Source organism: Mesoplodon bidens, assembly GCF_964165515.1.
Source record: "Mesoplodon bidens genome assembly, chromosome: 6".
Taxonomy (NCBI): domain Eukaryota; kingdom Metazoa; phylum Chordata; class Mammalia; order Artiodactyla; family Ziphiidae; genus Mesoplodon; species Mesoplodon bidens.
In genome coordinates, this window is record NC_138162.1 from 44328728 (window position 1) to 44442719 (window position 113992).

At 36.5% G+C, this 113992-nt stretch overlaps 1 protein-coding gene across 3 annotated transcripts; it reads left to right on the forward strand.

The window, feature by feature from the left end:
• The first annotated feature begins 633 nt into the window (after window positions 1-633).
• Window positions 634-84626, forward strand: GKAP1 (G kinase anchoring protein 1). Of its 3 annotated transcripts, XM_081236180.1 has the most exons (14): window positions 637-960; window positions 1407-1540; window positions 2669-2800; window positions 9591-9843; window positions 12144-12287; window positions 21569-21646; window positions 25136-25259; window positions 27661-27683; window positions 65789-65945; window positions 73517-73614; window positions 77120-77183; window positions 80889-80959; window positions 81467-81544; window positions 84291-84624. In XM_081236180.1, exons 4-14 carry the CDS (start codon window positions 9634-9636, stop codon window positions 84336-84338), a joined length of 1095 nt encoding a protein of 364 aa, XP_081092306.1. In that variant the 5' UTR covers window positions 637-960; window positions 1407-1540; window positions 2669-2800; window positions 9591-9633; the 3' UTR covers window positions 84339-84624. The 3 variants fall into 3 exon arrangements, with proteins under 3 accessions (XP_081092307.1, XP_081092306.1, XP_081092305.1); XM_081236179.1 differs by lacking the exon at window positions 2669-2800 and having other exon boundaries at window positions 638-960; XM_081236181.1 differs by lacking the exons at window positions 2669-2800; window positions 65789-65945 and having other exon boundaries at window positions 634-960; window positions 73513-73614; window positions 84291-84626.
• The last annotated feature ends 29366 nt before the right edge of the window (window positions 84627-113992 follow it).

The following is a 113992-nucleotide window of genomic DNA, read 5'->3' on the forward strand; positions in this document are numbered from 1 at the left end:
AATTTGAAGTCAGGACAGCTGTGTTCCGGCTGTGCCGTTTATGAGATGTGAGGCTTTGGGTAAGTCACTTAACTTGGCTTGTAAAATAAGACTCCTACTACCTGGTGGAGCACCAAGGGAGGTAAAGTAAAAGTGCTGTAACTCTACAGATAACTGAGCAATGTTCATTATTTTCCTTACAGAGAACTGATGCAGTCTTTCTATTCATATCTTGTTTGCAGGACCAACCCTACTTCACTAACTGGAGGTCGAGCCCGGAGGGGCTGGGAATTCGGGCCCCCACGTTCCACTGGCCCTTTTCCACTGCAGGGCTCTCTAACTGCTCTCCGCGATGCAGGTGAAGCCGCCGAACTGCGGGGGAATAGCCTGGAGTCCTATTCCCTCGGGAGGCCTCCGTCCTTCCACCTACTCCGGGTAAGTCCTTCTCTTCCCGGTAACCCCGAAGACCGCGGCGCCGCCGCCTACGTGAGACGTTTGGACCCTGCCCGGCCCCCGTAGCTCCCCTTCTCCAGCAGGTGGGTCTGGTCCTTTCCCCCAACTCCGGGCGCTCAAGTCACCCGCGAACCCCTACCCACGCGACAGCGCCGCAACCAACCTAGAAAATAAACAAACCCCCGCGCGCGGCGGCTGGCGCTCCAGGCCCCTCCCCCGCTCCGCCCCGCGGCTCTCACGCCGCCCCCTCCGCCGGGACTTCCCTCCCGCCCTCAGCTCGCGGCCGCGTTTTCCCCGCCCCTCACCGCAGCCCGCAGCCGCGCTCCCCGCCGCGGTCCGCCCGGCCCGGCGCCCCGGGGCCCGTTAGTGCTCCGCTCCCGCTCGCGGGGCCGCCTGCGACCCTCACCCGGCGCTAGCCCGCCCCTGCCCCCCGACACTTGACCCAGTGCGGCCGCCCCAGGAGCCGCGGAGCGGCGGCGGCGGGGGGAGGAGGGAGAGGAGGGCCGTGCCGGCGGCCGGGGAGGCCCGGTGAGTACACGGAGGGCGGGCCGCCTCGCGGGGGACCGCTCCGGGGCCCCTGAGGCGGTCGTGGAGGCTCGGCCGCGCCGCTCCGTGCGCCCCGGTCTCGGCAGTTGGGGACTCGGCCTGAGGCGATGGGCCCCGCTGTCCGGAGCCGCTGGGCAGAGTGCGCGGGAGGGCCGCTCCTTGGGAAGGGCCGCGGCCCCGACGCTCGGCGCTGGTCTCGGGGGCGGCGGAGAGAGACCCGCGCCGACCTCAGGCCCAGGCGCCCGGGCGGTGCCTGCGGCTCCCGAGACCCCGCGGGGGCCGGGGCCGGGGTCGACCGCGGTCGCTGGGCCGTCGAGTGACAGGTGCCGCCGCCCCCTCCCCGCCGCGGGCATCGCGCTCCCGCCCGGGGAGCCAGGCGCTCGGAAATTTCTGGAGCTTCGACCTGACTCGCTGTCTTCTCCCTTCAGGTTTTGAAGCCGCTTCTCTGCCCGAGTTAGGTCTCGCCCAGCTCTGTTTCCTTCTCTATGTACTTTGCGCGAATAAGTTTTGGAGCATCGGTTAACAGCCTGTGGGTGAAATTTGGCTTTCATTCGTGAATGAGGTATAGTGAATTACTTTTTGAGTAACGTGCTCCTCCTCTTCTCCACTAACTATTGAAGAGTAAAAGGGAGAAGGATTTTTAATTTTGTTTGTTTTTTGTAGTTATTGTTTGGAACAAGAAGTCTTCCAGAATTTTTGTCATCTCTAGCACTTTGGGTGCTTGGTAGATATTGAACAATGATAAAAAATGACTTATTAAATTGTTTTTTCTCTCCGCCTTGTTTTAGATTTTTCATTCTTACCTTAGCTAGATTCTACAATTGAGTAGGTGCTATGGCTTTCATTAGAAGCACTAATGAAAGATCGTCTTTCCTCTACTGAAAAGCCAGTGAAATTTTCTCTGCACTGTTCAGTACTATTTCTTTACATAGTAAACGTGCTTGTGATTGTAACCTGAATCATCAGTTTAATAAATTTGACTTGCAGCCATAAGAATATTGAACTTTGTGGCAATTAAAAAGTTTTTAAATCTTTAATCTGTGGAAACGTAGATTTTTTTTCTCAACAGGTTCATAACACTTAAGTTCTCATCAGTCAAATCCTAATTAATGGAAGGTATTGTCATAAATGGTTACAACAAACTTATCTATAAGATAATCAGTCAGGTGGCTTCACTCTTTAAGAGTGAAGAACTCAGAAGTTGACCAAGAGATCACTGGGGCAAATGAAAATACATGTGCTTTATTCATGGGCGAATCCCTTAGGTCCTCAACCGGTACCTGCTTGTACTTTTTGCCTAGGTTTTTCAACCCACAGAAATTAGGTGATGCAGATTGGAGAGGGGAGGCAGTATTTAACTATGAAGAAAAAAAATGGAATTTAGGGCATACCCATTAAGTTTATATGGTTTGTTTGCATTGTTTGTTGCGAGCAAAGTTTTGGTAGGCTCTTGGCACTTACTGGTTGTGAACCTTACTTTATAAGAAGCCAAATTGAAAGATATTGTGTAGTTGTGTTATTTGAGGAACAGAACGTGAAATAATATGATAAAAAATTTCACCAGGTATTGAGTCACTCATACTCAATGCCATTTCATTTTATGGTTTTTTGTTTTTTTTTAATCTAAGCTACATTTCAGTGAGACCACACTAGTTGGTATCTACATGGTATTCACTTCTTTTTTCATCAGGCTTACTGGTCGATAGTGTTAATGGAAGACGACTATCATTCCATTTTATAAAAGGGATATATTTGGTCTTGATTGAGGAACTTATACATATACCATTTTTGAAGTGCCCTAATTGAGGTTCCCTGGACTGAGGTATGGCTACTCCTACCATCTTTCTTGACCTTAGAGAGATCATAGTCTAAAGGGATTACATCATAGTGGCACTGGTCCTCAGAACCTTAGTAGAGGAGCCCAAGAGGATCAGCTGTTTATAAATCCTTCTGCTTGCAGTTTAGGCTATTCATTTTAAAAAGTAGTTTACTTAAGCTCCTCATGTATCCTAGTTCTTTTTAATCAATACTTTGAAACCAGTTGTGTTTCCTAAACGAATATGTTTCCTAAACAAAATTAGTTGTGTTGATAATCAGTTAGTAGAATGGCCCTTACAATGAAGCAACTTTGAACTGCTAATAATCACTGTTAACTCACATTTGCATTCTGGGAATTGGGGATTATCTCTAGCGCAATTTGCATTTTCTTTTGCTCCATTCTGTTTTAGAGCATGTCTTTGAATGCATAGATAGCTGTGTACTTGGGGAATGTAAATATTTTTAAAAAAACCAAATTCAGTAAATGTATCTTCTGTGTGCCAGGTCCTGTGGTTTTGTTAGGGGTGGAAAGAAGAAGCTCTTGCCTTTCGGGATGTTGAAATCAGGATTATAAGGGGCTAGGCACAACAGAAAACAGATAATTTTAATTAAATCTATTCAGTAATAAAAGTAAGTATAAACTACAGAAATATTACAAAGGAGGGAATGATTAAACAGGCAGGTCAGAGAAAGCGTTATAGAGATCCTAGCATTTGAGCAGGATTTTAAGGAACAAATACAAGTTGTAAGTGGAAGAGATGGAGGGCATTTTAGGCAAAAGGCACAGCAAAAAGATTTGAACAAGTAAAACTAAATGTGTGGTCAGGAGATTTTAAGTAGTTTGTTTTGCTGGAGTACAAAATCTGAGGAAGGACAGTTGCTATAGAAAGCCCTAACATATGCTCTAATATTTAATAAGTAATTGGCTTTTCTAGTATTGAGTTTATATAAAGTGGAGACTTCACTATAATTTGATTTTGCTGCGATTTTAAGTATAGAGGAATTAATAGTTTTTACTGATGGATTCATTAAGAAATTATAGAATGTTGCACTTATATGCGATGAGCTGCCTGCATATTTATACTTGTAAACTTGTTTCTTGTGCATTTGACCTGAAACATTTGTTTTCAAATTATCTTTCAAATTTTCTTTTGTCTTCCTTCAACTACTTAAATTAGCCTTTAAATTATTTTTTAAAAGGAGACTCAGGATTTCCCTGGTGGTCCAGTGGTTAAGACTCTGCAGGTTTGATCCCTGGTCGGGGAACTAAGATCCCATATGCTGCGGGGCGTGGCCAAAAAATAAATAAATAAATAAATAAAATAAAAGGAGACTCAAAGGGAAGAGGGAGAAACATAGGAAATAATCATTAAATTTCTGGACTAAAAACCTAATTTGTGTAGTATTTTAGTAATTTGTAACTATTTAACATAGAGCACTAGCCACTGCATTCATAGACTGACCAATGTAGGTAGCTTGGATGTCCACTGTATTTTTGTTTTGTGTACCTTAATTATGTCCTTGTTATTTAAGTGTATGTTTATAAATGAGCATTTATATATACTCAAGTATCTGGATTTTAAAGACCATGTGATGGAGAAAGAAAGGGAAAATAACAGGGGGAGGGAGAAGAACTCTGAATCTATTTATCCAAGTATCTCTTAGATATGACCATAGGTGGAGATGCAGAAGTTTAGGACACAGGACCTCTAACCCTAGCCTCACAAGAATACTAACCCTAGCCTTTCCCTGAAATAGCATCTTTACAAGTTTAATGTTTTTGTGGTCTGCTTATTTATCTCTTTTTCTCTTCAAGATTTTAAAGCAGTTTCAAATGAATTCCTGGATTGTATAACATGATTATCTTTTTGCAAATTCTGAAAAATTTGTTAATGAAGGCAACGTTCTCTTAAAAACATGCACCATAATCAGTCTTTGACAATTGCTTTGTGTCATTTATCTTCTCAATCACTAACATAAAAGGACCTGAGGCATGTCATTGTTACTTCTGACCTGTAGTTGCCCTTTTTAAGTTTTAACACAGGGCAGAAAAATCAATATTGCATTGATTACATTATGTTTTTCTTTTTTGAATTTGGGTATAGATGACCATTTTTCCTTTTCACGATGAGAGTTTTTTCTTATAGAAGGAATATGGTCGTTACAGAATATTTGGGGAAATAGTGAAAACTATAGAAAGGAAAAGGAGTAGTCCCATGCATTTCCTTCTTTTGGTATGTAAATAAATAATACACATATTTACAAATTGGGGATTATTTTTATATTTTTATTCCCTTCTTTCATTTAAAATTTACATTTCCCCCCTCTTCCACCTCTGAAATACTGGTTAGTGTATGGTATATAGATTTTTGACATAGTATACAGGTTTCTCTCATGGCTAATGAGGTAGTTGTGTTGGCTGTTTATCACTTTTTTTTTTTTTTAAGTACAGCATGAGTACAGATGATGAGCCCTTCCAGTTGTCCCATCTCCTTACTCCCTCAGCTGCTGAGTAGAGCTATTTTGGGCCTTTAATATTTACTATTATGTAGAGTATAGTGCAGGTGGCTACCAGTCTCCTATCCTCCTACCTGTACCCCCTACAGAACAAGGGATCATTGCAGGTGAGCATTTCCCCTTTCCATTTACCCTTTCATTAGTTAGAGAAAGTATTTTAACACATGGGTTGCTAAGATGTAACATAGGTAGCTGCCTCAGAAAAATAATTATTTTGAGTGTTTATCACTGATTCTTTTCTCAGTTAACAGTATTTGTTCTAATGCTTTCTTTTCACTTTGTCATTCTTTTATTCTTTTCATTCATTCAGGAAACATTTATTACTTGTTGTGTGTGTCCACTGTATAAGACATAGTCTCTACTATGATTCTTGGGTTTCAGGTAGATTGGTGTTTTCCTTATGCATTATGTTAGGTATAATCTTTAGGTCTCTGACTCTTCAGTGGCCGTCTGCTCAACCACAAATTCTCAATGCCTAAAAACTTTTTTCTTTTCATTTCAAAGAAAAAAAAATTCTGTGAGCTTTGGAGACATATTTAGAACACCTGTGAACATTTCACTCATGCAGAACAATCCAAATATGAAATTCACAGTTTTGTTATCAGTCCTGAAATGGAGAGGAAATGTATTTGTGTAAGCTATGGGTGATGATAAGGTTAGATTATATTGCAATAACAACCTGAAAACCTCAGCAGCTTAAAGCAGCAAAGTTGCTTTCTTGCTCAAGCTACATGTCCATTACAGGTTAGTAAGGAGATTTTGTTCATTGTAGTTTTAGACTCCATCAGACTTGACTGTAGGAGGCTTCATCTCAGCATACACTTCCACAATAACAGAAGCAGAGAAAAGAGAACACGGTGAACCATGTTCTGGCTTTTAAAGCTTTTTAAAGCTTATATTTCACTGGTAGTCACATGGCCAGCCTGCATTCAACATGAGAGTGATACGCAATTCTCTTTCAGGGAGGGGCAGTGAATATTTGTGAACAGCTATCATATGCAATTTATAGTTGCGACAGTTAAAATTAAATACAGTAGTTGTAGAACAACTGTGTAGGATTAGTGTACCGAAAGTGGTCAAAGCTACTAAAACTTACAGGATTTTAACATGGCATGTTAAAGTTGAAGCAGAATTAATGTTTTCCATAATATTTTTGAGTCTGGAATTTCCTTTTCATTTTGTAATATTTTCTTCCTTATAGTAACTTACAAAGCCTTAATTCTCATGTCTGTGGGAAAGATTTAAGCCTAAAAATATGTCATAATTTTAATGGTGTGATGTCATCTCTGTATGTTGTGGTATTTTATCTTAATCCATATGCTTCTGAACATAGGAGCAATAGGTATTAACGTGGTATTGTAATAAAAATACTTTTATTTCATAACTGTTAGATGACATCTTCAAATCTCAGTTCTTCTTTTGATTTTTTTTCATTGTTTAACAAAAAATTGAAAGATTTCCAAATAACTTTCTAGATTCTTAGGTTAAGATGGAAGATTGAACGTATGCTTCTCATTTTTGTTCCCTCCTGAAAACATGCAAACTGTAGTGTATGGTTAGCTTTCAAAATGGACCTCAGTGATCCTCACCTCTTAGTATTCGCACTTTTACACAGTCCCTTCCCACAATGAATAGGGTGAACCTGTGTAAACAGTAGGATATTGTGGAAATAACAGTAGCTAGTTCAGATATGAGCACTGTGACTCGAGACAGACATGATAAAACTATAAAGAAAAACAAAGGAATAAGTAACAAATCAGGATAATAATTATCTCTGGACAGAGTGGGAGTTGGGGGGTTGCTACTGGGGAGAGGCATTGGGTGGGTTAACATTTTGTTAATCTTAATGCTAGGTACTTGGAGTGTTCCTTTTTTTAAAAATACTTAATAGTTTGTTCAGTTATGTACTCAATACATTTCAAAATAAAAATAAACAAGTTTCTCAGTTTCACAATTTATTAAGAGAATCTGTTTCTTTTGAATTGAGAGAGTACTTAGTCTTCTAGTAGTTACAAGGCTTCTTACTTAGAAATTGCAGAGTAAGGTTCAGCAAATCTAGTTTCAGATCCTGACTTTGCCAGTAACTTGCAGAATGACCTAACCAGTCTAAGTACCAGTTGCCTCATCTGTAAAAAAGGATTTGGGTTAGATATTACTAGAGTACCTTTTTTGTAAAAAAAGTTTTTAATTGGTGTATAGTTGATGTACAATGTTGTGTTAGTTTCTGGTGTACAGCGAAGTGATTCAGTTTTATATATATATATATATATATATATATATATATATATATTTTACTAGAGGACCTTTGCTATCCTGTCTTAAGTTTAAAAGGCTCTTAAAAAGCTGAAAGGTACCAACAAGGGATTAATTTCCAAAATATACAAACAGCTCATATAGCTTAACATAAAAAAAAACCAATCAAAAAATAAGCAGAAGACCTCGGGCTTCCCTGGTGGCGCAGTGGTTGAGAGTCTGCCTGCTGATGCAGGGGACACGGGTTCGTGCCCCGGTCCGGGAAGATCCCACATGCCACGGAGTGGCTGGGCCCGTGAGCCATGGCCGCTGAGCCTGCGCATGCCACAACAGTGAGAGGCCCGCGTACCGCAAAAAAAAAAAAAAAAAAAAAATAGGCAGAAGACCTAAATAGACATTTCTTCAAAGAAGACATACAGATGGCCAACAGGCGCATGAAAGATGCTCAGTATTGCTAACTATTAGTGAAATGCAAATCTAAACTACAGTGAGGTATCACCTCACACCAGTCAGAATGGCCATCATTAAAAAGTACAAATGATAAATGCTGGGGAGGCTGTGGAGAAAAGGGAACCCTCCTGCACTGTTGGTGGGAATGTAAATTGGGGTAGCCGCTATGGAGAACAGTATGGAGGCTCCTGAAAAAACTAAAAATAGAGTTGCCATATGATTTAGCAATCCCACTCCTAGGCATATATCCGGAGAAAACTCTAATTCAAAAAGATACGTGCAACCCAATGTTCATATCAGCACTATTTACAATAGCCAAAACATGGAAGCAACCTAAATGTCTATCGACAGATGAATGGTTAAAGAAGATGTATATACATACAATGGAATATTACTCAGCCATAAAAAGAATGAAATAATGCCATTTGCAACAACACGGATGGACCTACATATGATCATATTAAGTGAAGTAAATCAGAGAAACTCAAATATCATATGATATCACTTACATGTGGAATCTAAAATAATGATACAAATAAACATTTACAAAACAGAAATAGATTCACAGACATAGAAAACAAAGTCACACTTACCAAGGGGGGATAGTAGGGGGAGATAAATTAGGAGTTTGGGATTAACATATACACACTACTATATATAAAATAGGTAAACAACAAGCACCTGCTGTATAGCAGAGGGAACTATAATCACTGTCTTGTAATAACCTATGATGGAAAAGAATCTGAAAAAGAATATATATGTATATATGTGTATATAAATAACTGAATCACTTTGCTGTACACTTGAAACTAACACAACATTGTAAATTAACTATACTTCAATAAAAGAAAAAAAGCTAAGAGAGGTAGGGGACACTGAGACTAGTGAACTAAGATAATTGTGGAAGGTGATTTTGAAAAGTTTCCTTTGGTTGAGAGAATTTAAGTTCTCTATTTTGCTGTCACTTCTCTAGAATCAAACTTAAGGCAGAATTTGTACACGGTAAGAATGTTCTTTGTTTCCTACTCCTTTTCTCCTGTCTTGGAAGTTGGGGATAAGCATGTAGTTGGACCAGTGGTCTCTGTGTGCGGTGAAAAATGTTATTCTTACTCTTCCATTGTAAACCATATTGATTTAGGATGTTCTCCATAAATACGTATATATTAATCAGATTGAGGATGTTCTTCATAAATATGTATATATTAGGATATTCTCCATAAATATATAAATATACAGCAGTGTATTTAAAAGAAAGAGGAAAATCATTAATTTTTGGAAACTGTATATGGAAAATCAATACATTGTATTGGTGGTATTCTTGTAATAATTGTGAAATCTCAGTATATCATTTTTCTTTTTTATATTATACAATCTTATGTTGTTTACTTAAGTTTAAAAAGTATGTTACTGCCAGTAGAACTGTGTGTATGAATCCAACTGTTACTAAATTCAGTGTCAGGAGAAGTGTATGCATGTGTGTGTGTGTATATATATATATATATATATATTTGTTCTAAAATCTGAAGCAAATTTTACTGTGTTTATTCATCTTCCTCCTTTCTCCCTTCCCACAGGAATTATTCTTGACAGAAGTATTTTAAAAGAAAAATCCTTACAATGGCCTCAGCGGTACTTAGTTCTGTTCCCACTACTGCTTCTCGTTTTGCCTTGTTGCAAGTGGATAGTGGCAGTGGCTCTGATTCTGAGCCTGGAAAAGGCAAAGGTCGGAATACTGGAAAGTCTCAAACAAATAAATCAACTACAAATGAGAAAAAAAGAGAGAAAAGAAGAAAAAAGAAGGAACAGCAACAGAGTGAAGCAAATGAGGTAGCAATTATAATTATTCATGTCTGCTTTCCCAGTAGGTTGTATGCGTCATGAGGGCAGATACTATCTTGTTGACCTATGTATCCACAGTTCCTGGTCCATAGGTACTTGGTAAATACAGCTTGAATGAATGGATATAAATTTGTGTGTATTTGAAGTCAGATGTAATGAACATATTTTAAATTGCCTTTTTTTTTTTTTTTGTCTATGGAAGCTTATGTGCTCATTCCAAAAAGTTTCTGAAAAACAAGAAAGTCTGAAAAGGAAACAAAGGTCATTTGTAAATATAACTAGAGATATAAATTAATATTTTTGTATGTGTTTTCTGTATACATATATGTTTACTTGAATATTTAGATACATTCATATATACATTCATATTTTACTTAAATGAAAATGAGACTATATAATAGACTTTCATAATTGGCTTTTTTAAAATTAGCATGAGCAGTTTTCCATATGAGTAAATAAAGATCTACATTATTTTATCCACATTATTTAAATTATGTGGCTTTGTCATAGTTTACTTAATCAGAGTGTTGTGATAAACATTTAGGTTGTTTCCCCTTTTCTTCTTCTTCTTTTTTTTTTTTTTTTTTACTGTTACAGGCAATAATCCTATGACTACACAATAAGCCTATGACTAGCCTTGAACATACATTTTTATGCATTTGATGGTCATCTGTTTCTTAAGGGTAGTAAACAGGCCCTTCTCCCCTAGACATGCCTAGCCTGAGTTACATGACCAACATTTAATGCGCCCATTTATTTTTAAAAGAAACGTTGAAAAACACCTCTAGCCTGTGTCTGTTTGTCTTTTAACAGAAGAAGCAGTCAGGTATTAAGGACTTTTCTCAATATCACTTAATGAGAGAAGTAGTAAAAGTGTTTTTTCCCCCCTATATTCATTTTGTAATATCCCAAGACTTAGAAAAAGCCTTTTCAATTTGTTTATTTCCATCACCATTGCTTTCTAAGTATCTCTTTAAAATGCTGCCCCACAGAGTCACTTTAAAAGACATTTTTCTCACCATACAACCTTTCAGAAGTCCAGTCTTACAGAAGTTTTGATTGCCCACCATTTTCTTTTTGGTAATAGATGTGGGGAACAGAAAATAAGGTAATAGTGGGGTTTACATTACATTACTGAGAATGAGCCTGAGGATCCTCCCTTCCCACTTCCACAGCTATAGTTCTGTCAGTCTACTTTCTGTAATAAATCAGTAGTGTACCTGCCATGGCTTTGTCTCTAGCAGCATCCCCTCTACTCTGTCTTTTCCACAGCAGAAAACAGCTGCTTAAAGCGATGTTTGTATCTCATCACTCTTGCAGAACAGTCTATTGATTATCAGTTAAATTGTTGATCCTTGATATAAAGCCTCTTCATTGGTTTCCTAGGGCTGCTGTAACAAAGTACCACAAACCAGGTGGCTTAAAACAACAGAAATTTATTCTCTTAACAGTTTTAGAGGCTGGAAGTTCTACCCATGGTGTCAGCAGAGCCAGGCGCTCTCTGAGCCTGAGTAGACTCCCTCCTTGCCTCATCCTAGTTTCTTATGGTAGCTGTCAGTCCTTGACATTCCTTGGCTAGTGGCTGCATCTTCCCAGTCTGCCTCTTCTGTTACATGGTGTTCTCTTTGTCTATACCCTTCATTGGATTAGGGGCCACCCTAATTCAATATAACCTTAATCTTAACTTGATTATATTTGCAAAGATCCTATTTCCAAATAAGGTCACATTCACAGACAGCAAGGGTTAGGCCTACAACATATTTTTTGAGAATACAGTTTAATCCATAGTAGCCTCTCAGTATTTTTCTCCCTGTTTCAACCTCTGTGACTAAGATTTTTCTTATTGTTGGAAGTGGCTTGGCCAGTACAGTTTTAGTTCATTATGTTACTTTGTGGACTAGGCTTTAATCTTTAATCTTAATCTTTAATCTTTAAACTTTAATCTTATTGAACCCTGTTGTTTTGCATTTTAAAAGCATACTTGTTATCCTGTTCTCTACTCCTATAAACTTCCCTTTAGTAAAGCAGACTCATTAAAATGGTGGTATAGTAGAGTATAATCCATTCTCACTTATTAATCTTTTCATCTGGAAATCCACCAAAATTATCTCAAATGCTGGTGAAATTAGCATTCTACAAAGACTACAAAAAATTCAAATAGTGACTTTGTGAGTTAGCATAATGAGTATTTAGAAGTATAAAAATATTGATTTCTTAACTTTCAGAAAAATCATTTGTATCCCAGGATTGGTAAACTGAATTTAATTTTTTGTTTGTTTGTTTCATAGCTCAGGAATCTTGCTTTTAAGAAAATTCCCCAGAAATCCTCCCATGCCATTTGTAATGCTCAGCATGAGCTATCATTACCAAACCCGGTACAGAAGGATTCACGGGAAGAAAATTGGCAAGAGTGGAGACAAAGAGATGAGCAGGTACGGCTAAGTAAATCGGATTGTTTTGCTTTGGTTTTCAGTGAATTTTTGCATTTTTAAGATAGCAGTGCATCTGACCATGACACCACTGTTCTGAGGAGCATTTTATATTGGATTAACTCACATGTGTTGGCTACTTTTTATAAGAGGTTCTGTTTTTATCTACTAGGAAAGCAGATTGACACATTTATTATATTTGTTAGTTTTGGCAATTTCAAGCAGTTATTTTCTGAGTTTTAAATTCATCTGCCCTAGGGAGGGAGGGTGGAAAAAAAATTCATCTGCCTTTTTACAAATGAGGGAGAGATAGGGAAGGGAGAAAAACAGGATTAAATTATTTCAAGTAAAAAAATCACATTTGTAAGACCAGAGGTCTCATTAAAAATAAGAGAAATCATTAGAGAAGTGCAAATCAAAACTACAATGAGGTATCACCTCACACCAGCCAGAATGATCATCATCAAAAAATCTACAAACAACAAATGCTGGAGAGGGTGTGGAGAAAAGGGAACCCTCTTGCACTGTTGGTGGGAATGTAAATTGATACAGCCACTATGGAGGACAGTATGGAGGTTCCTTAAAAACTAAAAATAGAACTACCATACGACCCAGCAATCCCACTACTGGGCATATACCCTGAGAAAACCATAATTCAAAAGGAGTCATGTACCACAATGTTCATTGCAGCTCTATTTACAATAGCCAGGACATGGAAGCAACCTAAGTGTCCATCAACCGATAAATGGACAAAGAAGATGTGGCACATATATACAATGGAATATTACTCAGCCATAAAAAACAAGTTATTTGTAGTGAGGTGAATGAACCTAGAGACTCACACAGAGTGAAGTAAGTCAGAAAGAGAAAAACAAATACCGTATGCTCACACATATATATGGAATCTAAAAAAAAAAAAAAAAGGGTTCTGAAGAACCTAGGGGCAGGACAGGAATAAAGACACAGATGTAGAGAATGGACTTGAGGACATGGGGAGGGAGAAGGGTAAGCTGGGATGAAGTGAGAGAGTGGCATGGACATATATACACTACCAAATGTAAAATAGATAGCTAGTGGGAAGCAGTGCATAGCACAGAGAGATCAGCTTGGTGCTTTGTGACGACCTAGAGGTGTGGGATAGGAAGGATGGGAGGGAGACGCAAGAGGGAGGAGATATGGGGATATATGTATATGTATAGCTGATTCACTTTGTTATAAAGCAGAAACTAACACACCATTGTAAAGCAATTATACTCCAATAAAAATGTTAAAAAAATACTCAGTGACAGTTTTACTTAAAGAAAGAAAGACTTTGAGGGGAAACTTTTCCTTTTCAACCTTGTTGTAAAATAGTTTATGACATTTGTTTGTTTTTTTTAACCTATTTATACAATGTTTTGTTCTTTTATGCCTCTATTAAATAAATGTCAATAATAACCAAATCAAAGAGATAATTTAATAAAACCAATTTCTTTTTGTGTGTTTGGTATCCAGGAAAATAACACACTAAGCCTGGAGTGTACTCTAGGAGGTGCTGTATGTATGGGAAATGAATAGTTATTTTCTTATCTGTTAAACTGCCATTTGATCTATTGGGAATAGGTATTGTCTTAGCAGATGTTTGGCTTAATGGAGTGGCTATACCTATCATACTTGGGTTACCAGTTTTAAAAGAATTAGACTAGGGACTTCCCTGGTGGTGCAGTGGTTAAGACTGCCTGCCAATGCAGGGGACACGGGTTCGATCCCTGGTCCAGGAAGATCCCACATGCCGTGGAGCAACTAAGCCCGTGTGCCACAACTACTGAGCCTGTGCTCTAGAGCCCACGAGCCACAACTACTGAGGCTGCGTGCCACAACTACTGAAGCCCACACACCTAGAGCCTGTGCTCCACAAGAGGAGCCACCGCAATGAGAAGCCTGCTCACTGCAATGAAGAGTAGCCCCTGCTCGCCACAACTAGAGAAAGTCTGTGTGCAGCAACAGAGACCCAACGCAGCCAATAAATAAATAAGTAAATAAATGTTCCTGTAAAAAAAACAATAAAAAAAGAATTAGACTATACTAAACTATGCTCTTAACATAAGCTATGTTAATTATAACATTTTCTATAGAATTTTGTAGTGCCTCAGGCTCATCTTTACGAGCATCAGTTATTACACTAGGGCTGTGCAAAAATGATATTTCTGAACATTGGTGAACTGGATAAATCATCTTGTATTATTCTAGAGGGGTTATTTGATTCTTTTTTCCTTCTACAGCATTCATTATGACAAATTTTTTCTGGTTTACAAGTATTATTAACATAATGATCTACTTGTTTAGACAGTAATAGAATTTGCTAGTGACCTCACCAGAGAATTTCTCCCAGTGGCCCAAGAGGCACTGGAAAATTAATAAAGGAAAACTACTCAGTTTTGCACCAAAGTAAATGCCACGTAATAGGGGAACTGAAGCACAGATATTTGATTGCCCTTCTTCCTGCTGCCATTGATTGCTGACAAAATGACCAGGTAATTATGAGAAGGAAATAGTCAACTTGGCCCCAACCCTATATAAAAATATCATCCAAGGCTGAGGAACTTTGAGGAATTTCTGCTGGATATACTATTGATGGGTCACTTAGGAAAACCTGGTACCTTATTTGGAAGTCTCACTTGTAGGAAAATAATCAAGGTCATGAGAAGTAAAGTAGTTCTTGGGGTAATTACAGTGACAAGTGAAGAAGAGATAAGGGCAAGCTTTGGGACTGATGGACAGTATACCACCTGGAATCTATTTTACTGTGTGGAATAATAGATTTTAAAAGTAGGGACCAGACAGTGACTGTACTAGGCAGAAGGTATACAGTTGTGGTGGGTGTTCTCCCTCACACAGGGAAACAGCACTATGAGAAACTCCACATGTTGAGGGCTGAGCCAGTCAAAAAGCTGGATATAGAAATCCTGTGTGTTATGTGGCTGCTTATTTTAAACACAAAAGAGAAATGCTAAGACAAAGTTTACTACTCCTAAATTATCAAAGAGATAATATAAATTTACATTGGCTAAGCCTCAGCATAAAATCTGAGAGCTGGCGTTAAACAGCAACAAGATAGACAGTAAAGAAACATCCACTCCACTTACTTAGAAGCAAACACTGGATCTTAGTTGATCTCATGTCAGCTGAAGAAAAGTTTCTGACACATAAAAGGAGAAGAACATTGTACTTAATGTCCAAAGTGAAAGTGTACTTTGAAAAAGGTTTGCTACAGTGAACAGAGAAATTGATTTTAGACAGCACCTATTTTTTGCTTTAATAAAAACCAAGGAGCTAGAACATTTTGTAAAAGTCAAGGTGACAGTAATGTTATATAAAAGGGTGAAATAATAGACTGAGATGAAAAATCGGGTAAGAGAGATTGAAGATGAGCAGAATACAAAATTTCTTTGCACAGTTGTATACATCAAAGGAGGTATATTTTTCACACTTGAAGTGGGTAGATTTTATGTGATATGTGATACATAAAATATGTGAATTATATCTCAGTAAAGCTGTTCATAAAAAAGTAGAATAGGCCATGACTTTGATTTGATTGTATTCAGAATTTTTACCATTTCTTTTTAATATTGAATCAAGATCAAGAGACATATTGTTCACCATCACTTGTTGCCTGGGAATAAATCTCATTGTAGATGTTGTTCAGGTATAACCTCTTATATTTGTGGTGGTGCATTGATAATACTGATTCCAGTATTACCTTTTTAAAATTTTACATCATGGCTCAAAGATAATGAATGAATAGAAAAATCTCTTCTCGTGGATATTCAGTGATAAATAGATCAAATTTTATTGTGTATTTCTTACTCCTGTTGTATTGATTCAGACTCCACATATCACTGGTTTTGTCCAACTCTGAAGTTGAATACCTACTAGCATGTGCATAGTTAATTGTTTTTTCACATTGTAGCCTCTAATACATCTATCTGATAAAGGCATTTTGCCAATAGTTCTGTTTTTTGTTTGTTTGAGAGTGTGATATTTCTCATTAACCTTGTGGCTGGTATAATAAGTCTATTGTTTATAGTTTGACTTGCACCTGGTTTTACTATAAGCAGTACTCTTTGTTTTTTTGGCTTTTTCTTTAGCAACAAAATTCATCACTTTTGTTCTGGAAAGCATTACTTGGTACTTGTTCTGTTCTGGAAAGACTCATACAGGTCATTGTGCTTTGGAAGTGAAACAAAAACTATCATGTCTTTAGGCCACTGGTCTGACCATGTTTCATAGCAGGAAGCCAGGAACAAATAGATTGATGACTCAATAAATTGAAATTTCAAATATTCACTATGTTAATTTTCTATTTATAATTTTCCTTTTCATTTGCTTATGTGACAGTCACTCTTGTGCTGACACAGATTTATATTCTGTATTCACTGTATTAGAGTCCTCTTCATTTTAAAATTTATGTGTTTTTTTAAGTTGCATTATTTACTATTTTCATTACTACTTTTAATCCTTCAGTGAATCATTGAACCATTTTTATTACTTTGAGATATAATTAAAGCATACAACTTAGTAAATGTAAACAGCACTCAAGAGATATGAAGATGCATTAATTGAGATGAACCGAACCTGATCATTAATATGAACACGTAGATACAGTTTTTGTAGAATATTTACAACCTTTATAATCATAATGTTCAATAAGACTACTGGAAGATTTCTGGGAAATGATTCTGCTTTCCAAATTAGTGAAGGTATATGTTCCACACTTTGAAAGTCACTGAGTTAGAGGACCAGAAGGTGCTACTGCTACTGTGGCTAAACACTTGACTGCAAGTATTAGATGTCCTCAGAATGTTGTTGTGTGTTGTTTTACAATAACCCTGTTCCCCTGAGAAATGAAGATTAATTCTTCATTTGGGATTTGTTTTACTTGGATTTAAAGTGGGTAAGATTTTTATGGTACTTCAATTTACAAATTTTTAAAAATCTAGTTACAAAATATTTACTGTCCTTCTCATTTTTCATTGGTTCTTCATACTCTTTAACTGATCATAAACCCTTGAGCTATAGGTTTAATTATTTAAATAGAAAAAAATGTTTTACTACTAGATGGGGATAGGAGGCAATGAAGGAAGCCAGGAGGAAGGGGATCTGAAGTACTCCATCTTGGGCACATGTAAGTATCTTCTCCAATCCTGTAGGCATTTTAGTGCCTACTATTTCCTCTTTTTCTTCCTTTCCTCCTCCTCCCATAAGTACAAAGAAAATGATGAGGAATTCTCAATTTGCAAACTTAACATATAAGATACTTTTTAAAAATCATGGTTCTATTTGCATTTTCATGTCCAGTGCCTGTCTTTCAGGCCCAGACTCTTTTTTTCCCTCCCAGTTCTACCTCTACATGTACTGATTAATTACATTGACAGCAGTCTTATGATTAACTAATTCTCTAATGAAGGCATGTTTAGGGAATTTGGAATCATGTTTTCTTTCTCTTTCCTGGTATTGTAGTCTTGTGTTACCTTTCTCCCTGTTATCTGGAGTAAAAAATCTTATCTTTGATTCATTCCTCTTTCATTCTTCATATTTAATCAGTGTTCTGAAACTTGGTTATTCTTTGCTGAGAAAGAGCCTTCTTTGTTTCCTGCATTGCTATGTTCAGGTCCAGGTTCCTGTATGCTGAGACTACAGTGGTTTAGCCAGACCCATTGATTCTAAGTTCTCATTCTTCTAATATGACAGTTTATTTCTTTAAACTTACTCTTATCAGTGTTCCTCTTTCATCTATCCTGAATCTGTAATTTTTAGGGAGTGTCTGGAACCTAATTTTACCCTACCTAAGCAATCTTATTTTCTACTATTCTCCAGCATAGAGAAGGGGAATTCTAATTTATTGTGTGTAACTCTTGGGCCAGGTAGGCACTGTGCTAGGTACTTTACATATATTATAGCTTTAAAATTTCAAAACTACACTGCAAGGTTGATATTTCTATTTCCTTTTTATTATGAAGAAACTGAGATTCACAGAAGTTACATAACTTGCCCCAGATCACAGCTAGAATGGGTGGAATAGAAATTTAAATTATCCACCTGTGTGATCTCCCAAAGCCTGGGTTTTTTCCACATCTCTCTTGTATTGCATAGAATTTATCTTTTATCATTTATATTTATCATAATATATATATTCTTAATATCATACTTTTTGTTCACGTGACTCTCCTCCTAAAATTCTTCCATTCATTTTGCTACCTATCCAAATTATATCTCTCCTTTAAGGACCAACTTAGTTTCTTTTCCGTATGCTTTTTTGAATTCTATTTCTTGTTTACCTTTTTTCTGTCAACTTTTGTAGCACTTTTAATATCTTATTCTATTTTCTGTATGTCATGTGTGTTAGTTTTTTATTCCCAACTGGAATAGAAATTCTTTGAGGGCAAAAGCCAAATTTTTGCTGCTATTTTAAAGGACTAGAGGCAAAGCACATAGAGGATTCTCTGTGAATCCTTATAGGCTGAAAGATCATACAGTGACATTTGGGAAGTTTTTCCTAGTTTTCAAAGAGTTAAATTGAAATTTAAATCATTTTTGCCTAATTGTATTTCCTTGTATGCTAGTTTTTGTTAATAATTAAAAGGTAAATGTAAGCTGTAAACTACTATATTTAGAATCAAATGCTGGGGAGAGCTGTATTTTTCACTTTTAAAAGTTCCATTTCATTCAGTTTTTATCATTTTCTTAGAATCAGCTGTCCTAATATCTAAGTTACTTGAGATAATTTGAAAAAAAAATACTGGCATCTTGCAAGACTCCCAACTTCGTCTCCTGCCCACTAATTTATTTTTGGAATATCAGTCAGAATATGTGACATATTGGAAATAATCTTAAATGTGTTTTCTGTAAATGTTAAATGTCATTAATATGGATTAAAAGCTTAGTGGTAAATTTAACCAACTTTTCAGAATAAACTTAAGTAGTTTTGTTACTTTTTCTATGTTGGGATGACTGCTATGCTCTAATTATATTGAAGTATTTTGTACTCAGTTTGCTTTGAGTTTAGGTGGAGAAATTGATGTAAACTTCCTTTTTTGTGTAACACTAACATGAATCCACTTCCTTTTTACCTTTTAACTGTATATTGTTTTTTAATATACATTTATATAATAAAGTATTTAAAAGGTTAACCTTTTAAAAAAGGTTACTTTTTCCTGATTGTTACTAATTTGGATTGAATTAATTCTTCAGTTCTTTTCAGTTACTCCATAGAAAAAGTATGTACAGTTTACTTGGGGCTTAACTAGAATTTCTAGTGCTATATGCCCTTATTTACCATTTTAATTCTAACTATTTTTCTCTGAGTTAGATTAATTTTTTTCTGTGATATACCTATTTTTCCCCCTCTTTTTGTTGTCTTAGTATAGAATTGGATGAAATGCTTTGATTAGAAGTAAAAGATTTATTAGTTCATGGTGTCCAGTGTTAACATTTTTCTTTTTTTTTTTTTTTTTTTTTGCGGTACGCGGGCCTCTCACTGTTGTGGCCTCTCCCGTTGCGGAGCACAAGCTCCGGACATGCAGGCTCAGTGGCCATGGCTCACAGGCCTAGCCACTCCGTGGTATGTGGGATCTTCCCGGACCGGGGCATGAACCCGTGTCCCCTGCATCGGCAGGCGGACTCTCAACCACTGCGCCACCAGGGAAGCCCCAGTGTTAACATTTTTCTACTTTTTAAGGTGTCCCTTTGAAACAGATGACTTCTTTTTGGAATTGGTTTCTGTTTTCGTTTAGTTTTTTTTTTTAATCGTTAAACAACAGAAACAATTCTGAATAACTTTGGCAAAAAATAATTTGACAAAAGGATACTGAGTGATTCACAGATTTGAATTAAAAACTAAACAATGAGACCTTGGGAAAGATGGAAATAAAGGAATTCTGGGGTGCTCAGAGGCATGAACTAGTACACTCACTTTTAGAGGCTATCATCAGCTGATTGAACCCCACTTACTTTGTGTTTGTTCTCAAATTTTATTTCCTAGGAGAACAAAAAAGAGATAGGTCCTTTGCTCCCATCCTGTTGTTGGTGATACCATACACATATTTGTGTGGGTGTGGTAGTGGGTGGTATATAGAATTAGGTGATTGGCTGTCTTGCTAGAATCCTGGGACACTGGATTGAATTGTAGTTATTCAAAGGAATAAAGGAAGGGATTATGGACAGACAAAAACAAGCGATGCCTACTAAATTTATGCTTTTCTTACACAGTATGCATAGGTCGACACATACATGTAAACAAATCCAGGATGTTTGCATGTGGCAGCTATCCTATTCAGCTGCAGATACACCTTATCCCCAAAGGTAGACAACCCAAAGTCCCATCCAGCCACTGTACCAATTCTGTTTGGCAATTAGGAAAAGTAATTCTTAGAGAGTAATTTGATAGGAGGGTGGCAGAAGCTAGATTATAAGAAGTTAAGGTGAGATTGAGTGGTGAGAAAGAGGAACCAAAAATACAGATCACAAAGAATCATTTTATTATAGTGTTAGAGGAGTTTAAAGGTAGGGAAGTCATACAAAAGGAATAAAAAGATAGCAGTAAAAAGATGCACTACAATTTTTCTGTAACATCAGGCATATACCAGGACAATTGGTCCCTTATTTATTTATTTATTTTTTTGTGGTATGTGGGCCTCTCTCTGTTGTGGCCTCTCCTGTTGCTGAGCACAGGCTCCGGATGCGCAGGCTCAGTGGCCATGGCTCACAGGCCCAGCCGCTCTGCGGCATGTGGGATCTTCCCAGACCGGGGCACGAACCCATGTCCCCTGCATTGGCAGGCGGACTCTCAACCACTGCGCCACCAGGGAATCCCGGTCCCTTATTTAAAGGTTCTATACCTGTGAATTAGTCTGTATTAAGTAAATGGTATGTTTTATAATGCTTATTGAGTTTTCAGTATTCTTATATTTTTGAGTAATAATCTGTTATATTTTCTGTGTCCAAAACTAGATACCATCTTTAATATCTATTACGGTGTCAATTCCTTTGTGAGATTTTGTTTATTACAGTAAAAAGATTATGTATTATACAACAGATAATTGACAATGAGGAAATAAAAATATCAAAATAGTAAGTTTTTGCTTTGGTATCTTCTATAAAACACAGAGTTCTCTACGTTGGCATGGATAGATAACTTTGGAGGACCCAGACTGTTTATTAAAGTATTTGTTTTCTTATCCTGTATGTATTGTCGTGTTGTATAATGCTATTATCTGTTTATCGTTAAACTTTCTTTTTATTTTTAGCTGACATCTGAAATGTTTGAAGCAGATCTTGAGAAGGCATTGTTGCTAAGTAAATTAGAATATGAAGAACACAAAAAGGTATTTACACATTTATGGATTTAGATGTTTTAGGTTTAAGTGGTCAAAAGTTAGAACCACCCTTCCTGAATTTTGTATAAAAGTTCTTTAAAGTTTGTCCTAAAAATTTATCCTTGTAACAAAATAATTAACATAAAGTTTTCATGAGATTTCTCCTCAAGTTCTTAGAGATAACAGAAACACAAGCACTAAGCTTTGTCTGGTGATTTGGAATGTTCAATTAAGAAATTTCTCCAACCAAGATGAAGGGGAGAGAGGAAATGAGGCTAATAGCAGATGATTTATTTTAACTTATTTTAAATGAACATAGAAAATAGTTAAATTTTAAAAATTTAAGTAACTGTGAGTACAGGGGCATTAAGAGACCATCTGCTAGAGATACACTGCTAATTAACTGAAGTAAATAGAAGGACATTTCTGATAATTTGGTGTTGTGAATTCAGCATTTATCACTTTGATATTGGGCTGTATGTTGAAATGCATTCTACAGCTTGTAACTGTAGGGACATTTATGCAAAAAGTGTTTGTTTCCATTTTCTGTGTTTAAATTGAGCATTTATATCATCTCCATATTATTTAACATTTTAGTCCTTTACATATATTGGGAATTTTTTTTGGTCTGTAAAGTTTATTCAACTTGTGATTACTCAGTGGTTGATCATAAATGGCCTTTGGTCATGCTTAAGGGCCTTTATACTATGTCATTGTACACTAGCTTTTTCACTCAAGAGGAAGGGAGGAGAGGAATTAACATTTACAGTAGATGATTTTGCTATTTATTTATAGCTCAAGGGAAGAGGATGAAGGTTGCCGTTAGACTGGACTTGGTCCACTATGTGTGTTAGTTTCATTTTCCATGTCCGTATTCCTTTTATCCAGAATTATCAAGAATAACTGTAATCCTTGTTGTTACTTGTCCGTTTAGACACAAAGCTGGCAATTACAAAAGTGGATACAGCTAGCTTTATTATGATTTAGTCATTTAAGTGGACTTTCACATTACACTGGAAAAATCCTTCTGACTTGCCCAGTTTGAAGATAAAATTTATGAAAAAGAATATTATACAATGATGATTTGTTGTTGTTAGATATATGTCTACATTCTAAAGTTAAAAGGATTAGCTGTACCTATAGAGAAGGAGTAGAGTAGATGGTGTTGGTAAAATATGCTCGCAGCCAGTTTTCTTGGCGCATAGGCCTGGTACCTAAAAGCACAGGTTTTATCAGGCTATGATGACTCTCAGAGAATGGAGAAACTCCTTTTGTATGTGATGGCTAGTTTTGATGTGATTACATTCATGTAGTCATTGAGTTTTAAGTCAATATTCCAATAAAATAACTATAATTATTTTGGCCTAAGGATTTTTATTATAGCTAAGGTGTGGGATGGCATTTTCTATCCTGTCACTCATTCACCAATTATTTTTTTGACTAGCTAAAATTTGCTAGGCATACAGTACAAAGATAAAGACATTGTCCAAGCTATTGAGTTCAGTGGAGGGAGACACACCCATAATTGTAGTGTATAGTATTGAGAGATTTTATGTTTTCAGTGCAGTGGGAATTCAGGAAGATAGAATAATTTTCTGTGCTTTTGATGGCGGTGGCTTTTAGGAAAGGATTCTTTTTTTTTTATTTGATGAATTTGAATGTTACAATTTGTAAATTTAAGGTGTGTTACTTTGATACATTTATATATTGTAATACGATTGCCAGTGAAGCAATATTTATCATATTACAGCATTGTAGTATAGTATTATTGACTATATTCATTATATTGTGTATTGGATCTCTGTGGTTTATTTATTACTCATTATAAGTTTGCATACTTAAAACACCATACCCCCATCCCCATCCCCGTCCCCATCCCCTGGTAACACCATTTTACTCATTTTATTTTAACAAGTTTGACTTTTTTTTTTTTTAAGATTCCACATATAAGTGATATCATACAGTACTTGTCTTCCTCTGTCTAACTTATCTCGCTTAGCATAATGTGCTCAAGGTCTATCCATGTTGTCACAAATGGCAGGATATCTTAGGAAAGCATTCTTAAAGAGGAGTCTTACTCAATATATTAGAAGTTCAGCAGTAAGCAAGAGAAAGTAGGCATTCTCAGGGAAGGAGAGACAAGTATATAAGACACGTACACATGAAAGAGTAGCATTTTGAAAAACTATAATTTACGGACCTAGAGTTGCTGGAGATACTGCTACCAGAATAGAATATAAAGAACCTCGTGTACAGGCTAAGGAGATTGAGTTTTATACATTTGTTGGCAGAGAGCTATTGAATATTTTTAACTTTCAGATTGATTTCAGGTTTTCATTTTAGAAACTTATGCCGTAACAGTGTAGAAGATGAATGGAGGGGCTAAAATTAGAGAGTGTTACAGTGTCAAGCTAGAGAAGACAGGGGAAGTGACAGAAGGTATGAATAAATGAGAATAGATATAAGAGATCTTTAGGAGATAAACTCAACAAGACCTAGGGACTTATTTGCATATGAAGTGTATAGGAAGAATAAGCAAGGATGACTGAGGTTTCTAGCCTAGACAATTGTGTAGATGATGGTGGCATTAAGCAAGGTACTTACTAGAAGATCAAGCAGGGAAGGCAGGGTGAACGTATTTAGTTTGCAGATGTTTATTGAACATTCTGTTTGAGTTGTCTGTACATACACAAATCATCAGGTAGAACTTTAAATTTTGAGTTTGAGGAACAACAGGTATAAAGCATAAGAAGAATGGGTTAAGAATGGAATAATGGTAAACAGCGGCTGCATTTTTAAGAATATAGTTGGGGAAAGAGAAACCAGTGAAGGAGACTTAAGAATAGAAGTGTATTGGGAAAACCAAGAGATGCTTGAAAAAATAATGTCTTTGGGTTTGGCATTGAAGAGGAGGTTGACTTTAATTTTAGTGTCAGAGACTAGCAGAATCCAGATTTCAGTGTGGTTAAGAAAGGAAATTGACTGTAGATTACTGTGTTAAGTTTGGTCCTGAAATGAAGAAGAGGGTGGCAACTGGGAGTTACAGACCAAGGAATAGCTTTTTATTTTTATTTTAGTGTTTAAGAGGGAAGAGATTGAGTGTATAAATAAACAGGTGTCTTTTTATACGGTTTGGCTAGCCTATGTTTTGATTTTCTTATTTGCCTCTTATCTTTAAAAAATAAAACTTTGGGCTTCCCTGGTGGCGCAGTGGTTGAGAGTCCGCCTGCCATTGCAGGGGACGCGGGTTCGTGCCCCGGTCCGGGAAGATCCCACATGCCGCGGAGCAGCTGGGCCCGTGAGCCATGGCCGCTGAGCTTGCGCGTCCGGAGCCTGTGCTCCGCAACGGGAGAGGCACAGCAGTGAGAGGCCCGCGTACCGCAAAAAAATAAAAAATAAAAAAAAATAAAATAAAACTTTAAGAAACATATTGCCCATTGGTTAGTTGATTTTACTAGTGTTAAACCAAGCTTAATTATTGTTGGTGATTTTTTTTAGGAATATGAAAATGCTGAAAATGCATCAACTCAGTCAAGGGTTATGAATAAAAAAGACAAAAGAAAGACTCATCAGGGAAAAGACAAACCTCTCACAATATCACTAAAAGAGTTTCAATCTGAAGGTAATATACGTATGAAATCTACTATACTAGAGAAGCTATTCTTAGTCCTTGTATAATTTCATTTTAAGTACCTCTCTAATTTTTAAAATAAGTAAAGATTGTTTTATTAATATGTTACTTAGAATGTAAAAAATGTAAACCTGCTTGAAAATAAACTATTTGGGGGTTAAAGTAATCTAAAATCAGTCATTAAAACCTCATAAAATTTCAATAAGAATTTATCTTTATGTATTTCTGAATTTGTTCCTTTTCTAAAACTCACTGAAAATAAAAATTGATATTTGTAGTTTTTGAGTCATCTTGAAACATATTGTCCTTATACATAAATTGATTTGGCTTACACTAGACCAGGAATAGTATTTTCAGATTTCATCCATTATTGGTCAACCTCTTCAAGTTATCTGGAACTATATCTTAGAAAATTAAAATGTAAATTTTTAGAATGAGACTTATTACCAGAAATCTCTTTATAATGTCATTTGTATTGGTTTTGTTGAACAAAGAAGACAGAAGGAAATTATACCATCCACTGAACTTTTGAAGACAGAGCACAAAGCACATTATTTTTGAATTGGGAAATGGTGAAAACTCTAAGGCTTTGCTGTATAATATGGTAACTACTATTCATGTGTGGCAGTTTAAAGATAAGTTAATTAAAATGAAGTAAAATTTAAAATTCCTTAGTTGCATTAGCCACATTTGGTGCTCAGTAGCCACATGTAACTAGTAGCTTCAATGTTAGACAGCACAGGTATAGAACATTACTGTCATCACAGAAAATTTTAATGAAGAGTGCTGTGCTTATACCAATCAGAATAGTTGCTAACCGGATAAACAACAAGGTCCTACTGTATAGCGCAAGGAACTGTATTCAAAAAGAAAAAAGAATAGTTGCTGACCAAATGAACAGCTGTTTCTTCATTGACCAAGAAGTCAGTTTGACTCATGAATTTAAGCTTAATACATGGGGCACCTGTTCCATGAGGATTAATAAGACCATAGCAATAATCTAAAAAAAACCAAAACCCCAAAATACTTTGTTTTCAGAAACAAGCCTACCTGTGAAGTTAGGAATAAATTTAGAGGATCGTGTTATTTTCATTTAAGGATGAGGAAACTTTTCCCTATAGTCTGCTTCTCTAAGTTGCTTTGTTTCGGGGTTAAAAAGAACAGATGTATGCTAAATTTCCAACTTTAGTAAGAAAGATTTTAATATAAGAATTATGTCATTAAAAACTAGGCAGAGACATAAAAAGAATGCTTTTTAAAACTTCTTTATTTTTCATATGTTTAAGTACTATGTACATTTATTAGATGCATTGAGAAAGACATTAGTATGATACTGTTAAAGGGAAGCTGTACAACTATTTCAAAACATGATTAACACAGTCATAGTTCTTCCTTGGGTTTCTGGCATCACATTGTATACTAAGTAGAACGTGCTAGAAGAATGACTGGATAACCCACCAGGATTTGGTAGTTTGACCTGAAACATGTGATTTTGACATTTACTGGGTTTAAAGATTCTATTCTGATCAACAGATGCTTTAGAGAACTGGACCAGCTTTTAGATTCTCAAATAGATTTCTCCTAAGAAGCTATGCTATTAAATTATTTTTAGTCCTTGAGAATGGAAAATTTCTGCTGTGCATGAGAAGCATTGTTAAATATTAGATATCCTGATCATCTCCAATTTAAGAACACTTGCTACCTATTTGTACTTTAGTTCAACCTTATATTTATGTGGATTCCCTATATCTTACTTGTAATCACTTCCCAGAAATACTGTTGTTACTAAGTCAATGATTTGTTTAATTTGGATACAGTTATGCCATCTTTTTTGTATTCATTTATAAACATACATTAATTTTTAGGATTTTTTTCACAGTATTATCAAATCACTGATATGATATGTATTTTTAAAATTAAAAAAACTAGGTAATAGTTTTGAAGGACACAAATTACTGTTCTACCTTTTATTTTATTCCACAAAGGCAGTGATCTGTACAATTTTTACAGTAACAGTATCCTGTGATTGATTTTAGACATACTTACCCACCTGCAAGTTCTGCCCCCCCAAAATTATGTGAAACCACAAATCTAAATATGGGATTCAAATGTTTAAAATTTAATAATACCCCTTAGTATGGGTGGCATTTACTGGGATATAAGTCTTTTAAGCTGAGCAAATTAGTAATTATATGGTAAATTTTAACATCATATCCCTAGAAAAGTAAATTCTGATGTGAGTCCCAGACAACCCCCAAATGTCTTCTGTAACTCTTATTATAATTTTGAAATTCTTTTCAATAACTTTGTTTAAATATTTTTTACATACTGAAATATTTTATATGTTTATGTCATTCAGTGAAGTCTCACCATTTTTTTTTTCCATTTACAGATCACATTAGTAAAAAGACTGAGGTAAGTAGTAGTATAACCATCTTTATTCTAGAAAACACTTGATGGTTTTTTTTCTTAATTAACTAATTTATTTATTTTTGGCTGCGTTGGGTCTTCGCTGCTGCGCGGGGGCTTTCTCTAGTTGCAATGAGTGGAGGCTACTCTTCATTGCAGTGTGCGGGCTTCTCATTGTGGTGGCTTATCTTGTTGCAGAGCACGGGCTGTAGGCACACGGGCTTCAGTAGTTGTGGCTCGCAGGCTCTAGAGTGCAGGCTCAGTAGTTGTGGTGCACGGCCTTAGTTGCTACGCGGCATGTGGGATCTTCCCAGACCAGGGCTCGAACCCGTGTTCCCTGCGTTGGCAGGCAGATTCTTAACCACTGTGCCACCAGGGAAGCCCACTTGATGGTTTTAAGAATGATACTTTAGTGTTTAGCAGTAAGTCTGTTTTGAGACATAGCTATTTAACCCATTAGCTTGTCATGAATGAACTCAGTCCTGTCTCTGGCAATTAAAAGGATATAAAGTACATTACAGTAGAATAAAAATACTATTTGCATGCAGTATAATATCGTTTGACTTTAGCATCCTAATTGTTGTGTGTCCGAAGGTTACCACATGTAAGCTTAAAATTTTAGGGAAAAGTGGTGTAACACTTCAATCTTTACTAAAAAACATCCTGAAACCATGATTCAAGATATTTTGGAATTATGGAAATTGTGAGGTAAGCTGTGATTTTATAGTTTATATCTGTGGATAAGATAACCTGATCATATACTTCTCTTACCATTCACCATTAGAGGGTAGTGCAGCCTACACATAATTTCCTAGTGTTATTGGTTACTTTTTTTCTTTTAAGACTCTAATACAGCCTCTATAAACCTTTTAGAATTGGAAGATACTACTATAAAATCTCTTCTAATATTGAGGAAGGTACTAATAAAATGTTAGAGTTCTTTTGACTTCTTTAGGTAATAATTGAAAGTTTCATTATTCTTCTGTTACGTATTATTCTTGTTAGTAATTCCATTAATTGATTTTTTTTAATGGTCAGATGTTCCTTGATTTCATTTTAGAATGCATACATGGTTTTGAGCATTTTTTGTTGTTTTAGGTGTTTTCTTGACAGGTCAGGGAAATGAAATCCATCTCTAAGAAAACCACATCTAAATAACTCTTTGACTGTATTAATGATATAGTCCTCAACTGTGCACACAAGCACAAAATTGATTTGCTGTTAGACAGATGATAGAAATTTTTAAAGTTATTTAGAAACCACTGTCACTGTGTTTATTTTTATTTTTATTTTTTTTATTTTTATTTATTTATTTTTTTTGTGGTATGAAGGCCTCTCACTGTTGTGGCCTCTCCCATTGGGGAGCACAGGCTCCGGATGTGCAGGCTCAGCGGCCATGGCTCACGGGCCCAGCCGCTCTGTGGCATGTGGGATCTTCCCGGACCGGGGCACAAACCCGTGTCCCCTGCATCGGCAGGCGGACTCTCAACCGCTGCGCCACCAGGGAAGCCCTGTCACTGTTTTTAGATTAAAATTTAAATGACTGCAAATATAGGCTGAGTATTAATTATATGTTTGAAAGTGGAAAACATGTACTTTTGGACTGATTTCAATTTTTTTTTACCCATTGATTTATTTGGAGGATAGTTTTATGCAAATGAGAAAGCAGATACAAATGGTACACCCTGTTCTTAAGATACTACCAGCGACTGGTAGTGGAGGGAAAAATAATTTTTATAAACTATTCATGCTTGCTTTTTCTTCTTCACTGATTTGAAAGAAAAAAATGCAGACTGACGGATCTCATCTATTTAGTATATTTAACCCAAGTTGTATTTAAACAAGCATAGGTTTGTGACATAGCATATGTTTTGTCTCTCATTATAGTTTTAGAGCTGTTTTCTATTATTAAATAATTTGATGTAATAAAATTCACTTTGAGTAATCCTGATGATTAAGACATTTTAAACATTTGTAAATGCATTCTAATTATAATTTATTTCCTACATAACTATTTTAATTAATTGGTCAAAAGAATATGTAATTCACATTATCCTATGACACTTGTTAAAGATATACCAAAGTTATGTTGTATTTCTGTTAGAATTATTACTCATTTTCTTGAGACTTGGATATTTAGACATGCAATGGTTATGCCATTGTTCTAGGAATTTAGAAAAACTTTTTTCTGGAGAGTTAAAATAAGTCTGAAAAAAATTCTCATTTCAACTCTAAAATGAGATATGTTTTCTACTCCTAAAAATGTACCAATTTTTGTTACCTTGTATGCTCAATAATTGACTTAGTTCTTTCCATATTTAATATGTCACTTATGCCAAGAGATTTTTTCCCATGGGTATTCTAAAATTCCTAACCTCTGTCGAGAGCAATATGCATGGTATCTTAGCCATCCCCTTTTAAGTCAGGAGTTTACTGTGTAAAATTCAAAAAAGAAGAGATATTTATTTTATTGCTTGGTGAGGATGAGTACTTGAACTGCCTGTATATTTCTGTAGCTGCTAGCTAAATGTGTTCTCAGGTTAATTTCATCATTCCCCCTTTTCTTTCTCCATCCATCTTGGTTATGTGTTATTAATCTCACTGTTTTCTTTTCAGTCCCAGTTCTTTTTAATCTCTCTCACCCTAAAACAATTGGAATAAAAATGACACTTGTAGGAGTAGAAGGTGTGAACAATTAAATTTTCTTTGTTAGATGTCCAGGAGATGTTACACTGTTAAATCAGTACCCTCCCCATTATTTGCTGCAATAGTCAAGAAGATCCCAAGAGAATTCTAGACAAGCAGAGTGAATAATAGAACAGGTGCTCTTAAAAACCTCAACTAATCATGCCTTTAAGGAATATTGCTTGATCCTTAAAATTTTTTGTTTTTAATTTTAACTTGTTGCCTTTTTAAATGTCAGTGCTTCTGGATAGAGTATCACATAGCTACTCCTTTCTCTTTAGCCCCACTTTTATCAGGCCTTCCCAACTCCAGTCCTTCTAATGCCACTGAATAACTTTAAAAACTTTAGTGATCATCATATGTCTTGCAGTCTAAAAGGTCAAGTCTTCAATAAGCCTAAATAGACTACTTCTAGAAGAGAATGTAAGAAGTTGTAACAGTGGTTGCCAAAGGGTGGGGAAGAAGGGGTTCCTGGGACAGGGATAGGAGAAAGGCTTACTTTTCACAATATAAGCTGTTGAATTTTCTATCTAGTCTATGTATTACCTATTAAAATTTTATATTAAAAAGAAAAAGCACTGGGTGAGAGAAAGAACTGGGGAAAAAACCCAGTCCTATGTGGCTCCACAGTCTATTTCTTTTTTATTGCACTGTGCTTTCAGCATGTCTGCCTTGGATATATGAGCTTGTATAAATAATTTATTCATTTTAGATCCTAATTATATTAGCTAAAAAGTAAGATGTGGGATCTGTTGATTTCTAAAATTATGATAAATGGTCAGTGTGTGATTGAAATTATTATATGCTAAAAAATGAACCCTGTAGTTAATACTACCAAAACACAGAATAGTAATAATAGATCATTAAATTCTAAAAACAAATAAATTCTCCCTAGCTTTAAAAATTCTCACCTAAAATCTGACTTTACCTAAGGAATTCAGCCTATATCCTACCCCTCTCAGTGTCCTGAATCCATTTTTCTTCCCATGCCTTTTGTTATTCATGTTTATTATATTTGTTAGCTCTCTTGGTTATAAGTAACAGAAGCTGAACTCAGCTGAGCATAAGCAAGAAAGGAGACACTTATTTGGTTCATATAGCCAAACCATGGAAGAATAGGGAAAGAACTGGCCTCATAGTTAATGGAGCCATGGATTTTATATAGCCTTAGGATAGTTCATTTTTCTCCCAAGTCTCAGTTGCCATTTATGGCCTCACCTCATGGCAGTTCACATGGTTACTGGGGGACCTCAGGGTTACATCTTTATAGGATTTCCTGTAAACTATTAATTAGCTCTTGAGGCTCGATAGAGTGAAGTTCAGGTGTTTTTTGTTGTTGATGGTTTGTTTTTTGGAAAAGAAGGGAGCAAAAGTATTTCCTGGGTGGTGCGTCACACTTCCTGTCATCTCAGCATCAGGGGGCATAGAATGTCTGGTTATTGTTATGTTAAAATTGATCAGTGGTTCTATTATTCTCCAATATAAGGAACCACAATTTCTTGGAGAAATGGCTCTGCTTCTAGGGCTGCAACAGGGTATATATAAGATGAGCCCGGAGCATCTTGTAGTGCCAGAAAATAAGGAAGTGCTCAAAAAACAAAAGAATAAAGAATAGGCTTGGGGCATATTAGAGAGACATAGGAACCAACCTGAAATACTTTGCAATGGCCAGAGCTGGGACAATATGAGAAACAAAATAAAATCCCTGAGTTGATACTAATATAAAGAAGTTATTTGAATAAATGAGAGACAAGAGACAAATCTCCCATACAGAAAATTTGCAGTAACTTATATGATTTATTCCCCCTCCAGGAGAGGGAGCTTAACTCCCTCCACTCCCCTTGAGTGTGGCCTGTATCTAGTAACTTGCTTCCAAAGATAGAGTACAGAAAGGGAGGGAAAATAACTACACTGGAGAAACCTGGCAAACACAGCCTTGACCAGGTGATCAATGTTATATCATTAGTGATAAATCATGTTGATAGCATCTACCCTTGATACGATGTGAAGAGAATGGCCTATTCCTCTGTGGGTTTCCCCCTGAAAACACATGTCTAATCATGAGAAAAACATCAAACAAACCCGTATCAAGGGATGTTCTACAAAATACCTGACCAGTATACCAGTATGACTTGAAAGTATCAAGGTCATCTAAAACAGAGTCCGAGAAAATGTCATGGATCAGAGAAGGCTAAGGAGACAGGGTAACTAAATGTAACATCCTGGATGGGATCTTGGAACAGAAAAAAGACATTAGGGAAGAACTGTTTCTAGGGAAGTCCAGATAAAGTGTGGAGTCTAATTATAGTAATATACCAATGTTGGTTCCTTAGTTGTAACAAATGTACCATAATAATATAAGAAGTTATCAACAGGGGAAACTGGGTGAGAGAGATATATGGGAACTTTGTACTATGTGAAACTTATCTGTAAATCTAAGACTATTCTGCAATTAAAAGTTTATTTTAAAAATTAATTAGTGGGTTCAGGTTTGTGAGCCAATAAAAAGTTTCCCATCAGACTTTCACGTGATGCTTTTAGTGGCTATTAATGATTATTTGCTTGATCCGTTATTTCTTTAGAGCTTGTTCTTCATTAAATTTAAATTTATTACTTCAGGAATACATGCATACAGTAATAATTGAATGGTAGAGTTTATGAAACCAGTAGTATCCCAGCTATTGTCATTCCCTTACTACATTTTAAAGTCCTTCTCATATTTCAAGATTGACTCTGTGTCAAGCCATTCAAGAGTATTTAGAGTTATGAACGTGCTGTATTTTTTCATACTACCTTGCCTCCCATGCATTCTTCCCTTCCATCTTTCTCAGTGGTGTCTTGTCCGTGGATAGTTGTTAGTTCTTGTGAGGGGGAGTGAAATCAGGAACAACCTATGTCACCATCTTGGTGATGTCACACCCTTTGCATCTTTTTTTATTTGGCTAACTATGCATCAGAACTTGGCCAAAGAGTCACTTTTTCCTGGAAGGGTTGGTTCACTTATCATGGTCTTATTTAGATGCCCAGACATCCTGTGTATTCTTTTTTTTTTTTGCGGTACGCGGGCCTCTCACTGTTGTGGCCTCTCCCGTTGCGGAGCACAGGCTCCGGACGCGCAGGCTCAGCGGCCATGGCTCACGGGCCCAGCCGCTCCGCGGCATGTGGGATCCTCCCGGACCGGGGCACGAACCCGCGTCCCCTGCATCGGCAGGCGGACTCTCAACCACTGCGCCACCAGGGAAGCCCCATCCTGTGTATTCTTAATATCACTCAACACCCTGTTTTATCATTGTTTTGTTTCTTCACTAGAATTTGAGTTCTTGGAAGTCTGCGACCGTATCTTACTGCTTTAATTTCTTTCGTAGTCCTAACTCCTTTCACATAATAGGTAATGTAAATGAATGTTGGTTGATGAGTGAATGTTCTGCTTTCTTTCTAAAACTTTCTCTAGCCTCTTTTGGTCTGCTGCTTCTGTGTATTTTTATCACACTATAACAGAAGCATATAGGTTTTAATTCCTCTGCCAGTTCAACTACATTGTTAGGGCCTTCATGGAGTTCTGCATTAAGAAGAATTTTAAGACTGCATCCTTGCTCAGCAAGAAAAAGTGCCACACTATCAGTTAATTATGTTTGCCATTTATAAAAGAGGAAGAAGTGGCTTCATGCTTTACAGGTATTTGCCATCCCTGATGTGTATAGAAGAGTGCTTAATTATTGTGTTTATTATATCATGTGTTGGTTTTTGTCTTTCGCAGTAAATTGTGAGTTCCGTGAGAGTAGCTGATACATAGCATAGTACTAATTGCATAGTAAGGGTTTAACAAATAATTATTTCAAGTCAAATTCAAGACTTGAGTTCTTCAGGGTCTGTTCTAGGGGAGAGAAGAAAGTAGACTTATCCTATATATACTGTCATCTTTAATACTATGCTTATATAAAGAACACCATTATTTTGATTTCCTCTTGGAATAAAGTCAAAGCACCTGGGATAAATTCAAAGTGTGGCAAAAGAGGAATAACATACAGATGGAACATTCTGAGGTTTACATGTTACTGTATATTAAGGTATCTTAAAACTATTTTGGGGGGTTTTTTCTTTGTTTTTTTTAACTATAAAGCTGGGAGGCTATTCTTCTAAGAGTTGGCTTGGAGCCCTTAGAAATATGAAAAGAATTGTTAATCAGTGCATTTATACTTGTCAGTTTACTCTATAAATGATGTGTTCTTCAGATAGGAAAACAGGTACTCAGTGGGAAGCTAGGTTTGTTTATTAATTGAAGTATAATTTGCACACAATAGAATGTACTAGTCTTAAGTGTGCAGTTTGATGAGGTTTGACACATACATAAAGTTATATGACCTACATTTCTATCAAGATAAAGAACATTTTCATTACATTACAAAAAATTCCCTTCTGGCCCATCACAGTCATTGTCTCATGCCCTCCCCTGCCCCCCACATGCAACCACTTTTGTGATTTCTACCATCATAGATTAGTCTTGCCTCTTTATTTAAAATAAAGCATACAGTATGTTATTCTTTGGTCTGGCTCTTACCCTCAGCAAAATGTTTGAAGATTCATCCTTGTTGTTGTGTAGGAGTAGCTTTTTCCTTTTCATTGTTAAATTATATTCTGTGGTGTAAATGTATCACAATGTGTTTGTTTATTCATCCTGTTGATGAACATTTGGTTTGTTTCCATTTTTTGACAGTTATGAATAAGGCTGCTATGACATTTTAAAAAACAGCTTTATCAAGGTATAATTTATGGATACTATAAAAGCTATCCATTTTAAGTGTACTATTCAGTGGATTTTCGTATATTTACAGAGTTGTGCAGCCATTTCCATAATCTAATTTTGGATTATTTCCATCATCCCCAAAAGAAACCTCGTGCCCGTTACCTATACCCCTTTTGCCCTATCCTCCCCTCTCCCCTGGCCTAGGCAACCACTAATCTATGTTCTGTTTCTATATATTTGCCTATTCTGGACATTTTGTATGAATGGAATCATAAAATATGTAGTCTTTTGTGACTTCTTACACTTAGCATAATGGTTTTTAAGTTCATCCATGTTGTAGCATGTATCAGGACATGCTACAGTTCCTTTTTATTGTTAATAGCATTCCATTGTATTTAATTTTATTTCTGTATTCATCAGTTGGACATTTGGGTTGTTTCCACTTTTTGGTTATTGTGAATAATGCTGCTATGAACATCTGTGTACAAGTTCTTTAGTGAACATGTGTTCAATTTCTCTTAGGTAAAAACCTAAGAATGCAATTGTTGTGTCATGGGGTAGGTGTAACTGTAAGAAACTACTAAAGAGCTTTCCAAAATGGCTCTGCCATTTTACACTTGTGGAAGTATAGGTGGGAGTTTGTGAAATAAAGAAAGTTATTTTCGCATTCCTTGCAGGGAGGCTGACAAAAGGTTTTTTATGATGCTAGTCTTAGTTCCTTGCACTAACTTTAAATGAAAAAACATTTTCAATAATTATTTGTATTTCTCTGTGCCAGTAACAGCAGAAAGTGTAATTTAAAAGCAAAATGCGGGACTTCCCTGGTGGTCCAGTGGTTAAGACTCTGCGCTCCCACTGCAGGGGGCCCAGGGTGAATCCCTGGTCAGGGAACTAGATCCTGCGTGCTGCAACAAAGATCCTGCATGGGGCAACGAAGATCCCATGTGCCGCAACTAAGACCCAGTGCAGCAAAATAAATAAATAAGTAAATAAATACTTTTTTAAAAAGCAAAATGCTTTTTACAATAATAGATTATAATAATACTTAGAAATAAATCTAATAAATGATCTGTGAGACGTATATTGGGAAAATTATAAAACTTAATTGAAAGATAGTAAAGACTTAAATGGAGAAACATACCATATTCATGGATTGGCAGACTTATTATAAAGGGGTCACTTTTCCTCAAGTTAATCTATAAAATCAGTGTAATCCCAATCAAAATCACAATTTAGTTTTTGAAATAAAAATGAAATCACTTCTAAAAATTAATGTGAAAGTGCAAAGGACCAAAAATAGCCAAAATGCTCTTGAGGAAGAAAAAGATAGGAGGACTTGAGCAATCACATATCCAAGATTTTTCTTTATAAAACTAATAATTAATACTGTAAGGATTTGGCACAGTGATAGACAAATAGACCATTAGAACAAAATGGCCCATAAACAGACCAACCATGTATGTACCCTTGATTTATAACAGAATCATGTGGAGTATTACTGGGAAAAGGATGTACTTTTTAGAATAAGTGGGTTTTGGGGACCAGGTGAATATATATATGGAAAAAAGGGATTGGATTATTACTTCACATGATACACAAAAATTCATCCACAGTGGATCAAAGACCTAAAAGTCAAAGGCAGTGTTCCAACTCTTTTAGGTGCAAATTTAAGAAGAATATGTTTATGATTTTAGGGTAAGGAAGACACAAAACCCACTAGATTTAAATTTATACATTGAATCAAGGACTTCTTTTCATCAAAGTATATTCGAAAAGTGAAAGGATGATCTCCAGAGTAGGAAAAGATTTTTTTCCAAAGAAGAATTCAATTGAAGAATGGGTGGAAAAACAAGTACTCACAAAAGAGGATATTTACATGTCCTTAAAAACAGACAAAAAGATGTTCACACTCTTTTGTGATCAGGGAAATGCAAATTAAAACCACAGTGAGAATATTATTCTCCATGTTGGCAAAAATCAGAGTCTGATGATTTGAAGTGTTGCTGAGGATACAGCATAATGAATAGTACACTGCTTATGAAGAGGTAACCTGTTATAAACAGTTTGGTCCAACATAGTATTGGATGTCCTAGTCAGGGCAGTTAGTATGAAGAGGTAACCTGTTTATGGTTATGAAGAGGTAACCTGTTATAAACAGTTTGGTCCAACATAGTATTGGATGTCCTAGTCAGGGCAGTTAGTCAAGAAGAAGAAATAAAAGGCATCCAAATTGGAAAGGAATTCATAAAACTGTCATTGTTTGCAGATGACATGATATTACAGTTGACCCTTGACCAATGCAGGGGTCAGGGGTGACGATCCTCCACTTAGTCAAAAATCCATGTATAATTTATAGTTGGCCCTGTATACACAGTTCCTCCATATTAGAGGTTCCTCTGTGTTCGGAGTTCCACATTCACAGATTCAGCCAACAGTAAATCATGTAGTACTATAGTATCTACTATTGAAAAAAAAATTCACATATAAGTGGACCCATGTGATTCAAACTCGGATTGTTCAAGGGTCAACTGTAATATAGAAAACCATAAAGACTTCACCAAAAAACTGTTAGAACTAATAAATGAACTTTGCAGGGTACAAAACCAAGATACAGAAATGTCTTTCATTTCTATGCGCTAATAACGAGCTATCAGAAAAATTAAGAAAACAATCCCATTTGTATCAGAAAAATAAAAATAAAATACCTAGGAATAAATTTAACCAAGGAGGTGAAAGACCTGTACACTGAAAACTACAGGAGTACCCCAGGAGCTACTGCTGGTTCGGTTCCAGACCACCACAATAAAGCAAATGCTGCAGTAAAATGAGTCACAAGAATTTTTGGTTTCCCAGTGCATATAAATTATGTTTACACTATACTGTAGTCTGTTAAGTGTGCAATAGCATTATGTCTTTTAAAATGTTCATACATTAATTAAAAATATTTTACTGATAGAAAATGCTAAACATCATCTGACAATACAGGATTGCTATTAACTTTCAGTTTGTCAAAAACGCAGTATCTGTGAAGTGCAATAAAGCAAAGCACAATAAAACGAGGTATACCTGTATGCTATTACACGGGTCCATTTATTCCTGTGCTAATATTGCAATGTGCTCATCACATCATAATGTCTTATATATGAAAGAGCAAGGAACAGTTGCTAGTCATTAGAAAAATCAAATTGGATTTCTACCTTCCATCATACATTAAAATCTGCTCCACACAGATTAAATACTTGTATATGAAATCCAAATTATACCACCCTTAGAACTATAAAATATAGGGGAATATGTTTCTGACCTGGGGGTAGGGGAAAACAACAAAAACACTATAAAATGAAAGATTGTTAAATTGGATGCTGTTCAAAATAAGTAACTTACTTTCCACAAAAATACTAAAAAGAATTTAAAAGACAAGGCACGAATTGAGAGAAGCTATTTTCAAAACACGGAACTGATCTCTCTCTATTAGTGTCCAGATACATAGCAACTGTCACATGGTTAAAAAAGAGATTGTTGTCTTGTTTTCTTACTGTCTCATAGGATAAAAATTTTTTTAAATAGGTAAGAGACATCAGGCACTTTACAGAACAGGGAAAAATTAATAGCAAAAAACATGAAAAAAATGTCCAACTTTGCTACTCTTGGAGAAATGCACATAAAGACCACACTGAGATACCATTTTTTTCCCCACTCAACAGGTAGGCAAAAATTATGAAGTTTGGAAATAGATTCAGAGGTTATAAATCAAGGGAGTTATGGATCAGTTTACATTGGTAGAAGTGTAAATTAGTACAAATATTTTGTATAAGTTTGGTGTTCTTGGAAATTTGGATATACATTATAACCCCAGAGTCAATAAACTTCTGTAAAGGGACAGGTAGCAAATATTTTAGGCTTTGGGGCATATCAAATCTTTTTCACAACTACTGAACTCTGCTACTGTAGTATAAAAGCAGCCATAGGCAATACATAAATGAGCATGGATGTGTTCCAATAAAATTTTATTTACAGAAAACTGCAACAGGCCCCTTTTGGGCCATAGTTTGCTGACCACTGATAAGACTTACCAGTTCTCATATAGGTATACATGCCCTAGAGAAACTTTCCCATGTGTCCTGGGAACTGTACTTGAATGTTTATGAATGTGTAATAACCCAGCAAAAAAAAAAAAAAAAAAAAAAAAAAAGGAAAGATCCAAATGTTAATCTTCAGTAGAATGAATAAATTTTAAATATAATCACACAATGGTTTATGCAGTAGTGAAAATTAATGTATAGCTCTAGGCAACAAAATGGATGAATCCAAAAGAGAATGTTAAGTGAAAATGTCTTAGAACTATGTCAAAGTGATACCAATTTTATAAAATGTAAAATAAGCAAAACTAAACACTCCTGCCAAAAATGTTTAAGCTATATATAAATCAAGCCTGAAGATCTGACTTCCATTTTACAGGAAATATAGGGATTAGACGTACAAGTTAACTGATACCTAATGGAAGCAATTAGGCAAATCTAGAAGATGGACATTTTGTAGGACAACTGGCCTGGTCTCTTCAGCAAGAAAGTATTATGGAGAAGAAAAGGTGGACTGTGCAGAGGAGAGGTTCTGGATTAAAGGAGATTTAAGAATGACCAATGTAATGTTTAGACCCAAATTAGATTAGTGATAGAAGACATTTTTATACAATTGAATAAATTTAAATATGAAGTAGGTATTAAGGAGTATTTTTGTTAGGTGTGATGACATTATGGTTTAATTAGAAAATTTATTTTTTGTAGCCAGCTGCATGTGAATTTTAAGATGAAATGTCGTGATGTCAATACTTTAAAATACCTAAGCAAAAAAGGGGGTGGGATAAATTGTTAAGGAAGATCTTAACAATTGTTAAAACTAGGTGTAGAGTATTGGGTGAAAAATTTCATAATAAAAAGTAAAACAAGCAAAATGAAAATATATTCTTTCCTGTTACATCTATAAGACAACAATAAAAGATGGAAATGATAAACACTAAATTTGTTACTCTTTTGGAGGGCACATGGTATGGGTAATAGTCTAGTTTTTAAGTAAAATAGTGGAATCATGGGTGTCCTTTTTAAAAAAAAAAGCTCTACTGAGTTATAATTTACATACTATAAGATTCACCCATCGTTAAGTATATAATTCAATAATTTATAATAAATTTAAAGAACTGTGCAACCATAATAATAGTCTAAATTTAGAACATTTCTATCATCCCTCAAAATTCCCTTATATCGATTTGTAGTCAATTTCTACTCCACCTTCAGCCCCTGGCAACTGCTGATCTACTTTGTGTCCCTATAGATTTGCCTATTCTGGTATCTAATGTGAATGGACTCATACAACATGTATTCTTTCATAGCTGGCTTTCACTTAGCATAATGTTTTTGAGGTTTGTCTATGTTATAGGATGTGTCAATAATTCATCTCACTTTATTGTTGAATAGCATTCCATTGTACACATGTTATTTATTCCCCAGTTGATGGACATTTGCTATCAACATTTGATACATGTCTTTTTGTGGAGGTGTTTTCATTTCTCCTAGGTGGATACTTAGGAGTGAAGTTGCTGGGTTGTATGGTAATTTATGTTTAACTTTTATTTAAGTGTCTTTTCAAGCTGTTTTCCAAAGTGGCTGTACTATTTATCATTCCCAACAATATATATGAGGGTTCTTCCAGTTTCTCCACATCCCTGTCAACACTTGATACTGTCTCTTGTTTTGATTATAGCCACACTAGTGGCTATGTGAGTGGCTGTCTCATTTTAACTTGCAATTCCGTAATGACTAGAGATTTTGAACATCTTTTTATTTTTTTTTTTGCGGTACGCGGGCCTCTCCTGTTGCGGAGCACAGGCTCCAGATGTGCAGGCTCAGCGGCCATGGCTCACGGACCCAGCCACTCCGCGGCATGTGGGATCCTCCCGGACTGGGACATGAACCCGTGTCCCCTGCATCGGCAGGCAGACTCAACCACTGTGCCACCAGGGAAGCCCCTGAACATCTTTTTATTTACTCATCAGCTATTCTTACATCTTATTTGGGGAAATGTCTGTTCATACCTTCTGCCTATTTTTATATGTGTTGTCTTATTATTTAGTAAAATTCTGGATACAGGACCTCTATCAAATATATGACTTGCAAATATTCTCTTCCGACTGTGACTTGCCTTCTTTTTTTTTTTAATTAGTTTCTGCTTTATAACAAAGTGAATCAGTCATACATATACATCTGTTCCCCCATCCCTTCCCTCTTGCATCACCCTCCCTCCGACCCTCCCTATCCCACCCCTCCAGGCGGTCACAAAGCACCGAGCTGATCTCCCTGTGCTATGCGGCTGCTTCCCACTATCTATCTACCTTACGTTTGGTACTGTATATATGTCCATGCCTCTCTTTCGCTTTGTCACAACTTACCCTTCCCCCTCCCCATATCCTCAAGTCCATTCTCAAGTAGGTCTGTGTCTTTATTCCCGTTTTACCCCTAGGTTCTTCATGACATTTTTTTCCCTTAAATTCCGTATGTATGTGTTAGCATACAGTATTTGTCTTTCTCTTTCTGACTTATTTCACTCTGTATGACAAACTCTAGGTCTATCCACCTCATTACAAATAGCTCAGTTTCGTTTCTTTTTATGGCTGAGTAATATTCCATTGTATATATGTGCCACATCTTCTTTATCCATTCATCCGATGATGGACACTTAGGTTGTTTCCATCTCCGGGCTATTGTGAATAGAGCTGCAATGAACATTTTGGTACATGTCTCTTTTTGAATTATAGTTTTCTCAGGGTATATGCCTAGCAGTGGGATTGCTGGGTCATATGGTAGTTCTATTTGTAGTTTTTTAAGGAACCTCCATACTGTTCTCCATAGTGGCTGTACCAATTCACATTCCCACCAGCAGTGCAAGAGTGTTCCCTTTTCTCCACACCCTCTCCAGCATTTATTGTTTCTAGATTTCTTGATGATGGCCATTCTGACTGGTGTGAGATGATATCTCATTGTAGCTTTGATTTGCATTTCTCTAATGATTAATGATGTTGAGCATTCTTTCATGTGTTTGTTGGCAGTCTGTATATCTTCTTTGGAGAAATGCCTATTTAAGTCTTCTGCCCATTTTTGGATTGGGTTGTTTGTTTTTTTGTTATTGAGCTGCATGAGCTGCTTATAAATTTTGGAGATTAATCCTTTGTCAGTTGCTTCATTTGCAAATATTTTCTCCCATTCTGAGGGTTGTCTTTTGGTCTCATTTATGGTTTCCTTTGCTGTGCAAATGCTTTGAAGTTTCATTAGGTCCCATTTGTTTATCTTTGTTTTTATTTCCATTTCTCTAGGAGGTGGATCCAAAAGGATCTTGCTGTGATTTATGTCATAGAGTGTTCTGCCTATGTTTTCCTCTAAGAGTTTGATAGTTTCTGGCCTTACATTTAGGTCTTTAATCCATTTTGAGCTTAGTTTTGTGTATAGTGTTAGGGAATGCTCTAATCTCATCCTTTTACATGTCCCTGTCCAGTTTTCCCAGCACCACTTATTGAAGAGGCTGTCCTTTCTCCACTGTACATTCCTGCCTCCTTTATCAAAGATAAGTTGACCATATGTGCGTGGGTTTATCTCTGGGCTTTCTATCCTGTTCTATTGATCTATCTATCTATTGATCTATCTTTCTGTTTTTGTGCCAGTACCACACTGTCTTGATTACTGTAGCTTTGTAGTATAGTCTGAAGTCAGGGAGCCTGATTCCTCCAGCTCCGTTTTTCATTCTCAAGATTGCTTTGGCTATTTGGGGTCTTTTGTTCTTCCAAACAAATGTTGAAATTTTTTGTTCTAGTTCTGTGAAAAATGCCAGTGGTAGTTTGATAGGGATTGCATTGAATCTGTAGATTGCTTTGGGTAGTAGAGTCATTTTCACAATATTGATTCTTCCAATCCAGGAGCATGGTATATCTCTCCATCTATTTGTATCATCTTTAATTTCTTTCATCAGTGTCTTATAATTTTCTGCATACGGGTCTTTTGTCTCCTTAGGTAGGTTTATTCCTAGATATTTTATTGTTTTTGTTGCAATGGTAAATGGGAGCGTTTTCTTGATTTCACTTTCAGATTTTTCATCATTAGTATACAGGAATGGCAGAGATTTCTGTACATTAATTTTGTATCCTGCTACTTTACCAAATTCATTGATTAGCTCTAGTAGTTTGTCGGTAGCATCTTTAGGATTCTCTATGTATAGTATCATGTCATGTGCAAACAGTGACAGCTTTACTTCATCTTTTCCAATTTGGATTCCTTTTATTTCCTTTTCTTCTCTGATTGCTGTGGCTAAAACTTCCAAAACGAAGTTGAATAGGAGTGGTGAGAGTGGGCAACCTTGTCTTGTTCTTGACCTTAGTGGAAATGGTTTCAGTTTTTCACCATTGAGGACGATATTGGCTGTGGGTTTGTCATATATGGCCTTTATTATGTTGAGGAAAGTTCCCTCTATGCCTACTTTCTGCAGGGTTTTTATCATAAATGGGTGTTGAATTTTGTCAAAAGCTTTCTCTGCATCTATTGAGATGATCATATGGTTTTTCTTCTTCAATTTTTTAATATGGTGTATCACATTGATTGATTTGCGTATATTGAAGAATCCTTGCATTCCTGGAATAAACCCCACTTGATCATGGTGTATGATCCTTTTAATGTGCTGTTGGATTCTGTTTGCTAGTATTTTGTTGAGGATTTTTGCATCTATGTTCATCAGTGATATTGGCCTGTAGTTTTCTTTCTTTGTGACATCCTTGCCTGGTTTTGGTATCAAGGTGATGGTGGCCTCGTAGAATGAGTTTGGGAGTGCTCCTCCCTCTGTTATATTTTGGAAGAGTTTGAGAAGGATAGGTGTTAGCTCTTCTCTAAATGTTTGATAGAATTTGCCTGTGAAGCCATCTGGTCCTGGGCTTTTGTTTGTTGGAAGATTTTTAATCACAGTTTCAATTTCAGTGCTTGTGATTGGTCTATTCATATTTTCTATTTCTTCCTGATTCAGTCTTGGCAGGTTGTGCATTTCTAAGAATTTGTCCATTTCTTCCAGGTTGTCCATTTTATTGGCATAGAGTTGCTTGTAGTAATCTCTCATGATCTTTTGTATTTCTGCAGTGTCAGTTGTTACTTCTTGTTTTTCATTTCTAATTCTATTGATTTGAGTCTTCTCCCTTTTTTTCTTGATGAGTCTGGCTAATGGTTTATCAATTTTGTTTATCTTCTCAAAGAACCAGCTTTTAGTTTTACTGATCTTTGCTATCATTTCTTTCATTTCTTTTTCATTTATTTCTGATCTGATCTTTATGATTTCTTTCCTTCTGCTAACTTAGGGGGATTTTTGTTCTTATTTCTCTAATTGCTTTAGGTGCAGGGTCAGGTTGTTTACTCGAGATGTTTCCTGTTTCTTTTTTTTTTTTTTTTTTTTTTTTGCGGTATGCGGGCCTCTCACTGCTGCGGCCTCTCCCGTTGCGGAGCACAGGCTCCGGATGCGCAGGCCCAGCGGCCATGGCTCACGGGGCCAGCCGCTCCGCGGCATATGGGATCCTCCCAGACCGGGGCACGAACCCGTATCCCCTGCATCGGCAGGCGGACTCTCAACCACTGCGCCACCAGGGAGGCCCGAGATGTTTCCTGTTTCTTAAGGTGGGATTGTATTGCTATAAACTTCCCCCTTAGAACTGCTTTTGCTGCGTCCGATAGGTTTTGGGTCGTCGTGTCTCCATTGTCATTTGTTTGTAGGTATTTTTTTATTTCCTCTTTGATTTCTTCAGTGATCACTTCGTTATTGAGTAGTGTATTGTTTAGCCTCCATGTGTCTGTATTTTTTACAGATCTTTTCCTGTAATTGATGTCTAGTCTCATAGCATTGTGGTCGGAAAAGATACTTGATACAATTTCAATTTTCTTAAATTTACCAAGGCTTGATTTGTGACCCAAGATATGATCTATCCTGCAGAATGTTCCATGAGCACTTAGAAAAATGTGTATTCTGTTGTTTTTGGATGGAATGTCCTATAAATATCAATTAAGTCCATCTTGTTTAATGTATCATTTAAAGCTTGTGTGTCCTTATTTATTTTCATTTTGGATGATCTGTCCATTGGTGAAAGTGGGGTGTTAAAGTCCCCTACTATGAGTGTGTTACTGTCGATTTCCCCTTTTATGGCTGTTAGTATTTGCCTTATGTATTGAGGTGCTCCTATGGTGGGTGCATAAATACTTACAATTGTTATATCTTCTTCTTGGATCGATCCCTTGATCATTATGTAGTGTCCTTTTTGTCTCTTCTAATAGTCTTTATTTTAAAGTCTATTTTATCTGATGTAAGAATTGCTACTCCAGCTTTCTTTTGATTTCCATTTGCATGGAATATCTTTTTCCATCCCCTTACTTTCAGTCTGTATGTGTCTCTAGGTCTGAAGTGGGTCTCTTGTAGAGAGCATATATATGGGTCTTGTTTTTGTATCCATTCAGCCAATCTGTGTCTTTTGGTGGGAGCATTTAGTCCATTTACATTTAAGGTAATTATTGATATGTATGTTCCTATTCCCATTTCTTTAATTGTTTTGGGTTTGTTTTTGTGGGTATTTTCCTTCTGTTGTGTTTCTTGCCTAGGGAAGTTCCTTTAGCATTTGTTGTAAAGCTGGTTTGGTGGTGCTGAACCCCTTCAGCTTTTGCTTGTCTGTAAAGGTTTTAATTTCTCCATCAAATCTGAATGAGATCCTTGCTGGGTAGAGTAGTCTTGGTTGCAGGTTTTTCTCCTTCATCACTTTAATTATGTCCTGCCACTCCCTTCTGGCTTGTAGAGTTTCTGCTGAGAAATCAGCTGTTAACCTGATGGGGATTCCCTTGTGTGTTATTTGTTGTTTTTGCCTTGCTGCTTGTAATATGATTTCTTTGTGTTTAATTTTTGACAGTTTGATTAATATGTGTCTTGGCGTATTTCTCCTTGGATTTATTCTGTATGGGACTCTCTGTGCCTCCTGGACTTGATTAAGTATTTCCTTTCCTATATTAGGGAAGTTTTCAACTATAATCTCTTCAAATATTTTCTCAGTCCCTTTCTTTTTCTCTTCTTCTTCTGGAACCCCTATAATTCGAATGTTGGTGCGTTTAATGTTGTCCCAGAGGTCTCTGAGACTGTCCTCTGTTCTTTTCATTCTTGTTTCTTTATTTTGCTCTGCAGCAGTTATTTCCACTATTTTATCTTCCACCTCACTTATCCGTTCTTCTGCCTCAGTTATTCTGCTATTGATCCCATCTAGAGTATTTTTCGTTTCATTTATTGTGTTTTTAATCGATGCTTGATTCACCTTTAGTTCTTCTAGGTCCTTGTTAACTGTTTCTTGCATTTTGTCTATTCTATTTCCAAGATTTTGGATCTTGGAAATAGAATCTTGGATCATCTTTACTATCATTATTCTGAATTCTTTTTCAGATAGACTGCCTATTTCCTCTTCATTTGTTAGGTCTGGTGGGTTTTTATCTTGCTCCTTCTGCTGTGTGTTTTTCTGTCTTCTCATTTTGCTTATGTTATTGTGTTTGGGGTCTCCTTTTTGCAGGCTGCAGGTTCGTAGTTCCCGTTGTTTTTGGTGTCTGTCCCCAGTGGCTAAGGTTGGTTCAGTGGGTTGTGTAGGCTTCCTGGTGGAAGGGACTAGTGCCTGTGTTCTGATGGATGAGGCTGGATCTTGTCTTTCTGATGGACAGGTCCACGTCTGGTGGTGTATTTTGGGGTGTCTGTGGACTTTTTATGATTTTAGGCAGCCTCTCTGCTAATGGGTGGCGTTGTGTTCCTGTCTTGCTAGTTGTTTGGCATAGGGTGTCCAGCACTGTAGCTTGCTGGTCGTTGAGTGAAGCTGGGTGCTGGTGTTGGGATGGAGATCTCTGGAAGATTTTCGCCGTTTGATATTATGTGGAGCTGGGAGGTCTCTTGTGGACCAGTGTCCCGTAGTTGGCTCTCCCACCTCAGAGGCACAGCACTGACTCCTGGCTCCTCAATTTGGGATGATTCGTTGTCTATTCATGTATTCCACAGATGCAGGGTACATCAAGTTGATTGCGGAGCTTTAATCTGCTGCTTCTGAGGCTGCTGGGAGAGATTACCCTTTCTCTTCTTTGTTCTCACAGCTCCCGGGTCTCAGCTTTGGATTTGGCCCCACCTCTCCGTGTACGTCGCCGGAGGGTGTCTGTTCTTCGCTCAGACAGGACAGGGTTAAAGGAGCAGCCGCTTCGGGGACTCTGGCTCACTCAGGCCGGGGGGCAGGGAGCGGCACGGAGTGCGGGTGGAGCCTGCACCGGCAGAGGCTGGCGTGACCTTGCACCAGCCCGAGGCGCGCCGTGCGTTCTCCCAGGGAAGCCGTCCCTGGATCCCAGGACCCCGGCAGTGACGGGCTGCACAGGCTCCCCGTAAGGGTGGCGTAGACAGTGACCTGTGCTCGCACACAGGCCTCGCGGCGTCGGCAGCAGCCCCAGCGCCCCACGCCCGTCTCTGGGGTCCGCGCTTTCAGCCGCGGCTCGCGCCCGTCTCTGGAGCTCCTTCAAGCAGCGCTCTTAATCCCCTCTCCTTGCGCACCAGGAAACAGAGGGAAGAAAAAGTCTCTTGCCTCTTCGGCAGGTCCAAACTTTTTTCCCGGACTCCCTCCCGGCTAGCTGTGGCGCATTAGCCCCTTCAGGCTGTGTTCATGCCGCTAACGCCAGTCCTCTCCCTGCGCTCCGACTGAAGCCCGAGCCTCAGCTCCCAGCGCCGCCCGCCCCAGCGGGCAAGCAGAGAAGCCTCTCAGGCTGGTGAGTGCCGGTTGCTACCGATCCTTTGTGCGGGAATCTCTCCGCTTTGCCCTACCCAGGTAACGTGGGGAGTTTCTTGCCTTTTGGGAGGTCTGAGATCTTCTGCCAGCGTACAGTAGGTGTTCTGTAGGAGTTGTTCTACGTGTAACTGTATTTCTGGTGTATCTGTGGGGAGGAAGGTGATCTCCGCATCTCACTCTTCCGCCATCTTCCCCGGAAGTCTCGTGACTTGCCTTCTTACTTTCTTAATGGTGTCTTTTGAAACAGAAAAATTTTTAATGTTGATGAAGTCTAGTTTGTCAGTTTTTTCTTTTATGGGTCATGATTTTGGTTAATAACTCTTTGCCTAACCCAAGGCCACAACAATTTATTCCAGAAGTTTTATGGTTTTAATTCTTCCTTTAAAGTCTATGATCCATTTTTTCTTTTTTTCATTGTGGTAAAATGCACATAAAATTTACCATTTTAACCATTTTTAAGTGTACAGTTCAGCGGTATTAAGTACATTCACATTGTGCTGCCATCACCACCATTCATCCCAATAACTCTTCTTGTAAAAGTGAAAATCTGTACCTATTAAGCAATACCTCATTCTCCCCTCCCCCACAACCCCTGAAAACCACCATTGTCCTTTCTATGCCTTTGAGGACTTTTAAGTACCTAATATAAGTGGAATCATACATAAATATTTGTCTTATTGTGACTGACTTATTTCACTTACCATAATGTCCTTAAGTTTCATCTGTGTTACAGCATATTGCAGAATTTCCTTTGTTTTTAAGGCTAATAGTCCATTTTTTGTATATACCACATTTTGCTTATTCATTCATCTGTTGTTGGTCACTTGGGTTGCTTCCATGTTTTAGCTGTTGGGAATAATGCTGTGAACATGGGTGTACAAATACCTCTTTGATACCCTGCTTTCAGTTCCTTTGGGAATATACCCAGAAGTAGAATTGCTGGATCATATGGTAATTCTATTTAAAAATTTTGAGGTACCCCATACTATTTTATACAGCAACTATACCATTTTACATTCCCACCAACAGTGTGCAAGGGTTCCAGTTTTTCCACATCCTTGCAAACACTTGTTTTATTTATTTATTTATTTTTACAGTACCCATCCTAAAGGGTCTGAGGTAGCATCTCATTGTAATTTGATTTGCATTTCCCTAATGATTAGTGATGTTGATCATCTTTTCATGTGCTTATTGGCCATTCGTATATCTTCTTTGGATAACTGTCTTTTCAAGTCCTTTGTTCATTTTTTAATTTGGTTGTTTGGTTGTTGTTGTTACTGAGTTTTAGAAGTCTCTATATATTCTGGATATTAATCCCTTATCAGATATATGATTCAAAGATATTTTTTTCCCATTCTGTGGGTTGACTTGGTCACAGTGTGTAATTTTTTCAGTATGCTGCTGAATCCTGTTTCCTAGTATTTTGTTGAGGATTTTTGCATTGATGTTCATAAGGGATATTAGTCCGTAGTTTTCTTGTAGTGTCTTTGTCTAGCTTGGATATCAGGGTTATGCTGGCCTCATAAAGTGAGTTAGGAAGTGTTTCTCCTCTCCAGTTTTTTAGAAGAGTTTGAGAAGGATTGATTTTAGTTCTTTAAATGTTTGGTAGGATTCACCAGTGACACCATCAGGTCCAGGGCTTTTCTTTGCTGTGAGATTTTTCATTACTGATTCAATCTCCGTACTAGTTTTAGGTCTATTTAGCTTTTCCGTTATTTGTGATTTAGTCTTGGTAGGTTTTGTGTTTCTAGGAACTTGTCTATTTCATCTAGGTTATCCAATTTATTTGGTGTATACCTGTTTATAATGCTCTCTTATAATGTTCACTTCTATAGAATCAGTAGTAATGTCCCCATTTTCATTTCTGATTTTAGTAATTCGAGTCTTCTTTCTTTTTTTCATAGCTCATCTGGATGAAGATTTGTCAATTTTTAAAAATCTTTTTGAAGAACCAAGTTTTGGTTTCATTGATTTTTCTCTTATTTTTCTGTTCTCTGCTTTATATCTATCATTTCCTTCCTTCTGCTAGCTTTGAATTTAGTTTGTTCTTTTTCTAGTTCCTTAAGTTGTAAAGTTAAGTTCTTGATTTGAGATCTTTCTTGTTTTTTAAGGTAAGCATTTATAGCTATAAATTTCTCTAGCACCATTTTCACTGTATCCCGTAAGTTTTGGTATGTTGTGTTTTGGTTTTCACTTGTCTCTACATGATTGTCCCTGTGATTTCTTCTTTGATCCTTTGGTTGGATAAAATTGTGTTGTTTAATTTCCACATTTTGTGAACTTTCCACTTTTCTTTATGTTGTTGATTTCTAACTTCATCCGACTGTAGTCAGAGAAAATACTTTGTATGATATCTGTCTTTTAAAATCTATGGAGACTTAATTTGTGGCCTAATGTGGGCTATCCTGGAAAATCTGTGTGCACTTAGAATGTGTATACTGTTGTTGGTTAGAGTGTTCTGCATGTATCTGTCAGAATTGGTTTATTGTGTTAAGTACTCTATTTCCTTACCCATGTCTGGTTGTTCTGTTCATTATTGTGAGTGGTGTATTGAAATCCCAAACTGTTATTGGAGAACTGTCTATTTCTCCCTTCAAACCTGTCAGTTTTTGCTTAATATATTTTTATGGTCTGTAGTTAGGTGTGTAAATGTTTATAATTATATTTTCTTGCTGTATTAAACCTTTTATTAATATATCCTGTCCTTCTTTATCTCTTGAAACTTTTTTTTGATGTAAAGTCTGTTTTGTCTGATACTAGTATAGCCACTCTTGCTCTCTTTTGGTTATTATTTTCACATAAAGTATTTTTTCATCCCTCACTTTCAACCTGTTTGTGTCTTTGGATCTCAAGTGAGTCTCTTGGAGAGAGCATATACTTGGATCATGTATCTTTGTACATTCTACCAATCTCTGTCTTTTGATTGGAGAGCTTAATCATTTTCATTTGATGTAATTACTGATAAGGAGGTACTTCTTTTTTTAGTTATAATTAACATAAAATATTATGTTAGTTTCTCAGATTTAACATAGTGATTTGATATTTTTATGCATTGTGAAATGATCGCTGCAATAAAACCAGTTACATCCATTATCACACAAAGTTGTTTTTACAGTATTTTTTTAAAATTTATTTATTTATTTATTTTTGGCTGCATTGGGTCTTTGTTTCTGTGCACAGGCTTTCTCTAGTTGCAGTGAGTGGGGGCTACTCTTTGTTGCGGTGTGTGGGCTTCTTGTTGCAGTGGCTTCTCGTTGTGGAGCACAGGCTCTAGGCATGTGGGCTTCAGTAGTTGTGGCATGTGGGCTCAGTAGTTGTGGCTCACGGGCTCTAGAATGCAGGCTCAGAAATTGTGGGGCATGGGCTTAGTTGCTCTGTGGCATGTGGGATCTTCCTGGACCAGGGCTCAAACCCATGTCCCCTGCCTTAGGAGGCGGATTCTTAACCGCTGTGCCACCAGGGAAGTCCCCTGTTTTTACAGCATTATTGACTACATTCCCCATGTGTACATTACATCCCTGTGACTTATTTATCTTACCGTTAGAAGTTTGTACATCTTAATTCATTTAGCCTATTTCATCCATCCCCCTCCCCTAATCTGGCAACTGCCACTTTGTTCCCTGTATCTGTAAGTATGTTTGTTTTGTTTTTTAGATTCCACTTATAAGTGAAATCATATGGTACTTGTTTTTCTCTGTAGGACTCATTTCACTTAGCATGATACAAGGAGGGACTTCTGTCATTGTGCTATTTATTTTTTATATGCCTTATAGATTTTTTGTCTCTCATTTCCTGCATTACTGTTTTCTTTTGTGTTAAGTTGATTTTTTATAGTGAAATATTTTAAATTCCTTTCCTGTTTCCTTTTGTGTATATTCTCTAGCTATGTTCTTTGTGATTACCTTGGGGGTTACATTTAACATTCTAAAGTTATAACACTAATTTGAATTTATAGCAGCTTAACTTCAGTAACATACAAAAATTATTCCTTTACACTGCTGTCCCCACCCCTTTCGGTTTCTTTTAATTGAAGTATAGTTGATTTACAATGTTTCAGGTGTATAGCAAACTGATTCAGTTATATGTGTATATACATACACACACATATATTTCAGATTCTTTTCCATTATAAGTTATTACAAGATACTGAATATAGTTTCCTGTGCTATACAGTAGGTCCTTACTGTTTTTTCTGTTTTATGTATAGTAGTGTGTATCTGTTAATCCCAAATCCCTAATTTATCCCTTTCTCCCTTTCCCCTTTGGTAGCCTTACGTTTGTTTTCTATGTGAGTCTATGTCTGTTCTGTAACTTCCTTTATATCATTTTTTTAAGATTCCACATATAAGTGATATCATTTGTCTTTCTCTGTCTGACTTCACTTAGTATGATAATCTCTGGGTCCATCCATGTTGCTGCAAATGGCATTATCTTATTGTTCTTTTATGGCTGAGTAATTTTCCTGTGTATATGTGTATGTGTGTATCTTCTTTATCCATTCATCCGAAGATGGACATTTAGGTTGCATCCATGTCTTGGCTATTGTAAATAGTACTGCTCTGCACGTTGGGGTGCATGTATGTATTCAAACTAGAGTTTTCATCTTTTCTGGATATATGCCTAGGGATGGGCTTGCTGGATCATATGATAATTCTATTTTTAGTTTTTTAAGGAACCTCCATACTGTTCTCCATAGTGGCTGCACCAGTTTGCACTCCCACCATCAGTGTAGGAGGATTCCCTTTTCTTCATACCCTCTCCAGCATTTATTTGTAGACTTTTTGATGATGGCCATTCTGAACAGCATGAGGTGATAACTTATTGTAGTTTTGACATGCATTTCTCTAATAATTAGTGGTGTTCAGCATCTTTTCATGTGCCTGTTGGCCATCTCTGTGTCTTGTTTGGAGAAATGTTTATTTAGGTCTTCTGCCCATTTTTTGATTTTTTTTTTAAAATTGAGCTGTTTGTATATTTTGGAAATTAATACCTTTGTTGGTTACATCATTTGCAAATATTTTTACCCAGTCCACAGCTTGTCTTTTTGTTCTGTTTATGGTTTCCTTTGCTGTGCAAAGCTTATAAGTTTAATTAGGTCCCATTTGTTTATTTTTGTTTTTATTTCCATTACTGTAAGAGACGGATCCAAAAAGCTTTTGCTGTGATTTATGTCAGAGTGTTCTGCCTATGTTTTCCTCTAGGAGTTTTATAGCATCTGGTCTCACATTTAGGTCTTTAATCATTTTGAGTTTATTTTTGTGTATTGTGTTAGAGAATGTTCTAATTTCATTCTTTTATATGTAGATGTCCAGCTTTTCCAGCATGACTTATTGAAGAGACTGTCTTTTCTCCATTGTATATTCTTGCCTTCTTTGTCATAGATTAATTGACCATAGCTGTGTGGGTTTATTTCTGGGCTTTCTATCCTGTTCCATTGATCTATATTTCTGTTTCTGTGCTAGTACTATACTGTTTTGATTACAGTAGCTTTGTAATATAGTTTGAAGTCAGGGAGACTGATTCCTCCCCATCTCCATTTTTCTTTCTCAAGATTGCTTTAATTATCCTGGGTCTTTTGTGTTTCCATAAAAAGTAAAAAAAATTTTGTTCCAGTTCTGTGAAAAATGCCATTGGTAACTTGATAGGAATTGAGTTGAATCTGTAGGTTGCCTTGGGTAGTATAGTCATTTTGACAATATTGATTCTCCCAATCCAAAAACACAGTATATCTTTCCATTTGTTTGTGTCATCTTTGATTTCTTTCATCAGCGTCTTATAGTTTCTGGAGTACAGGTCTTTTGCCTCCATAAGTAGGTTTATTTCTAGGTATTTTATTCTTTTTGATAGTGGTAAATGAGATTGTTTCCTTAATTTCTGTTTCTCACCTCTTGTTGTTAGTGTATAGAAATACAACAGATTTCTGTGTATTAATTTTGCATCCTGAAACTTTACTGAATTCATTGATAAGTTCTGGTAATATTTTGGTGGTATCTTTTTTTGTTTGTTTGTTTTTGTTTTTGTTTTTGTTTTTGCGGTACGCGGGCCTCTCACTGTTGTGGCCTCTCCCGTTGCGGAGCGCAGGCTCAGCAGCCACGGCTCACGGACCCAGCCGCTCTGCAGCATGTGGGATCTTCCCAGACCGGGGCACGAACCCGTGTCCCCTGCATCGGCAGGCGGACTCTCAACCACTGCGCCACCAGGGAAGCCCTGGTGGTATCTTTAGGATTTTCTATGTATAGTATCATATCATCTGCAAACAATGACAGTTTGACTTCTTCTTTTCCCATTTGGATACTTTTTATTTATGTTTTTCCTCTGATTGTTGTGGCTAGCACTTCCAAAACTATGTTGAATAGAAGCGGCGAGAGTGGACATCTTTGTCTTGTTTCTGATCTTAGAGGAAAAGCTTTCAGCTTTTCACTGTTGAGTATGATGTTAGCTGTGTGTTCGTCATATATGATCTTTATTATGTTGAAGTGTGTTCCCATTGTGCCTACTTTCTGGAGAGTTTTTAATCATAAATGGATGTTGAATTTTATCAGAAGCTTTTTCTGCATCTGTTGAGATGATCGTATGGTTTTTATTCTTCAAGTTGTTAATGTGGCTCATCAAACTGATTGATCTGTGGATATTGAAAAATCATTGCATCCCTGTGATAAATCCCACTTGATCATGGTGTACAACCCTTTAATGTGTTGTTGGATTCAGTTTAGTAGTATTTTGTTGAGGATTTTTGTGTCTACGTTCATCAGTGATATTGGTCTGTAATTTTTTTTGTGATATCTTTGTCTGATTTTGGTATCAGGGTGATGGTGGCCTCATAGAATGAGTTTGAAAGTGTCCCTTCCTCTGCAGTTTTTTGCAATAGTTTCAGAAGGGTAGGTTTTAACTCTTCTCTAAATGTTTGGTAGAATTCGTCTGTGAAGCCATCTGGTCCTGAACTCTTTTTGTTGAGGGTTTTAAAATCTGTTTCCATTTCAGTACTTGTGATTGGTCTGTTCATATTTTCTATTTCTTCCTGTTTCAGTCTTGAAGATTGTATAACACCTTTCTAAGAATTTGTCCATTTCTTCTAAGGTGTCCATTTTTATTGGCATATAGTTGCTCATAGTAGTCTGTCATGGTCCTTTCTATTTCTGTGGTGTCAGTTGTAACTTCTTTTTCATTTCTGGTTTTATTGATTTGAGCTCTCTCTCTTTTTTGATCAATGAGTCTAGCTAAAGGTTTATCAATTTCATTTTTCTTTTCAAAGAACCAGTTTTAGTTTTGTTGATCTTTTCTACTGTGTTTTCAGTCTCTGTTTCATTTATTTCTGCTCTGATATTTATGATTTCTTCACTTACTTTGGGCTTTGTTTGTTCTTCTTTCTGTAGTTGCTTTAGATGTAATGTTAGGTTGTTTATTTGAGATTTTTCTTGTTTCCTGAGATAAGCTTGTATAGCTATAAATTTCCCTCTTAGAACTGCTTTTGCTGCATCCCATAGGTTTTGGATCATGTGTGTGTGTGTGTGTGTGTGTGTGTGTTTAATTTAATTAATTAATTTATTTATTTAGACTGTGTTAGGTATTTGTTGCTGTGCTCAGGCTTTCTCTAGTTGTGGAGAGCAGGGGCTGCTCTTTGTTGTGGTGCGTGGGCTTCTCATTGTGGTGGCTTCTCTTGTTGCGGAGCATGGGATCTAGGCATGTGGGCTTCAGTAGTTATGGCTCGTGGGCTCTAGAGCACAGGGTCAGTAGTTCTGGTGCACAGACTTAGTTGCTCCTCAGAATGTAGGATCTTCTCGAACCAGGGCTCGAACCCGTGTCCCCTGCATTGGCAGGCGGATTCTTAACCACTGCATCACCAGGGAAGTCCCTGGATCATTGTGTTTGCATTGTCATTTGTCTCTAGGTATTTTTTGATTTCCTCTGTGACTTCCTCTGTGACTTCTTCTGTGACCCATTGGTTGTTTAGTATCATATTGTTTAGCCTCCAAGTATTTGTGTTTTTTGCAGTTTTTTCTTATACTTGATTTCTAATCTCATAGCGTCGTGGTCAGAAAACACACTTGATGCTATTTCAATTTTCTTAAAGGCTTGTTTTGTGACCCAGCATATGATCTATCCTGGTGAATGTTCCATGTGCACTTGAAAAGAATGTGTTTTCTGCTGCCTTTGGTTGGAATGCTCTATAAATAAAGTCCATTTGGTCTAAGGTATCATTTAAGGCCTATGTATCGTCATTAATTTTCTCTCTGGATGATCTGTCTATTGATGTAAGTGGGGTGTTAAAGTCCCCCACTATTATTGTGTTACTGTTAATTTCTTATTTTATTCCTGTTAACATTTGCCTTGTATATTGAGGTGCTCCTATGTTGGATGCATATATTTACAATTGTTATATCTTCTTCTTGGATTGATTCCTTGATCATTATGTAGTATCCTTCTTTGTCTCTTGTAACAGTCTTTATTTTATTTATTTTTTAACATGTTGATTGGAGTATAATTGCTTTACAACGGTGTGTTAGTTTCTGCTTTATAACAAAGTGAATCAGTTATACATATACATATGTCCCCATATCTCTTACCTCTTGCATCTCTCTCCCCCCTACCCTCCCTATCCCACCCCTCTAGGTGGTCACAAAGCACCAAGCTGATCTCCCTGTGCTATTATGCAGCTGCTTCCCACTAGCTATCTGTTTTACATTTGGTAGTGTATATATGTCAGTGCTACTCTCTCACTTCATCCCAGCTTACCCTTCCCCATTCCTGTGTCCTCAAGTCCATTCTCTACATCTGCATCTTTATTCCTGTCATGCCACTAGGTTCATTAGAACCATTTTTCTTTTTAGATTCCATATATGTGTGTTAGCTTATGGTATTCGTTTTTCTCTTTCTGACTTACTTCAGTCTGTATGACAGACTCTAGGTCCATCCACCTCAGCACAAATACCTCAATTTCATTTCTTTTTATGGCTGAGTAATATTCCACTATATATATGCCACATCTTCTTTATCCATTCTTCCATCGATGGACACTTAGGTTGCTTCCATGTCTTGGCTATTGTAAATAGTGCTGCAGTGAACATTGTGGTACATGACTCTTTTTGAACTATGGTTTTCTCAGGGTGTATGCCCAGTAGTGGGATTGTTGGGTCATATGGTAGTTCTATTTGTAGTTTTTTAAGGCACCTCCATACTGTTCTCCATAGTGGCTGTATTAATTTACATTCCCACCAACAGTGCAAGAGGGTTCCCTTTTCTCCACACCCTCTCCAGCATTTATTGTTTGTAGATATTTTGATGATGGCCATTTTGACTGGTGTGAGGTGATACCACATTGTAGTTTTCATTTGCATTTCTCTAATGATTAGTGATGTTGAGCATCCTTTCGTATGTTTGTTGGAAATCTGTATATCTTCTTTGGAGAAATATCTATTTAAATCTTCCACCCATTTTTGGATTGGGTTGTTTGTTTTTTTGATGTTGAACTGCATGAGCTGGAGTTGTATATTTTGGATATATAGAAGCAACTTCGTCAGTTGCTTTGTTTGCAAATATTTTCTGCCATCCTGAGGGTTGTCTTTTCGTCTGTTTATGGTTTCCTTTACTGTGCAAAAGCTTTTAAGTTTCATTAGGTCCCATTTGTTTATTTATTTATTTTTATTTTTTATTATTATTTTTTACATCTTTATTGGAGTATAATTGCTTTACAATGGTGTGTTAGTTTCTGCTTTATAACAAAGTGAATCAGTTATACATATACATATGTCCCCATATCTCTTCCCTCTTGCATCTCCCTCCCTCCCACCCTCCCTATTGCACCCCTCTAGGTGGTCACAAAGCACCGAGCTGATCTCCCTGTGCTATGCGGCTGCTTCCCACTAGCTATCTATTTTACGTTTGGTAGTGTATATATGTCCATGCCTCTCTCTCGCTTAGTCACAGCTTACCCTTACCCCTCCCCATATCCTCAAGTCCATTCTCTAGTAAGCCTGTGTCTTTATTCCTGTCTTACCCCTAGGTTCTTTATGACATTTTTTTTCTTAAATTCCATATATATGTGTCAGCATATGGTATTTGTCTTTCTCTTTCTGACTTACTTCACTCTGTATGACAGACTCTAGGTCTATCCACCTCATTACAAATAGCTCAATTTCGTTTCTTTTTATGGCTGAGTAATATTCCATTGTATATATGTGCCACATCTTCTTTATCCATTCATCCAGTGATGGACATTTAGGTTGTTTCCATCTCCGAGCTATTGTAAATAGAGCTGCAATGAACATTTTGGTACATGGCTCTTTTTGAATTATGGTGTTCTCAGGGTATATGCCCAGTAGTGGGATTGCTGGGTCATATGGTAGTTCTATTTGTAGTTTTTTAAGGAACCTCCATATTGTTCTCCATAGTGGCTGTACCAATTCACATTCCCACCAGCAGTGCAAGAGTGTTCCCTTTTCTCCACACCCTCTCCAGCATTTATTGTTTGTAGATTTTTTCATGATGGCCATTCTGACTGGTGTGAGATGATATCTCATTGTAGTTTTGATTTGCATTTCTCTAATGATTAATGGTATTGAGTATTCTTTTATGGGTTTGTTGGCAGTCTGTATATATTCTGTGGAGAAATGTCTATTTAGGTCTTCTGCCCATTTTTGGATTGGGTTGTTTGTTTTTTTGCTATTGAGCTGCATGAGCTGCTTATAAGTTTTGGAGATTAATCCTTTGTCAGTTGCTTCATTTGCAAATATTTTCTCCCATTCTGAGGGTTGTCTTTTGGTCTTGTTTATGGTTTCCTTTGTTGTGCAAAAGCTTTGAAGTTTCATTAGGTCCCATTTGTTTATTTTTGTTTTTATTTCCATTTCTCTAGGACATGGGTCAAAAAGAATCTTGCTGTGATTTATGTCATAGAGTGTTCTGCCTATGTTTTCCTCTAAGAGTTTGATAGTGTGTGGACTTACATTTAGTTTTTTAATCCATTTTGAGCTTATTTTTGTGTATGGTGTTAGGGAGTGATCTATTCTCATACTTTTACATGTACCTGTCCAGTTTTCCCAGCACCACTTATTGAAGAGGCTGTCCTTTCTCCACTGTACATTCCTGCCTCCTTTATCAAAGATAAGTTGACCATATGTGCGTGGGTTTATCTCTGGACTTTCTATCCTGTTCCATTGATCTATCTTTCTGTTTTTGTGCCAGTACCATACTGTCTTGATTACTGTAGCTTTGTAGTATAGTCTGAAGTCAGGGAGCCTGATTCCTCCAGCTCCATTTTTCGTTCTCAAGATTGCTTTGGCTATACGGAGTCTTTTGTTTTTCCAAACAAATGTTGAAATTTTTTGTTCTAGTTCTGTGAAAAATGCCAGTTGTAGTTTGAAAGGGATTGCATTGAATCTGTAGATTGCTTTGGGTAGTAGAGTCATTTTCACAATACTGATTCTTCCAATCCAGGAACATGGTATATCTCTCCATCTATTTGTATCATCTTTAATTTCTTTCATCAGTGTCTTATAATTTTCTGCATATAGGTCTTTTGTCTCCTTAGGTAGCTTTATTCCTAGATATTTTATTCTTTTTGTTGCAATGGTAAATGGGAGTGTTTCCTTGATTTAACTTTCCGATTTTTCATCACTAGTGTACAGGAATGCCAGAGATTTCTGTGCATTAATTTTGTATCCTGCTACTTTACCAAATTCATTGATTAGCTCTAGTAGTTTTCTGGTAGCATCTTTAGGATTCTCTATGTATAGTATCATGTCGTGTGCAAACAGTGACAGCTTTACTTCTTCTTTTCCAATTTGGATTCCTTTTATTTCCTTTTCTTCTCTGATTGCTGTGGCTAAAACTTCCAAAACGAAGTTGAATAAGAGTGGTGAGAGTGGGCAGCCTTGTCTTGTTCCTGATCTTAGTGGAAATGGTATCAGTTTTTCCCCATTGAGGACGATGTTGGCTGTGGGTTTGTCATATATGGCCTTTATTATGTTGAGGAAAGTTCCCTCTATGCTTTCTTTCTGCAGGGTTTTTATCATAAATGGGTGTTGAATTTTGTCAAAAGCTTTCTCTGCATCGATTGAGATGATCATATGGTTTTTCTCCTTCAACTTGTTAATATGATATATCACATTGATTGATTTGCATATATTGAAGAATCCTTGCATTCCTGGAATAAACCCCACTTGATCATGGTGTATGATCCTTTTAATGTGCTGTTGGATTCTGTTTGCTAGTATTTTGTTGAGGATTTTTGCATCTATGTTCATCAGTGATATTGGCCTGTAGTTTTCTTTCTTTGTGACATCCTTGTCTGGTTTTGGTATCAAGGTGATGGTGGCCTTGTAGAATGAGTTTGGGAGTGTTCTTCCCTCTGCTATATTTTGGAAGCGTTTGAGAAGGATAGGTGTTAGCTCTTCTCTAAATGTTTAATAGAATTTGCCTGTGAAGCCATCTGGTCCTGGGCTTTTGTTTGTTGGAAGATTTTTAATCACAGTTTCAATTTCAGTGCTTGCGATTGGTCTGTTCATATTTTCTATTTCTTCCTGATTCAATCTTGGCAGGTTGTGCATTTCTAAGAATTTGTCCATTTCTTCCAGGTTGTCCATTTTATTGGCATAGAGTTGCTTGTAGTAATCTCTCATGATCTTTTGTATTTCTGCAGTGTCAGTTGTTACTTCTTGTTTTTCATTTCTAATTCTATTGATTTGAGTCTTCTCCCTTTTTTTCTTGATGAGTCTGGCTAATGGTTTATCAATTTTGTTTATCTTCTCAAAGAACCAGCTTTTAGTTTTATTGATCTTTGCTATCTTTTCCTTCATTTATTTTTCATTTATTTCTGATCTCATCCTTATGATTTCTTTCCTTCTCCTAACTTTGAGGGATTTTTGTTCTTCTTTCTCTAATTGCTTTAGGTTCAAGGTTGTTTACTCGAGATGTTTCCTGTTTAAGCTGGGATTGTATTGCTATAAACTTCCCTCTTAGAACTGCTTTTGCTGCATCCCTGTTATCCTGTCTTTAAGTTTACTGATTCTTTCTTCTGCCTGCTCAACTCTGCCTTTCAGTCACTCTAGTGAATGTGTTGTTTCAGTTATTGTACTTTTTAGCTCCAGAATTTCCTTTTGGCATCTCTTTAGGTTTCTTTTTTTAATCCCTAATTACATTTCCATTTTGTCCACACATTATTTTCTTGATTTTCTCCCCATCTTCCTTTAAATCTTTGAGCATCTTTAAGACAGTTGAGTTGTTTTAAAGTCTTTGTCTAATACAACTGCCATAAATAAGTCTTTTTCAGGAACAGTTTCTGTTGATTTCTTTTTACTTTCCATGGGTTATACTTTCCTGTTTCTTTGTATGCCTTGTGATTTTTTTGTTGAATATGAGACATTTGAGCCTAGTAATATGGTAACTCTGGAAATCAGATTCTCCTCCTGCTTCAGGGATTGGTGTTTTTTATTACTGTTTTGGGGTTTTTTTGTGTTGTTTTTTGATTGTCATAAACTTAATATCTTAGGTCATTTCATAGCCTTTCCTTGGGCATTCATAGTCACTTTCTAATCTTCCCCTTATAGGCAGTTGTTTTTGAATGGCCTATTTTTTTAAAATAAGCTGGTCTTTATTTTATTTTTTCAAACATTAATATATATTTTTAATTTGTTATTTATTTAATTTTGGCTGCATTGGGTCTTTGTTGCCGCGTGCAGGCTTTTTCTAGTTGTGGCAAGCAGGGGGCTACTCTTTGTTGAGGCGTACAGGCTTCTCACTGCAGTGGCTTCTCTTGTTGCAGAGCATGGGCTCTAGATGTGTGGGTTTCAGTAGTTGTGGCCTGCAGCCTCGGTAGTTGTGGCTCGCAGGCTGTAGAGCACAGGCTCAATAGTTGTGGCTTACAGGCTTAGTTGCTCTGTGGCATGTGGGATCTTCCCGGACCAGGGCTCAAACCTGTGTCTCCTGCATTGGCAGGTGGATTCTTAACCACTGTGCTACCAGGGAAGCCTATGAATGGCCTATTTTTTAAAGTCTGGCTCTCAAAAGTGGAAAAGCAAAATATGAAGGGGGAGGAAAAGGGCACTAGTTCTTTAAATCCACTGGAAGTTACTTCAGCTAGACGGGGAGGGGCTTGCAACAATGAGGGGAGGTACAGCAGCAAGGGCTGCCTGCCTCTTTGTCTCTTGGTCTGCACCTCTGTAATCAGAAGCGGCAATTAGTGACCAGAACACAGATCCCCATTATTTGGAGAAGAGGCTCCTTGCTGCCCACCCTGGCTCCTATAAGCTGTGTACAAGCTGCTCCAGGAACATATACACAGCTGCCTGCCACATCACTGAGGGTGGTGGATGGGTAGTTGCTACTGTGCTAAGAGCTGAAATTGACCAAAATTTACTGCAGTTTACCATCCAAGAGTTTCCCTGGAAGTTTCAAGCCTTCAACAGACTTCAGAGTTCCAAAATAGTTGTTCCAAAATCAGACAGATTCTGCCAGTGCAGTTATTGTCTGTGTGAGGACACAGGTTCCTGGTGCTTGCTACTCTGCCATCTTCACAGAATCTTCTCCATTATCTGATTTTGAGTTAATTTTTGTGCATAGTGTGAAGAAAGAGTTCAAAAACACTTTTGCCATGTTTATATCCAGTTCTCCCAGCACGATTTTTTGAAAACAGTATTGTTTCTTTAATGAAGTAACTTGACACCTTCATAAAAAATAAATTGACCATAAATGTGAAGGCTTATGTCTAGTCTCCTAATTATGTTCCAGTGATCTATAAGGCTATACTTACACAAACACCGTACTGTTTTTTTCATTATATTCCTGGCACATAATAGGTGCTCAGAATTTGTTAAATTGAAATTGAATTGGCTAGACTTATTAAAGAATCTGTGTTCTTAACACTTGGTGCATTTTAATCTTTTTTCTGTTGAGGTGTGTGTGTTGGGGGAGAGGGGCCTTGTTGGTTCATTTTTGTTTCATTTCTCTGTAGTTTCCTGTCAAGGTATTTTTTGAAAACTTCTATCCTTAGGCTGAAAAGAAATTTTATGCCTCACTAAAGAAATAATATCAAGGACAGAGTACCCTTTGGGATAGGCATGCTGGTAATGGTAGCAGCTATCAAAAAACAGAGGACAGGGCTTCCCTGATGGCGCAGTGGTTGAGAGTCTGCCTGCCGATGCAGGGGACATGGGTTCGTGCCCTGGTCCGGGAAGATCCCACATGCCGCGGAGCGGCTGGGCCTGTGAGCCATGGCCGCTGAGCCTGCGCGTCCGGAGCCTGTGCTCCACAACGAGAGAGGCCACAACAGTGAGAAGCCCGCGTACTTAAAAAAAGTCAAAAAAACAGAGGACATTAGTTGGAACTGCACTATTTAAAGTAGTGAAATCCAGAGGTCATTAGTTGCCATCATCATGCTATGCCTTCCATAGAAGCTCAGCAGTGTTTTAAGCATTGTTGTATTCATTGCTTTAAAATGAAGTCTTATTAGAATATACTGGGAGTATTTTATGAAGCAGTAGACTTTGAGTTATAGCTGTAGCACTTGGCAGTAGAATCACTCATGAGCAAGTTATTTAACTTTCCTGTGACTATGATTACTTTGTGGGGAAAATATTCTTGCTCTATCAATTTCTTACAGTCTTAATGAGATTCAACTAAAGGGATGTTTCTGTAACTGCTTTGCAAAATATAAAGTGCTCTACAAACATTTTAAATATTATTTGTATATTAAGCACTGATACACACTTTTTTTTTCTTTCAAACACTTTCTAAGACAAGGTGAAAGGAAAAGGATGAACAGTCATTGAACTGTTGGGTCATTTGCTGACAAATACAGTTGAAATGGGTAAAATCGGGAATATTAAAGCTCAAGAATGTGGGACATAGGGAAAAGCTATGAGAGTGAGAGGAACATTTTCTTCAGTCTCTGTCTTGCGACAGGAAGTTGGAAAGGAAATGATACTTTTCTTGGAAAACATATAAAATCTCTAACTTTACATAATTGAGTAGATTGTGATACAGTCTTATCTCCTTATCATTTGTGTGTAGAATTTATGTAAAAATTGTTTTTAAATATACTGTAAAAGTTTGAGCAATACAAGGCTAGAGTAGTTAAGGCAGTGTGTTATGGCATAAGGGTAGACATATAGGTTGAAAGAATAAAATTGAGAGTCCAGAAAGAAGCCTTTATATTTATGTTCAGTTGATTTTGGACAAGGGTGCCAAGACAATTCAATGGGAAAAGAATAATCTTTTAACAAATGATGCTGGATAGCCACATGTAAAAGAATGAACTTGGACCCCTTCTCACACCATATGCAAAAAATAACTCAAAATGGGTTATAAACTTAAATGTAAGAACTAAAACTATAAAGCTCTTAGAAGAAAATATAGGAGTAAATCTTGATGACCCTGAGTTAGTCAGTGATTTCTTGGATAAATTGGACTTTGTCAAGATTAAAACCTTTGTGATACTAAGGATACTGTCAAGAATGTGAAAAGACAACCCACAGAATGGGAGAAAATATTTGCAAATCATGTATTTGATAAGAGACTTGTTTCTAGAATTTCTAAAGAACTCCTACAACTCAAAAATAAAAAGTAACCTAATTAAAAATTGGGCAAAGTGGACTTCCCTGGCGGTCCAGTGGTTAAGACTTCACGCTTCCAATGCAGGGGGTACAGGTTCGATCCCTGGTTGGGGAACTAAGATTGCATGTGCTGTGTGGCGCGGCCAAAAAAAATTTTTTTTAATAATAAATTCACATGTAGTTTAAAAAACAAAAAAACAACAAAAATTTGGGCAAGCTATCTGAATAAACGTTTTTTCACAAAGATATACAAATGTCCAGTAAGCACATGAAAAGATGCTTAGCACCATTAGACATCAGGTAAATGCAATTGAAAACCACAATGAATCTCATTCACACCCACTTCACACCCACTAGGGTGTTTATAATTTGAAAAGATGTATAATAACAAGTGTTGGTGAGAATGTGGAGAAACTAGAAGCCTCATACACTGAATACATTGACAGGTTGTAAAATAGTATGGTCACTTTGGAAAACTATTTGGCAATTTTTCAAAAGGTTACACATAGAGTTACCATATGTCCCAGCAATTCTACTTCCAGGTATATACCCAAGAGAACTGAAAACATGTCCACACAAGACCTTGTTGCATGAATGTTTACCGGAGCATTATTCATAATAACCAAAAGGTAGAAACAGCTCAAATGTCCATCAGCTGATGAATTGAGAAATAAAATATGGTGTATCCACCAGTGGGATATTATTTGGCAATAAGGATTGACGTGCTGATAGATGTTATAATATGGATGAATCTTGAAAACATTTTACAAAGTGAAAGAAGCCAGTCACAAAAGACCTTATACAGTATGATTCCATTTATATTAGATGTCCAGAATAGCCAAATCTATACAGACAGAAAGTAGCTTGGTGTTGCCTAGGGAACATCTGAGGGGAGGGATTAGGAGGGAATGGGGAATGATGCTAGTAAGTTCTGGGTTTCTTTTGGGGCTGATGTAACTTTATAAATGGGTTATGGTTGTACAACTCTGTGAATATATTAAAAATCATTTAAATGTGCAAATTAAATGGGTGAATTGTATGGTATATGGATAAAAAATAATTTAAAAATCAAGCAATACCCAACTCAAAAAATATGAAGTAAAGAAAAGGACATTTGCACGTGTATCTCTACTGGTTATATTCTGGAAATAGAGAAGAATCAGATGGTTGATTGTCTCTATGTTATTTTTTTTTTCATTCTCTATCCTTCTAGTGGCTGACCAGGTTTATTAAATGCATGCACTTTTGTGTTGATTGATAGTAAATCTTAATTCATTTTTGACAGGAATTGAGTTCTTCTCAGACTTTATCACATGATGGAGGATTCTTCAATAGACTGGAAGATGATGTTCATAAAATTCTTATTAGAGAAAAAAGAAGAGAACAGCTTACAGAATATAATGGAACAGATAATTGCACAGCTCATGAACACAACCAGGCATGTAAAATAGAAAATTCTCTTAAAATCACAGTGAAATTATTTTTCTTTTTTAAAAAACCTAAGCAGTGGAACCCAATTATGATTGTATAAAGTTACAGTTTTAGGATTTTATCTTAGTCATTATTACACATAGGTACTTATATTAAAAAGTATGAAGTACTTCTTTAGTTGATGAATATTTATTGAGCATGTACTATAACGCTAGGTATTGTTAGGCATCAATGTAGGGGAGTGGGAATATCAAGATAGATAAGACCATCCATGCCTTAGACAGAGTAGTGGGGATAGGAGGAGGGAGACTGTAAAAATATCATTCAGCATGATGAAGGCTTTAAAAGAGATACGAACAATATAAAAGAGGTTTTTGAATAGAAAAGGTAATAGATCACTCCTTGGGTGAATTGGGAAAGGTATATAAAGAAGTGACATTTGGGATGGATTTTGAATGGTGAATAACTGTATAAACTGAGAAATGGAGAAAACCTAAGGGAGCTGCAAGAGCAATAGCCCAGAGCTATGAAAAGCCTTAGATTGAATATTCAGGAAACTGAAAAATTCTGCATCTAAGAAGTATAGACTTAATATGTGAAACTAAGAAGTTAGAATTTTATCCTGCAGAGCAGGGGTTGCAAACTATGGCTGGTCAGCAGTCTGTTTTTGTAAGGCTCACAAGCTAAGAATGGTATTCACATTTTAAAATATTGTTTGGAGAAATACAGAAAGAAAGAAAAGATCTTATCCTATAGAGAGACCTCTAAGTCTGCGTTTATTTTTCTCACCACAACCACCAGTCTTCTCTTTTACTTCCTCTTAAACTGTGAATCTGTTCTTTACCTTATATTGACCTCCAATACTTAATGGTCAGTCATCAACAAATTAAACACTTGCTGTGTTGTGTTATATAGGACACAAAAGAAGCCAGACTCTTACGAACTTGTCACTCCAATGCAGCAATAATATTGCTTTATAAAAACACTATACCACATGAAAATCTATTTTCAACTTAGTATGGGAAATCCTTGCCTGCCCTGAGGTACTTGTGAGCTTCTTCCTTTCTGGCATTGAATTAAATTTTGTGTTTTCCTGTCTTGTCTTGACTGTCAAATTTTATGTACAGTGCAAGCAACTGTGTTAACATTTATAGTTAGCATATTTGTTTCCCCTTTTTACATTGATTATGATTTTCCCCGTTGTGGTTCGTATCTTCTTATTTTTCTAAGTCATCTCAGATCATTTTTGGATAGTAAGAATGATATTAATATACTTGAGCAAATAGATGTTTCAGGGCAAAGTTGGGTACACATAAGTTTAATTAAATTATTAAGTAATGTTAATGATATTTTAAAACCAAAGTGACAGTGCAGTATAGTAGAAAGAGAACAGTCTTTGAAATCAAACATAATAACACAAAATATAGCACTGCAGCTTATCAGCTGTGTTACATTGGAATGAAATTACCTGCCTTTCATGCACTGTTATTATGAAAATTAGCGATTATGATGTAAAATGTTTAGCAGAGCATGTTGTACACAGCATACACTTGATAATTGTTTTTGTACAAGGTGGAAAGTGGTAGATCCAGAAAAGGTAATTCATAGGAATGGAGATGAGAGATGGCTTTCTTAGGAGAAAATAGCTTTTGGTTTTTGTGGGGTTTTATTTATTTATTTATTTGGCTGTGCCAGGTCTTAGTTGTGGCGTGTGGGATCTTAGTTGCAGCATGTGCGATCTTTAGTTGCAGCATGCGGGCTCTTTTAGTTGTGGCATGTAGACTCTTAGTTGCAGCATGCAGGATCTATTTCCCTCACCAGGGGTCGAACCTGGGCCCCCTGCATTGGGAGAGCGGAGTCTTAACTACTGGACCACCAGGGAAGTCGGAAAATAGCTTTTGAATTGGAATTTAAGGGACAGTAGAATTTGAACATGAAGAAGTGAGGGAGAAGAAACTGGAATGTCAGAGTAAAAGAATGGAGGCAGTGAAGAATAAACTAGTTTAATTAAGACAAAATTCAAAGAGGACCATAGTATAAATTTGGCACAGTGGGTTTGGAGGGATTGTGGAGGACTTAAAAGCCTGATTTATGATTTAGTCAGGAGATAATAAAGAATTTTTGAAAGTTTTTGAGCAGAGGACTAAGTTCTACATGGTAATACTAATTTCACTGCAGTGCCTAGGAAAAACTGAAGGAAGGTGAAGACTAGTGATAGGAATTGGACAGTATTCCATATGGTAAGGATGTAGAACAACAGTAACAAATTACTAGTGGTAATGTAATTTGGTATGACCATTTTGGAGAACAATTTGGCATTAACTTTTAAAGTTGAAGATGATGGGGAGACTGTGTTTTAGAAATTCTATGTTAGATTAAACCCTGAAGACATCTTCAACAAGAATGATTCAAACTCAGTTGTTTGTGACAACAAAATCAGTAGGAGAAATGAATGATCTACAGCAATACATAGCAACATGGATGAATATCAAAAACATAATCTTTAATGAAAAAAGCAGGTCACCAAATAGTAATAGTTTGATGCCATTTTTATAAATTTCAAAAAATAGAAAATTTAATATATTACTCAGGGATATTGTTCTAAAAGACTAACAAAGGAAGAGAATAACAAACACAAAATTCATAATAGTGGATATTTTTTTGGGGGGAAGGGATGTATTGGGGAGAGGCACATGGGGGATGCCAAAATACTGGTAATGTTCACACAATCTGCATATTGGTTTATTTTTTTTTACCTTACTTGTGTCATTCCTTTATATATTATTGTGCACGTGCAAAACTTTTCATCATTAAAAAAATTAGGATTTTTGTCATGTCATTGAGTGTGGTGGGGAAAAAAGAAAGATTGAGGCCATTAAAAATAATCTTTTTATCTACCTCCTTCCTCTCCCCCTTGCACTCCTTTTTCAGAGAAAGAAAGCCCTTCTTTTTGCAAAGGTTAAAATTCTTTTAAACTGTACATTAATATACCAGAAATTTTTAAAGGTGAAAAATAAATCCATCCTAGTTCAACCAGTCTTAACATTTGGTTTCATTTTTAAATAGTACTTTTCTAGGAAAATGCCACATGTATAGGTATTTAAAAAATAGCTAATGATAAGGACTATAGTTTTTGGTAGCCCCTTATGTAAACCATGGTTATAGTCTGTCAAATCAACATGCTGTAATTTGTTTAAGGTCATTACCCTAATATTGAACATTTAGGTTGTTTAGAATTGGTCACTTGATATTCACTGAATATATTCATATATTTAATTTTTTGATGAATTTCTCCTTGGAATACATTCTTAAAAATAAACATCTGTGTTGCTTTTGACGTGTTACCAACATTGTCTTATTGCAGCAGGATATGAGTTTACTAACTTTTCCACAGCTTCACTGGCATTCCCTCTAATGGCCTTCGGGGCTCTATTTTATCAATTTTCTTTGTGGCATATTTCACTCTCTTGTTCTGTGAATACCTTATACTTACTATGTCCAAACTCGAGGTCATCATTTACTCTCCAAACCAAGAATTTGGCTTGACTTCATCATTTCTGTTTTTGGTTTTATCATTTTATCCAGATATTCAGACTCTGAACCTCCTGTTTCACTTTTCTGTTTTTCAAGGTTTGGGAGTTTTTAATCTTTGAAATAGTTCTCAGATCTATCTTCTCTTCCATTCTTATTAACATTTCTCTAGTTTAGGCTCTCATTATCTTTTACTGGTATTATTTCAGTAACCTAATAAGTCTTTCTGCCTCCTGCCTTCTAGTTCTAGGTAATTTATCTTATACATTGCTAACAGATGACTTAAAAAAAATTTTTTTTGGCCACACCACATGGCACATGGGATCTTAGTTCCCTGAGCAGGGATCGAACCTGTGCCCCCTGCACTGGAAGTGTGGAGTCTTAACCACTGGACTGCCAGGGAAGTCCCAACAGATGACTTTTTGAAAAGCAAGGCTTCCATCCTGCCACACCATGTCCCTAAGCTTCAGTGTCTGTTGAATCAAGTGCAAATGTCCTTGACCTGACATTTAAAGCCCTCAAGCTTTTCAAACTGAGAGTCTCAACCCATTTAACCAGTCCTGAAATCAATTTAGTAGATTGCTACCAGCACTAATCAAAAAAAAAAGTTGTCAGTGTATATGACATCTGTTCGTATTTTATGAAATTTGTTTCTGTGTATATATATATGTATATAACATACAAATATATGTACATACACTGACATGTATGTGCATTCTGGGTCATGATATAAAACATTCCTTAACATGGGTCACTGTCAAGTAAGTTTGAAAGCATTGTTCTACAGTGTAGCTTCGGCCTAAGTAACTTCAGCTGTACTCTTTCCAGTTTTTTCTCCTAGCTAGAGCAGAGCACGCCTATCACAGCGCTGGATCCTTTCCAGCTTTGCTCAAGGTTCATTTCACATGCCATCTCCTCCCTGAGGCTCTCTCATTGCCCTATCCCAATCCCAAACACAGAAAACCTGGATATGATCTTTCCTTCTTTTTCTATACCCCATAACATTTTGTTTTTCTTATGGCACATTTCACACAGCACATTTTTATTTGTTATTATTCTTAATAGATTACAAATCCCTTGTGGACATAGACTTATACACCCTTTTATCTTCATTTTAGTATAATGTCTTCTACTTAGAAGATAAGTTTAAAATTTATTTAATGAAATATAGGACTTCATAAAAATGGGTATACATTAAAACAATATGATTTTCTGTTTTAAAAAGTGATATTTGTTGTAGAAATTCTGGAAATAACTAATAAGAAGTGAAGAAATTTTAATACTGGCAAAAAATATTTGAGGGCTTAGTATGTATTTGCCAGATATTCTATTAAGTACTTAAAATGATTATTTCATTCAGTTCTCACAGTTTACTGTGAAGTTGATAGGCACCTTTATGATGCCCAATTTGCAGATGCAGTGGAAAAGAATTGACTCTAATCTCATTCACTTGGAGAAAACTACCATTGATACTTTGCTGTGGTCCTACTTTTCTATGGATTTACACTTTTTCCCCAATAATGTAGAAACTTACATGGACCACTTTTCAGTTAAATACAGAGATGGTGAGCAATTCAGATCATTAAGTAATACATTGACCCTTGAACAACACAGGTTTGAACTGCTTGGGTTTACTTATACATGGATTTTTTTCAGTCGAGGTTGGTTGAATCTGCAGATGGAGGAGCCGCATATACATAAGGCTGACTATATACGACTATGTGTATTTTTGATTTCTCAGAGGGTTGGCGTCCCTAACCCCAACATTGTCCAAGGGTCAACTGTAATGTTTTTACATTAAATAATAATGTTTATAGCTAAATTGCTTTCAGTTACCCACACTGAGGAAAAAATTTAAATATACCAGTTTGATATAACATTGCTTACTACTGAGGTTGTACACTTTTTGATTTTTTATTGGTCATATGCCTACATATAGGTGCAACTGTTTTTTCTAGTTTTTTTCATTTACCTTTTGATTTTGTTTCAGTGTTTCTGGAGATTTTTCATCAAGTTAAATCTATCTTTTCCTTTTTGTTTTCTCCCTTTCATACTATGTTCAGAAGAGCTTTCCTATTCAAAGATGTTAGCTAGTATTATTATAAAGAGTTTATTTTAATGCTTAAGTGGTTTTATTTTTTTAATTAAAATACTATTTTATATTATTCAATGATTATATACTCAGTATAAAACAATTTTGATGAAAGGAAATTTTTAAACAATAAAATCTTCCATAATAATTCTAAGAGAGTTATTAAAATGTTGGTGTATGTCCTTCCAGGATTTTTTCTTTGTATATAGTATTACAATTTTGGGATCATACAGATGTGTTTTATGGTTCTGTATCATCATTTTTAGTGATTTCAGAGTTTTCAGTTTCGTGAATTTGTCATATATTTAGCCTATATCCTTATTGTTGGGCATTTAAATTGATGTCCAATTTTTTGTTGTAACTGCAGTGAACACTTTCATACATACTCCCCCCTCGCGTATCTATTTAAGATAAATTCCCGGAAATGAGATTTTTGGGCCATGATAATAGTATGTATATTTCTAATTTTGATCCAAATTTTTTCTTCCGAAATCATCTTATACTATCATCTTCTTCACTAAGCTCCAACCATGCTTGCCTCTTTACTATCCTTCAAATTCTCTAGGCTCTTTCCTGCCTCAGGGCCTTTATACCTACTGTTCTTTCTACCTGGAAAGCTCTTATCTCCCTCCACTTTTTACTTAGCCAATTCCTATCCAGTCACTCAAGGTTCATCTTAAGGGTCATGGCCTCAGAGCTTCCCTGATCCACCAGGGAATAATCCACATTATTCCCTTTATAGCACTGTGTTTCTTTTCGGCATTGCTTAAACCTTGGTTTCTAATTGCAGCATTTCTTTATGTAGTATCTGCCTCCACCACCAGACAAGTCCCATGAGGGCAAGAATCTTTTCTGTTCTGTTCACCATTGTACACCCAGCACCCAGCATAGGTGCTCAGTGAGTATTTTTGGAATAAAATTGTTGCCACATTACACATTAGATATAGAGAACCAATATATATTCTTATGGAAAGTATGACTTTGGGTTGATTTTTTTGCATTTAAATTTATTTATTTTGGTGTATGTTACAAGATGGCAGGCATTTAACTTGATTTTTCCAGTTAGCCATTTGTCCCATATACTACCATTATTCTGTAATTCAGCCTTTTCTCACTTCTTTAAAATACCATAGTTAGTTATATTATAATAAATTCTTGTGTCTTAAATCTTTCTGGACTTTCTTTTCTGTTACATCACTGTGTCAACATAGGTGCCATGACATGCTGTTTTAATTATTTTTGCTGTATAATATATAATTATCTGGTAGGCAAATTCTACTGCATTAACTTTTTGTTTCTTTCCTGTATTCTCCCAGGTAAAGTTTTGACTATCTCGCTAAGTTCCAAAGAACAAAACTCTATTGAAATTTCTATTGAAATTTTATTGAATGTTCAAATTAATATTTAGTAATACTTAGTTTTCCTATCTAAAAACATGCTTTGTTCTGTCCTTTTCAATATTTTATCATTTATTGATCCTGAAAATTACTGAATTTTATTCTTAGGGATATTTTTTATTGCTGTCTGGAGAAAATGTTTTTTCTAGTTATATCTTCTATGTTTTAATTGCTAATATAGAGAATAACTTTATTTTTGTTTTTTTGCATTATTTATTTCATATTTTTCTCATAAGTTTTCAATTCTTTTAGGTTTTTAAGATAGACTAATAACAACTTGTCAGAGACCACTTTAGTACGTTTATTCCAGGATGGAAATATCATTTCAAAGCCCTGATATTGTTCTAGGTTACGTTTGTAGTTTGAGATTAGGCATAAATATCTTATTTGCTTGTACTGTGCATAATTACATTTATAAAATTGAGTACAAGTGGAAATTTAGTCAACAGTTTAGGTTGCTTTAGAAAATGAATTAAAATTGGGACCTTTCAAAAAGGATATTGTAAATCAGAATTGGCAGAACTGTCTTAGTTCTAAAATGGTGTTTTCCCCCTTTAGGAAGTAGTTCTAAAAGATGGAAGAATTGAAAGACTAAAGTTGGAACTTGAAAGAAAAGATGCTGAAATCCAGAAGCTGAAAAATGTGATCACTCAGTGGGAGGTTTGTATATATTTACTGTTGTAAACTAAAATAATTCTATAAATTTGTCCATTTTCTGTTTTTATTATATTGAAATATGTTTAATATTTGATTGATAGAAATATTTCTGCTATTTACGTTTTTTTAACTCATATATAATCTGAATGATAGTATATTCTTATCATAGTAAAATACATATAACATTAAATTTGCCATTTTAACCATTTTAAGTGTACAATTCAGTGGCATTAAGTACTTTCTTAGTGTTGTGTAACCATCACCACTATTTCCAGAACTTTTTCATCATCCCAAACAGAAACTCTGTACCCATTAAACTCCCTATTTCCCCTTCTACTGCAATCCTTGATGACCTCTTATCTCTGTAAATTTGCCTATTCTAGGTACTTCCTATAAGTGGAATCATGATATTTGTCCTTTTGTGTCTGCCTTATTTCACTTGGCATGTTTTCAGCATGCATATCCATGTTGTAGCACGTATCAGAACTTAATTCCTTTTTATGGCTGAATAATACTCCACTGTATGTATATACCATATTTTTTGTGTGTCTGTTGATGGACACTTGCACTGTTTCCACCTTTTGGCTATTGTGAATAATACAGTTATGAACATTGGTGTACAAATATCTGAGTCTCTGCTTTCCATTCTTTTGGTATATACCTAAGAGTGGAATTTCTGGATCATATGGTAATTCTATGTTTAACTTTTTAAGGAACCATCAAACTGTTTTCCATAGCAGCTGCACCATGTTACATTTCCACCAGCAATGAACAAGGGTACCGATTTCTTCACATCCTTGCCACTTGTCATTTATACAATTTTTTTAAACCACAAACCTATTACTCTCCTTTCTTAGGCTTTTAAAAAATTCTCTTATTCATCTCAAGTATCATTCTCTTTTTGAACTAATATTTATTCACTCAACAATTATTTGTTGAATGCCTGTAATAGGCCAGCTGCTTTTCTGGACCCTGTGTATGTAATAGTGAAAAAAAGTCAAGTTCCAGCCCTGCTGGTTCTTATATTTCCCTTCCTCATCTACTCATACCTTTAAGAATTATCCCTGTTAAAACCTTTTTGAACTGCACCCACTTCTGCCTTAGCTTTTGCTTTGTCATTTATATTTTCTTTTGCTTTGAGCACTTACCATGTGTTAGGCACAGTGAATACAAAGATGAGTTAGTAAGAAGCTTACAGTCTAATGGAGAAGATAATCATGTAAATAATTGCAGTACAATGTGGAATTTGTGATTGAGATCTGACAGAGTGCCCCAGAAGCCCAGAAACAGGAATGAATCCGTTGCTGCTACTGAAAATTGGTAAAGGTTCCACCAAAAAAAAGATAGTTTTTCCAGATAGAACAGTGCATACAAGGCATGAGAATGGTAGGAAATGCATTGTTACTGACGTTTAGAGAAATGCGAAGTTGTAGAAGGTGAGATTGGGGGTGTTAGTTGAGGTCAGTATTTGAAGGCATTTGCATTTTAGACAAGGAGAGGGCAGTGAAGGCTTTAGGAGGGAAGTGACGTGAGAATTGTTTTGTGGAAGTTAATGCACGTAGCTGAGGCCTGGAGTGAAGACTGTCTGGTAACAAAATTAACAGGTACTGAGTGTAAGAGGAAGAACACATTTTGAACTGGTTTGGGGAAACGGAACTAATAGATCTCGTTTTGGACATGTTGAGTTTGAAATGGCTGTGGATGCAGGCATAGATGTTCAGGATGTTGAACATCTGTGTTGGACACATTGGAGTCACACCATATGTGCGTTTAACTTTGTGTTCTCTTTTTCATGAAGTTAAAAATACTAATGAGGGCACTGTATATTTCATATGTTCTTTATTATAAATTGCACAGTACTAGGATTTTATACTCTTATGTTTTCATAGATACATTTACTGTTCAGGATTGTAAATGCAAAACTATATGTTATTTTTATTGCAGTATAAAGAATATTCAGGGTAATTTTGTTCATTTGCAATTTTTGCTTTATGAGCTGGCTTTAGGGCTTGAAGACTAACTAAAGACATGCTTCCATATACACTGATCTGAACCTTGGAGAAAAGGCTTGAGCTAGAGTTTGATGAGATATTAACATTGATTGAAACCCTGAGAGTGAGAATTTCATAGTGGATACAGTTTTATATTCCCAGTAGATATATTTCTATATTCATAGTGAATATAGTTGTAATTGACCGTATTTGTTTTCCCCCTTCATATTTTTATATTTCCATCTGACTTATCTCCCTCTTTCATTACTTAGCTTCTCAAAAGTCCTACTCCCTTTTATGTTTACTTCTTCCATTCAATGTATTATTGTCTGCAGTATTACTCAGTAACATTATTGATTTATCCTCAGCAATTTACTGGACAGAGTATTTAGTAAAAGTCATCTATTGGACTTAATTTAAAATACATCAACTTTGTTTTACAAGAAAGATTTTTGAATCTGGTAACTTCTGTACGTATCTTTGTACATGTTGAGAGAAGAAATGACAAGTTTCTTATATTGATCTGTTTTCTTTCCCTGACCTCTTGTATTTCTATAGTTACTAAATATATTGTTTTCTCTTATTAATGTATTAAATATTTATAAATACTTCAGTGTGTGCTATAAGACATGTTGAATAAGAGTAGTGTAGGGGAAAAATTCCCTGGAATATGGATGTTAATGTGGGAACACAATTCCAAAATTGTTTGTAATGTATAATTGTGTCATTCATGTAGTTTGAAAAGAAGCTAAGCCATTTTTTTAAAGTTGAAAAATAATTGAAAGATATTTCCATAAATTACTAATTCATTTCAGCCAAAATGTAAGTAATTCAAAAATTACTTTAAAAATATTTAGTTAATGAAATAACAAAAGATTAGTAAAGCCTTAACTGAGCAAATATAAAACTGTGCTGTACAGTAACTACTACACGTGGTGTGAAATTAATACACTACATGGGTTTTAAATACATAAAAGTAAAATTTTAAATTTATATATATAAAAAGTAAATAAAATAAAAATTGTAATTAAATAAAACTAAATACAGTTGAAAGTCATTTTCTCAGTAACACTGGCCACGTTTCCAGTAGTTATTAGCAGCCACATATTGCACAGTGGCTGATAAAGAACAGATACAGAGAGTTCTAGTATAGTACTGGTATAGAACTATGAATCATTTTTCTTTTTGTTTTCATATAATTATTCTGAATTGTATAAGGATTTTATTTGAGGAAGAAAAGAAAGACTCTTCAGGAAAATTTAGTTTTATTCTGAGTTTTCTCCACTTTTATTCTACTCTTCTTAAATACAGTCACCTATAATATTGATTTGTATTATTATACGAGGGATTTAATTAAGTAGTAGACAGTTGTGAATACATTTTCCTCCATCTTTTTTCTTTCCGAAGTAATTTATGTCTTTGAGCAAGCCTAGATTCATAGCTCCATAAATTGGTAGTAAATCATTAATTATATCATTTACTTTTTAAAAATTAAATCTTTTTTCCTTGATTATTAGGCAAAGTATAAAGAAGTAAAGGCAAGAAATGCACAGTTATTGAAAATGCTTCAGGAAGGTGAAAGTAAGTGATTTCTGTGTTTTTAGAATTAAAAGTTAATCTTAAAAATATTTGAAGATAACTTTTCAAGATATATGATTTATTAATTCAACAAAATAAAAAGGTTTCCCAAAAGGATACAAACTGGATTATTGTTGATAATTTTATTATTATAAGTCTCTTTTGCAGCACCTTAGTATTGCACAAGTTTACAACTATTCAGCTAAGAAACTCTTGAAATTTCAATTCTTATAAATTATTGGAGTACATTTAGAGGGAAAACAAGAAAACATTTGCTTAAGGTTCTGTTTATTAATTATTAGAGGAGAAGGCCTGTCATGATTTTAGGTTTTCTTTCTACCCCTCCCCCCGCCCCCCCCGCCCCGACTCTTCATACTTTTGCTGCCACTCTAAACTTTTGGCAGTAGATTACCAGCAGGAAGCCAAGGAAATCAATCAAAAAAGATTAGAGAGGGCTTCCCTGGTGGCGCAGTGGTTGAGAGTCTGCCTGCCGATGCAGGGGACAGGGGTTCGTGCCCCGGTCCGGGAAGATCCCACATGCTGCAGAGCCGCTAGGCCCATGAGCCATGGCCGTGCCGCTGAGCCTGCGCTTCTGGAGCCTGTCCTCCGCAACGGGAGAGGCCACAGCAGTAAGAGGCTCGCGTACTGCAAAAAAAAATAAAAAAAAAAAGATGAGAGAATAACATTAGTAAAGTTGATGTTATATGAAACCCCCCAAATCAGTTGCATTCCTGAATATGAATACCTAGTGACGCTAACCTTGAAAGCTCTCTGAAAATTTTCCATTAATAACAGAAAGGGAAGCGTGTATTAAATTTGCAAAAGAAAATGAACCATAAAAGACATAGAGAAAGACATGAATAGATGAGAAAGCCTTCTGAATAGACAAAATTAAGTGTAATAAACAATTTCCCTGGTTAACAAATGTTAATGAAATCCCAAATATAGCTCCTGTGAGTACCATATAGCACTTGAGAAGTTATGAAGCTCACCTTAAAGGATAAGTAAACAAGATACCCCAAATTGTTTCAAATATGAAGATACTGGGAGTGGAATTGTCCAACCAAATATTTAAACTATTAAATAACAGTTATAAAACCCAGAAATCATGTCCAGCTGAACAGAATATATATAGTCTTGAAGTAGAGTCAAACATTTTTTATAACTTTACGATTTTTATAATATAACTTCACTGTTACAAGCTTAACTATGATAAAGTAGAAGTTAAATAATAACGGGAAAAGGCATTATTTGAACAATTAGATATCAGTGTCCTGAGATTAATTTAGATATGCATGTCACTGAGCTCCATGTGGATCATTTAATGAATAAAATTATGAAAATAATTGTTTACAAGATATATTTCTGATTGAAGAAAGTAAGGGTATCATTGAACATTGGATGTATGATTTTTTTTTCTTTTGTTTTTTGCAGTACGCAGGCCTCTCACTGTTGTGGCCTCTCCCGTTGCGGAGCACAGGCTCCGGATACGCAGGCTCAGCGGCCATGGCTCATGGGCCCAGCCGCTCCATGGCATGTGGGATCTTCCCGGACCAGGGCACGAACCCGTGTCCCCTGCATCGGCAGGCGGGCTCTCAACCACTGCGCCACCAGGAAGCTCTGGATGTATGATTTTTAAATACCTAAAAATAAAGTAATATTCCTTAAGGAAACATTTGTGAAAAGTGAGAAAATTAACTGATAAAAACTCTCAAAAATAGATTAAAGGGGCTTACCTGGTGGCACAGAGGTTAAGAATCTGCCTGCCAATGCAGGGGACACAGGTTCGATCCCTGGTCCAGGAAAATCCCACATACCGGAGAGCAACTAAGCCCGTGCACCACAATTACTGAGCCAGTGGTCTAGAGCCCACGAGCCACAACTGCTGAGCCCGGGTGCCTAGAGCCCGTGCTCTGCCACAGAGAAGCCACTGTAGTGAGAAGCCCACGCACCGCAACGAAGAGTAGTCCCCGCTCGCAGAAACTAGAGAAAGCCCACGCGCAGCAATGAAGACCCAACAAACCAAAAATAAATAAATAAATTTAAAAAATAGATTAAAAATGGCTACCAGTAAATAATATCAGTGTCCATACTCTGTACTATAAGTAGTCCAAGTAGAACAATTTTATACAGGACCATGACATGAAAAATACAGTACGTTAGAGTTTACAAACTCTAGCATTTATAATATAAATGCAAATACAGTCAGTTATGTTATAGTACAACATGTGTTCCTAAAAATCACTAATCTCTATAAAATCATACAGTTAAAACCACTAAGTTTATGGGGAAAATGGAGTTAGGAGCATACAATACTCAAAAATTTCATCAGTGACACATTAAAAAAAAAAGGGAACCTAATAAAACAGTAACAGTTTTATACATGTTAAAATGGTTGAACACATAAATACTATAATAAATATGGCACTTTACTTTGAAGACAACCTAAAGTTTGCTGTAGAAGTAAGTTTCAGAAGGGTTTCAGCTTGTGTATGTTACTGTTAAGTGATGGAAGGATGGAAAGTTGGTGTGGTTCTTGACACAGTGTGCTGAAATAGCTGGTAGATATTTGAGGTGTGTGAGTGGGTGCAGTTTTCTTTGTTCATGAAATTGTGCTTAAGCATTAAGTACACAATTCATGTTATGTTCATGTTGTTCCCCGACGTATCAATCTCTTTGAAACACAAAACAGCATTATAGGAAAATTGACTGTAGTTAAAATATTACATAATTGTTAAAAAATCACTAGTTCTCAGTGAGTGCGTTTAATTCTGAGGATGGAGGAGTAGAAAGTATAATTTGTAAAAGTTCCCAAGTTGATTCTTAAGGGACTGTGATTTGTTTCTTGACACAGCATCTCCCCTTAGTGCATATCATATTAAACTATGAAAAATAACTTCGAATGACAGAGTTATATTGGTGGAGCTGTGGTGATATCAGTACTCATATATTTGGACATTTCCTCCTTTACTCATTTTATTAGTTTTACCTCTTCAGTCTCTCCTAGCTTTTCAAAGTTGAAGAATTAGTTTTTCATGTATTAGCCTTTGCCATAGGTTAAGTAAATTGTCAGCCATGTGGAAATTTTTAAAGCTTAGGGAACACAGAGGCCAAAGAATAGATCTCTTGCTTCCCCCAAGAGGGAAAAACATCTAGACAAATGAACAGTTCTGAGACCAAAGATGTTATATGATTAACTGTGCTCATATGAGCTAACACTTACTTGGTATACGAGTGCTTTAATGGTATGAAAAGTCATATAAAAATAATTCTTGTGGGCCTTACGATATGCACACCTTGACAATTTAACAAAACAAAACAAACAAAAACACTCTACATTGTTTTTAAAATCTTGCTTTAAGATTAGTCGAGGCATTTTAAAGTTTTTTTCCCTATGTGAAATATTTTATTTTCTCTGTCCTTGTCCTTTTTAGTATAAATGGAAAAAATTAATCTTTTGTCATATCTGTACAATTAATATTTTAACACCACAGAAATGTAGAATTTCCAATAAAAGCTGCTGTGGTGATAATAATGATCAGAATTTACCAGTGAAAATTAAGAGGTATATACAGGGTCAAGGAATACATTAAGTATGAGGACAATTAATCTTTGCCTGACTGCATTGCTGTCTTGGTTCACTAAAAGTATTGTTAAAGTATCCGAGTGATTGACAAGATTATACTGCTGTTTTTCCTTTTTTGTCAGTGAAAGATAAAGCAGAAATACTTCTGCAAGTTGATGAATCACAAAGTATCAAGAATGAGCTAACGATACAGGTAAGAAAAACTATATATAGGACTGGTTATATTAAGCTGTTCTTTAGTCCTGAATTTTGAAACATGACTAAACAAAAACACAGCCCATCAATACTGCAAACCATACTTCATTATTATTATGTAATAGCAAATGATTGAAAATTCTGTTTACTGAACTGAGGGAGGTATGTATGTCCTAAAGAATAGGAGAAGATAAAGTTGTATTTTAGTTGATGTGGGCTGAATATAGAGATAGAAAAGACAGACAGAACTTATCCTGTTCATGGACTTGATTTTCTCCCCTTCCCATCCTTATTCTTTGGTCTTGTCTTAGAACAACAGTGAGCTTGCCCTACGTATCTTTAATATACAGCTGAATAAAATGCCTAATTGAAATTGTTTGTGAGGAGAGAGGTTCTCTTCTAATGCTCATGAATCTCATAGTCAAAAATCATTGTGAATAACAATTAAGAGTATTTACCAAAAAAGACCAAAAAAAGTCTTTTTTTATTGAATATTTGGTTATAGGTAACTTCACTTCATGCTGCGTTAGAACAAGAAAGATCTAAAGTGAAAGTATTACAAGCAGAATTAGCCAAATATCAGGTATGCCTTTATAATTATGAAAGTGTTTTCATCACAAATAATGCATTTGGAATAGGTATATACATGTGAGAATAAATGTACTATTGTATTCTTAGGCCAAAATTTATTCAGCAAACATATTGATAATTTTGTTATTGGTTATATAATTTACATCATAGAAAATGTTAAGTTTATTCTAGACATTGGTATGTATATACAGCAATAACTAAAGTAACTCAAAAGACCTTTGGTACTACATAGATGATGTGAGATATGTGCCAGTGAATCATATTGAGGGAAGGTACATAATGACATTTATCCCATTATATAATAAGTTTGATCACTTGCGTACAGCAGTCTCTCCTAGATATCTTCATTGTAAAGATATCTTTCCCTCTTTGTAATTAATAAATAATATGTGAAGTTATAGTTTAAGATTGTGTGAATATCCTTTATTTTTACCCAATGATTTTAGCATCCAGATTAATGATATTTTTATCAGTTATTATTTTGGTAGTTGAAAAATAGTGATTTTTCTAATTCTGTCATTTCTTCTGCATTTACAAGATGGCATTCAGCATTTTTTTCTGGGTGAAGCAGTAAACAATATCAGGGCTTTGTTTCAATATATGTGTATATGTATATGTGTGAATATACACACACATATATTTGTATATGAATACGTATGTGTGTCTATGTCATGATATAAAATGAGTTAATTGATGTGGGGTCAAAAAAGTTCGAAAGCCACCACTGGTGGCCTAGAGAATATAAAAGTTGTTTAGCTCCAGCTTTGACATGTCATCAATCCAGGAAGGAAGATTCCCTTTGCCTGGGAAGCTTTGAAAAGGGTCTTTGAATTATTATTATTTTTTTAAAACTCTTGTTTAGAAGAAAGGTAAGAGTTTTAAGCTATATAACATTGGTACCTCTGTATAGTGGGCATCTACCTTGTAGAAAGTTTTTTAGTAAATTTATTTTTTATTTCCCTGCTATCAGGAAATAAATCTTATTTTTAACACCTGTCATTATACATCTCAAGTTTCATATAACCTCTTCATACTTTTTTTTCTCTGAATGAATCTTTGCAAAACTTTTATTTGGTCAGGAATAAATGACAGCATTCTTATACTTGATTTTTTTTTTTAAAAGAAGGTTGGTTGTAGACATGTTTTTGAACACCAAGAGGGAGGTTATGGGCAGAAAAAGGGTGAAACAAACAAAGAGAAACTGCCAACATTATTAAATGGGTCTGGGTTCCATGTGCCCTTGATATAACCGCCACTCTAAAAAACGTGCTTTCACAGACAAGTAGTTCCCAAACTTGGCTGATCATCAGAATTTCTTGGGAACTTTTTGATTGTTCAGCCCACTACTAATTATCATAAGTAAATAGGCTGGGACAAAGTCTAGACATCAGAATTTTAAAAATATTACTACTTAGGTGATTCTAGTAATTAACCAAGTTTGAGTATCATTGCCATAGTTTATAAAAATGTAGAAAAATTATAAAATTATTATAAATACATCAAACCATTATTTATGGTTAAAATGGAGGGTAGAATAGTTATGGATGATTAAATTTTTTTGTACTTTTGTGCTTTCCATATTTTTTAAATGATTATTTGCTTTTTGAATCAGAGTAAGGCAGAAAATGTTGTTAAAAGTAATTAATGAAAAATACTTCCTGTCTTTTAAGCCACCTTTCTCTTTCTTTGGCTCAAGTCAAATACCATTGATGGCATTTCATTTGGAGGAAATTAAATACAGATTTATATATGTCACTGAGCAAATATGAAAAGTATAATCTTTTCAACCCACTGATGAACAAAATCAGATTTCTAATGCTGTCTTATATGAACAAAACTATACAGAACTTGAATTAGAAATTGAATTACCCAAAAGGGTAATGAAGTGAATCACCAAATTTGCTGATCATATGGAGCAAATTGTCTATTTTGATCAATTTTTTTTTTTTTTTTTGGCTGCATTGGGTCTTTGTTGCTGCGCCCGGGCTTTCTCTAGTTGCAGTGAGCAGGGGCTACTCTTTGTTGTGGTGCACAGACTTCTCATTGCAGTGGCTTCTCTTGTTGTGGAGCATGGGTTCTAGTCACGCGGGCTTCAGTAGTTGCAGCATGAAGGCTCAGTAGTTGTGGCACACAGGCCCTTGAGCACGCGGGCTTCAGTAGTTGCGGCGCGTGGGCTCAGTAGTTGCGGTGTGTGGGCTCAGTAGTTGCAGCGCGCGGGCTCTAGGGCACGTAGGCTTCAGTAGTTGTGGCGTGTGGGCTCAGTGGTGTGGCTCGCAGGCTCTAGAGCACAGGCTCAGAAGTTGTGGCTCACGGGCTTAGTTGCTCTGCGGCACGTGGGATCTTCCCAGACCAGGGATCGAACCCTGCATTGGCAGGCGGATTCTTAACCACTGCGCCACCAGGGAAGTCCTAATCAAAATTTTTATTTAAAAAAAAAATCTGGGACAGTGCAAATGAGCTCTAAAAAATAAGATACTGGTGATCAGACTAAGTCCAGACTAGTTCAAATAGATAACTGTTTTCTACAACCTACTTTAACCGTTTGTAAAAATAACAATGGTTATTGCTATTTAAAATACGTAAAAGTAATTTAGTGGTATGTTCATTCAAATTTGCAACAAACTCAGAAAAGAAGTTCCTTTTCATAGTCAAAAATGTTTTTGATCTCATTTATTCTTGAAAAGAAAATGCCCCCAAAATGTTATTTCCTAAATAATTTACCCTATTTTTCTTTACAGGGTGGCAGAAAAGGGAAAAGAAACTCTGAATCCGACCAGTGTAGGTGATTCTATTAGCCTTTGAGGTCAACACAAAAATTAAAACTTTCAGGGTTTTGCAAAAATGTATATATTTAATGCTGTGCAACTGCTGAACTATGCAGCTTTTGTTGAAGAAACTTAAAATGATTAGCTCACTAATGGTTTATAATTTTATGTCCTTTTGGCTTAAAGTGAAAAGAAGAAAAATAGAATTCCAGCACAACTCAATGATTATTGTTTACTATTCGTACTTCTTATCACTTTAGTTTTTCATCAGTCAATAAAATTAATTTACTCTTCCATTAATGTTTGATTTTTTTAAAATTTCAGAAACAGTGTGAAAGTATTGTTTTTGCTTATAGCACAGTCAATTTAATTGGATTTAAGCTCAGTGAATATTTACTCAGCACTTTGTGCATGCTAAACCCTATAGAACATACAAGGTATCCTCAAATGGCTTATGCTCAGGGGAAGTAGAAGGTGGGGGTGGGTAATGACAACAGCAACAAAAAATTACCATACATATTAGAATGTGATATCACATTGTTTGGAAATTGAGAAAACTTGCATGAGATATTGGGTTGGCCAAAAAGTGCCTTCGGTTTTTAAGTAAAAAATAAAAGATGCATTTTTCATTTTCACCAAGAACTTTATTGAACAACGTATTCACCCTTTTGTTCCACTACCTTCTGCCATTTTTCAGGCAACTTCATAATTCCATCTGCCCAAAACTTTTTTATCTTTTTGAGCAAAGAACTGTTCCAGGTGCCTTTTACAGTCTTCCAGGGAATTGAAATTTTTTCCATTAAGAGTTTTGTAAAGACCTAAATAAATGGAAATCCAAAGGTGCAATGTCTGGTGAATACGGCGGATGAATCAGAACTTCCAGCTAAGCTGTAACAGTTTTTACCTGGTCATCAAAGAAACATGCGGTCTTGCGTTATCCTAATGGAAGATTATGCATTTTCTGTTGACTAATTCTGGATGCTTTTTGTCGAGTGCTGCTCTCAGTTGGTCTAATTGGGAGCAGTACTTGTTGGAATTAATCGTTGGGTTTTCCAGAAGGAGTTTATAATAGAGGACTCCCTTCCAATCCCACCGTATACACAACATCACCTTCTTTGGATTGAAGACGGGCCTTTGGTGTGGTTGGTGGTGGTTCATTTCACTTGCCCCATAATGTCTTCTGTGCCACATTATTGTACAGTATCCACTTTTCATCACTCATCACAATTTGTTTTAAAAATGGAACGTTTTCATTACGTTTAAGTAGAGAATCGCATGCGGAAATAAGGTCAGGAAGGTTTTTTTCGCTAAACTTACGTAGAACCCGAACATCTAAGCAACTAACATAACCAAGCTGGTGCAAATGATTTTCAGGGCTTGATTTGGATATTTTTGAGTATGTCGGCTATCTCCTGCGTGGCATAAAGTTGCTTGTTCTCAGTTAATGTCTCGATTTGAGCACTATCAACGTCAACTGGTCTACCCAACCGTGGAGCATTGTCCAGCGAGAAATCTCAGGCACGAAACTTTGCAAACCACTTTTTTTTTTTTTTTTTTTTTTTTTTGCGGTACGCGGGCCTCTCACTGTTGTGGCCTCTCCCGTTGCGGAGCACAGGCTCCGGACGCGCAGGCTCAACGGCCATGGCTCACGGGCCCAGCCGCTCCGCGGCACGTGGGATCTTCCTGGACCGGGGCACGAACCCGCGTCCCCTGTATCGGCAGGCGGGCTCTCAACCACTGCGCCACCAGGGAAGCCCTGCAAACCACTTTTGACACGTTCAGTCAGTCACAGCACCTTCTCCATACACTATACAAATCTTTTTTTGCTTTTGGGTTGCGTTTTTACCTTTCTTGAAATAATACAGCATAATATGCTGAAAAAGTTGCTTTTTTCTTCCATCTTCAATATGAAAATGGCTACACAAAAATTCACCACTTTTGGTGTCTTTTTTAAAATGCACACTGGTATGACAGCTGTCACATACAATCTAACAAAATTGTTTTGAATGAAGTTAAAGACAACTAAGTGCTACTAGAGCCATCTTACGGAAAAAAACGAATGAACCTTTTGGCCAACCCAGTAGTTTTTTGGAGGGTGGACACCTTTTCTGTAAATTTTTTGAGAAGCATCCTAGGCAGAAGGAGCAAACTCTGGGCTGAAATATTTATTTAAAGGACAGTCTGGCTTGAGGACAAAAGTGTGACACACTGAGAATAGGAAGAGTGTTGATGTGGGGAAGGAATGAAGATAGATTTTTTTAATTCATATAATCAATTAGCAGTTTATGGGATTGATTTTTCTTAGTGTAGTCAGTGAAATACAAATATGATTTATTAAAATACAGAGAGTTTTTTGTTTTATAAGAAAGGTAAACACAAATACTGGTATTGGCCTCCAAAACCAGCATTATATGAAAGACTCCACTTCATGACAGTCTTTAATAAGAAAAAATACTTAATGTCATCATTGTTTATATGTCTGGCTTCTTCCATGCGGTTACATGAACCTTGCAAAGAATTGTGGCTTATTTTTCTCAACACTTAGTTCTCTATGTAGCACAGAGTAGATGTTAAATAATTATTTGTTTAATTAATTGATAAAGTGGTAAAGCTTTTTAAGATAGTTTTCCCCTAATTTTACCTTTGATTAAGAATCAGAACCTACTTAATTACTTAATATATTTGGTAATCCGTGGTACCATATTTTTCACTCCAGTGATGAACAAAATCAAATTTCTAATGTTGTCTTATAGGAACAAGCCAGACAGAACTTGAATAGTTTCAATTATAATTGAATTACCTGGGTAGTTAATGAACTGAATTACCAACGCCTATCACATTATCATCTGCTTTTGATTATTTACCTATACACTATCCATTTGGTACATTATCTAACATCTAACACAGTGCCTGGCACATGGTAGACACTCAACAGATATGCCATTTTCTACTAGTGTATATATATGGTTTAAAAATCTCCTGAGCACATAGAAAACTTCATTGATTATCTTGTTTTGTGTTGGGTATTCTCTGGAGTACTGCACTCATGACTTTGTTTTTCCCGCTGATTTTTTTTCATTGATTGATGTATCCAGTTCTGTGGGCTTAATCTATCTACTTCTAGGCCAATGTCTCAATTTCAACAGAGAAAGCTTTATCTAATAAGAGATAGAAAAGACAATCAGTGATCAGTTGATTTCTTCTGTTAGATTGATTTATCAGACATCCCCTTTTAATAAATATCTTTACTCAGATTCTTTTCTGCTTCCTGAATGTGCAATGAAATTATTGATAGCTTACTATGTGCTAGGCATTGTGCTAAGTCCTAGAGATGCAAATATCCGCAATCAATTGGAAGAACACAGAAATGTAAAGAAATATTCATAAAATATTCCAATAAATAATAATATTGATGTATTCAAATTGCTATTGGGGTACAGAAGAAAATACATCTTATTATTTTAAACATTTTAGACATCTTCTTTGGGATTTTTGACATTTTCTATGGTATGTTAGTAAAGCCAACACTCTTGAACTAGAGCTTTGTTCAAGTTCTATTACTTATTAGTTGTATGGCCTTGGCTCATAATAAATATTCAATAAATGATTGAACAGCATGAAATTTGGTATCTAATGAGAATAGTCAGTGAAAGTACTGGGTAAAAATTACGTAAGATGCCATTTTTACCTGCAAATTATTTTCAGTCTAATATGAATAAACAAGCATAGCACATAACTAAATGAAATTCAAGATAGAATACAGTGGATTCCGTAACAATTTTATGGAAGGAAGAGAGTATATTTGTTCAGGGGAGTCCAGTGTTACTTATTAAAAAGCTAATGTTTTAATTGATAAGTAGCTTTCCCCAAAAGTTTTAAAGGGTAGAGGTTGTTTGACAAGAAAGGAAAATTTAAAAAGAGGGGTGAAGGAAAAGCAACATATGTGTTCAGGGAATAGAAAGATAATAAGGCATGTGTTGAGTATATCAAGCTAATATAATAATAATTTTTGAGTTTTTGAAAAAAAAGTTTATGGACAAAGAAATGACGCAGTCAGAGTTGTCCTTTAAGAAGATTGAAATGGTAATGATGCAATAGAAAATTATAGAAGAATCAATTTGGAAATATCAAGGAAGCTTTTATAATAGTAGAAACAGAACATAAAAAGGATCTGAACTAGGGAGGTGGCAGTGGGATTCAGAATACAGAATAAAAAAATTCCCAGGGTGGAATTTAACAAACTTGTCTAGAGTGAGGAAAAGAACAAGGGCATTAGACATGAAAAGCAAGATCTCTAGCCTAAATGAGAGTGAGGATGATAGTGCCATTAGTAAGGTACACTGATGGAGGAATTGATGTGGGGGAGATGGACAGAATTAACTTCTGACTTTTTAAACTGGATTTGCCTACAAAACATCTGAAAATAGTCCAAGAAGTTGGAAATATAGATCTGGTCCTTTGAGGGAAGGATGGATTTGGGATCCATCTACAGTTAAGTTGTATAAATAGTTGACATACCCAAAGGAAAAAGTTTTTGAAGAGAAATACTGCTGAGGACAGACTTTGGAAATGGTAGGAAACAAGAGAGGTTGGTGAGAAAGGTGGGAGGCATGGTTATGAATGTTGCATAGAGGTCTCAAGTTACGAGCCTGAGGAAAAACTACTGGTTTTAACAGAGAAAGAACACATTGATGACTTTCAAAATAGCTTTTTCAGTGGCACAGAGCAAGGCACTGAGGAAAAAGTTAAACTCTGTAACACTTCTGGCAGTTATAAGAAAGGGCCCCCAAGGTGCTTTGAAGGGACTACATGGTTGAGTGAGGATTGGTTTGTTTAAATTTAGGACTCAGTAGACCTTTACTATGTTCATGAACAAAAAGGAGCCATTTAAGAAAACAATGAGACATTTTTAGCAGAGGGGACGGAGTCAAGATGGCGGAGTAAGAGGATGCAGAGTCCGTGTCTCCTCACAACTAGGGCACCTACCAGACACTGGTGGGGGACCTTGACACCCAAGGGGACAGGAGGAACCCCTGAGTGACTGGGTAGGACATGGGGGAGAGCAAGGGGGTAGGATAAGTGGAGGTGGGATGGGAGCAGCGCCCCTGAGGGGCGGCTGGGGCAGGGGAGAGGTGCCGACGCCTGGAGAGGCCCACTCACTGCAAGGGAATCAACAAGGATGGGGAGAGACCCTTGGGGGGATTGGAGGGGAATGTGGCTGGTATTTCCCCTGCCCAGTTGGGCCCCAGGGAGCCTGCTGCAGTCCCCAGGCCTGGTCCTCTGCCCTCTGAGGCCCCCTCTGGTCGCGTGGGTCCTGGGGACATAGGAGAGAGGGTAAAGGAAGAGTAGAGGCCAACGGGGAGGGACCCTTGGGAATCAAGAGGATCAGAGCGGGGGAATGCGGCTAGTGTTTCCCCTGACCACTCGGTCCCTGGCGAGCCTGCTGAGGTCTCAGGCCTCATCCACAACACTCGGAGGCCAAAGGCACTCCAGGGACCCGTCCCACCACGCTGAGCCTAAGCCCTGCTCCCAACCCCCCCAGGGCCTTTACTGGCCACGTGATTCTGGAGCCTAGACCCTGCTCCCCACCTAAACCCTGGCCCCCTAAGCTCCATTCCCATCTAAGCTCCTCACCCCCCCACAGCCAAGGCCTTTTCCGGCCCTTTATTTTTTTGTGGGGGGCTATTGTGGTTCTGTTTTACTTTCTGATTGTTTCATTTATATTTTTATTTTTTCTAATGTATCTGTTTTCTAATTTTGTTTTTTACACTGTTATTGTTCTGCTATTTTTTTTTTTTTTTTTGCCACACTGTGCGGCCTGCGGGATCTTGGTTCATGGGTCGGGGGGCTGGCCTGAACTCCTGTGGTAGGAGCACTGCGTCCGAACTACTGGACTAACAGAGAACCTCAGACCCCAGGGAATATTAATCAGAGTAAGGTCTCCTAGAGGTCCTCATCTTGGTAGCAAGATCCGGATCTACCCAACTGCCTGCAAATTCCAGTGCTGGAAGCTTCAGGCCAAACAACCAGTAAGAGAGGAAACAGTCCCACCCATCAAAAAAAGTGAGATGATGAAAAAATATGTTAAACACGAAGAAGCAAGGTAAAAACCTACAAGACCAAATACATGAAGAGGAAATAGGCAACCTACCAGAAAAAGAATTCAGAGTAATGATAGTAAAGATGATCCAAAATCTTGGAAATAGAATAGAGGTACGGATCAAGAAAATACAAGAAATGTTGAACAAAGTCCTAGAAGAACTAAAGAACAAAGAGATGAGCAACACAATAACTGAAATGAAAAATACACCAGAAGGAATCAGTAGCAGAATAACTGAGGCAGAAGAATGAATAAATGAGCTGGAACTTAGAATGGTGTAAATAACTGCTGAGGAGCAGAATGAAGAAAAGAGAATGAAAAGAATTGAGGACAGTCTCAGAGACTTCTGGGACAATACTAAGTGCACCAACAGTCGAATTATAGGGGTCCCAGAAAAAGAAGAGAGAAAGGTTCTAAGGAAATAGTCAAACAGATTATAGTTGAAAGCTTCCCTAACATGGGAAAGGAAATAGCCACACAAGTCCAGGAAGCACAGAGAGTCCCATACAGGATAATCCCTAGGGGAAACACACCAAGACACATATTAAACTAACAAAAATTAAATTCAAAGAAAAAATACTAAAAGCAGCAAGGGAAAAGCAAAAACTAACATACAAGGGAATCCCCATAAGGTTATCAGCTGATTTTTCAGCAGAAAATCTGCACGACAGAAGGGAGTGGCAGGATATATTTAAAGTGATGAAAGGGAAAAACCTACAACCAAGATTACTCAGCAAGGATCTCATTCAGCTTTGATGGAGAAATCAAAAGCTTTACAGACAAACAAAAGCTAAGAGAATTCAGCACCACCACAACAGCTTTACAACAAATGCTAAAGGAACATCTCTAGGCGGGAAATGCAAGAGAAGAAAAAGACCCACAGAAACAAACCCAAAACAATTAAGAAAATACATATCAATAATTACCTTAAATGTAAATGGACTAAATGCTCCCACCAAAAGACACAGAGTGGCTGAATGGATACAAAAACAAGACCCATATATATGCTGTCTACAAGAGACCCACTTCAGACCTAGAGACACATACAGATTGAAAGTAAGGGGATTGAAAGAGATATTCCATGCAAATGGAAATCAAAAGAAAGCTGGAGTAGCAATTCTTAAATCAGACAAAATAGACTTTAAAATAAAGACTATTAGAAGAGACAAAGAAGGACACTACATAACGATAAAGGGATCGATCCAAGAAGATATAACAATTGTAAATATTTATGCACCCAACATAGGAGCACCTCAATACATAAGGCAAATACTAACAGCCATAAAAGGGGAAATCGACAGTAACACAATCATAGTAGGGGACTTTAACACCCCACTTTCACCAATGGACAGATCATCCAAATTGAAAATAAATAAGGAAACACAAGCTTTAAATGATACATTAAACAAGATGGACTTAGTTGATATTTATAGGACATTCCATCCAAAAACAACAGAATACACATTTTTCTCAAGTGCTCATGGAACATTCTCCAGGATAGATCAGATCTTGGGTCACAAATCAAGCCTTGGTAAATTTAAGAAAATTGAAATTGTATCAAGTATCTTTTCCGACCACAATGCTATGAGACTAGACATCAATTACAGGAAAAGATCTGTAAAAAATACAAACACATGGAGGCTAAACAATACACTACTCAATAATGAGGTGATCACTGAAGAAATCAAAGAGGAAATTAAAAAATACCTAGAAACAAATGACAATGGAGACACGACGACCCAAAACCTATGGGACGCAGCAAAAGCAGTTCTAAGGGGGAAGTTTATAGCAATACAATCCCACCTTAAGAAACAGGAAACATTTCGAGTAAACAACCTGACCTTGCACCTAAAGCAATTAGAGAAAGAAGAACAAAAAACCCCCAACGTTAGCAGAAGGAAAGAAATCATAAAGATCAGATCAGAAATAAATGAAAAAGAAATGAAGGAAACGATAGCAAAGATCAACCAAACTAAAAGCTGGTTCTTTGAGAAGATAAACAAAATTGACAAACCATTAGCCAGACTCATCAAGAAAAGAAGGGAGAAGACTCAAATCAATAGAATTAGAAATGAAAAACAAGAAGTAACAACTGACACTGCAGAAATACAAAAGATCATGAGAGATTACTATAAGCAACTCTATGCCCATAAAATGGACAACCTGGAAGAGATGGACAAATTCTTAGAAATGCACAACCTGCCAAGACTGAATCAGGAAGCAATAGAAAATATGAATAGACCAATCACAAGCACTGAAATTGAAACTGTGATTAAAAATCTTCCATCAAACAAAAGCCCAGGACCAGATGGCTTCACAGGCGAATTCTATCAAACATTTAGAGAAGAGCTAACACCCATCCTTCTCAAACTCTTCCAAACAATATCAGAGGAAGGAACACTCCCAAACTCATTCTACGAGGCCACCATCACCTTGATACCAAAACCAGGCAAGGATGTCACAAAGAAAGAAAACTACAGGCCAATATCACTGATGAACATAGATGCAAAAATCCTCAACAAAATACTAGCAAACAGAATCCAACAGCACATTAAGAGGATCATACACCATGATCAAGTGGGGTTTATTCCAGGAATGCAAGGATTCTTCAATATACGCAAATCAATCAATGTGATACACCATATTAACAAGTTGAAGGAGAAAAACCATATGATCATCTCAATAGATGCAGAGAAAGCTTTCGACAAAATTCAACACCCATTTATGATAAAAACCCTGCAGAAAGTAGGCATAGAGGGATCTTTCCTCAACATAATAAAGGCCATATATGACAAACCCACAGCCAATCGTCCTCAATGGTGAAAAACTGAAACCATTTCCACTAAGATCAGGAACAAGACAAGGTTGCCCACTCTCACCACTCTTATTCAACTTCGTTTTGGAAGTTTTAGCCACAGCAATCAGAGAAGAAAAGGAAATAAAAGGAATCCAAATTGGAAAAGAAGAAGTAAAGCTGTCACTGTTTGCAGATGACATGATACTATACATAGAGAATCCTAAAGATGCTACCGACAAACTACTAGAGCTAATCAATGAATTTGGTAAAGTAGCAGGATACAAAATTAATGTACAGAAATCTCTGGCATTCCTGTACACTAATGATGAAAAGTCTGAAAATGAAATCAAGAAAACACTCCCATTTACCATTGCAACAAAAAGAATAAAATATCTAGGAATAAACCTACCTAAGGAGACAAAAGACCTGTATGCAGAAAATTATAAGACACTGATGAAAGAAATTAAAGATGATACAAATAGATGGAGAGGTATACCATGCTCCTGGATTGGAAGAATCAATATTGTGAAAATGACTCTATCACCCAAAGCAATCTACAGATTCAATGCAATCCCTATCAAACTACCACTGGCATTTTTCACAGACCTAGAACAAAAAAATTCAAAATTTGTTTGGAAAAACAAAAGACCCTGAATAGCCAAAGCAATCTTGAGAATGAAAAACGGAGCTGGAGGAATCAGGCTCCCTGACTTCAGACTATACTACAAAGCTACAGTAATTAAGACAGTGTGGTACTGGCATAAAAACAGAAAGATAGATCAGTGGATCAGGATAGAAAGCCCAGAGATAAACCCACGCACATATGGCCAACTTATCTTTGATAAAGGAGGCAGGAATGTACAGTGGAGAAAGGACAGCCTCTTCAATAAGTGGTGCTGGGAAAACTGGACAGGGACATGTAAAAGTTTGAGATTAGATCATTCCCTAACACCATACACAAAAATAAGCTCAAAATGGATTAAAGACTTAAATGTAAGGCCAGAAACTATCAAACTCTTAGAGGAAAACATAGGTAGAACACTCTATGACATAAATCACAGCAAGATCCTTTTGGACCCACCTCCTAGAGAAATGGAAATAAAAACAAAGATAAACAAATGGGACCTAATGAAACTTCAAAGCTTTTGCACAGCAAAGGAAACCATAAACAAGACCAAAAGACAACCCTCAGAATGGGAGAAAATATTTGCAAATGAAGCAACTGACAAAGGATTAATCTCCAAAATTTATAAACAGCTCATGCAGCTCAATAGCAAAAAAACAAACAACCCAATCCAAAAATGGGCAGAAGACTTAAATAGGCATTTCTCCAAAGAAGATATACAGACTGCCAACAAACACATGAAAGAATGCTCAACATCATTAATCATTAGAGAAATGCAAATCAAAACTACAATGAGATATCATCTCACACCAGTCAGAATGGCCATCATCAAGAAATCTGGAAACAATAAATGGTGGAGAGGGTGTGGAGAAAAGGGAACACTCTTACACTGCTGGTGGGAATGTGAATTGGTACAGCCACTATGGAGAACAGTATGGAGGTTTCTTAAAAAACTAAAAATAGAACTACCATATGACCCAGCAATCCCACTACTAGGCATATACCCTGAGAAAACCATAATTCAAAAAGCCATGTACCAAAATGTTCATTGCAGCTCTATTCACAATAGCCCGGAGCTGGAAACAACCTAAGTGTCCATCATCGGATGAATGGATAAAGAAGATGTGGCACATATATACAATGGAATATTACTCAGCCATAAAAAGAAACGAAACTGAGCTATTTGTAATGAGGTGGATAGACCTAGAGTCTGTCATACAAGTGAAGTAAGTCAGAAACAGAACGACAAATACCGCATCCTAACACATATATACGGAATTAAAGAAAAAAAATGTCATGAAGAACCTAGGGGTAAAACGGGAATAAAGACACAGACCTACTTGAGAATGGACTTGAGGATATGAGGAGGGGGAAGGGTAAGCTGTGACAAAGCGAAAGAGAGGCATGGACATATATACACTACCAAACGTAAGGTAGATAGCTAGTGGGAAGCAGCCGCAGAGCACAGGGAGATCAGCTCGGTGCTTTGTGACCGCCTGGAGGGGTGGGATGGGGAGGGTGGGAGGGAGGGAGATGCATGAGGGAAGGGATGTGGGAACAGATGTATATGTATGACTGATTCACTTTGTTATAAAGCAGAAACTAATAAAAAAAATAATAAAGTGATGAAAGGGAAAAACCTACAACCAAGATTACTCTACCCAGCAAGGACCTCATTCAGATTTGACGAAGAAATCAAAAGCTGTACAGACAAGCAAAATCTAAGAGAATTCAGCACCACCAAACAAGCTCTACAAGAAATGCTAAAGGAACTTCTCTAAGTGGGAAACACAAGAGAAGAAAAGGACCTACAAAAATCAGCCCGTAACAAGAAAATGGTCATAGGACCATACATATTGATAATTACCTTAAACATAAATGGATTAAATGCTCCAACCAAAAGACACAGGCTTGCTAAACAGATACAAAAATAAGACCCATATATATGCTGTCCACAAGAGACCCACTTCAGACCTAGGGACACATACAGACCGAAAGTGAGGGGATGGCAAAAGATATTCCATGCAAGTGGAAATCAAAAGAAAGCTGGAGTGGCAATACTCATATCAGATAAAATAGGCTTTAAAATAAAGAATGTTACAAGAGACAAGGAAGGACACTACATAGTGATCAAGGGATCAATCCAAGAAGAAGATATAACAGTTATAACTATATATGCACCCAACATAGGAGCACCTCAATACATAAGGCAACTGCGAACAGCTATAAAAGAGGAAATTGACAGTAACACAAAAATAGTGGGGGACTTTAACTCCTCACTTATATCAATGGACAGATCATCCAAACAGAAAATTACTAAGGAAACACGGGCTTTAAATGACACAATAGACCAGATAGATTTAATTGATATTTATAGGACATTCCATCCTAAAACAGCAGATTACACTTTCTTCTCAAGTGCGCACAGAACATTTTCCAGGATAGATCACATCTTGGGTTACAAATCAAGCCTCAGTAAATTTAAGAAAATTGAAATCATATCAAGGATCTTTTCTGACCACAACGCTATGAGATTAGAAATCAATTACAGGGAAAAAAACGTAAAAAACACAAACACATGGAGGCTAAACAATACACTACTAAATAACCGGGAGATCACTGAAGAAATCAAAGAGGAAATCAAAAAATACCTAGAGATAAATGAGAATGAAAACACGACAATCCAAAACCTATGGGATGCAGCAAAAGCAGTTCTAAGAGGGAAGTTTATAGCGATAGAACCCTACCTCAAGAAACAAGAAAAATCTCAAATGAAAAATGTAACTTTACCCCTAAAGGAAATAGAGCAAGAAGAACAAACCAAACCCAAAGTTAGTAGAAAGATACAAATCATAAAGATCAGAGCAGAAATAAATGAAATAGAAACAAAGAAAACAATAGCAAAGATCAATAAAACTAAAAGCTGGTTCTTTGAGAAGATAAACAAAATTGATAAAACTTTAGCCATTCTCACCAAAAAAAGAGGGAGAGGGCTCAAATCAATAAAAGTAGAATTGGAAAAGCAGAAGTTCCAACGGACACTGCAAAATACAAAGCATCATAAGAGAGTACTACAAGGAACTCTATTCCCATAAAATGGACAACCTGGAAGAAATGGACAAACTCTTAGAAAGGTATAGCCTTCCAAGACTGAGGAAGAAATAGAAAATATGAACAGACCAATCACAAGCACTTAAATTGAAACCATGATTAAAAATCTTCCAACAAATGAAAGTCCAGGACCAGATGGCTTCACAGGTGAATTCTATCAAACATTTAGAGAAGAGCTAACACCCATCCTTCTCAAACTTCCAAAAAACTGCAGAGGAAGGAACACTCCCAAACTCATTCTATGAGGCCACCATCACCCTGATACCAAAACCAGACAAAGATACTACAAAAAAAGAAAATTACAGACCAATATCACTGATGAATATAGATGCAAAAATCCTCAACAAAATACTAGCAAACAAAATCCAAGAACACATTAAAAGGATCATACACCATGATCAACTGGGATTTATCCAAGGGGTGCAGGGATTCTTCAATATATGCAAATCAATCAATGTGATACACCATATTAACAAATTGAAGAATAAAAACCATATGATCATTTCAGTAGATGCAGAAAAAGCTTTTGACAAAATTCAACACCCATTTATGATAAAAAGCTCTCCAGAAAGTGGGCATAGAGGGAACCTACCTCAACAAAATAAAGGCCATACATGACAAACCCACAGCAAACATCATTCTCAATGGTGAAAAACTGAAAGCATTCCCTCTAAGATCAGGAACAAGACAAGGATGTCCACTCTCGCCACTGTTATTCAACATAGTTTTGGAAGTCCTAGCCACAGCAATCAGAGAAGGAAAAGAAATAAAAGGAATACAAATTGGAAAAGAAGTAAAACTGTCACTGTTTGCAGATGACATGATACTACTCATAGAGAATCCTAAAGATGCCACTAGAAAACCACTGATGAGCTAGTAAATGAATTTGGTAAAGTTGCAGGATACAAAGTTAATGCACAGAAATCTCTAGCATTCCTATACACTAATGATAAAAAATCTGAAGGAGAGATTAAGGAAACACTCCCATTTACCACTGCAACAAAACGAATAAAATACCTAGGAATAAACCTACCTAGGGAGACAAAAGACCTGTATGCAGAAAACTATAAGACACTGATGACAGAAATTAAAGATGTTACCAACAGATGGAGAGATATACCATGTTCTTGGATTAGAAGAATATTGTGAAAATGCCTATACTACCCAAAACAATCTACAAATTCAATACAATCCCTATCAAATTACCAATGGCATTTTTTTTTTTACAGAACTAGAACAAAAAATCTTAAAATTTGTATGGAGACACAAAAGACCCCGAATAGCCAAAGCAGTCTTTAGGGGAAAAAATGGAGCTGGAAGAATCAGACTCCCTGACTTCAAACTATACTACAAAGCTACAGTAATCAAGACAGTATGGTACTGGCACAAAAACAGAAAGATAGATCAATGGAACAGGATAGAAAGCCCAGAGATAAATCACGCACCTATGGTCAACTAATCTCTGACAAAGGAGGCAAGGATATACAATGGAGAAAAGACAGTCTCTTCAATAAGTGCTACTGGGAAAACTGGATAGCTACATGTAAAAGAATGAAATTAGAACACTCCCTAACACCATACACAAAAATAAAATGGATTAGAGACCTAAATGTAAGACTGGACACTATAAAACTCTTAGAGGAAAATATAGGAAGAAAACTTTTTGACATCAATCACAGCAAGATAATTTTTTGATCCGCCTCCTAGAGTAATGGAAATAAAAACAAAAATAAATGGGACCTAATGAAATTTAAAAGCTTTTGCAAAGCAAAGGAAACTACAAACCAGAGAAAAAGACAACCCTCAGAATGGGAGAAAATATTTGCAAACGAATCATGGACAAAGGATTAATCTCCAAAATATATAAACAGATCATGCAGCTCAATATTAAAAAACCAAACAACCCAGTCCAAAAATGGGCAGAAGACCTAAATAGACATTTCTCCAAAGAAGACATACAGATGGCCAAGAAGCACATGAAAAGCTGCTCAATATGATGAATTATTAGAGAAATGCAAATCAAAACTACAGTGAGGTATCACCTCACACCAGTTAGAATGGGCATCATCAGAAAATCTACAAACAACAAATGCTGGAGAGGGTGTGGAGAAAAGGGAACCGTCTTGCACTGTTGATGGTAGTGTAAATTGATACAGCCACTATGGAGAACAGTATGGAGGTTCCTTAAAAAAGAAAAATAGAACTACCATATGACCCAGCAATCCCACTAATGGGCATATATACCCAGAGAAAACCATAATTCAAAAAGACACATGCACCCCAATGTTCATTGCAGCACTATTTACAATAGCCAGGTCATGGAAGCAACCTAAATGCCCACCAACAGACGAATGAATAAAGAAGATGTGGTGCATATGTACAATGCAATATTACCCAGCCATAAAAAGGAACTAAATTGGGTCATTTGTAGAGGCGTGGATGGATCTAGAGACTGTCATAGACAGTGAAGTAAGTCAGAAGGAGAAGAACAAATATCGTATATTAATGCGTATATGTGGAACCTAGAAAAATGGTACTGATGAACTGGTTTGCAGGGCAGAAACAGAGACACAGATGTAGAGAATGGACATGTGGACATGGAGGGGAAGAGGAGGGTGGGACGAATTGGGAGATTAGGATTGACATATATACACTACCATGTGTAAAACAGATAGCTAATGGGAATCTGCTATAAAGCACAGGAAGCTCAGCTCAGCTCAGTGCTGTGATGACCTAGATGGGTGGGATGCCGGGGCATGGGAGGTCCAAGAGGGAGGGGATATATGTACCCATATTATCTGATTCTCTTCATTGTACAGCAGAAACTAACACAACATTGTAAAGCAATTATACCCCCAATTAAAGAAAAAACAACGAGATTGGGGGAATGGGGGTGAGGAATTGACTTCAGAGCCCACCAATTAGGTATTTACTTGCCATTATGTAATTTGGTTTCCATGTCAACCCTCTCCAATTCATAGTTCAATTCTAAGTTAAGCTGCTCTCTGTTAATGGAATTATGTACTTTCCTTATAACGGTTTAAGAATGTTTAAGCAGAACTTAAGGATTTAAAAAAGAGATATAAAATGATTTCATGATCAGACATTAGTAAACTTCCATGAAGGAATAATTCCTGAAGCAACAGACAAGATGGTAAGTGAAAGATCCTCCGAAGTATGTAAATCATTGAAGGATTGTCCTGGGGTAAATTTTAATTGAATTTAAAATGTTATTTACTTAAAGTTAACACCCACTGCTAGTATGGTTGTTTTGAAGTGGACACCCATATGTACTATTAGCAATCTTGTACTTTGATTTCTGCCTTTTGGAAAAGCACTATGGTAATATATTTCAAGAGCCAGAAAAATGTTTATACCTACTCATTCCCAATATTGGATAATTTATCCTAAGGAAACAGTTTGAGAGAAGAATAAACTTTAAAAGATCTATACAGGTATAACAGTAAGTGTAACAGGCAATCACGGAGTAACCCAAACATTTAGCTTCAGTGTCTAACCCAAATACCCAACTCGAATGACTAATTAACACATCAGTGGGAATTAGTATTTATGCAGCCTTTAAGAAAAGTATAATTAGAACAACTCTGTAAAAACTTGGAATATATTGAACAAAGTTTAAATATAAAAACTTGTATACTCATTACGGGTAAAGTGAAAATCTATATGCATATGGACAAACTGGAAAGTAGTAATTCCAAAATAACACTGCTTGTGTTGGGATGGGGGATAATGGAGAATCATGGATTGTTTTTCCCCCCAAATTTTATCTAATACACCATTTTTTGTAATTGAAAAAAAAAAAGAAAAAGTACTACTGCTTGGATTTGTGTTAAGTAATTTCCTGTTATGGAAGTAGGTTGTAGTAACTTATTTATTGACATGTTCAACTGAATTGTGTTAATTAATATAGAACATCTCCTGGACATGGAAGTTTTGCTTTTTAATCCAGAACACTTCACTATAATAGAACTGAACCAGGAAAGGTAGTTTTGTGAATCAAAATGACTGTGTGGCTGCAAGAAAACTTGTAAAATTGTAGTCAACCAGCTTGATGTTTCCCTTGTTTTATTTCTCATTCAAAAATATTTCAGAACTTTAGAAGTGTTACTATCATTAACCATATTATACTGTTCTGGTGACATCTATACAAATATTAGTTTTTTGATATTCATATTACAAACTAAAATTTGAATTATTTTATTGTATAACTTATATAGTATGCTCCCCATCCTGAATTTGTTAAGGAAGAGAGAATTTTCTTCTTGATATGTCAATATACATAATGGGTACTGACTGTACCATTTTATATAAAATTAATTTTTTATAACAACTTTATTGAGATATAATTGGCATACAACTGCACATGTTATATGGGATAAGTAAACATATTCTGTGATTTCAGTACTTTGAAACTTGTTAAGATTTGCTTCATGCACCAATATTTGATCTAACTAGTATATGTTATGTGTGGGCTTAAAAAGAATATGTGTTATGCAGTTGTTGGATGCAGCATTTAGTATTCTATACACGTCCGATTAGATTGAGTTTCTTCAAATCTAATATATCCTTAATTATTCTTTGTCCTCTTTTCTATCAGTTACTGAGAGAGAGAGAGATGTTCAAATCTGACAGTGATTGTGGATTTGTCTACTTTTTAAAAATGTGTGTGTGTGTGTATTTTATATATATAAAATGGAATATTAGCCATAAAGAATGAAATCTTGCCATTTGGACAACATGGATGGACCTAGAGGGTATTATGATAAGTGAAATAAGTCAGACAAAGACGAATATTGTATAATTTCACTTATATGTGGGATCCAAAAGATGAGTCATACTGGATTAGAGCGGGCCCTTAATCCAATGACTGATACTTCTATGAGAGAAAAGAGAGGAAAACTTGTACATACAAACATAGGGAAGAAAGCCACGTGGCAATAGAGGCAGAGATTGGAATGAAGGCAGGTATATAAGCCAAGGAACACTAAGGATTGCCAGGAGCAAACCAGAAGCTGAGAGAGGCAAAGAAGGATTCTTCCCAAGAAGAATGGAAGCATGACTTCAGTCAGTGGAAGCATGACTCTGCCAACACTTTGATTTCAGACTTCTAGCCTCCAGAACTGTGAGAGAATATATTTATGTTCTTTTAAGCCACCAATTTATAGCGATTTGTTATGACAGCATTTCTGACCTCTAAATATTGTGGTGCTCCATGACTTAGTTCTGGGATGTCTGCTTTTCTCACTCTACTCTACCACCCTAGGTGAGTTCATCCATTACCATGCTTTAAATACTAGCAATATGTTGATATCTCTCAAATTTATATTTCCATACCTGATTTCCCCCTTAAAGACAGGCTGGATGTAAATAGATAACATATCCAAGTACTTTATCCTCACTTGGATATTTAAGAGACATATCAAACTTATTTTATTCCCTCCCCTCCCAACTTTTCCTCTCTCAATAAATGATACTAATATCCATGCAGATACTTAAATCAAAAATCTATCATCATTGATCTCTCCCTCTCCATCATCCCATCTCTTAGCAAGTCCTCTCAAGTTTTCCTCCATACATATCTCAAATTTGCCCATATCTCTCCAGCTCCATTGCCAACAGCTCCATTGCCCTATTCCAAGTCATCGTTATCTCTACGTTGGACTGGTGCTAGCCTTCTAATTGGTCTTCCTGCCTTTGCTCATGCACCCACACCATTCACATACAACCATGTCAATTTTTAAAAAAATGTAAATCAGGCCATGCCACTCTTTGCAGAAAGTCACTAACTGGCTTTGCATTGCATGGAAAATAAAATTCAAACCTACCTCTGTGGCATACAAGACCCTGTAAGCATGGGCTGCCCTCTACTTCTCCCATCTTCTTGGACTATAATGCTCCAGACACACTGGACTCCTTTTTGATCCTTGAACACACTAAGTTCTTCCCTACTTCAGGCAGGCCTTTGCACTTTACCATGGACTGAATATTTGTGTCCCCCACTCCCTAAATTCATATACTGAAACCTAATCCCCAATGTGATGGTATTTGGAGGTGGGACTTTTGGATAGTGATTAGGTCATGAGGTTGGAGCCCTCATGAATAGAATTAGTGCCCTTATAAGAGTCACAAGAGAGTTTGCTTCCCCTCTGTGCTGCTGTGTAGGACACAGTGTGAAAGCCGTCTATGAACCAGAAAGTGGGTCTTCACCAGACGCTGAATCTACCAGCACATTAATCTTGGATTTCTTAGTCTACAGTACTATAAGAAATAAATTTCTGTTGTTTAAGCCACACAGGCTATGGTGTTTTTCTTATAGCAGCCAGAATGGACTAAGACACACTTGATGCTCTCTCTCCTTATGGTGCTCTTTTCTCAATTCTCAATATCTAGCTCCTTCTCATACTTCAGGTTACAGTTCAAATGTCATCTCAGAGAGGCCTTTCCTGACTATTCTGTTTGAAGTAACTCTTACTAGTTACTCCCTATTACATCTTAACACTAAAAAAATTTGGGCACTTAATATCTAAAATTATCTTATTTTTATAGTTCTGGGTTTTTTTGTTTTTTACTAGAATGTAAGTTCTATGAGAGCTAGGGTCATGTCTTTTGGTAATACTGTATCCACAGTACTTGGTGCGTGGTGTGTCATGGATTCTTAATACAAATATCTTAATGATGATGAATGAATCTAGGAAGTCTTCAAGTCATGAAACATTCTAGGTATTTACAATGAGATATGAGTAATTATTTGAGGCTAATTTTAAATCTTTGTTATATAAAAAAGAAACCACCATAGCCAAGGCTTCATAATCTAGCAACCACTAGAACCAGAGACTACTAAAGGTTGAATAAATCTTAAGAACATATGCAACCTACTCAATTTACAGATGAGGAAACAGACCCAGAGTTATAGCATGTGTATTGGTAGAAATATATAGAATATTCCCCCTTTGGAGAACCTCTTTCTGCACAAACAAATGCCACTTTTAACAAAGACTATCTCTCCCTTTGCTCACTATGTTAGCCCATAAAAAGCTATAAGCTTTAGTAATTTAATAAGAAAGATGATACAAATTGCTTATATTACAGTGGTTTGAATTCAGAAAAACATACTATTAGATACATAAAGTTTGAGTGGCTTAACTGCACAGGGAGAATCAAGCCCATATATATAGTGGCTCTCACTATGAGTTACTAGTACATCCAGTTAGCCTGAAATAGAGGGTTCTATGGCCCTCTTCTGGGCAATTTGAATGAACAAAGCCACATACCTTGGTATGTATTAAACATGCTCTAACTCAGTGATTAAATGTCCCTCCCTGATTTCCTTAGATGCTCCTCCCTCACCTCTAGGTTGATGGTATGATACCTTTCCTCCAGCTCTTCCCACCATCCAAGTACACTGTATCTGCCTGGAGTGGTGAGAGCTTTCCTCCCCTTTACCCTGAGCTAGAGATATTCATCTTGACTCCCCACTGAGAAGACAGAAGACAAGATTATGGATAAGTTTATATTCTCTATGAAATGGCTCACTAGAAGAATGAAAAGGATCTGCTCTCACCTGTGGAACCAGGATATTACTAATTTTTAATTAGAATAAACAGTGACTTACATAAGATCTCTCAGTGACTAAATAATGGAGCCAGGTACTAGAATTCTGAATGCAGTTCCATTCTAATATATCTGTTTCTCAAACTGGTTTGCAGATCAAATGCATTAGACTTAACTGGTGGCACTTGTTAAAAAAACATGTAATTTTGGAGGTGGGTCTGGGTATCTAAAGTTTTAATGAACTTCCCAAGAAATGCTTATGCGTGTTAAAATCTGATAATCACTATACTACCACTGCTTTTTCTGATATGTATATTAAAGTAGTCATTTCCATTTGAGCTTTCAAAGTACTTCTTAAGCATCATTAAGTTCACAAACTTCAATTTCACCTATAAAATTCATCTTCATTTCTTTATCTGTAAATTAAAAGTTTTATTAGATAATCTCTAAAATCCTTTTAAGGTGTAAAAGTAAATGTTCTGGGCTTCCCTGGTGGCACAGTGGTTGAGAGTCCGCCTGCTGATGCAGGGGACGTGGGTTCGTGCTCCGGTCCGGGAAGATCCCACATGCTGCGGAGCGGCTAGGCCCGTGAGCCATGGCTGCTGAGCCTGCGCGTCTGGAGCCTGTGCTCTGCAACGGGAGAGGCCACAACAGTGAGAGGCCCGCGTACCGCAAAAAAAAAAAAAAAAAAAAGTAAATGTTCTTCACAGAGCTCTTGAAACTACAGAGTGCACATTTAGTATTTAAACAGTGACTATCAAGATATACTGATAACAAATGATTGAAAATTACCATTATCAAGTGATAGAAAAGCACTTCAAAGTGTAAAGAATAAGTTATTTACAAAAGTTACCAGCTGTCCACAGATGTATCAGATGTATAACACTCTTTTGGATGAAGCAAATAGTATTGTTTGTTATAACATCTCTTAAGTAATGAACTTCATGTATAATAGAAGCCTATTTTAAAGGAGTCTCATTTGAGCTAGAACTGCTTTCAGTGGGGCATTGTGAATAAGGTGAACTCCAACTGAAGAACCACATTCCTGATATACAAAGGGGAAGAAAGATTTAAAACTATAGAAAGAAAATATTTAAAAAATAAGTTACCACAAATACTTTCTTGTAAAAACTGACTTTTTTTTGCTTTCAGCAACTGACCTATTGTACCTTGTGTAGAATGTCAAGTATCTCTAGTGTGAGTTTTTAAAAAACTTTGACCTCTGATTTTAAATTTTATTCATTTATTTTTCTTTTTGGCCACACTGTGCGGCATGCAGGATCTTAGTACCCCAACCAGGGATCGAACCCACACCCCCACCATGGAAGCCTGTAGTCTTAACCACTGGACCACCAGGGTAGTCCCTAGTCTGAATTTTTTTTTTGGTTGCGCTGGGTCTTAGTTGCAGCATATGGTTCCTTAGTTGTGGCAGGCGGACTCCTTAGTTGCAGTTCGAGGGCTCCTTAGTTGTGGCTCGCCAGCTCCTTAGTTGCCACATGTGGGCTCCTTAGTTGTGGCACACGGGCTCCTTAGTTGTGACATGTGAACTCTTAGTTGTGGCATGCATGTGGGATCTAGTTCCCTGATCAGGAATTGAACCCAGGCCCCTTGCACTGGGAGCGCAGAGTCTTAACCACTGCGCCACCAGGGAACTCCCTAGTCTGACTTCTTAAATGTGATATTTATCACCTAAAAATGAAGCACTTTACTAATGTCACCAAGATTTATCTGAGAGAACATCAGGTACCAAATTTGCAGCAGTCAAGGCGACTCAAAGCAGAAAAGTGTAGTTGATCCAGATCAAAAGAGCAAAATGAAATCCAAGTGCAGGAGTAATCATACTAATTTTCAAGCAATTTTAACCTCCTACAGCAAGGAGAACAAGGCTGGATATAACCTGTCAGTTCTTCTAAATGTCCTACAAATCTGTCAATTTATAGACGAGGAAAATTTTTTCTTCTCACTTCTAAGTAATAGTTGGAATTCAAAACTTATCTGAACTAATCAGCATTAACAATATCCAACATCCAATAAAAAAATCATTAGTCATGTTTAGGAAGCAGCAAAATGTTACACATAATTAAAAGGAAAATCAGTCAATAGAAACAGATTCAGAATGGCAGAGATAATGGAACTGGCAACAAGGATGTTAAAACAGCTATGATAAATATGTTTATTCAAAGAAGAACATGAACATAAGGAGAGAAATTGAAAACATAAAAAAAGAACCAAATAGAATTTCTAGAGATGAAAAGTATAATATCTGAAAAAAAATTTTAATTGACTGTATGGGATTAATGCAGATTAGACACTGCTAAAGAAAGTATTAGGACTTCCCTGATGGTGCAGTGGTTAAGAATCCACCTGCCAATGCAGGGGACACAGGTTCAGTCCCTAGTCAGGGAAGATCCCACATGCCGCAGAGTAACTAAGCCCGTGCACCACAACTACTGATCCTGCACTCTAGAACCCCCCGAGCCACAACTACTGAGCCCTCGTGCCACAACTACTGTAGCCCACGTGCCTAGAGTCTGTGCTCCACACAAGAGAAGCCACCACAATGAGAAGCCCGTGCAACGCGACGAAGAGTAGCCCCTACTCACCATAACTAGAGAAAGCCTGCGTGCAGCAACGAAAACCCAAAGCAGCCATAAATAAATAAATAAACAGGGACTTCCCTGGTGGTGCAATGATTAAGAATCTGCCTGCCAATTCAGGGGACATGGGTTTGAGCCCTGGTCTGGAAGATCCCACATGTCGTGGAGCAACTAAGCCTGTGCGCCACAATTACTGAGCCTGTGCTCTAGAGCCCCTGGGCCACAACTACTGAGCCCACGCGCAACAACCACTGAAGCCCACGCGCTCTAGGGCCTGTGCTTTGCAACAAGCCACTGCAATGAGAAGCACGCGCACTGCAACGAAGAGTAGCCCCAGCTCGCCGCAACTAGAGAAAGCCTGCATGCAGCAATGAAAACCCAATGCAGCCAAAAATAAATGAAAATAAATTTATAAAAAATAAAAATAAATCTATAAAATAAAATAATTTATACAGACTTCTTGTCAGAAACATACAAACAAGAAGACAATAGAATGACATCTTTGAAATGTGAAAGGAAAAAGGAAACCGTCAATCCAGAATTCTATAACTAGTGAAAGTATTATTCAAAAATAGGTGAAACACATGAACCAAAGCTCAGGTAATTCATTGCCAGCAGGTGTGCACTACAAAGAAATCCTCTCTGCAGAAAGATAATACTACCAGATAGAAACCTAGAGCTACACAAAGGAATGAAGAGCAGCAGCAAAATGGAAATGTTGGGTAAATATAAAAAATACATTTCCTCATGTTCTGATTTCTTAAAAAGATAACTAAGTATAAATCTAAGAAAGCATTGTAGGGCTTATTACATATATAATATAGAACAACATTATCTTGCACAAAGGACAGGAGAGGGGAATGAAGTATACACTCCCAAGATTCCTATGTTATATGTGAAGTGGCATATTATTATTTGAAGTTAAACTGTGATGAATTCAAATTCAGGGTTTCTTAATCTCAGCACTACTAACTTTTGGGACTGGATAATTCTTTGTTGTTGGGGGAGGGGGCACTATCCTGTGCATGATAGGTGGTTTAGCAGCATCCCTGGTCCCTACCTATTAGATGCTAACAGCAGCCCTACCCCCACCCCAGCTGTAACAACCAAAAATATCTTTGGACATTGCCCAAATGTCCCCTGAGGGGCAAAATCAACCCTGATTGAGAAACAATGCCTTAGAGCAATCACAAAAAGGGGGAAAAATTATACATATATGAAGCCAGTGGTGGAGATCAAATAGATACTCAAAAATTCTTTAAAAGAGGGCAGGAAAAGAGGATAAAAGCAACAAAGAACAGATGAAACAAACAGAAAACAATAATAAGATGTCAGATTTAAAACCTAACTATATTGACAAGTGCATTAAATGCAAGTGATTAAACAAACACTCCAACTGACAGGCAGAGACTGTCAGACTAGATTTTAAAAAAGTAATAGCCAGTGAATGACATGCTAGCTACAAGAAATCTCACATATAAATTAAAAGGATAGAGTAAGATATACTATGTTAAAAACACTCATCCTAATAAAGCTTCATCACCTAATAGCAAAATATACTTACTATATGATCCAGTCACAGCCATTCATTCCATCTACTCCTAGGTAGAAAAACATTTGCCCACACAAAGATGTGTACACGAGTTCATAGCAGCTTTATTCAGAATAGCCCCAAACTAGAAACTACATAAATGTCCATCAAGAGGTGAATGGAAACACAAACTGAGGTATATCCATACAATGGAATACTAAAAGAACCACTGATTTACACAATATGGATGACTCATAAAATAATTTTCCTGAATAAAACAAACCAGGCACAAAAGATTACATACTGATTCAATTTATATGAAACTCTAGAGAAGACTAATCTTATAATGACAGTCAAGATTTCAGTATTTTCCTGGAGCCATGGTTGAGGGTAAGGATTGACTGGGAAAGGACAAAAGGGAATTTTTCCAAAAAAAAAAATGGTCATAAAGAACCTAGGGGCAAGACAGGAATAAAGACGCAGACCTACTAGAAAATGGACTTGAGGACACAGGGAGGGGGAAGGGTAAGTTGGGACAGAGTGAGAGAGTGTAGTGTATATATGCACATATATACACTACCAAGTGTAAAATAGATAGCTAGTGGGAAGCAGTCGCATAGCACAGGGAGATCAGCTCCGTGCTTTGTGACCACCTAGAGGGGTGGGATAGGGAGGGTGGGAGGCAGGGAGACGGAAGAAGGAAGAGATATGGGGATATATGTATATGTATAACTGATTAACTTCGTTATAAAGCAGAAACTAACACACCACTGTAAAGCAATTATACTCCAATAAAAACGTTAAAAAAAAGGCATTTTTCAGACTGATAGAAATGTTTTATATCTTGATTGTGGTAGTGGTTACATGGATGAATACTTTATTAAGGTTCATGGAACTGTGCACTTAAAATTGAGTGTGCTATATAGTATGTAAATTATATCTCCAAAAAGTAGATTTTAAAAATTCTTGCCATACATGTTCCACATTAAAAAAAGATCAAGACAAGCAAAGAAAACAACAAAAAGTCATCTTTAGTCAAACACACAAAACAATTTGTATATTATTCCTATATATCCCATTAAATAATTAAAAATTAAAAAAATTTAAAGATATCATTTAAGATAACATAAAAATGTATAGCACCAATCCCAAAACAGGTGTGCAATACTGTTAACAGAAAAGTATAAAAGTTTATTGAGAGACAGTAACAATCTAAATAAATAGATATACAATGCTCCTGGATTAGAAGGTCTAATGTTTTAAAGATTTTAATTCTCTCCAAATGGATTTATAGATTTAAAGCAACCTCAATCATTCTCAACAGAATATTTGCTTTGTTTTGTGGTACTTGACTAGCTGAAGGAAAAGGCCAAGAAAAGCCAAGACACTCCTGAAGATGAAAAATCGTTTTGGAGGATCTGTTCTACCAGCTACCAAGAATTCTTACAACATTACATTAACTATGCCTATGACATTGCCTCAGAAGTAGACAAATAAACTGGTGGAATAGAGAGCTTATTTAGAGGACATTTGTATCAATACTTGGTTGAGGAGAAGAGTGTCACTGCAGACCACTTGGGAAAGGACTGTCTTTTCAATATGTTGTCCTGGTACAACTGGACAAAAAATGTTTACCTCATACCATACCAAAAAATTAATTATGGATAGACTGAACAGCTATTTGTGAATGGCAAAACCCTAAAGCTTTTAGGAGATAACTGTCATGGGTTGCATAGTGGCCCCTCCTTAAAAGATATGTTCATCTGGAACCCCACAATGTAAACTTATTTTGAAAAAGAGTCTTTGCAGATGCTTTTAAAATAAGGATATCAAGACGAGATTATCTTGGATTAGGGTGGGCCCTAAATCCAATAATGAGTGTCTTTATAACAGAAAGAAAATAAGACACACAGGAGAAACACAAGGGAAAAGGCCATGTGAATAGAGGCAGAGACTGGGATTATGCAGCTACAAGGCAAAGAAGGTGAGGAGTTGCTGGCAGCCAGCAGAACTCTCACCAGGAGAGAGGCATAGAACAGGTTCTCTCTTCAGAGCCTCCAGAAGGAACCAACACTACTGATAACTATATTTCAGACTTCTGGCCTCCAGAACTGTATCAGAATAAATCTGTTGTTTTAAGCCACCAGGTTTGTGGTAATTTGTTATGGCAGCTCTAGGAACTAATAAAATAACATAGGCGAATATCTTCATGACCTCAGGGTATCGAAAGTACAAAAAAAGCGCTAACTATAAAGGAAAAGATTAACTACCTTAAATTAAAACTTAAAAACCTCTTTTCATGAACAGATACAATGAAAGAATAAAACGGCAATCAACAGAGTGGGGAAAGCTATTTGCAATGTATATAACTGGCAAAATAACAGAGTCGCAAAATGGGCAAAAACCTTGAAGAGACACTTCGCAAAAGAGGAAATCCAAATGGCTAGTAAACATATAAAAAGGTGATCAGCTTTATTAATAAAGGAAATAAAAATTAAAACCAAAGTGAAATACCATTACATACCCGGCAGACTGTTAAAACCAAACAGAAAAAAATATGCTCCCTGTATCAGGCTCTTTACATAAAGAGAAATCCAAATGGCCAATAAAAAGAGGAAAATGTGTTCAGCCTCATTTAAATTCAAACCACAGTGAGAAACTATTTATACCTCTAACCAAAATGACAAAATTTTAAAAGTCTGATAATACCAAAAGTTTGTAAAATTTGGGGTTAATCAAAATTCTCATACAGAGCTGATGGGGTGTAAATTGTTACAACTGTTTTGGAAAATATTTTGGCATTATCTTGAAAAGCTGAAGACCCACAGACCCCATAACCCAGCAATTCCACTCATAAGTATATATACTCTTATGCTTTATGTGTATAAGAATATTCATAAAAGCGTTGTTTGTAAAAGGGAAAAACTGGGGGGAAAAATCCATCTGAAATGGATTAAGCCCCACTCATACAAAACACCATGATGGATGGATATCCCAAATGTAATACTAAGTGAAAGAAGGAAGACAGAAAAGGATACAAATAGTGTGATTTTATACATATGAAATTTGAAAACAGACAAAATTAACTTAATTGCATTGATTATCCTGGAAGTCATTTTATTGTTTATCCATAGCAGATCATAGAGGATTATGGTAGGAAGAGACACAGTTAGGGGGTCTACTGGGATGCTGGGAATGTTCTATTTCTTGACCCTGGATATAGTTATATCTATATATAAAAATGTTTTTTTAAATGTATATATAATGCACTTTCTATATGTAACTGTGTATTACATATCACAAAATTAACTAGTATAAAAGGGGAACTGTTTGCAAGTATCTCGTTTTAATATTTCCCACAGGGCGATTCCATGCTACGTTAGAAAATGAAAAGGATCCTAGGATACCAGTCACTTAAATAAAAATAACTATTTAAATTCTTCTAGGGGGACTTCCCTCGTGCTCCAGTGGTTAAGACTCCACGCTCCCAATGCAGGGGGCCCGGGTTCCATCCCTGGTCAGTGAAATAGATCCCCCATGCCACAACTAAAGATCCTGTGTGTGGCAACGAAGATCCTGTGGGCTGCAACTAAAAGATCCCGTGTGCCGCAAAAAAAAAAAAAAAAAAAAAAAGATCCTGCACACAGCAATGAAGATCCTGCATGCTGTAACTAAGACCCCGCACAGCCAAATAAATAAATAAATAAATATTTTAAAAATAAGTAAATAAATTCTTCTAGGAAGAAACTAGGCACTTTTCTCTTAATGACTTATGTATATGTCAAGGATTCTAGAAGATTATAAATGTCCATTTTGCATTTTTGTGATTTTAAAAATATTATCAGGGAATTTTTTAACACCATGTAAGTTTTAAAGGTGTACTTTAAAAAATACAGATACCAAAAACAAGAATACTATATGTTGGGTAGTAATCTATGACTTAAGATCTCAGTGATGTGTTGGTCATGACTTCTACTGGCTCCTCAGAGTTGACTGTATGCATCTCTTCCAACTCCACAATTAATGATGTCACTTCACATTGATAGCCTAAAATTGGTTATATTAGTGGGAATATTTACACCTTGGAAACTGGCAACGGATAAATGCTACAAATCAGCACCCCTACCTTCACCCCAACTGGTTTATCAGCACACTACTGCTTAAAGACTAAGAGTTCTGAATATAAATTTAAACTTTTCTTCATTAGCTTTCTTATCTTTAGAGAGGCTTAACATGTTTACCAAACAATTCTATCAAGACAGTGAGGTACTTCCTAAGCCTTAAATAAGAAAGCTGCTCAAACAAGAGAACGTAACTGATGTAAAACTTAGATAATAAAAAATTGAAGAGTAGAAAAAAACGGAAGAATAGACAAAACTTGGTATGCATTAGATCAAGAACTTGGCATTTTCTAATAGTGCTGTTAACAGGAAAAAGAAAAATCATTGACACAGTCCCCTGTTGTTTAGGTACTTTGCTCAACAGTTGTTGTCTACTTCCAACTGCTCCATTCGGGGAGAATAAAACTGTTGTTTCTTGGACTGTTTGGTGTATCATTATATTTGGGGCTAATGTCTTCAGTATTTAATGTAAATCATTTCTCTTTGTCCTGGTTCCCTCGAGCTGTTTAATAAAGCCCCCTACAGTTTATTGCTCTTGTATTAATCAGAGATTGAGAAGTATCAATTATTCAGTCTTTCCACTAGATGGAAAACATAGTAACTTTTCTGAGGTGAGATGTAGATACTGGTGAAATGCAGTACCCTTTAGTGAGCAAGGCACACTTGAGAACTCAGAAAACCCAAACTGTGCATTTCGTGTGTTGACCATTTGCCTGATAATAGTTATTTAGATGTTCATTGCCTTAGTCTCTCCTTTCTAAGTCTTAGGTTTTAAATACTGATCATATAATTCATAAGGGTTTGCATTTATCCTTTATAGCATTTTGGCATAAAGGCAATGTTGAAGAATAAAGTGGTAAGATGGATTTAATCCTCCAATGTAAACAAAAAAAAAAACCCTTTTGTATTTCAGTGAAGCCTATATTCTCTTCCCATTTACTGCAATGTAACCTGTTTCTTTTCTTATGTGTGGTTAGTACACTAAATCCAATAGATTCAGTTACTACTTTGGAGAGAAGCCACTCCTTTTGAAATACTTGGTTTTTCCCCAAGTGACCAGTAGCCTACAAATCATGATTCCCCTCCTCCTGCCCCATCTCTCTTGCTCCTTCCATCTCCATCTCTTCCTCTCCCTTTACCTCTCCTTCTTCTTCTTCCTCTCACTCTCTGTAATCCTTCCTCCTTCCTTGTACTTGCTTGTTTAGGTGATTTTACTTTATT

Coding starts and splice junctions, on each gene's coding strand:
- GKAP1 (XM_081236180.1), top strand. CDS start 9,634: ATGGCCTCAGCGGTACTTAGTTCTGTTCCCACTACTGCTTCTCGTTTT. Junction 12,288..21,568: donor GGAGACAAAGAGATGAGCAG/GTACGGCTAAGT, acceptor TTTTATTTTTAG/CTGACATCTGAAATGTTTGA. Junction 80,960..81,466: donor AGAATGAGCTAACGATACAG/GTAAGAAAAACT, acceptor ATTTGGTTATAG/GTAACTTCACTTCATGCTGC.